The 144,179-nt window shown below is 39.1% G+C and overlaps 2 long non-coding RNA genes across 4 annotated transcripts; both read right to left on the bottom strand.

The window, feature by feature from the left end:
- Positions 1-76,775: 76,775 nt before the first annotated feature.
- On the bottom strand, positions 76,776-122,164 carry LOC137850164 (uncharacterized). 3 transcript variants are annotated; one of them, XR_011092316.1, is made up of 3 exons: positions 122,094-122,162; positions 80,642-80,835; positions 76,776-77,689 (listed from the first exon to the last, which is right to left on the bottom strand). It is a non-coding gene; the product is annotated as an uncharacterized lncRNA (long non-coding RNA). The 3 variants fall into 3 exon arrangements; XR_011092315.1 differs by lacking the exon at positions 76,776-77,689 and adding an exon at positions 80,352-80,549 and having other exon boundaries at positions 122,038-122,164; XR_011092314.1 differs by lacking the exon at positions 76,776-77,689 and adding an exon at positions 80,352-80,549.
- Positions 122,165-137,385: 15,221 nt separating this feature from the next.
- On the bottom strand, positions 137,386-139,866 carry LOC137850163 (uncharacterized). The gene is made up of 3 exons (XR_011092313.1): positions 139,697-139,866; positions 138,800-138,960; positions 137,386-137,852 (listed from the first exon to the last, which is right to left on the bottom strand). It is a non-coding gene; the product is annotated as an uncharacterized lncRNA (long non-coding RNA).
- Between the last annotated feature and the right edge of the window lie 4,313 nt (positions 139,867-144,179).

The raw sequence follows: 144,179 nt of genomic DNA, 5'->3' as shown, positions 1-144,179 counted from the left end.
TACACAAAAAGAGTAACTGTCTCTTGTTCAGAAAGTAACATCCTTTCCATCCATTTCTCACAGAGCTGACCTTGAGACCTGTGGGAGATATATCACAGGAGGCTGTTTCCTTCACCTTAGGTAGGTGAGCACTTATATATCTTATAAAAGCCTTCCCCTCTTCAGGAATGGCATGCAGGGACTGGAAGACAAGTGACATGGATCCCATTCTCATTGGCCATATTTATCTTTTGTGTAAAACTTATACTTCTAGTAAGTTCTTTTGTTTGCTTGTGTTTAACACAGCCTATGATTTTTCAGGTTCCATTAAACTTCACATTGAACCAACTCTCTGTGCACACATTTCTATCTTTGCTTTCTTCTCACAGGATATATGAAGTGATGTCTTGATCAGGGAGCAAGTGGGCATCTGTTTTTTTTTTTGTGATTGAAATGGAAAAAGACCCTTGAAAGAGTGTCTTCTCTCACCTTTGCACCAGAAACAAGCAGGAAACAACCTTTGCGTTAATGAAGCTGGGGAAGTGATTAATAGAATTAGTGAAAGCAGTAGAAAACTTTTTCCATGGACAACTGTCTCTTTGTACCATTTTTCATGAAACATTTCCATACGTTCATTTTTGTGGCTGTGAAGAAAAAAGTAGAGGTTCAAAGCTTTCTTCTCAGATTAGAAGATTTGTTGTAGAAAAAAAGAAAAACAAAACAAAACCAACCAAGCAAACAAACAAAAAGAACTTCTGTTCTTGATTGAACCAAATTGTTTTCCAAAATCAATTTTTGGATGTGACCAAAATCAATCAGAATCAATCATTCAGAATAATCAGTCAATTATTAATTGATCAGAATAATCAATCAGAATCAATCTTAATCAATCAGAATCAATCATTCTTCTTGAGTTGCAGTTATTACTTTCCTTATTTAAAGGAAACATATTTAAAATTATTTCACCATTTCTGAAAATCATTATCATCATCATCATCTGAGATTTGGAGGGCCAAATGCCTAAAAGGTAATCATAGATGGGAATTCTACTGAGGTACAGAAGTTACCATAAACAGAAGAATGAACAAGGTTCATTTGAAACTCATCCCTCAAAGAGATCCAGAGCAGCCCTCTCCTGGACTTGTTTTTCAGCCTTCAGCTTCAGGAACAGGGGATGACAGGCACAAAATATCTCAGGACTCTTTAACTTAACATGGTAAGGAGAGAGATTACCTTCAGAATGCTGTGTATGAACATATACAGATATTTGTCGTTCCCATTCTACATAGTCTGGGATTACAAAATGCAGACTTTAACTGATGCAGTTTTACTTGGTTCAATTTTTGTTACTTAACCTAAAGTCATTGCTAAAATAACCTACAGCAAAAACTCCTTCATCCTATTTCTGCATATCATTATTGCTCTTATTTGTCTCTCTGTTCCCTTCTGAGGAATATGACGTCTGTTACCCCCATTAAATCTAAACAATGACTCAACCTGCAATGACAACACAAAGCTAGAAAATGATTTCCCAAACCCATTCTCAATAACATTTGCAATGGAGAGGTCCCTAGTAGTTATAAGAAGATGAGAGCACAGAGAAGCTGACTCACCTGGCAGTCAGAAGACCCGTCTGCCACTATTTCCAAGCCAATTCCTATTTAATTACAAGATATTTTCTAAAAGAAAATTCTACCAAAATTAATAAATATAAATTTCAACATGATTCTGAAAATGGTCTGCTTATGGATTGCTTCAATTTCCTTTCCAGCATGCCCTGTTTTTTTGCCCCTTGGCTGCATGTTTTCTTTTTCACTTTTCAAAGGAGAAAGTTTGTCATCCTTGTCAATCAAAAGATCATCAGAGCTCTTGTGTCCTGTCTCATTAGTATATACCCAATCAATTACATCCATTCTGTTTTCCTCACTATTTTCCTGAATTTCCTCTTTCACCCATGAGTATTTTTAAACATCTCAAATTATCTTATATTTGATAATGACAATGAGCTTCCCCTTTTGGAGATAGTCCAGCAACAGGATCCTAAACCTAATTTGGATTTCTTGCCTCTTCCAAGACTCTTGTAAACAATCAGTTTCTTCTCATGGGAAATCAGCTTAAAAGGAGGTACTGCAGAGAAATTCCTCTAGGACACGTAGGAAGGTGTTCTGCAGAAAGAAAACAGTAACCTTACTTTTCTCTTAGCTGGAAGGTAGTGAAGTTCGCATCACATGAATTAAGTGTTTGTGAAGGCTCAGCCAACCGAACTCATACTCTCGGTGCCTCTCTCTCCTTCACAGTTACAGCTGAGTCTGAGGGAAACCAGGTCAGCTCCCTCAGTTCCTCTGGCAGGTGAACAACTTGTTCCATCCTTTTGCTGTGGTTCACCTGGAAATCAAAAGAAACTATTTTCTGAGAAGAAGCTGGTTGTATATGCATTAATCATAGCAGTTTGTGGGGGATTCTCCTCTGAGGCTGTACAAGGAAAAGAAAAGCAAGCACCTGCTTCAGGAGGTAAGCCCTTAGGGACAAACTGCAAAGACAAGTCAAGGCAAACACTTGTCTTGCTGGTGAGGGTGGGCTGAGAAAGACCTTGCTGGAACACATGCCATAAGTGGGACATGGAGAAAGCTGGGCAGGGCAAAATTTTTCAGAGTATTTCAGCACATAAAGATGCAATCAGAGACCAGTGGGATTTTGAAAAGCATTGGAGCTTCATATCCACTTGCTGGAAATCCCTATCTGGTTCTTCTGATGCTTCACTGCTTGCAAACTGGGCCGATCATCTGAGCATTATGCACCCTGAAATGCCCAGAGCTAATTGGGAAAGAACTGGTCCCAGAAACCTTCCTTCAATGTAGAGACAAGTTAACTGGGAAAACCTCAGCAGCAAGGCAACCCTCTCCACCAGGGACCACTTCTGAGCCCATTGCCATAAGCTTCGTACCTTTTGGCATGAGGGGAAGGGTTGAGAGGATTTTGCGAAGTACTGTCAGTCACTGCAGAGAGTAAGGGGAGGGCACAGCACCAGAAGAAATGTAAGTTTTGAGTGGCCTATAAGTTAAAAACTGAAGCTAAATTAAAATGGAAATCTCAGTATGCCTTTCTACACTCAAGAGGTCTTGGTATCTTACTTTACATGTCACCCACAAGTGCAGCCACATACCTTCTAAAACTGAACAGAGCATACCTAAATGTTGATAGCTTCATTTTTTACCACTTGACTTTTTTTTTTCCCTTTCATTCCCCTATATTGCTATTATTCCATTCTTGCTCACCTTCATTCTACCCTTTGCCTTCCTACTAGAAGGTTGTAAAATGGCGTTTCACAGTATGTTCTCTGGGAGAAGAAAGAAGTATATTATCTGCCATCATCAAAATGGACAACTCTCACCACAAAGCTCCTGACTACTGAGGGATATTACTGCATCGTGCCCTGTGGAGTCCCCATCCCACAACCCCACACCAACCACAATGGATCATTCTGCAGCACCTCTACCAAACCACACAGATCCAGCTTTCACTGGGACTTTAAAATAGCTTTAATTTATCACAGTTCCAGGCCTGGAACACAGAGCAAGTCAGAAAATGTCTCAGACACTCATTTTTAAGAGAATGTCATGTCACTCTTTTTTTTTTTTTCTTTTTCCCCAAGAAATTTGTTTGAAGGTGACCTTGTAATTGTACATGTTCACATGTAACCAATGTTTCAAGACTGCTGTGGTTTTATATTGCCTTTAATCGATGCAACACATATTAACTAAGTACTTCATTGTGAACTTGCATGATTTATTAGGTCTTCCTTCATTAATGTGTTTGATCAGAAAAGTAATTAAACAATGAACTGTGGCAGCAACACATACTTTGCATCAATTATTAAAAGCAGGTTTCTTAGAATAAAAATGTGATAATGAATGCTTGAGCTACCATGGGTTACACTTTATGTCAAATTATCTGAACTGTTAGTAATACTAATACTTGGCTTTGCCACATATGAACAAACTAGATATGACAGTGGTGAAGACAAGCATACTAAATTTGTTTCCAACACTGATATAAATAACAGCAGATAAGGATTGAGTTCCTAGACTTGAATTACTATGCAGCTATGTCCTATATATTAATATCTGTTTTTTAAAACAATGCTATGCCTCTTTTGTCATCTTCATTACCAGTTACTAAGTATACTCATACCATATCTGGAATTTGCTATGCTGAACACAGAAGGTATTAGTAATGTCTACGTGGATAAAACAATATTTAGATCCCCCATGTGGAATATTAATCTAAAAAAAAAAAAAAAATTAAATCTATTTCCTTACTTGTTTTTCAAAACGCATTCTTCCTGTACCACTGTGGTTCGTTTTCCTATGGCTTATTAAGTCTAGTTTATGCCAATCAAATTACCCATGTTGAGAGTTATTCAGACCTCACAGGATTGTTCCTTAGCAGACAATGATGCTGCTTTCCTGGGTGAATCTCATTCTGCTCACATTCCTCTGTCAGATACTGAGAATTGCACTGACAGGGCATATTCCACAATTTCTTCCCTCTCAGTTATTTCTGAGGAAATGTTCTCATATATTTGTCATGTTTAGTATAAGAATAAAAATAATAATAATAATAATAATAATTAAAAAAGTAACCATCCTATATTCCAAGTATTCATTCCACTTCCTTAAATGCCTAAATGCTATGTAAAGTTCCCTCTATCATAATCCAGGACTGAGATAATAATCTATCAATTTTATTTCATATGCTTGATACGCTCCTCAAACATTGGACCCCAACTGTTTTGAGAAATACTGCATCCCTACAACCATGCGTTCATACCTGTGTCTGTCTTATTAAAACACATAATTTTGAGAAGTAGTTTCCTCTTTATTCCCTGTTAATTAAAATCTAGCTTAAGCCTTCTGCACCACCACAAAGTATTTGGACTGAATTTCCTCAGTAACAGTTTCATATATTGCTCAGATCATCTCCCAGATGTGGCCAGCCATGAGCTGATTAACTTCTCGACCAACAGGACATTTGGAGGAATACATTTCTGTAATGGGTTTCAGCTTGTGCCAGAGGAAGGGAATGTTCCTATGAGTGGGAGTTTACTGTCTTTTGTGAAATTGGCTTACAGTATACCATTGCCATCTGACTTACAAAAGGCACACTCACTTCCATCTGGCTGAGTTAGTAAGTTATCTGCCTGCACCTATCATTCACTTCTAGATGACAACGGCACATTATGCAAATGCTGACACTCTGATGGAGAACAAAGATAAGCAATAAAAATCAGTGTTTTTCATACTCAGTGTACATTCCTTAGAACTTCTGTTTTCCCCAACAGACCTCCAGTTTCCCCGATGCAGTCAACTGAGCACAGCAATGGTTCTCATTTAAATAACTACTTACTGCAAATGCCTTACTGTTACCAGCTCCTACTTTCCATTCGTAAATTGACATCTCACTGTGCATCTGTCTTCCTTCTGTCTCATGCAGAAGCCAGAGCACACATACCCCACAAATACAAGAAGTACAAAAGAGCCCAACCCTGCTCTGGATGGATTGGGAAGGATTTTGAACTAAAATTGTTCTAAAATTCCTTGATTCATTTAAGTGCTACTCCCACAACTGTTAAGCTTCTTAACACTATGAATTTACAAATATGTACATTCTACATGTACTTACAGTGTCACATTAAAATTTCAAGAAGCTGAAGATAACACCACAGCCCACCCCAATTTTTATTACACTAAAAACAGGTTTTTATGCAGGATTCTTTAGCAGATTTCATTGCATTGTACTGCAGAATGACAATACCAGGATCTTTCATAATATTTTGATGCTACACTATAACATGCTTAACTTTTCTGTTATATGCTACCAGATACAAACACTGTTTCATATAGAAATATTCACTTTAATCAACTTAAGTAAGAGAATCCTCAGCCTGCACCATGGTAAATATGTTATACAAGTTTGGCTGACCAGAGTTTGATACAGCCTCAAGGCTCTTTGATTTTGCATATTCTAGGAGTTACCATTAAATGTGATATAGATAAAAGAACATTATTATCAGCAGGAAAAAAAAAAAAAAAAAAAAAAAAACACACCTTTCTGCTTGCAAAACGCATCATCCTGCAACACAACCAAAGATAATTTAAGGACAGTGTTAGCCTTTATCTGCAATAAAGACTTAAACAGCAAGCTTCTATGAAAAATTAATTCTGATAAGTATCCAGACATGCTTCTATCTGACCCACAACACTCCCACTTGTTTCACCTTCCCCGCAACTTGCTGTGATGCTAACCCCTTGTTCTGCGTTATCAGCTCCCAACCTTGGGCTGAGCTTTCAGGCTCTCATGTTGTTTGAACACCGTTGGCATCATACTTCAAAAAGTTGCCTTCTGTTATCTCAGACGTTTTGTGAAAGTCCAATTGAGGATGTTTTTCCCAAGTGGGTGCTGGAAACTGAATGTTTCGTTTTATCATGTGCCAGCTTTGGTTACGGCAAGAACTCTCTGTACAGCAGTCAGAAAGGGATTTTTGCTTGTAAAACGTGTTAGAGCTCATTCAGAGCTCAATGACCACAGGTCTCCTCTCTGTCCTACAGCACATTTCCATTTTGCCTTAGCTTAGGTGCAATGCTGGAGTCCCTTTACGTTAGATTTAAATATCTGTGCCTTTATTGCAATTCACATTTTACTCGTACTGCAGTTAAGGCATGGACCTTCGGAGCAGAAGCAATTTCACATTGTCCAACCTTACTTAATAGTTTAAGCTTATAGAGTACTTCTAAATGTCTCGAGACATGAAAGAACGAGGTGAACAGTGTTTCAAGGGAAATTCCTAACAGTGAATATTTAATGACCTTTTCAGGATTTGGGAACAAGCTCCCAAGTTACAGAGGGGAGGAAGAATGACGTTATTTGGGAAAAAATAGGCACTAAAAAGACCACACTTAGAGGTCATGTAGTGGAAGAGTGCTTGTGCCCCCAGAAGAATCTCCACTCCAGATAAGTGTCTCATACAACTCTTTTAACTTTGTGATGTTTTGTTCTACATTTTTTATCTTTGTTAGTACCCAAGGTGATAATGCAAGGGCTGAGCATGCAAAGACAATAAGAAAACTATCCAACTTGTTGATAGAAAAACACAAGCTTGTATGGTGAAACAGAGGAAAGAGAAGTTTTAAGATCCATTCACTATTTAGAGTAGTTGGAGAGATACCTCTTAATATGAAAAAAACAGAAGCTGCTAGATTGCTAGCCATTGCTTTCAGATAACTGCTTGATAAGGCCTTTTCTTTCACACAGAATTTGCTGAGGAGGTTTTAAATGACTGTGATCTGCCAATGATAACTCTAAATCTAAAATCCGTCTCCTCATCTCTGGAGATGGCTACTCTATGTCTCTCTAAGATACATGATATCTTTCCACAATGCACATTTATCTGTGCAGATGAAGATCCATGGTTCTGAATGACCTCCTACACTCTCTGCTATATGCTCTAGGAAAAAGAACAAAAAAAAAAAAAAAAAGTTTATTCACACAGTTACAGTTTACCTCTTACCTAACAGATAAAGTCATTACTTCAGTAGTCTTTCTGCTTCTCAGAGTTATTCGCGTAACAGTCTGGTCAGTCTGGTGGTCCTCCAATTGCACCAGGACTGTAGAGCAAATATCTAATCTCTTTTTTCCCTCTGCTACAAAGTATTTCTTGTTCACCAAGGCAGCCAGCTTTCCATCACTACTAAGAAGACATGCAGGCCTACTTAAAAACAAACAAAAATTCAAATTTTACATGGCACAGAGTTATTTGCAGGTATAAGAAAATTATATAGATTTAACCCAGCTGCTGTATGTTGATATTTCAGTCTTCAAAGTGCTCTTCTTCCTATTGAGCCACTGTTAATGTGAAATGCCATGCTTGAGAGCTTCATATGGATAACTTATGCCTTTCCAATGTCTCTTTAGTTTCTCTACCCTAGTGTGCCACAGGAAGATCAAATTCTACCATTTTTCTTTGTTACTGTTTTAATATTGTTGTTGTTTAAAAGGACCAGGAAAATAATCTTCTCCAAGAATACATTTTCTTCCAGACTGAATCATCCTTAAGTATTTGTACTGTAAACATGATTCTAATCAGACCTTGTACTTTTCAAATCATTGCCTCTTCCTCAGCTCCCCAAGCAATAATGAAGGCAAAAGACAGATGTTGCTGGGTAGTTCCTGTGTTCTTGAACCTCTACTGGAACCCATCTTTCTTACCATGATGCAGTCAAGATTAATATATACTTTTATCTCTCAAGTGAAAGTGCAGCATTTATTCTAATGAACACTGCAAAGACTCAAGCAAGTTTATTTCCAGTGGACCATTTTATCTGCCACTTTTGTTAATGGAAAAACAAATGATGAAAATGATGCCTAGCAGACAAAAGTATAGAAATACCTATTAAACTAGAAATAAATTCAGAGTTTAGAGTAGTTTTCAAAGCCAAACATAATTTATTTGATCAAAATCAACAAGCCCCCCCTTCAACTGTCATGACCATGCACTTCTGTAATATGCTCAGAGGGGTGTGTACCCTAAAGCACATATGTGTAAAATATGTATAATACCATCATGCATCTATTGGAATTATTTAGAGGACAGAATGTGTCTGAAAGGCCATAGTAAAAAGGATATGTTATCTGTTCTAAGCTGTGGAAACTGAAATGTGAATAATCTTAAAAGATATTAACTGCAGGGAAAAAAAAAAAAAAAAAAAAGATATTTGTGCATTTTCTAGATCTAGTAAGTCTGACTGTAGTACTTTCTCTTTGGTCCTAGACAGGGTGATCACATTTCTTTCCAGATTTACTGTCTATACATGAAACTGTAGAAAAGAAGAGGACCATAAGGAAGAGACAGACCTCTTACCATGAGACATTTAGGTCTGTGTAAGATAAATACATGAATACAGAATGCCTGTGTCTGAAAGAGATCCAGTAGTCTGCCAACTGCCTGGCACAATGAATGAAGGCAGGTCCAGTGCTCCTCCTCCTCATCAGCCTGCCCTAAACTTCTGCAGCCTACAAGCACCTGCTTCACACCAGCTGGTCCCCCAGGAGACTGTTTCCAAAGTCACAAACAAGCCTGCAAAAGGCACACAGCAAAACTATGTCTTTCATGTTGTCATCAGATTGTCTTTATTGCATAACAATTGAAAGGACAAGCCTGCTGAAATAGGGAACAGATCCAAAACTTGCTGCTTAAAAATATTTAATGTACGCCTCCTTTTAAATTCCTTCTCTTCATTTTGGAAGATCTTCTAACACACAAAAACCAGATTTTCTTTTTAAGTGGAGTTATTTATTCTTGGGTATATGGGAGGGCATAACTTTGTCTCGCTTTCTATATTTCACTGAGTTTGAAAGACCACAAAATTTCAATGCAAATGTAAAGTGTATGAAAGCATTTGAATCAAAGAATCACAGTATAGCTTGGGTTGGAACAGATATTAAAGACCATTTAGCTCTAACCCCCTTGCCATGGGCAGGGATGCCACCCCCTAATTCAGTTTGCCCGAAGCCTCATCCAACCTGTCCTTGAACACTTCCAGGGATGGGGGCATCCACAGCTTCTCTGGGTAACCTGTTTCAGTACCTCACCACCCTCTGAGGGAATAATTTTCTGTTAACATCTGATCTGTCTCTTTTAACTCTTTTAGTTTAAAACCATTCCCCCTTTTTCTATCACTATTTACCCACCTTTTCTGCTCTACATTTTCTGTCCACCCCTCTGCTAATACAGCCCAGATACAGTTGGCCTTCTGGGCTGCAAGTGCCCACTACTGACTCATGTCAAGCTTTTCATCCAGCAGAACCCCTAAGTCCTCTCTGCAGGTATTCTCCCCATGAGTTCTTCTCCCAGTCTGTGCTCATATCTGGGATTGCCCCGGCCCAGGTGCAGGTCCCGGCCTTGGACTTGGACTTATTGAACCTCATTAGATTCATATGGGCCCACTTCTCCAGTTTGTCCAGGTCCTTTTGGATGGCATCCCTCTGTTGAGGGTGCACTTGATCCCACTGTCTATGTAATTAATAAAGATATTAAATAGCTTTAGTCCCAAGATGGACCCCTGAGGGATACCACTTGTCACTGAGTGACCACGTTATTTGCCCTAGCTATAGTTTTTTGGTTGTTTTTTTTTTTGTTTTGTTTTGTTTTGTTTTGTTTTGTTTTGTTTGTTTGTTTGTTTGTTTTTGTTTTTGTTTGGTACATTTTTTTTCATGCTTTAAGGAAAAATATTGCATATCTAACATTTGGCCAAATAACTAACTTAGTTAACTTTGCCAAGTAGTATTAAGAGCTACTTCAAATTTTGCTTTAAATCCCTAACTCATTGAATTAATTCCAAACATTGCAGGCATCTCTTCACATTTAATGTTCGGGAAATCTTTATTTCCTCTAATGGTTGTGCTGCAGATATACCCTTCAAAGGAAGTAAGGAATCCTCACAGGTCAGTCTGTAGGCACTTATGGTATTAAGTGCTGAATATAAGAAGTAGCAGAAAAAAAAATAATAATATTTTCTATGATACTTTATTTGTTTATAACTCTACAATTTTCATAGCCCGTCATAAACTATTCTTTTGGCTGTCCTTTCCCCCTTTTTTAACTATAGTATAGTTACTACAGGTGCTTTTACAACTCACCAATGACTAATGCAAACCCATATTAAGAATAAAACTTTCCAATGAAATGTAGAATCAAGAATTTTTCATGCAGTCTACTGCCAAAGGTAATTCTGAAGGCTCTTTTGTCAGCAAATGCTTCACAGCATAATAAAATGAAATCATTTAAGGCAGGCAGTCACAGACTGTAAAGGATATCACATATAACAAATGACATTTAAAGAGGCTTCAGAAGTTCTGTAAGTGCAACCTGTATCTAAGTCCAGGCATTACATCTCAAACTTGCAGCTGTATGTTTTAATGTTTTGCTTCAATGTGACATTAACTCCCTTTGGCATCTTTCGAAATCATAAATCCATACAAATCAAAAGTTTAAATATTGTCAAGATAAATAAAATTGTAGTGATATGCCTGCAGGAATTCTTAAGGTCTCTGATTCCTTTTAGAAACTCTGTCACCACGTTGAGGAGAGGCTGGCATGATTTTACTGCTTCTGATGGAGATAACTCAGTGCTGAATACTACCAGAACTAAGACTGAAGGAATCAGAAATACACTGCTAACTCTTTACTGCCCTGGTTGGTTCAATGCATGTAATTCCTAAATCCCACCCATCTCAGCTACTTCATATTATTTGAATGCAAACAATTCTGCACAAAACAATAGTAAAAGGGTTTAAAAAAAAATCTAAGGATGATATCTCCACATGGTATCTAGGTTCAGAATTGCAACAGCTCTTTCAGTGAAATGTCAGGGTTTCTTTGCTTCAATTTATTTCTATGAAAAAAAAAAAAAAGTGGAAAAAATAAAGAAAATATTTTCCTTAAAAAAAAGGGGGGGGGGGGGGGGAAGGGGAAAGGAGGGATTACTAACCAGCTCAAAGGCCAGGTTCTTTTTCTAAGTATGATTTGCTGTTGAAAGTTCCATTTTATTTGTCTGTAAAATACTTTCATGCTTTATTGACAATTAATAAAAGTAATAATGATACACTAACAAGTCTGCTGAATTTAAAGTGTCATAAAGAGTTCACAGCTTCATCCACGTGTCACTATAATCAAGAGACACCAAACAGATTTGTATAAGAACATTAAACATTGCAGATTTAAAATGTAGATCAAATAGAATTGAGTCCTGCTTTAAGTTAAAAGGTCTAGGGTTTTGAAGGAGTTACAGAGTTTTTTTTTCTTGTATGATCCCCCATACAGTGCTGAGAAGGATGGAGAAGCACACAGATGAACACACTTTCACTTCCATGTACTGCTGCATATATAGTTTCTTCTGAATATGTGAACTGAATTAAGAGAAGAAGAACTGTGAATAAGAGTGAGAGCAAGTGAGACTCTCTGATCTTGGAAATGTTCAAAAGCTGTCTGGATAAGGACCTTGGCAACCTGCTTAGGTGGTCATGCTTGAGCAAGGGGTTAGACCAGATGACCTCCAGAGGTCCCTTCCCATCTCAACCATGCTATGATTCTGTAGTTCTGTGAGTTCCACAAGTAGAAACAATAAATAACACCTTAAATCATATTCCGCTGAAATGCAAGATAAATATAATAGAGTCATAGAATCATAGATTTATTTGTGTTAGAAGGGGCATTAGAGAGCCCTGAATTCCAGTCCCCCTGCCCTGGTCCAGGGCTACCTCCCACTAGACCAGGTTGCCCAAAGCCCCATCCAGTCTGGCCTTGAACACTTCCAGGTATCAGACATCCACAGCTTGCTGGGCAACCTGTTGCAGTGCCTCACTACCCTCAAGGAGAAGATTTGTAACATATACAAAGGAAACATATGCATAGGAAAAGATCATGAGTAAGAAAGAATTCCCACAGCCCTAACACCAACTTGAGCCTCATGCACCAGCATTTTTGAAATAAGATGTTTTCTTTAGCTTCTTTATGTTACTTAAAAGTCAGAGGATAATCAAGACTGTGTGGTAGAGATGGCTGGTGGAACACAACGTATAGGGTTGGCCAACTTTACCAGAGCTGGGATCCATCAATTTCAATATCCTGTTTCCAAGAGCAGTGAGTGCCAAAAGTTTCAGAGAGCATTATAAAAACTGTCTGTCATGGACAATTAAGTAAATCATTCCTTCATGGAGGAAACCATCTCTCAGATTCTGGGCCTTAATCAACAGAACTGAGGATGGAAAATCTCTTCTGAATGAATGAAGCCACTCCCCTTCTACTTTAAACAATCACATCTTGTAATGACCTTCAGAAACTGATCAGAAAAAAATGGTCAAGCTCCAAAGTGTGAAATTTTGTCTCATTACTCTAAGTGGATCTGTCTCCAATGTAACTATGATACATCTACACATCTCCTTTTCAGCCTTAAATTCCTCACATCACTAATGTCTTATGACAAAATGCATCATAAGCTAATATCTTGTATTTGGTGGTATGCTTTAATTTTACAGCCTTTCACACCAGCAGCAGTATAGCTCAGCTCCAGATTCAAGCACCTAAATTTAGATGACCAAATGTAGTTGCTGTAGATGTCTTAAATTTGGGGGCTGGCCTCCTGTTGACCTCAGCTGTGAAGTTAAACATACAAAATACAATGTAAAAGTAACGCAAAGTACAAAGTACAGTAATAGGGACGACAAGCTGTGAACCAAGTTTAAGCTCAGCCATTTGACTTCAGAGCTGGGAAACCTCATAGCCCATCTTACACCCCCATAGTCAGGATACCTCAGCTGGGCTGATGGAGTAATAAAGCCACTGAAACTGGTTTACTTTTGTTGTTTATTTTTTCTCAGACACTAATGAGTAGCCCACCCACCTCCCAGTGGACTTTTCCCAAATTGGAGCTGAGTAGTGTTTCTTAAATTATGTCACTGATATATATGCCACAACATTTTCAGTGTGTTACCTATAAAGATACTGTTGGTGTTCCTGAGCCCAGTTTGAGACAATCTGGACCATGTTTAAGCTGTGGGTGGTTCTTCACTGAGTGGCTGACACTCATTGAAAATTTAACAACATTTCTGTTAGCAAGTCAGATGGCCAAGAGTGATATTTAGTTACTAGTGTAAGCTCTGTTTATCTTGGCAGCAAATTTGGAAACACTTAGAAGTTTAAAAATGGGAAATGATAACTAATTTCTAATGTCTGCATTTGATACAGGGCATTTTATATTAAACATTTTGACAGCTTTAAAACTGAAAATAATATTCATTGAACTATTTTGGATTCATATACATCTCAGAGTTATGAAAATAATGAGTAGTAGTACCTGAATTTCAAACACACTTTTTCAAGAATCTTATACTCATTTGATTACTCCCAGTTTACTTTAGAAACCTGTTCTGAGCAGTCTGAAAATGATAAAAATGAAAAGCTACACTTGACAGATAAATCCGTGAATGTAAATTCACGTCTTCCAGAGTACATATGTGTATCCAATACAATCCCATAATATTCCTGAGAAGAGAATCCCTTTAATAGTACATTATAATGATGAGAGACATTTTAAAATTTAAGGGGATGGAGTGACTGGTTAGAAGAAGAGAGTAGGAAGCTGTCTTGCAAGTGCAAATTTAAAAAAATGTGGTGAGTGTATCTATCTGCAGCTGTGAGGGGTTGAAAATTTCTGCTCAATCTCTTCTCAGTAAGCAACAGGTCTGCAGATGTTGCCATCACTGGAATGACATGAAGATACAGAATGAACACAGGAACCAGCCCTGGTAAGTTACATTTCTCATGTTATAGCAAAGAATATTGTTCCTTTATTTTATTTACTTACAAAAGGTCACATTTCTTGCCCTATGTTGTAGAAAAGCATCATGAAGAAAGTACACAGCCCCAGCTGGTGGCCTAAGAGTACAATTTAGTTATTATGGCAAGCCCATGAGTTGTACCTGTAAGTTTCTGATGGCTCCTTAAGCACAGAGCAAAAGAGCCAACAGCAAGACTGATCTCTTTGAAGGCTCTTCCACTCCTATGCATTACACACAGAATTGAGGAGAGGGAGTGATACAAGGCTTTTTTTTTTTTTTTTTCCCCTCTCTCAGTCCTGGCCCAGCCCAGAACTGACACAGCAGAGTTTTAAAGGCACTTGGGACCTACATCAACAAAAAGGACATATATTATAAAAGTAACGTGTGTGCTATAATATTTGTCTGTTCCCCTGGAAGCTGGGCAATTTTCTCAGCACAGATACATCAAGCTCACAACCTCAGTTCACTGCAACCTTATGATCTGTTGATTCATAAACCTGCCACTACAGCTTACTTCCATAAACTCAGTTTGAAATTGGTCTAGTGCAATCCTGTTCGGTCTATTAACTGACAAATTGTCTTGATCTTTTGAAGATGGCAGCAGTTGCATGTCCTCAACATAGACCAGCAAAATAATAAAAATAAATAAATAACCTTCTCTTTGCATGCAAAATCTGTTAACCTTCTGCACAGGATCTGATATAAACTCTGCAGCAGAGAGAAGTAAATCTGTGTTCGGTCTGTTTGGTAAATAAACACAGAGCTCAGATCATGACTGAGCTACAGTGGCAAGTTTATGAGTCAACAGATCATAAGGTTTCAGCGAACAGAGGTGCCAAGCTTGATGATTATCTGATGAGAAAATTGCTTATGGGTAAAGAATTTAAATTTGCTTTAAGTGAATGTTGGAACAAGTAAGTTTTAACTTCATTTTCCATAAATGTTTATGACAGAAAAAAATAATCCCATGTATCTACAGAAAGGGAAAACAAAACAAAACAAAAATGTTATGAGAAGTTTTCTCTGAAATAACAGGTTAAGAACAAAAAGCTCTCTCAGTAAATACTATTAGAAATTATGCTTTTTTTAGTAGTTACCCAAGAGCTACTTGAAGACACAGAGTAAGCAAATATTAAAAAAAAATTAATAAATAAAATTGGTTTGCATACACCTACACATCCCATTCAGCCACCAGAACACAGAAGAAATCAAACTATTATTCTCTTTCTGTATTCTTTAGATGCAAGTACAATATTCACAATAACAAACAAAGATCAAGAGACAATATGAACAAGGAGACATGGAAAATGAGATGAAAAGATTCACCACTGATAATACTAGAACACCAGAAACATTTTTAGAATGTTTTCTTTGTCACAATTTGCAGAGGAAAAACAAAACTAGCCTACAATCTCTCATCCAGACTGCATTCTGATGTTTGCTCCTCGTGTAACTGGTTTCCTCTGTATAGCATGTGTAAAGAGAAATAAATCTTCCCTCTTGGTACACAGACCTGCAGATATTTTTACCATCACTTCAACACCAAGAAGACACACAAGGTTTTCTCTTGTAACCATATTTATATTCTCTCCTTCTCTCTCCCTCCTAGCAGACAGCTGAAGCCAGGATGCTTTTCTCTTACACAAGGCAGCATACTAGAACCAGCACACCAAAACCTCACAATCTCATACCCTTTCCTCAAGCACTTGGGTAGCTCAGGATCTTCAAGAGGCTAGGCTAGAGCCTCGCTGAGGTCTGTGGACACACAAGCTGAAAGACAAAGCTCAAAGAACAAACAGAGAATAAACCTCACTGAGGCAGCTTTGTCTAGCCAGTAGGCTACAGGTATTTCAGAGTGCAAGAAATGACAAAGCTTCTCACAGATAAACAAATATTACAAAGCTACAGGTAGGCATTAAAAGGTTAGATACATCATTTTACAGACCATTCTGTATGATTTTAAAGAATAACATGATCCATTTGCATATTTTCAAGAACAGGAGCTCTGACGTCACAAATTTGTTCATTTATTTCTCTCTGCATGGTCACTGTTCATTTTCTCAACTGAGAACCTGATAAGAGTGTCTGGCACATGCTGCCTTTCCTATGTGCCTTAGAAGCTAAAATTCAATATTTTTGTTTATTTCTCCAGTTGAAATTACCCCAAAACATGGGGCTTGAAATTACACTGCAATCAAGCAAAAAGAATTATCACTAATAACCACTACACCTCTAGGGACAACTTAATTTCTTTTCATGACAAGGTCACCCATCTGGCTGACCAAGGGAAGCCAGCTGATGGTATATTTTTGGATTTCAGTAAATCTTTCAATACTACTTCTCACAGCATCCTTCTATACAAAATCTCTCTCATACATCTAGATATACACCTAATATGATGTGTGTGCAATTGGCTGATGGGTTAAGCTCAGAGGGTTATAGTAAATTAAGCTGATGGCCAGTCACTAAAGTTTAACAAGAGCAAGTGCCAAGTTCTGCCCCAGGGAAGGGGCAACCCTGACTGTATGTGCAGACTCAGGGATAACAAGCTAGAGAGCAGAAAGGGATCTGAGGGTTCTGGTCGATGGCAAGTTGAACATGAGTCAACAGTGTGCCTTGGCAGACAAAAGGGCCAACTGTATCCTGGGGTGCACCTAGCTGCTCAAGGGAAGGGATTGTCTTGCTCTACTCTGCGCTGGTGTGCCCACACCTCGAGTTCTGTGTGCAGTTTGTACTACAGTATAAAAAGGACATACAACTGCTAGAGAGTGTCCAAAGGAGGGCTACAAAGATGGTGAAGGGTCTGGAGAGCAAGATGTGTGAGGCGCAGCTGAGGTCCCTTGGTTTGTTCAGCCCAAAGCAGAGCAGGCTGAGGGGAGGCCTCATGGTGGCCTGCAGCCCCCTCATGAGGGGAGCTGAGGGGCAGGCGCTAAGCTCTGCTCTCTGGGGACAGCGACAGGACCTGAGGGAACAGCATGGAGCTGGGACAGGGGAGGGTCAGGCTGGGGGTTAGGGAAAGGTTCTGCACCCAGAGGGGGGTCGGGCACTGGGACAGGCTCCCCAAGGCAGTGGTCATGGCACTGAGCCTGACGGAGTTCAAGGAGCCTTTGGACAAAGCTCTCAGGCATAGGGTTTGATTTTTGTGTGGTTCTGTGTGGAGCCAGGAATTGGGCTCAGTGATCTTTGTGAGTCCCTTCCAACTTGGGATATTCTATGATTCTATGATGTCTATTATGTAGCAGTCACTTAAATCAGCTGAAGAAAGAAATGATAAACTTCGTAATAGCTAACTTGAGTTTTGTCATCATATAGGATAAGAATTAACTTTCTTATTTTTTGAGTTTTCTTCTTTACTTGGATTTCCTTTTCTCCCAGTACTTTGTCCAAAAATGGAGCCTGTGATAATGGTTATCAAATGTGATTCTTACCAGCATTTCCTAGTGTTTTCCTAGTATCTCCCAGATACTTATTTCTGACTGTATTCATTAACTGCCTTCAAAGCATTTCCACAGACCTGCTTTCTCAGCGGGATCTAAGGGCTCTTACACAGCCTCCACTGTGCACTGGCAAAATCTATTCAGCACTGTCTTCACCAATTTGTGTGAGAAGCTTTGGTTCATGCATTTCTTCGACAGTTTTGAAACTTATACAGAAACTTTGGTTTATTCAGCATACACTCATAATTAGCTCTCTCCTGATTCTTTTTTGCTTCTCATTTCCAGGTGGAAAACAGTCACTCAGAGATATTCTTTGTTCTAATTTAAGAGCCAGTCTTTTCCAAATCACCTGAAGGAGTCATACTGAATCTGGATGAGTCTGCCTTGTAGGAGAAGAGCTCCTAGTTTTCTTTCAAGTCTTTGCCAACTTTATTCTTCACTCTTGATTGTTTAAATGTGACTACCATCTGATTAACACCAATGTGTCACAGCCGAGTTACCAGTTAATCAACAATATCTTCAGCTTCCATGTGACACCCCCAAACTTTTCCAGACAGTCAGAGTTCCATAACATAATCAGAGCACCCATCCCCACAAAGGAGAAAGCTCATGCAACTGTGTTGTTCTTCACATCAGTTTGTACCTATAAATCTGCTTGCCCAGGTGTAGAAGCTTAATATTAAATTTCTTTCAGGAAACATTTATTTATGCACATATCAGATGAGTTGCAGACCAAAGTGCCTAGCTGCAGAAATAGGGCTGACTTGTGATGGGATAAAACATTACCATGAGATTTTGCATGATGGCAATGTGTGTGATGCAGCAAAGCTCTTGGAATAAAAGATTTTGAAGAATCCATCATCTTGTTTTGAGGCATGTTGATGGCAAAGGATTTGACTTGAGGCTACTTATGTTTGACATTGTCTTTGCTTGTACTGAAACTATTCACACAGAAAACAACAACCCAGTGTAAGGAACTTACAAAGATATCCAAGACCAGAGTAGTACAGGCTGAATTCCCTTCATTCTTCCCATCTCCTTTGAATAAATAAACTTCCTTACACCCTGACAGACCAGGGAGATTAATTCAGAATGTGTATGCACAGTACACCTGGCAGACATGATAAAGTTTGGCTCAAAGAGCTAAGATGAAACAAAGGCATAAATAAAATGAGAGAAGGATTTACAAAAGGACAAAATACGGGCAGCCATTTAGAGATGACAGTAATTACTTAAGTAAATGTCAAAACTCTTCAAAGAATCAAGGGGGATATTATTCATGAATATTTAAGGCTGAAACATATGAGCATGTTGATTTGGAAGGTTACGTTCCTGTCTTATTTTCTCTGTGATAGCTATGGGAATGGATATTAAAATCTGTTTCTGTACAAATTAAAAGAAATCACTTACTGTTTGAGGACCTATTGATTCCTAGATGAATTGAAACCAATGGTCTTTTAGTTCACTCAAGGAACCTACAAAAGATTTATACCATTCCTGAGCCTAGCCATGAGGATGAAAACAAGTAAACAGAAGGTGGTCCAGATACCTGTAAGGATGCAGAGACACTTTTCCTACTACAGCCAGGATCTTCTGACCACAGTGGGACAACAGAAGTTCACCAGACCTCTCAGCTCCATCCCAGTTTTCAACATCACAGGCAGAGGAACTGACAGACTATATTATACAACAAGCAACCACACCCAGCCAAGCATGGACAGAAGTTCAGCACTGCTCTGCCATACACTTTCCTACACCATGAAATACCTTTTTCTACAGGGCACCCTGCTACACAGCTGTCATCTTCTGACCCTAAATGTGCACACCCACTAAGCAGCTGAAACAAAATTTGTTTACAATGACTTACCAGTATCATTAAATGTCAATATTGGCAGATGAACTTTATAAAATCAAGTGACAGCAAATAAAATGGGAGAAAAAAAAAAAGTGTATTGAACTCTGTGTTTGTGAGATGCAAGTAGGAAAAAAAAAAAAAAAAGGAAAGGCAGGGCAGGGCAGAGAGCAGAGCAGAGTAGAGCAGAGCAGAGCAGAGAAAAAATAAAGAAACTTATTCTAACTCTACTTAAAATGATGGACTTTGGGATGTCTGATACAATGCAAGTGAAAATTTGTGGGTTTATCATAGTTCTATGAAAACTTCAATTCAGTGCCTACTAAAACAACAAGTCAATGCTATGATTTATTAGTAAAAGAGAGAAGGAGAGGAAGAGGAAGAGGAAGAGGAAGAGGAAGAGGAAGAGGAAGAGGAAGAGGAAGAGGAAGAGGAAGAGGAAGAGGAAGAGGAAGAGGAAGAGGAAGAGGAAGAGGTAGAGGGAGAGGTAGAGGGACAGGGACAGGGACAGGGACAGGGACAGGGACAGGGACAGGGACAGGGACAGGGACAGGGACAGGGAGGGAAGCAGAGAAGGAAGGAAGGAGGGAAGGAGGGAAGGAATGAATGAACAATAACAAAAAGAGAACATTAGTATACACTTAAATATATACATGGTTTCCTTGGTACACAGTCCTGGTTACCTTCCCCACATCCATCTCTCCAAAGGGAAACCTTTTGAGAAGGGTGATCAAAAACATGCACTAGCTTCCACATGAAGAATGACTTTGTAAGTTAGATCTCTTCAGCATGGTAAAGGGATGGCTGAAGGGAATATACAAAATCATAGCATGGAGAGGGTGAATTAAAAGAGAAGCAGAGCTGGGGAACATCTCACCACAGAAACTGTGAGGTCTGAAACTCCACAGGGATTCAAGGGTGTGGGTCTGAACAAGTACTGGAAGAGATCCACTGAGTGTAACTAAAACAGAAACCACATTAGGTACAGAGATTTCTTGAGCAGGGAATGGTCAAAAGCCAGAGGAATAAGGAGCAGAATGTTGCATGCATCTATTTTCTTTGATTTGATTTTATTCCGTCATTCTTGATTTTTTACCAAATGTTTTACATAAAATGCAGCTGCTATAGAAGTTGCAGAGCTTAATGATGCACACTAGAATTATTCTGTATTTAAAGTCTATTTTTCTGCCCATTTGATTAGTTTGTATTTAAGCCATAAACAAGTCCACTCTTCATGAATCTGAACATTAACTTGAGAAGAGAAATGAAAAGGCATCTTATATCAAAGCCAAACTAATTGCTGAGGCCATCCTTGGCCAATATAAATGACAGAATTCTCAATATTCTCTCATTTGTACTGTAGGCCAAACCAGCAGCCTCAGCGATCCACGGTTAGAAGAGGATTTTACCTCCTTCCTTCTTGTCAAATTCTGCCAAGCACATGCATATCTCCAATCAGGAGATGACCTTTAAATCCAGCAAGTGTTTTAGACTCTTTTATACTGCAGATATCTTTTTAAATATGATATAGACCATGCTGACCACAGAGGTATCCAGCTAGTTTCCTTTAATGCAGTGATTTGTGTCAATTGCCACTTTCACCTAGACTAAATTAGGCAGTGAGGTAGAACTCACTCACTTGACATATCTTTAATGTTCCTGGTAAATGCTGAACAGCAGGACATAGCTGCTTGTAGTTAGCCAGAAAGTCCCTTTTTTGTTCTCACATCTGAGTAATCTGGGTTTGATATCAAGGGAAAACTTTTAAACTGTTCCATGTTGGACTAAGAGAGACTGTTTTAAATAAATGTAAGTGGGATAATTTAGCCTGATGACAATCCAATACTGTTCAATACTATAAATTTAACACAGAAGACTCTGGAGAATATTTCACTCTGAAGAATAAGACATTTATTCTAAATTATCATCAATACTTAAGGAAAGCATGCTTAATTAACATAGTAAATGTGATACTAGCTTAGGATGTTATCAACTCTAATAAAACCTACCAAAAATGATATGTTTCTGTAAATTTCAAACAGCAATTCAGCTATGTAGAGGGAAAAAAAAATGGTATAGAGTATTCCTAATAATAAGCATTAAAATATTGGTTTATACAAGTTATTTGCTCTGGTGTCATTAGCTGCTTCCCAGTGACACTCATAGGAATTCAGAACTGGAAAGGCTGATGTGATCATCAACAACAAGGACAGTTTTCTGCAAGTGTCAACAACCATTAAGGACAAAAGGGATCACAGAACATCTGCTGCCCTAATGTCCTTGTTGATACAACACCCCTACCAGCCAGCATTAATATCAAAGCCTTCATACTCCTCGTTTATCTTCTAAAATTTGTCATTATGAGGAAGATATGTTATTCTTTACCACATTGACAGACTAATAAAAAGCATAAGAATAGGAACAGTCTGATTGGAAAAGAAAGAAGCCAGTAACTTTGAAAAGAAAATGTTATGATTCTTCCATTTAAAAAAAAAGAAAAAAAAAAGTTTGTTTGTGACTGAGATGTCAAATGTCTTTGTGAATGACAAGCAAAGTCCAGCTTATATCCATCAGAGGAGGACCAGAGATCTAACTGCCAGCTCCATACATGGGACCATCTGCTCCTTCCACCTCCAATATAATTCATGGTGTTTTGTGGCAGTCTGGCAAGATCAAGCAGAAGGTGGATTATTCCAGTGATTGTGAGTGAACAGTGTCTTTAATCTCAGATATCCATAGTCCCAAGGTATTCTGCCTTCTGCTCCTTATGACTTTATTTTCAGAAAAGAACAATCACTAAGTTCACAGCCAGATGACTTAATTTCTTCTGTATGCAAATGCTGCTTAATCCCTTTGAGGCAAGAATATTATTCATTTCATTAAGCCAGTATAAAGTCTGTCCCTTTTACCTTATGGTACCAGTCTTTATCTCAAGGCTCATTGTACCTCTGGTTATTTTACATGCCTTCTATTACCAGCTATTATTATTGTACATCCAAGTGTGTACTTGTATTCTCTACTTAGTACTCAGACATTTTGTTCCAAGAAATAAATTATCGATAACTTGTCTACCTTGATGTGCACTGCATCCTCTGGCAAGCTGTTCATATATGTATATGGATGTGGGTAGTGCCCTCTGTGTTTATTGTACTCAGTGAAAGATCATATTACTAATATACTGCATGATCAGATGTGTTACCAGTATTCCAATATATGTATGGTAACAGCTTCTTTCTCCACAGAACATTGGAGGGACAGATAAATTCTAAATTACTTCTTCATGCTGTTGTAAAGACTCTACAAAATGTAGTTATATAACAGCTTATTGGATGGACTTCCTGAAACAGAACATTAATGCTTAGTTATCCCATGCTACTTCATTTACATTCTCAGTACAGGGCAGGATTAGGATCTTCCAGGATGAAAAGCAGCAAGTAATTCCACCTATCACTGTTCAGAGTAATAGCACTGTCATCAGGTTCAAAAGGAATTTAATTGTTTGGCTGCGTGATATTACCATTCTTTTCACTCAGCTGTCTCAGGCTGTACAGTCACCTCTGAAGAACATATTCAGCTTCATCTGATCAGAACTTCTTGTAATTTTTCCTCTGTACTTTTCCTCTGTTAGAAATGTTCCAAGACATCCACTACCATAGTTTTCAAGAACAACTGGTCCAAGGAAACATTAGATTCAGCTCCCATAGCTCTTGCTTAAAAATAAATATATAAATAAATAATCTAGTGCTGTTTATTTTTACCCTTCATCTATCACTTTCAAACAGCAAATTTTTGATAACTGACTTGTTCCATAGAATGCATTACAGACTTCTAATAGAGGATCTATCTTGTGTTAATATTCATGTATTTATTTTTCTTCTTTCTCAAAAATTTAAATTTGGTACTTTAAAAAGATACAAAACATCTACATTTAAAATCATGTTTGCTCATCAGTGTTTAATGAGCTTTTCTAAGCTCTGATCTATGTGTTAATTCCATCAACTCCTACATCTTTGCTCACTTTCATATTTTCTCCCCCATTTTTCATAATATGAATTAAAAATGTATAAATCATGCTCTCTCTGAAATGGGAATATATTAAATCCTTTTTTTTTTTTTTCAAATGAAATGTGATGAATCAGAAGAAAGTACCTAATACGCTATGTTTGCCAAAATATGTCTTATGATTTGCACCATTCTGAAGAAGAGCTTGTGGTGCAAATACTATTTATGTATTTGCACAATTCCTACCCCAGCATAGCCACAGACCTGACACCTGCTGCGACTTAAGGAAAGACATTTTCATGTTTCACTCTGACTATGAAGGTACAGGTCAGAAAGGTATCTTGCTAGTTTTCACATTAGGAACAAACCTAGATTGCAAAAAAGCTCACATTCAAAGTCTTCCTGCTTTCCCACCCAGGTTAAAAACTCTGTGCTCATTTGCCAGGACTGATGACACCTGGGCCTGCTAGGTATGTTTGGCTTCCAGGTATGAAGACACTTCAGCTGCCACTTGTCTTGCATCCTCCATGGAACTGTGATCTTCAGGGTACAGGTACAGGCAGTCTTCAGTACCCACATCCCTAGCCTTTGATGAGTCAGAGCCGTTTCTATATGGGCACAGTCTCAGCCTACTTCATTCACATAATCTGGTCCCAGAAGGGTGAGGCAAGCTGCTTGCATAGGTTCTTCAGAGGCATCCAGTCCCTCTGAGAGAAGCTGATACACAGGATAAAATAGGGTCTATCTCTCCCAGCGTCTGCAACCCTCTTGAGCCAGAAACAGTGGGGCTCAAATGGAGATCAGTATTGATCACAACATGAGACATTTCATGAAAGCCAAATGGGATACTTCACTCAGTCTTTGTGGTATAAGACATTTTTCTCAGTCCTGGTAGCAGGTGTTACGCTCATGAGGGTGAACTCATGCAGTTAGAAGGGCAGAATCACCTATCTCTTAATGGGAGGAGATGTTTCTCAAAACTGGCCCACCTCTCATTTTTCAATTCTGAGTCTCAAGGGCAACTGACAATTAAGCCCCAAAGGATGAAAACGGCAACTCAGTTTGGAGTTTCAGTGGATACTAAAAAAGACAGACACAAAAAGATTATTTTGGCATGCTACTATTTACTTGTATTCTCACCTCTGGTAACCTCTCTCTTCCACTGGTGATAATTACCTACTTTTCTTTCCATGTCATAATGACTAAAAATCTTAACTTTTCTTCCCTTGCTAACATCCCTCTCTGCTCCAAAGGTGCCAATCATCCTTTCGACTCAAATTTTATAGTGGATTAACATAATTAACTTAAATTCAATTGTTCTCAGTTTGCTCTAAGCTTGAAGAATGATGCTGTTCCTCCTTCAGAGCTCAAGAAGGGCTGATGTGTTTGAAAGCCTGGGTGTTTTTGCAAATTCTATCAGCATAAAAATAAAAAATACTACCTGTTTCTGCTAACTTTGCCTCATAAAGCCCTGAAAGTCTTTCAGTAATGTGATATTTATATGGCTGACCTTTTACATGACTGGTCTGGTTCAGTCTCTGAGGACCTCCTTAATGATACAAGCACATCAAAATATGGTGCACATTAACAAAGCAATGAAATGGTCTAAAAAAAAAAAAAAGCTTTAAAAAATTTGCCCCACAGCAGAGCACATGGAAATTCTCAAAAAGACTCAGCTGTGTGTATCACTCAATAGCGATACATGTCAAATGCACTGATTCTGCACAGCATGGGTACAGATAGGCTGTTTCCATATATATTGCAAGTAGCAATGGGGACGGGCGGGAGACAGCTTACATGACATAAAATTTAAGGTTGGTAAACAGAGGAACAGACATACAACTACACAAGTATAGCCAAAGAGTTACCAAAGTAGTTCAAAAAAGGACAAGACTTTATATTTTGTTTCAGGTCTATATAACTTAGAAGGGTGTGTGGTTGATGGTAATTGTGGCACTCATTATGAGACTAATTTGTCTTTCAGTAGCAATGACAAACTGAAGTAATAAAGAAAAGATTTCAAACAGAGGAACCAGTTGTTAAACCCAATAATGAAATTAAAAGAGATTATGGGTGTGTATTTAATATAAATTTGTAGAGACGGGCAGAATACTGTTATCTGTCCCTACAGGCTCATCCTGTTGTCTGTGATGTGTGAAGTCACAAGCAGAACCGAGGAAACAAGAAAAGATTTTAGTATAGTTGAGGTTGGTACATTCTGCATCGGGTCTGCTGAACACCATCAAATGTTTTAGTAGTGGATGAATGAGGATCCATTTTCAAAAGCACTACATTTGGCAAACTGTTTGTAAAGCTAAGTTTACACAATCAAAGCTGCCTGAAGCGTAGTAGCAGATGGCATTACAGACAGATGCTAGGAAAGAAAGTGTTATTTTCTGCAAACATACACAAGCATTGAAAAGCTGTTTAGATGAAAAGGTTATTCCATCATGTACAAGTTGCTTGTTGTTTTTTAAAGAATAGGGTCACAAATTTAAATTTTTATTTTTCCTTGACAAATGGCTAAGACAAAATAAAACCATGTTTTAATTTATACACTCAAAAGAAGCACTAGGAGAGGAAAAATGAACAACTTAGTTTTGATTTGTCTTAATTTTTTTTCTCTCTCCCTCTTTTTTTTAGTATTAAAACTTTGTAAACACTGTCTTCTGGAGTTTAAGTGTACTAGCTTATGCCTTTCTTTAAGGCTGCCAAATATGAGAATACAAATAGGGTAGATTTCTAATGTTGTAGAATATTTCTCTTTCTAGGTAGCATCCCCATCTGCTACAGAACTTTACATGTAAAACTATTCATTACTTCTCTTTTGAAAGAGACCTTACAACTAAAACTGTAGTGAAATGAGTCAAAATTTTCTACAGAATGAAGACTCAGAATGACTTCAGCACAAAATATTGTATTTCTTTTTACAAAGTTGAATCACTTGCACAACTCCATATTATTATACATACACATTTGTTAGTTTTGTGTGAATTTCAAATTTATCATTATCATACATCATACAAAACTGTACTGTTTCATTGAAGAATGAAGTTGAAAACAACTTTATTTTTCAAACTTTCTCAATGTAATCCCCGTGAAATACTCTGAATTTAAGAATCTGCATTTTCTGATAGAAGAGTTCCTTAGTGCTGTTCAATTGACAAGGTGGATGCTTCATAGCAGTAATTTGGTGGTTATTTTTCAAAGCCTTATGTGAAGACATCTACTCTTATCCTTCTGCTTCTTCCTTCAGAACATACAAAAATAAATAAATGTGAATGCACAGACAGAAACTTAAGACTATTAACCTACCCATCTGTCCAACCTCCGCTCAGGTAACAGATGATTTTAAAAGTAGTTCCTCCCATGAAATACATCTCTGACTCTCAGAAGAAATCACTTATTTTTTTAACAGCTATATCTCTAAGTGCAGCTCTTACAGAAGAGTGCAAACCTGGCCCCTCGCTTTCAGGGTCTCAAAGGAACAAAGTTTCCCCTCTTGCTAATTCATACACTGTGTAAGCATTTAGTTATTGGCTAAAGGGTGTTCGGTAACAAAAAGCCATCATACATGTTTTAGTTTGTCTTCCATACTTGCCATTTTACAACAGAATGATGAAAATACAATGCCAAGTTCCTCCAGTGGGTAGCTAATTTTAGCACAAGCTGAAGTAGTACAGCTGAGTTTTCGATGAACTAGTCATTTTAATTATAAAATGTATTAATTGTGTGTTTTGGTCACAATAAGTATGAGATATAAAGTTAAAACTTCAACCAAACCTAAAACACTGTTAGGAAAGGCATAGGATAACGGTGTTTCTCATTATTAAAAGGTATCACCATTTAAAAAATTCAAAAAGTATATTTAGGCAGTTTCAGCCTATGTGGTGAGATTTAAATGGTCATTCCATCAATCAGTGTCATCTTCTTCTGCTAACAACTGTCAGGTCATAAACAGGTCTTAAATCTTTCTAAGGTAAACATCACTAAGCACTGGTCAAGATGAATCAATGCCAGTACAATTAAGCAGAGGAATGTATAAGATTTACTCATTATGGGAGCAAAGCAAGTCTTCTGGTTAATATATGAAAGATGACTCAGAAATACAAAGGCATTTTTAGAGCAAGTAAGTTATGCATGTCTGAAGTATCATTCTTGAGAAGACGTATGAGTTAAACAACCATAAATTCAGTGTTAAAATATGAATTTGCATTGTTTGCTATCTTACCTTAAGGTACTTAGCAGTGTGTCAGAAGCAGATATCTTAAGGTGCATATTTTAACATCTCTATAGCAGATGTTTGGTTTTCATGAACTGAGCATATAGTTTACATTTAAAATAAAAGCAGGTGTGCCTCATCCACAGACTAACTGAGCTGTAAAGCAAAAGAAGAAAGTTTCTTTTCACAAAATTACCAAAGATGTCATCCTAGAACTAGATCTGGCTACTTAATAATGTTCATTAGCTGGGAACTGTTCCCGGAGCAGTCTATTAAAGCCATTTCCAAGCCACCTTATGCTAGATTGGGAAGGGATTAGCATATATCCAAACAAAAAAATTATAACAATATTTTTCTGTTCCCCAAAGAGGAGAAATGAAATGAATACAAGTGAATTTTCTCATACTTGACATGAGAATACAGTACAACTACAAGAAGCAAAACAGTGTTGTGCCCTGCACTCGTAGCTGGAACAGCACTGATATCACTCCAGTGTTGTGTCTATTGCTGCGTAGTGCTGTCACAGCATCAGGACTCCTTCCAAGCCCCCAAGAGCCAGTAGGCTGAGGTTGGGCAAGTGATGGGGAGGGGACATTGCCAGGGCAGCTGACCTAAACCAACCAAAGGGATATTCCATAACACCTGATGTCACACTCAGCAATAAAAAGGGGGGCTCTCCTGGGGGAGGGGGCTGTTCCTCCTGAACAACCACTATGCGTTTTGAGGCCCTGCTTCCCAGGACATGGCCGAACATTGCTTGTTGATGGGAAGTAGAGAATATTTTTTTTCCTCTCTTTGTGCTTCCACGCGGACTTATTGTTTCTTTTGTTTCTTTTTTTTTCTCCCCATTCCCTTTCCCTTTAATTAAACCTTTCTCATCTCAAACCTCGAGTTCTCTGTGTTGTATTTTCTCCCCCTTCCTCTTTAAGGAGGGGGAGTGAGAGAGCAGCTGTGGTGGAGCTCGGCTGCCCACTCGAGCAAAACCACGACAGTTGTTCAGTCAGATAGCAAACCTCAACATAACCAGTCTCCCACTGACTCTGTATCAGTGTTGAGAATTAAAAGGAATAGTGGAGAAAAATGTATTTAAATGTATTTTTATGAATAAAGGAGATGAAATAATTTCATCAATTTTTGTAACAGAGTTTTCTTGCTTTCAGAGAACACGAGCAATCTCCACTTTGAGCAATCCTTTTCAACATGAGAAAAGAACATCTTTCAGTTCCTAAGGCCAACATACACCTTCATGAGTATTCACTCAAGTATCCAAGCCTTGAAGGGTTCAGGCTTCTGGTCAGCAGTCACGTAGGACAAGAAGCAAGTTTTCAGAACAAACATGGTAAGAACATTTCATAAGTTGAAAGGCACACTCATAAGATGCCATATAAAACATAATGAGTTTTCTTAGCAGCTATGGTGGAGATAAGAGCCAACTTTTCCAACCTACAAAATACAGTCTACAAATATGTCAACTTCCCTTCTCACCTCCCTGTCCCTCCTTTCAGCCACTGGGCACTCACCTGAGAAGCAACACAGACAGGAATCTCTCAAATAAACTCAAACCAATTAAGTCTCCCTAGCTTCCAATTTGGCCTACAACTTTCTCTCCAAAAGAGTACAGACCTACTGTAGGATCCATGTCTTGTCTACAGCCTTACGAATGTTTCAGGTGCCCCAAAGCATCTCAGATAGTATGAGACACACACAAATAAGCACCTGAATATTACTCCATGATTTGCAAGAGGAAAACCCCAGGAGTAACAAGATAATCTTTGTCTGCAGATCATCTTCAGGTTTTTGTTTTTGTTTTTTTTTTTTTTTGTTTTGTTTTGTTTTGTTTTGTTTTTTTTCCCTCTCACCAACTGATTCATACTTTGGTCTTGGCCAGGAGACAGCAACACAATAAAATAAGTCAATACACATCCTCTATTTCTAAGCCCTTTGTGAACTGAATTTCTAACACTGTCTGGAGATGTCTCAGCGCAGCTCTTTCCAAATCACATCCAGTTGCAATTGTGCCAAGAAACTGCAACTGCATCTTGCACCCAAGTGTTCTCAGAATATAGGAACACCCTACATGTACTTGCTTTCCTTTAAGCCAAAAGTGCAGTACCTCCCAAATTATGGTGTCAGTTGAGACCAGAGACAGTGATGAAACTTCCAGGAGTAAAAAAGCCAAATAACAGCAGTTTGAATTACAGAATAAAAATTACAAGATACAGAAAGTGCAGCTGAAGGTTCTCTCATACTATAAATTAATCTCTAGAAACAGGAACAAAGCATTATTTATAGTAATATTTGAAGTACAAGGAAAACTGTGTTAAAATATGTTCTAAAATATACTCCAAGAACCTTGTTTTTCTCAGAATTGCTATTTGCTGATGGGACATCTTGTGCTGGACTGTAGATGAAGCTGATAAAGAGACAATTAATACATTTAGGAATTATAATCAGTTGTAAATAAAATATGAAAAATGATAGCCTAGAATTCACAAAACAGGGTAGTATCTTTTTATATAAATTTTATATAGGATATGCGTTCTAGTGATAATTGTAACCTACAATCCTCACTGTATCCCACAATGAACCATGTTAGAAAAGTGAAGGATTGTGTTTGCTGTAGGACTAGTTTTCTAGGTCTCATTTGCACTGTATCCTTCCTGCAACAGTAAATTATGGAAGCATTTAACTTAGTATTTTGAAATTTGTTTGCTCATGTCAAGTACCACTATGAATGCAAGTAATATTAATCAAGAATACATTCAAACAGCAGCCTGTCAAGACAGAGTTTATCACTACATTTTTTGCAGAATGTACATACACACTCCTATGAGGGCAGGAGAAGGGGTGGGAGGTGTCCTACTTTTGGTTGAGATCAGTTTTCTTCCTAGTAGTTGGTGTGGATGAAAATAATATCAAAGGCACACAGGTGTTTTAGATGCTGTTGAGCAGTGTTTACACCAAGTTGGAGACTTTTGATTTCTCATGCCAGTGAGGAGGCTGGAGGTGCACAAGAAGTTGGGAGGGGACAGAACCAGGACAGCTGCCCCAAACTGGCCAAAGGGATACCCCATACCATACAACACCATGCAGAACAATAAATGCTGGGGGGAGCTGGTGAGGCAGGATGCTGCTGTTGTTCAGAGACTGGCTGAGCATCAGTCAGCTGGTGGTGAGCAGTTGTGCTGTGCATCACATGTTTTCTGCATTTTTATTTTTTTTTCTCTTCTTTCTTTCCTACTAAACTGTCCTTATCTCTTAACAAAAAAAAAAAAAAAAAAAAAAAAAAAAAAAAAAAACAAGCAAACAAAAAAAAATGGACACTTTTATTATTTCTTGTGGAGGAGTGGGTGAATGGCAGTGTGTTGTTTATCTGGCTGCTGGGTTAAACTGCAACAGGAGGGGACACAGCTGGGACAGCTGATCCCATCTGATAAAAGAGATATTCCACATAGTATGACAACATGCTCAGCAATAAAATTTCAGGGAAAGGAAGAGGAAAGGATTATGGTGGTTGTCTTCCCAAGTCACTGTTACACATACTGAGTTCTCACTTTGCAAGAAAGCTGCTATACATCTACCTACTAAGGGGACATAAAGAATAAATTCCTTATTTTGCTTTCTTCCATGCACAGATTTACTTCTACTCATAAAACTGTCTTTCTATTGAACCAAATTTCTTTTCTCATTCTTGCCCTCCCAATTTTCTCTCCCAATTACTGCAGGGAAACAGTGAGCAAGTGCTTAGCTGTCAGCTGGAATTAAACCACCATAGTCATAAATTTAAGGGCTTTTATATAGAGCAAAACAAATTAAAAAAAAAAAAATCTTCTCAAGTTTCCTGTGATATTTACACAAATGTCATGAATTTGGAGGGAGGAGATAAAAGGTTCTTGATTTTCTGTGTTAAGGTGCAGCATACTGAAGAAACATTTTCAACAATGCATACTGAAATGAAACTTATTGGACAACAAAAGCCAGACTTAGTAACACCATATGTGAACGTTCAAAACCCATTTGAGTCAGCCACAACGCCATCAGGCCACAAGTTACACATGATTTCCTCTGGATAGACCACTGTTTGAGTAACCTCAAAAAGCTGTTCTTTGTAATTCAGGAGAAAAGCTAACCACCCTGAAGAATGCAATCTGCTCAAACACCCCAGGAAAGCACAGAAGAACAACTCTGCCCATCTGTGGGGACTGCTGCCCTTCAGTGGTGACGCACCGGACATGTCAGAAGGCACCGAGGGATGCCTGGGGAGAGGTGTGCTCTGCCTCCCGTCCAGCAAAGCAAGTGCAGAAGCAGAAGCACATGCAGCTTGTCCCTGCTAGATCCAGCTGGGAAATCTTTGGTGGATGCTCCCCCTCCTCCCTGCCCCAGGCTTTTCGTTTTCTCTAGCTGAGGTTAGGTTTTTCCTTTTCTCCTCTCAGCCAGGTATTACCTAGACCTGGCAATTGTTTTGACAGAGATTTTAGTAAGAACTTTCATATCCAAAAAGAAAAGCTTAAGTAGTTAAAAAATAAATAAATAGAAGATTTCACAGTCAGATCTGGTCCCTCTCATTTATTTTTTTTTTCCATTTTCACTGGTCATGTATTCAGGAAACAGCCACTGCATTGGCAAGAGCCCTTCTCATCTTGTCTCACTGTGGCAGCATCTCTCCACTGACAATTCAAGAGCAGTGGAAGTGTGACAGTGGAGCTGCATCAAGAGCAAATCTATCTCATGCTTCTGTCCTTTCCATCAGCCAAAGTAAGACAAACACACACACACATAAATATATATCTATATATATAAATACACACTCTCATATTGTTGCTGGATGTCAAGCTTCAGGCCACATGCAACAGAAAACACAGTTCTTCAGATCAGGTCAGGGAGGAAGCTTGGTAGGGAATGTATCAGGGATTGGAATAAGATATCACCAGCAAAGGAAAGCTAAACATCAGACACAGTGCCAGAAAAGACCAGAGCTATACGTAGTCTCACCTCATCAAAATATGCTGTTAAACTTTTTGTTCAAAACGCATTGCACAAGACAAATACAAACTAGCAAGACATTGGTTAAGACCCTTCTAAAATCTGATAACCCAAAATAGTTCAGCTGCAAATATAGTTGGCTTGTGTTGTAATGTTGAGAAATAGCTTGAAACAGTAAAGAGGATGAAGAACTGGGAAGTCTGTCATCAGTAGAGCAAGCCCAAATGTACAGTCTTGCTAAGGCATCTTTCTCAGTGTGGTCTTCTCTGACAGTGGTTTCCATTTTGTGTAGCTGGGTGCTGACTGTTTTATCTTTCCAGTATAAGTCCTTCTGTTGAGGTAACCACTCATAACCACATCTCACGCACATTACTATCTTTGTTATCCACTTATTAAAATCTAACAGAGCTTCCGCACAGTTTACCTCATATAGTCAGGCATGACTTTCATCTTACACAACTGTTAATATGCATTGATGGGAATGTAATGGGAAAACAAGACGAGTCTAGAAGTGATCCCTGACTTAAAACTGAAAGAAAGTTGTAATGCAACCAACATTCAAAACCTTATGCAGTCCCCACAGTTTCTCGAATTCAAATCCATCAGAATGAAAGGACTTACTGCTGTCAAATAGTCTTTTTGTTAATTCTTATTTGCTATTGATTTTATCTCTTTCTGTTACACATTTTTTTGCTACAGTGCAAATGAGCACAGGACTCTGCACCTTAGTGACCTTGCTCCCTAAGATGGCACTTTGCCTCTTATGGATTTTTTTTTTTTAACAAATCAGAAATTGGTGCCTAATTTTCTCACTTCAGTCCAGCAACTCATTTTCTCTTTCATTGACTTGATTTACATGCTTGTGCTAGGCTCTGTAAACCAGCACTGCCTGTTTCATTCCTCGTCAGTCTGGATCACAACCTCACCCGGCTGCTCTCTGCTCCTGAAACAGGATTTGTGGCTGAGAATACAATTTAGGGTATTTATCCCCAACTTGACTCCATTCTCATTTCTCAGGAATCATTTTCTTCCCACTGTGCTTATAAGCCTGAAATGCAGTTTAGGATTTTCAGGCCACCAAACAAATTTAAATTTAATTGTTTCATGAAATAGAGCTGCTCTCTTGAGGAAACACTGGCAGAAACCCTGCCTGTGATATTAAACAAGGATTTGGATGGGAGATTCAGAAACATGACTGAAATATGATCTCAGTGTTAATATAAGTAATTGTTAGGCAAAGGAGAAAAATTTCCACTACCTTCAGAGCCCTTCTCATAGAATCATGGAATGGCCCGTGTTGGGAGGGACATGAAAGATCACCTGGTTCTAACACCCCACCATGGGCAGGGACACCTCCCACCAGACCAGGCTGCCCAAAGCCCCATCCAACCTGGCCCTGAACACCTCCTGGAATGGGGCATACACAGCTTCTCTGGGCAACCTGTGCCAGTGTATTGAAAAGCTGCAATGAGGTCACCCTGGAGCCTTCTCTTCTTCAAGCTGAACATCTATGCAGCATGAGAGGAGGTGGACTATTTTTTAGACAATGTAAACCCTTATTCCAGCTGCTCTTTCTGTAATTTTCCATTTTTGAATTGCTTCTTGCTGAAATTCCTAATTCATTCCAACTGTTTTGCCACTACTATTGCTGGCTATACCACATGCCAAGCTCAGAAGCATTTAGAAGAAGCCCTGCATGCATGTTGTAAGGATCCTCAACCTCACAGTCCCCAGCCTTCCCTTTTCTGATTCTGACCTTGGCACCACATCTAATTTTGAAAGTTTAACTCACTGGAGAAGGGAACCTGTTCTTGCCAACTGTGAAGCATGTTGCACATATCCTTACTAGTGATATTAAACTATGGCTTGGTAGTTTGTGATGTCTTCCCATGCTTACCTGAGTTATGTGTTCACATCATCCCAGGTGTTATGTTTAGTGCCATCCATTGCCAGAGAAGTACATGCAGCCAGGAATAAATTCTTCCTTCACCCAACTTCAAACACCCAGTTTCAGTGCCTGAGGCAGAAGATAATTTCCTGTATACCCAGTGGAGAGGATTTGCTTGGGGCATCTGATTTAACCCTGTTCTGTGACTTCTCCACTGGGATGTTGAAGTGATTCAAACAGAAGTGGGAGAACATTTTATGCAAGGATGACTCAGCTTTAAACTACTTCTTCTGAGTTCCTCCATGTCAGAAAACGTTTGCCAGCCAAAGAGAGAATGGATCTCAGCATCACACTCTGCAGGAACCACAGGTGTTTCTCAGCTCCACATCTTTTCCAGGCCTGCACTGAAGAGCAGACATCTATGGTTCTCCTCAAAATGTTCACTCACAAGACATAGTTATCTGAGAACTGACCTTAGCAAAAGTTTCCAGAGTGCTTTGCATGACCCCGTGAGGAGAGGAGGCACGAGATGTCTCCTTCATCCTTCAGTACAATGCTAGCAAGCTCCTCCTAGATCACAGACCACATCTCCCTTGAATTCAGACACCACCTCCTGTGAAGCACAGAGATGGTCAGATGCATGAGTTTCCAGCCTTTCACAGTCATAACCACTGACATGAAAAGCTATCCTGATTAGCAAAGGTTGTCCTCACAAAAGTAAGTTGGTTTGTTACCTCATTTTTGCCTGTCTGTCAGTGTTTTTTAAGCTGTAACTCCAGGAGGGAGATGTCAGTGTTTCCTGAATTTTCGGAGAAGTTGTCAGCCTAACTCAGGGCTTCAGAGTTTTTTTAACCATCACTGTTTATAAATGTTTCCAAGTCTCAGCATCTCCTTAATCTACATGTTTTCCTTTTACCAGCAGTCCCTGCTGCACATTATCACACCTCAGTTAGGTATAGCTGAATAAAAGGCATAGCTAATTATTTAGCACAGCAAGTGCTGCGACATCTTAGGGTAGGTAATGTATGAAGTCAGTTGTGTGTCAGCAGTATGCAATGTGAACATCTAGGTTTTTTTGCATGAGACCTTATTCCAGTACAGTAGTTACATCCATGGATACCTAGCAGTTTGCTAGACTAATCTCTGAAAGAGTTACTAGAAACTGCATAAAAACAGACCACAATTTCCACATAGGGGACAGAATGGTGACAGAATGTGAACAGAGAGCAAACCAAATATGAATGCAGAGTTTAGCTCAAAAACATCCATGCTAAACATCCCATGGAATGTCTCTGGGACACTCAATGAGGAATAAAACCCAAGGTACACTTTTTTTTTTTTTTTTTCTTTTTTTCTCTTCTGTCTGGAATTTAGCTGCATCTAACTCCAGACCCATGTATTCACATGAGGTGAAATTATGGCTCATATCAGCGCTATCTCCACCCTCACACTATTTATTCTGACTTCTAAACACACTAAGAAGACCATGGGGTGAAGCAAAGGCTGTTGGGATGCAGATTGAAGATGCTACAGTAGATACCCACCTACGCAGAGAATATCACTTTCTTTTAGTTTTGGCAGAGAATGATCTCTGTAAAATCCTGATATCAAAGCTTAATGGAGAGTGAGAAAAGGAATAAATATTTGAACCTGAAAAATATGTCTCCACCTTCTTCCTACTGCTTCTCTGATAGCACCTATATTCATCACCATTTCACATCAAGCCTGCTGCTCTGACTCTTCTTATGGTTGTATGCTTTCTTTCTTTGGAGTCTCAAACAATTCCTCTGGTAATATCATCTGCTGTGAGAGAAAAATCCACCTGACACCTCCTCCAACACCCTGGATATGTCCCAACTCTCTTGAAATCTGTATCATTTGGCAGAGTGTATACCAGGTCAAATGACCCCTGTAAAGGACAGAGGATGAGAAAAATGTGCAGTTACAGCTCTATTTGAAAACAGCCTGCCAGCGCTGAGAAGTGGAGAGCAGACTCATTATCCTCAAAATTGGATTCACATACTATCTTCTGCCCTCTTGCATTAGCATCAAGAAAATTCCCTTGTTTTGGTTCAGGAATAAGCCGTCCAAACAGAGACAGACCCTTTCAGAATAGGAGGAAGAAAGGTGACCCTAATACTTATTATTTATAACAGAGAATGCATCTATTTAAGCATGATATGTAGGCCAATGATCACAAATTATGGTTTAACCCACTTCTGGCATGAAAAATCATACTACTCAGTTTTTGAGCAGCCTATTTCTTACTTAATACTTTGGTATAAGGTGATTCTCTGAAAAAAAAAAAAAGTTAAATATAGGTCACTTTACATATACAATGATATCTGTTGCAGAAAAAACATGAATGACTTCATGTGCTGTATTAAGCATATGAATGTATTAAACACATGAATGACTTCAGTGCTGTATTAAACACAATAGTACAAGAGAAAGAAAGAGGAAGAGGAAGTAGAGAAAGAGAAAGAAAGAAAAAGAAAAAGAAAAAGAAAAAGAAAAAGAAAAAGAAAAAGAAAAAGAAAAAGAAAAAGAAAAAGAAAAAGAAAAAGAAAAAGAAAAAGAAAAAGAAAAAGAAAAAGAAAAAGAAAAAGAAAAAGAAAAAGAAAAAGAAAAAGAAAAAAGAAAAAGAAAAGAGGAAAAGAGGAAAGGAAGGAAGGAAGGAAGGAAGGAAGGAAGGAAGGAAGGAAGGAAGGAAGGAAGGAAGGAAGGAAGGAAGGAAGGAAGGAAGGAAGGAAGGAGCTAAATATCTCAGCCTTACTTTGTCTAAATTTAAATTAGAAATGAAACTATGTAACTCAGACAAAGCAATCCCTGAAAACCTGATAAAATTTGAAATATTTGAAATAAACTGCATTTGCAAAGTTTTTTTCCTGTTTTACACCCACCAGCTGCAACAGCTGGTTTAACAGCACCCAAGCTCTTAAAACAGTCTTTTTTTCATACTCCACTGGGGTAGAAATGGAAAGTAAAGGGGCCCAAGTGTAGAGAGCCTCCCTGCAGACATGACACCATAGTAGTTTTGTGGCCTACGATCCAGGCATACAATGAATGTAGAGCAGGACACTAGAAATCACAAGAAAGATTCACCTCTCCTCCTTCAGCAACTTCTGTAGATTTTCTCTGGCAACATAATTGTACATTTATAAATAACTTGTTTCTGAATGGAGAATATTGCTAATGTCTCAAAATTCTATGTGAATGTTCTCCCAGCTAAACATTGTGTACAAGTACCATGAACCATTCAGCTATCAATCCTCCTGTAATTATTCCTTTCTTCCTTTGAAATAAGAAATTCTGTTGAAAGAGTTACTTACTGAGAGCTCAAAAATTGTTTTAGATAATATATGCTGTGGTTAACTGCATAGACAGGGTCTCCAGCAGGAAAAAAAAAAAAATTAAAAAAATCATGAAAATTACAAGAAAAACTATAGGAAACATTTTTTCCTTTGGCTAATGAAGTAAGCACCTTGACAGGAGAGCTGTGTGCTATATTTATTCCAGCTGTGCCAAGTTAGCTTCTTTAATATATGAAGCACTGGGATGGCAGATAGCAAATAATGCTGGAAATGGTAATAGGACGTGGAGTCAAATGACAGCTGAGCTCACGGTGCATGTTCCTCACAGACCAGCTTGGAGCCCATCAGGGGTGTGCCTGACAAGGACATGGGCAAAGTCATCAACCCCCCTCAAACTGCAAGGAGAAATCTAGAAGAGACATACAATCATAGACAACTTAAGCCTTTAAAAAAGGTAAGGAGGTACTGCTCCTCCACTTCATTGTAAATCATTGTGTGCCTTGAATACATGTATGTACTCCCTGTCCAGAGGGATGCCGGTTGTTTTGCATTCACCTTATACTTCAAGGGCTAAGACAACAAGGTAGAGGAGAATGGGGCACAGGGCCCTTGCAAGGGGCACTGTCTGCCTCTGTAGTGTACCAAGGTTTTCTTGTACAGACAAATGTGCTGTGGTTGCCGTCCCAGGCATGCTGAAGCTGTACTTCAAGGTAGATGAAATGGATAGATGAATTCTCTCCCCACTAGAGAATGTAGGAGCCATCCCATACCATCTTATCATTTTCCCAGGCATCTTCTTCATCTACTAAGTATTGCCTCATCACTGCAAAACTGTAAATGTCCTTGCTGTTTTCAAGGTCAGCTTCTATTCCACATTGTTATTTCTGAGAGGTTTTTCTTCCACTATTAACTTCCTCCTTTCCAAAGAAAAGACTTATCAGGAGGGAGCATACATGATCCTACAGAGAAGGTGGATTTATTTATCACTCAAGAGATGCAAATTAAACCTCCTCACATTACTTATAGACAGGAAGATAGATTATTGTGGCTGTAAGAAAACAGCAGCTCAACTGAAAGAAAATGATACTCCAGCTGATTTGTTCCAGGCTAGTAAGAAAGGCAAGAAAGCAGTCCTCAGTTTGTCATAAGAGAAATCCCTCACACTCATTTATATATATAATTATATAATTCTTCTATTTTATGTGCTTTCAAAAGACTTTGTTCTAAGAAATCCCATGGACAGTGTCACAAGAAGAGGTTTTCTGTGATTTTCCTAATGACTGCATATTTTGAGAATACCCGTATTTTTCTGAGAGCACTTACCCTCCTGCATGTCCTTCAGATTCCTAGTCCCAACCCATAGCTAAAATGTGATGGATCCACTCAGGGATCACATGACTCTGATCTTCTGCCTTTCATTTGCTATGTGTTCTTAAGCAATTAATGTGTTTTAGTGGAAGGACTGGGTGACATTCTTCTGCCTCTCAAATGGCTATATGCAGGGCTGACTGAGATATTCTGATAAGCACTTCTTCTAGATCTTACTTTTGCCTGAATAGATTTGTCCATCCTTGGTATGAGTGAAAACAGACAACTCCTATCTAAGGTGTCTGAGTTTGGGAAATAGGTTGTTTATGAAAGTTCTGCATGTGGTGACTGGAAATGGAAATAGTTGAAATGCTCACAGTGTGCGACACTTATTAAAAACCTCACAGCACAATGTAGAACTGTCTTCCAAATGCAAGCTTCACTGTTGCAATTATTCAGACAGCATGTCTGCACAATTGTACAGAGAGAGAGTGTAAAAAAAAATAAAACTTAAAAGATTGCTAAGCTATGAATTATGGAGATCCGTATTTGCATTTGAGAAGTATGCGTGTGATGAAACCTGTCTGCCATCATCTTTCCAAAGAAGTTGGATTGCGTGTGACTGCACCCCCTGCTGTGCTGCACCACAGGTTATACAGGAGCACTGCTATGATTTTACTGATCTCTGAAGCTTCCGGGCCCTCTGCAGTTTTCTTTATGGATTTCTAAATCTATTAAAATATGTGCACATAGAAGTGCATGGATTTGTTGTCCTCAGGATGAAGTGTCAATCAGAAACAGGAAGAAGAAAATAGTGAGTAACATGACAATGAAGGGTGCTAAATACTCCCAACTTCTCTTAGGGTCTAATTTTCCTTACAAAATGCTTTAAAGAAAGTGTGAAAGTAGTCTGTTCTCTTCAAATATCTATTCAAACCCAGAAGTGCTAGGATAAAGGAAACTGAGACCCATACACCTTTATAGGTATTGAAGTACTCATTAGTCATTTGTATAATCAGTCCCATAGAGTAAGTACCCTGTTGGATCACCCTGAAGTACTGGGGCAGTTTTTTCTCAACATACTGCAAATGATTTGGTTCTCTATGAGCTTGTTCAGCAATGCTTGGTGCACAGAGGTTAAGATCTTTTGAGCTCTACATGAACTTTACAAGGGCTTTACACTCATGGAGTGGAATAATCTTTCAGAAATACATAAAGCATGAAAACATAGCAGATTCCTCCAAGTTGGTGCTAAAGATTTGCTTATTCAAACTAGATTTCACGGTTTAGGACTCAGGCTTTTCAAACGGGTGTTCTGACATGATTGATTGACTACTCCTGACATCTGACAGATAACCTGATTCATAAGGTATTGTTCTTATTTCTGTGTTTTAAGCTAAAGAATGATGAGCAACAAATAGCAAATTTCTTATCTAGGGACAAATACGCAGCTTCACATTAAATCTGTATGAAACCAGATATTCCCCAAATGGTACACAAATAAAACCATATTCTGTGCTTGTTTGCAAATAGAAAGTTGCATAACATGATCGAGCCTGGCAGCTATCTGGCATTTATGTGAAGTTGTTACAAACTGTATTTTAGGTCTAAAAATGCAGTAGAGAGTGATAGAAGTTGGAAACTAGCCATACTCTGTGGCTTTATCAGTCTTAGTTCAGAAAATATATATATATATTTATATATATTTATATGCATTAACACATGCTTAGCTTCAGGCCTACTGACCTCTGGGCCATAGTCATACATAAGAAGCTAAACTTACTAACGTTCCCTTTTCATCTCTCCTAAATAAATCAGGCTTAGGAGGAATTATATCAGTAAGGTTACAACATTCAATAGGAAAGTAAGGGAGAGTAAAGAGTCTGAACACCAGCTACTACTCAGAGATGTTTTCCTCCAGACAAGATTTCTATATAACCTTTGATAAAATGGGATTGTGTGTTTTGTGTGATCCCAACTTCTTACAGCTTTCTTACAATAACATGATAATAACTAAATTATTTGGTTTTGCTCTTTTCTTAAAATATAAATGTTCTAATATGCAATTTCAAAGCACTTTGAAAAAGGAAGTATTTTCCTTTGTATGCAGCCTTTTCTGCTTTGATAACACTCTTGGATTTTGCTTTCTAGCACAATTGTTGTTGTATGACATACACTAACAACTTGTTATCCCTTGCTCAGAGGACATAATCTTCCTTCTTTTGGTCTTCTAATCCAACATGGAATCATTGCTGCACTTCTGGAAGAAGAAAGTAAACAAGACTTTCCTGTTTATTCCACAGCTTTTGATTGTTGCATGAACAAAACAACAAGAACAAAATATAAGTCTAAGGGGTAAAAATTACATTATAGAACACTACATAGAGAAATTTTATATTTATGGTTTTATACAGAATTTGATAGAATTATTGTGGAATAAGCCAATATAAACAAAATAGATTCACAACTGGACATCTTAATGGCAAATTACTTTTTGGTGGTCAATTATCTGAGAGGAAGTATGCAGTCATTGCTACATGGATTTAATACCTAAAATAATCTTCAATAAATCATTATTGAGGGATCTGTATCCAAGAATAAACAGGCAGGTCCCATGTTCTTTTTATATGTCAGATTCTTCTGGGACTCTCAGAGCTTTGTATCTATCTTATATCCTGTTGTATGTAGGATTGTCAACACAGAGATCTCAGAGGTTTCCCATGCAAGACACAGAACTGTATGCTGCACCTGAGCCTTGGAGAAAACTGGGAAAATATGTTTCCTGAACATTAGGGCATCCCTAACATGGCCACGTCACTGGCATATGTGAATTTCACCCGTTAGGCTGCCTGCCATATTCCTATGGGTTTCTTCACAGGTAACAGCAGTCAGAAGAGCCCAAAGCCCAGTAACATCTTCCTCCAGTCCGTTCATTACCTGATAAACTCTCAGGCCAGAGACAATACTAAGAATGACAGAGAGCCATATGACTGTATTACCAGTGATAAATCTCTTTTATATTGATAGAACAAAAATGTAGTAAGGTGGATCAAATGCTGGTATAAATGTTTATTTACATACTTTTTTTCTTTATCCTTGCTGTTTTTTCCTGCTTGTGAATTTCACAAAGACCCTTCTCAGCAGCTAGTTGTTTCCATTGCTTGGAATCACACAATTAGAGGTATTCGTAGAGATTAAGCAAAGTTTTCCAGTAGGCAAAGCTTCTGATCTAGAGCTTAGGCGTAAAGAATAGAGCTGATCTATGAGAGTCTGGCTCCAAATGATTTTTAGATCAATATATCTTGGTGTCTCAAAGAGTGTTTTCATATCTCAGAGGTAGTAGTGTTGTACAGAGATTTTACTTATCTTTTTTTTTGTGTGGAGTCAGTGAGAGAAAGTCCATACTTCAATCACCTTTATAGAACAACCTGCTCCACCTTCTAGTTCCACTAGGATGCTTATTCTATAGGGACCACAGAAGATCTCTGAAGGTTTACAAAAACTGTCTTTTTTGTCAGTGGTGGCTGAATGTGTCCTTTCAGTTTCACTATGCTTTTGTGTAAGGGTATTGATAGATGAGCAGAAAAACCCTGTTTCATTGCAGTTCTGCAAAAAGCAGGAATAGACAGAGGCTCAGTGACTACAGAGCTTTGAAGAACCATGGTTGTTGCAGAGTAACTTTTTTTTTGACAGGTATACTTTGTTGTTATAAATATGCACAAAAATGAGACAAGTTTCTGCTGAATGCTGATCATTGTGTTTCTCTCTGAATTTGTCAACTTATCCAGCATCCAATTCCAGTGCATAATGTTCTAGAAGGATTAGTGACTTGCACCATGTCATTTCTTTGCAGGTTTCTGATTTGATGTATTTTTGAAACCAGAAGATAATGACCTCTGAATTCTGCTTCAGTCAGCCCTGCTGTCTCAGTGGAGAACTACAGTAGCTACACTTTTATACGTTCTTCAATCCATACTGATATTGCTTGGGATGAGATAGCTTGACCTTTAGGAAAACCATGTACGGCTGAATGTGCAAGAAGTGACAGCCTGAAACAGTATGTTCTTGTCAGGGTAATAAAGCCAAGCTTCAAAAAACATCTAATCTATGCACATTCCTTTTCTTTCAGTAGCAGCTGTAATTTCAGGGAAAAGGCAAGCAGGTGATTGATTTGTTTATAGGGAGTCATGAGAGCACATTGGAGGTGAATTTCAAGTATGCTCTTGAACTCTGCTGTAGCTGTAGAATAATGCATGGGTTAAGGGTCAGTCACAGTGCCTGCAGCTCAAGTACTGTCCTGGCTACATTTTGGGTTTTAGAAAGATGGTTCAGGGTAAAAATATATAATTAACATTCTGGAAAACATTCAAAAGGAGAACCGATGAGACTTGTGAAGGATAAATAGTTAAAATTGTAATTCTCCTTTGGAAGATTTTCAATGCCAAAAAACAAACAAACAAACAAAAAAAAAAAAAAAAAAAAAACCACCAAATGCAACTGGACCATCCAAGACTAATGACAGACTATATAAAGCTAAATGAAAGATGAGGAGCTCTACTGTGATAAATACTCAGAAATTTTATAGTGAACACTGGGAGGGACCCTACATGTTATATGGCTGCAGTTGTTGGTAATTGCTTCCATTCAAAGAACTTGTTCTGGCAGAGGTTTTCCTGATCTGCAATGCAATTTTCTGGTCCTGTAAGAAGTACTCATTCACCCATCAATGTCATGGCTTTGAGTTTGTGTGTCCATGATACCGAGAGACAGTGTGTGGGTATATTGAGAGCTGCCTTGGAAGTTGAATATCTGATGTATATAAATCAGCCAACACTACCTCAGTCAGCTTTAGGGTAGCTTTTCCTTTTGGTTTCTCGAAACTGTCTTGGGAGTTGGAGAATTCAGTGGTCTCTTTTTCATTGGGGATGGGGGAGGGGGGGAGGAGGAAACAAAGCAAAACAAAACAAAACACACACAAAAAAAACACATGACTCAGAACTTCATCTGCCTCCAGAGAAGAAATTCATTTATTTTCATCCCAGATAACATACAAAGTTGTCATAGGGGATTCCCATAAAGCATGATTAGTCATAGACCACCCGCTTAGCAGTTGCTGACATGCAGAAAATGAAGGAAATAAGAATTTTCCAGACATCCGTGATACATGTCATGGTGAAGATGGCACAGGGGCAACCATTTTTCAAAACCATCTTTATGTGATTTGTTGAATGTCACATGTGATTTGGGTTGGAAGGGACCCTGAAGATCATCTAGTTAATATGGTGAATTCTGCCCAAATAACCCTCCGAGGCAGATAAAGAAAGAAAATCAAGAAAGACAATAGTGCAAGCACAGAAACTGGAGCACTTATTGCTATTCATGACTTTATGATGGACTTCTACTACAGCATTGGCATCTTGTTTGTTTGTCTTTCTGCTGGTAACAATCTGAAAAATATTGCCCAGACTTACTAAAACAATGAGAATGAGCAAATTATTCATTTAAAAGGCATATCTGCTTGTAAAGTTCTAGAAATATGACTTATCCCTAATATCGGGGAAAATACAGATCTTTTGTCTAACTGTCACCGCAGAATATCAGTGAACTAAACCCTCAGTAATGAGCTCATTTATCCAGCTCAGTCAAGTTCCAATTTATCTTTGTAATTTGCACCACAGCATCACAGAAGGAGCTTTTCTTAGGGTTCAGCATGTTGCTGTGAATTATTGAATGTGAAGCTGCCAAATCTTTTTGTATCAGATTCATAGTATATGTTTGGCACAATTCTGTGTTCATTATTGCCAGAAACAACAGGATATAGAAATTAATTGGATTAATTGAAATCAATTTGCACAAATGAAAGATAACCTTTGTTCTCTTTCATGGTCTCTGTAAACCTTTTGCATATTTCAGACAAGCAAGCAGAGATCAATGCATGCTTTTCTCTCACACAGGAATGCACACTTCTTACTTAGTTATACCCCCAGAATCCTACAATACCAATGGGTTTTCTCCAATTATTTGCTACATACACAGTGTAGTGTTTGGAGCTGATGTTCTCCACAGATCGTATTCCTATAAATAGCTTATGCAAAGAATCATGCTTACATCCAAGGGGATGTTTGGTCAGGAAAGACCTGTACCCACTACCACCACACAGATCTTGTAATCAGGCATTTCTCAAGCCTGCATTATTCTAAATAACAGAGAGAAGATGATCTATAGATAAATTCAGCATCTCAAGATTTATTTTTTTTTACACTTATACCATATAATAACTCTATATTTTCTGAGAAAAAGGTCTCAGATAGTTGAAAAATATATCCAGCTTCTGTAGAACAAAATAAAATCCTACTGATTTTGAACTTGTAACAGAGACTGCATTTTGGCACATATCTGTTTTATGTAGCTTCTAACAGGTGCTGTTCTCAGATTTTCCATCATCCTGTGAGGGGCCTGAAAAAAATCTCTACTTCACAGCATCTCTGTTTCTCTATTTCTAATGTGATTCATAATTTGCCATTTTGTCACTAGACAGGGCAAGCAGCCAAGACTCACTATTGCAACTGTGAATAAAAGCTAGTTGTGCAGTATTTTGGGGGGACAAAAGAAGTCCTTTTTTTTTTTTTTTTCCCCATAATGATCCAAAATACTTGGTTTATAAGCATTTACAATAAGATATGGCAGATGCCCACTAAGTCATGCATTCGCTACTACATTCTCAATACAGTTACCAGCTTTCTGACCAAGTGGAAGTTTCATGTGTTGTCAACAGAGCACATTCAGTGCTGCTCTCTAAAAGTCAATTGAGGAAGACTTCTGCAAAACTTCATGAAGTCTTGTTTTGAAATTTTAATTCTAAGTGTGATGACTGAAACCAGATTTTTGCAAAAGAAACAGTCAGTCTGCCTACTAGTCCAGGTTGCGCAACAAAATATTTCATATACAAAATGAAACTTGTTTGTGAGATACATCAAAGAAGACTTAGTCATTCAGGAAACAACATCTGACTGGATATGTAGAACCTGTTCTCTTTGTGCTTATTCTTAAATATTGTATTTTTAGTAGAAATTATCTCCTGTGTCAAATTTCACCACATCAGAGTTTGAATTATTTGTGGAATATCTACTTTGGAATATATTTCTTTCTCTGGAAGCTGTCCATATTGAAAATGACAAGGTAAGGAACAAGTTCAACCACAAGCTGAATCACACATATCTCAAGCAGATGATTTACATGTACAATATTTTGAGAGATGAAGGATAAACTGAGATCTGTGAGGTTCCTCTGGACTATGATATATTTCATTCGGTAACTACAGAGCTTCTTTTTTGAGAAAGTAGCATTTTAGTCATAGCACCCTATTTTTTTTCCACACACTGTGCCATTAACCCATATTTTTCCCCTCACTCAATGCATTAAATGAAGATCAGAAAGAAGAATGAAAAGAAGAATGACTGATATATTGTATTTTGTCCACTAACTATGTGAATGCATTTACAAGCATGCTTGTATGCACAGGAATGTAAAGTATAAATGTCCCTCTATTTCAGACTGATTGGAGAGCTAAAAGAGAGAAAAACAACTTCCAGTCCCCTGTACATGCAGTCTGTTGGTTTAAATGAGCTGTAACATCTCATGGAAACTGAATCAAACTGAACCTGCCTCTGTCAAGGACCCAGCATCACGGGGAACAGACAGACCCAGCATCACGTCTGTGCTTGGGAGCTGGTTTGTCCCCTCACAGATGAGAAGGGCCATCTGCAGAACTCCCTGGGGCAGCGCCAGACTGCAAGAACACTGGGATCTCAACAAGATGATTCTACTTCCACTCCAAAAATGGTGGTAGCACAGAGCAGGTTTGCATCTTTCAGTACACAAAACCCTCTAAGTATATATTTAAATAAACAGAGCACAGGCGTTTGTACATATGCCAGGCCTGCTGTCTGACTTTTCCAGCCCGAGTGACAAGGAGAGCATCTGTGCATAACTATAGCAGGGATACCATGCCCTGAGGGCTAGAGGCCTTAGCCCTCCTGAGCTCTTACACTGCTCCTCTGCAAACTGATTCTTCAGCTCCTCTGGTCTAAAAGAAATCAACAGGCCCTATTTTCCCCCACCTTTCCAGGTTCCCTTTTCGTTTGCTGAAGGAAACCAGATGTATCTAATCCCTCATGGATCAAGATTAACATTTAGAAGCCTGGCTCTTTAGGAGAGCTCATTGCTCTTGCTTCCCTTTAGCCTTGTGTCATTGCTGTCCAATAAAACTTTTGCATTCATTACCAAGTCAGCGTGCAATAAGCCAAATACACACCCTAACTTGAGATATTGTCCATTTCAGAGTTGCACAAATCTGGGTCCCAGGTGGTTTTCCATAAAGCTGACCTGAGCCTAGACTTTCCTTGATTTTTATACAATTCTACATAGTCATTGTCATATTAATACATCCACAAAATTTTAACTCAATAGTGATGTACATATAGTTGATCAGTCTTATCCAGAAAACCTATGCATGCTCAGGGGAAGGGTCTTCACCTCAGCTGGGTTGTGTTTATTAACATTATAATAACATTACAGTGGGCAAAGTTTACCTTTGGACTTTACTGTTCCCCTTCTTTTGTCATCTTGGCCCAATTCCCCTTGGTATGGTGATAACCATGCCCACGTTCTTTATATTCCACGATATTCTTACACAATAGATGATGCTGATTTTATGTTCTTGTAGTCCAGGTTACAGAACAGTGACTGGACGTGATGAAAGTTGTCCTGGTAGCAATACTATGACAGAGGTGTTTTCTCTGGGTGCCTCCCTTCCCTCAGTAGCTTCCCTCCTACCATGCCTTGACTCTCCATTTGTTCCAGTGAATGGCAAGACTCACATTGATCTCCAGGTGGAGGTTTGTAACAGCTTACATCTCCCTTTCAGTCTTCCTCCAAACCCACTTATTGAATTCAATTTTCTGCTTCCAGGTCTCCTCTTCTGCCTTGTCACAGACATCCACAGATTACTATGCCTATTTAATTTAGGGCCACGCACTTGATCCCTCATTCAGAAATATCACATGCAAATGCTTTTCATGATGACTGGCAGTATACTGTTTACCAGAAGGCAATACATTAATAATTACATCACATATTATTACTATTATTATATTGTAATTGTTAATGTAATAAATACATTATTAATGTCATTATTGATTATATTATTATTAATTACATTATTAATGTAATTAATAATTACAATAGCAGTTTCTGCCAAAAAGTGATTAGCCCACCATGAAATCGAAAAGCAACGTAGAATAATGTTGGATGCAACATAATCAATAAACAGAATCATAGAACATCCTGACTTGGAAGGGACCCACAAAGACCATTGAGTCCAGCTCCTGGCTCCGCAGTGGACCACACAAAAATTAAACGTGATGTCTGAAAGCATTGTCCAAATGCTCCTTAAACTCCAGCTTTCTCACTGCTGTGACCACTACCCTGGAGAGCCTGTCCCAGTGTCCCACCATCCTCTGGGTGCAGACCCTTTCCCTAACCCCTAGCCTGACCCTCCCCATCCCAGCTCCATGCCATTCCCTCAGGTCCTGTCACTGTCCCCAGAGAGCAGAGCTCAGCGCCTGCCCCTCAGCTCCCCATGTGAGGGAGCCTGGGACAAGTTTTTGTAAAACAGCAGAAGTCCTCCTCCCTGGAGATACACTGAAATAATACATGTATGTCATACCTTACAGTTCTGAAACTGGGAAGATCTGCCTCTCCTGGTTTTTCTCCTTGCATCCCACATATTAAAGAGGTCAGAAGTGCATTGAACCAGCAGTTCACAAACTCTCACAGGGACAGGAATGAGAAAAGCAGATTGAGACCTCCTTTTGTAATGTATAGCAGTGTGGACAATCTTGACAGTGCTATGTCTTACAGCCCTGAATGACTTCTGGTCACACTGTGAAGAAGTTTTGGGCCTGAAGTGAAAGGCAGAAGAAGGGGAGTAACCTCATGGAGTCTGAGAAAGGCAAGAGTGTTGAGAGAGGTGGAGGGATACATGGCATAGCTCATGTCTGCATTGCAATGATATGCCATTTGGTAAGTTTTAGATGGTCAGTCTGGCTTCATTGCTCTTCATTCATTTGTGAGCATCACTAATAAAGCACTCAGAAGGCTGACTCTTTTGTGTGTCAGGGAATAGCTAGGTTCTTTTATTCCTGTTGACAGGCACTTACCTGTCTTTTTACCGAAGTGTCTGGAATGTCTTGCAGCACACAAAGACAATTTAAAGAAGAAAACACTGAGAAGGCCTGTCCAAAAGGAAGGGCTAGGACAACAAATGATGGTTATACAGTGCTGTTCAGAGATGTTCCTATATTCAGGGCTTACAGAGATGTGAGCACAAGCTGCTGGAAAAAAAAATAATAATAAAAATAAAAATTAAAATTAAAATTAAAATTAAAATTAAAATAGGCTGAGGAGTTCAATGTCTCAGTTCCCCGAATTTTTAAGTTCATGCACATACTGAAATGTTGAATCTTTACACTGCATGTTGAATGCACACATAGATCTGACTGAACCAAACAGTATCCACTTCAGTTATGCAACTAGTGCAGTGAAATTTCCCTGGGACATGGCCCAGACTATCAAGATGTGCTGGGATGAGCCTTCTGTTACAAAAAATAAAAAAGAAAACAAAAGAAAAAAAAAGAAAGAAAGAAACAGATGCAGAAGTGACAGTCACCCCCAGCATTCATCTTCTAGTGCAACTCATCCCATGCAGTATATTCTTGATCAGAATTATTTATATGTCATCTAAAAACTAATCAATTATTATTTAATGGTGTAAGTTCAAAGTAAATCAGACTGAGTTACAGAGCCACTACAGAGGGAAAGCAAATAATAGTTAGAAAACATTAAACCAAGTGTGTTCTTGAGACTGTAGTTGCGAGCCCTTGTTCTTACAAAATGTTTTGAATTAGTAGAATGAAGTCTAATCAGTTTCTGTAGGATTTTATTTTAAATTAAATTTTATTTTAGTTTAGAATTTAAAAATATTCAAAACTAGAGCTGTCATATTTACTGTTACTAATTTTAACTGTTATTAATAAAGTACATGGCATCTGCTAGGGACAGCAGTTATTTCATAGTCATGCATATCTCTCTGGTGGCTCATGCCAAAACCCCACATCAGTCTGGCACCAGGGCCTGCCATTCAGCTGATAGCAATGCCTCCACAATCTGTTCATTCTTCACTTAGTTCACAAGGTTAGCTGCAACCACAGCCAAATCTAGATCTTTTATGCTTATTCCAGCACCTCAGGCCTATGCACACTGCAGAAATAACTAAAGCAGACCAGGCCAGACTTTGCTCTGGTTAATGTAAGAAGGATAATTCCATGTCTCAGAACTTTTAATATGCTAATGTTTTCATTGACTCCTTGATAGATCAATAAGGTCAAAAATCCTCCGTAACCCTTCCCTTTTAATTATCAGTCAGTGGCATGCATTAAGTTTATTGACTCACAACAGTGTTATTGCATAATGGAAATGCCCTTGGATATTCATGCTTTTGTACCTCTCATGTTTCCCCACTGTAACGCCTCAGATTTGTACATCATCAATGTGCTATTTTGGGCTAATATCTTGCAAGGACATTGGGGTGATGGCAGTTTATCAATGACTTTTTGTCTCCCTTATCACTTTTGTTTTGTTTTGTTTTGTTAGAGGTATTTAAGAAGGCAAGCTATTTATGACAGGAGCTTCCTCTAAACTTAATGGATTTTACAGTATGACCATACTTGTGCACTATTATGCCTATCCCTTCCTTGTATTAATTATGATCATATTTGCATTCAGTATGCAACCTTATCTGAATCCAATGCAAATTACTATCTCTGAAGGTCTCTAGCACAGAAATTGTTAGAGCTGTCCCTGGAGGTAATGTGCCACTACTGCATGTGTTTCCTAAGGGCCTGAGCAATACCTTTCTTGATCTCAAATTTACTTCAAAAAAACATTTATCTGGAAATAGAAAATGTGTTTTTTAATGTAGATTTTAGGGTTAGTCTAATTTTCTCTCTCTCCTTTTCTCTTTTAAATGGATGACATGCTTGAGAGGAGCTCTGAGGAGAAGGACCTGGGGGTCCTGGTGACCATGAGCCAGCAGTGTGCCCTTGTGGCCAAGAGGGCCAATGGGATCCTGGTATGCACTAAAAGGAGTATGGCCAGCAGGTCAAGAGAGGTGATCCTCCCCCTCTACTCTGCTCTGGTCAGGCCTTACCTGGAGTACTGTGTCCAGTTCTGGACTCCCCGGTACAAAAAAGACAGGGAACTCCTGGAAAGAGGCCAGCAGAGGGCCACAAAGATGATACAGGGCCTGGAGCATCTTCCCTATGAAGAAATGCTGAGAGATCTGGATCTGTTCAGCCTGGAGAAAAGAAGACTGAGAGGGGATATCATGAATGTGTATAAATACCTGGGACAGAGAGATTTGGCCAAGCTCTTTTGAGTGGTTTGCAGGGACAGGACAAGGGGTAATGGCCACAAGATAGAGCACAGGAAGTTCTGCACCAACATGCGAAAGAACTTCTTCATGGTGAGGATGACGGAGCACTGGAACAGGCTACCCACGGAGATTGTGGAGTCTCCTTCTCTGGAGATATTCAAGGCCCATCTGGACACCTACCTGGGCAGCCTACTCTAAGGAACCTGCTTTGGCAGGGAGGTTGGACCCAATGATCTTTCAAGGTCCATTCCAAACCCTTCAATTCTGTGATTCAGTGAAATTGCATATTACCTCATTGGCATTCAATCAGTATTATGTAAGACCATAACCAGGTTCACCTCAACAAAACTTCTTTTTCAAATCAGTAAATAAGCAATAATCCATATATACTACTTTTAGTAGGGGGATTTAGTATTTCCTGTTCTCCCTGGGACCTATCCAAAACAGCCAGGTGTTTTTCATCCACCTAACTCAAAATTGACAGATAAATAAGTTTTGTTTTGTTTTGTTTTGTTTTGTTTTGTTTTGTTTTGTTTTGATTTGTTTTCTGGAGTCCTAAGCCAGCAATATTAATTCTTAAAAGTTCGGACTCTGGGAAGAACCTGAAAGGCACATAGGCATATTCTTAAAGCCTGCTTATTCAGTGAGACTGAAAGTGTGGTTTATGTTCATTTCAGTGAAGAAATCATTAACTCCAAATTCAAGTCCAAATAACTGTATGTTCTTATATGTAGTCTAAATTAACAGACTAATTTTCCTGTTTAAAACACATGCCTAAGATCCCTGGTAAATCTTAACCTGCATCATGTTTGTAACAGAAGAGCAGAATGCTGCCTGGAAATGTGGCTCTCCATGATGCCAATTGTTAAAATGGGCAAATCCAAAGATCATTGTCTTCAGAAATCTATAAATTCAATAATTTATTCTGTTTCACAAAAGGTAAAATAGGCTTTGCAAAGCTTCATAACAATCAGTCCTTCTGTGATGATGGGTAGTCACAACGATCCTTATGATCTCCTGGGACCATACCGGTGTGCTTTACCAACCCAGCCACCTGTGGGACTGTAAAAGGTAATGGGTTCTTGCTGCAGCATAGGTTGGGGCTTCTGCCTTCTGCACAGGTAACAGAGGGGAAGAAGGAAAAAATGTAGAAACTTCATGAAAAAAAAAGTATGTGCTGCTCTGCTCATAGTTTAAAAAGGGGTGAATTATGAGACAACATATTAGAAATACACCCAGTGATATTGCTTTCTATCAGATAAACATTATTCTGCTAGAGCTCTCTGATTTCCAAAAGTAAATGGTGATACAGCAAGTGTCAGGGCTGTGAGGGCATCAGTAGGGCCAGAGCACCACTCCCCAACACCTCCCCACTCTTACCACATGTTCAGAAGTCCCATGTAACCCCAGCCTGGGGTAATCCATCCCTGCTCCCACAATGACACAGCAATGTCAGTCTCCATCTCCTCTCTAGCCCTATCTCCTGGCTCTGTCTCATTGCTTGTGGTGTCTGGGGTTGTCAAAGCCCCTGCTACCAGAACCCAGCTCTGCCGAACTTTGTGCAGCTCCTGCAGGGCTGTCCCCCTAAGAGACAGCATGGGTTGCCCCTTGGATCCCTGCTCCTTGGGGATCATCCAGTCCTCTCTACACCTTGACAGCAAGGAGGCAGATTTGACAAGAAATAGATGCCTAAGATGTACATGTGTCTGCTATGTACTGGACACCCATCCTTCAAAGCAGTTTCCTCTGAAATGGCACCTCTCTTTTGCTGGTTCTCATTAGGAGAGCAACAGACCCTGAGGTCACAGATATCACAGCTTCACAGTATCACTGGAAATTTCCAGCTGCTTTTCCACCATGTTTCCTTTCAATATCCATCATCACATAATGTAAGTAAACAGTCAAATGAGGGGAAAAAAAAAAGAAAAAAAAAAAAGAAAAAAAAAAAAAAGAAATTTTGTATATATACTGATCAATAAGATCAATAATAACTGTTTTCAAGTATTTTGAAGAAAAAAATGTATTTTTTTCATATGTATATACAGAGAGAGAGTGAGACACACACAAATATGCAAGCATAGCCAAGTGCACTCAGATTTTCTTTTTCAAAGAAACGAGGCTGCTTGAGGCTTTCCAAATTCAGTTAGATGCCCTTTGTATTGCATAGCTTCCCAGACCCATCTGCACAAGCTTCTGTCACACAGCCATCCTCAAAGTGCATGTATTAAAATTTAAGCTAGGTTGTTTACAAAATAGTTCCAAGACTGTCCCTTTGTGGAAGTATTGCTTTGCAGAACATCTGTTGCTTTCAATAGTCAATACAGAGCCATTTGTTCCATCTGAAAGCAATGGCATTTCCCTGTGCTATAACCATGCTCCCATGAATCAAAGGAAATATGTTAAGACCATTCAGTCATTATTAATTTTTTATCTGGTGACTCTGCCATTCTCTGATCACACATTTATCAGCATTAATTTTGGCTTGATTTTTAATAGAATCTTCGCTCTGATGATTTCTACTAAATGGCAAGACACTCAGAATTTGAATGGGTAGAATGACTCACTGTGGATTTATTAGTGTTTTGGCTTCATTTCTGTACGTCCAGGTTGATCCATTGTTTTGAAAAAGCAACTAGCAACTATGTCAGCTTCCTTTTGGCTAGCATCAGTTTCTCTGAAAAAGTGTTTCAGCAAGCCATGCCAGTCCAGTCCACAGTGGGCTTTTATTTTTCTTAAGACTTGCTTTTGCTTTTGCTTTTTTGAATTTTCTTGCTGTTAGTCAGAATTCAATGTAACTCAAGTATGAGCCAAATATGTCTCAAAAGCATGAAGTTAAGGGCCTGATTTTTCTGTAGGACAAGTTTGTAGAGATATTATTGTGTTGTCCCATTCTGACTTGTAGTCTCTCATGCCCTACTTCACCAGGATGCAAAAGCAGTGGAAGTTCAGGTAAACCACATCTTCAAATTGTGCCCTCAGTAAACTTATTGTAAAACTACTGCAGCTTCTAAATTCAAAATATCTGGACTAAAAAGATGGCAAGAGATTAAAAAAAATAATAAAAAAAAATAAAAAAGTAAAACAAGAGAAACATTTTGTCCTTGTTTAACCAAGGATAGAGTTAATTTTCTTCATAGTGCCATATTTTGGATTTAGAAGTAAAATACTGCTGATAACACAGTGATGTTTTAGTTGTTGCATAGCAGTGCTTACACAGAGCAAAGGACTTTTCAGCTTCTCACACTGCCCTGCCAGAAAGGAGGCTGGATATGCACCAGGAGCTGCTGGGAGGACACTGCCAGGACAACTGGCCCACACAAGCCAGAGGAATGTCCTATACCATGGGGCATCATGTGGGACAATGAAAAGTGAGAGGGGTAGAATGCTGCTTGAGGACTGGCTGGGCATCAGTTGGTGGATGGTGAGCGATTGCATAGTACATCACTTATTTTATATATACAAATTTATAATTATTATAATATTAATTAATATATATATATATATATATATATATAATTATTATAATATTAAAATATCCACAAGTTTTTCCTTTTGTTTTCCTTTCAGTTCTCTCCCCCATCTCACTTGTGGTGATGGGAGTGACCAAACGGCTGCATGGTGCTTAGCTGACTGCCGGGTTAAACCACAGCACATTTCTAGCACATGTTGTGTACTCTAACTCTGTGTATTATACAGATCATCAGAGGAACTCTCAATCATCACTTTTGTAAAAGTTTTAATTTGAGGTTTATGAATTATTTGGGATGAATGACTAAACATTATACAACAGGGAAAATCCCTCTAGTTTCCAAGAGGCGTTTGTATACTCTACTTTTTGCCCTTTCCAGGAAATGTTTTACATTCAAGGAATAATGAATCGATAAAATAATCAATTTACAAGAAGCATATGAGAGTCTGGGGAATTCCTCCCGATGGACTGTACAAGCTGAGAATGGATACCCTTTTTCTTAGGAGGCATGGACATAACTTCATAAAAGATGGATAGTACTGTGAACTGCTGATTTTGGTCACTCAGAAGATAAGTCATTAGAACATGTTTATAGTGGAAATGACTGTAATTATATGCCATGGAGACAATATGTTTGGAGAGGAGGGATCTTGACCTTGCTCATCTCCAATTACAAAATTTCCAAATTAAAAAATAATAATAATAATTCTTTTTAATAGGAGAATTGAGAAGTTCTTTGTCAAAACTAAATCTGAGCAACATTAAGAATATATTAAATTATTGCCTTTTCTTTTTTGATTGTCCCCATTAAGAATGGCATGAGAGCATTTATTTTATACTTGAAACTGGCATCTATATAGCCCTCACCAAGTCATATACACAAAGTCAAGTTGATTTGAAATACTTTATTGAAATATAAAAACCAAGAATTAAATGATTAAGCAAATAGACAATATATGTCTGGTGATGAAAATTCAAAGCCTGAAATGCTTTAAATGCTTCATATGCTTGTTCAATTGACACTTTCAGAAAGATGTGGCATCTGCATGTGTGTTCTAGCAGGTTCACTTCTCCACCTCTTTCTCTTTCCACAAAAATCACAGCTGACTGTTCTCCTACTACACAGCAGTTACATCAGGTCTCCGGTGAACTAACACTGCATGAAAACATTATGCTGTTGTGCAGAAACATGGTTCTGAATTAGACATTTAAGTCATGCTGAAAGATTGTGCATAGGTACCTTTTAGCATTTCACTCACTTAGACCATTAAATCCACAAAAGATATATTAATGCAGTGGCCACATAATTAAAAAATAAAATAGAGAACTTTAAAAGCTATGGTTCCAACACTTATGTTAGCTTGAAGGATTCTTGCTGCTGTAGTATTTTCTGCTCATTTGACTTTGCAATGAAAACCCTAGTAGTCATCAGTCATTTCAGCCATCCCAGTCATTTTACCTGAAGCACAGAAAATGTTCTGCTTGTCCTCTCACGCACATATCAGACTGCAGAGGCTGGGAAATGAGTTCTGTGTGATTCTACCAATAACGGATAAGAATCATAGAATATAGGATACCTGGAAATCACAGAATATAGGATACCTTGAAACAGGAGACCTGGAAAGAAAAGAGTCAGCTCTTGATTGAAATGACAATCAATTCTTAAAATATGTATCTTACAAAAGGCAATAATCTGGAAAAAAAAAAAAAAAGATTCTAATTCAGTTTGTACATTTCAATGTTTGTGTGTAAACTGCAAAATGAATAAGGTAATTTTTTATTTCAAAATGTAAAAGCAAGAAGACTGCTACTTCATACATGAATTTCTTGAAACATTTTTTTCAATGTGAAGACTTATCAGAACCAACTCACTCTTGTGAACAGCATCGTTTATGAAATATGAACCAAGAAAATCACTGGAAACATTTTTGCAGTAATTTTTCCAATTTCATTTGGAAAACACTACATGAATTCTTTTCCTGATGGTACCTCCATTTCTACCTGCCCTAGATTCAACAACAACAAAATCTTTAGTAAATACTACTTTCCAGAGGGAAGGGATATATCGAAGGGAGCCAGGTTGCAAAGCAGTTGTGTATATTAGTTGGCTGCAAAAGCAGACTCCATTTCTCCAGTTTCTCATGAGCCCAGATGGTATCTCTAATGGTTTGGGATTGGATAGAGTTAATTTTCTTTACATTGTGTGGGATTCACTCAATGGTGTATTTTCGATTTTTGATTAAAGTAGTGGTGATAACACCCCAATATTTTTACTTTTTTCAGAGCAGTGCTTACACAGAGCCATGAACTTTTCAGCTTCTCATGCTGCCCTGCCATCCAGGAGGTTGGGGGTGCACTAGGATCTGGGAGGGGTCACAGCTAGGACAGCTGGCCCAGGCTGGCCAGAGAGATGTCCCATACCATGTGGCATCATGCTCAGCAATTAAACCTTATTTAAATGAGTAGGAATGGAAGGACATTTGGAGTGATGGTGTTTGTCTTCCCAATCAACCATCACGCATGATGAGCCCTGCTTTCCTGGGAGTGGCTGAACACCTGACAGCCCATGGGAAGCGGTGAATGAATTCTTTGTTTTGCTTTGCTCACCTATATGGATTTTGCTTCAGCTATTAAACCGTCCTTATCCCAGCCCTTGAGTTTTTGCACTTTTACCTCTCCAATTCACTCCCTCATCCCTTCTGGGGAGAGTAAGTGGCCGGGTGGAGCTGAGTGGCCTGCCAGGGCTAAACCACAACATTGTCTTACATGGAAGTGATGAGGGCTCAGGATGCAACATGATGAATATTGGAGCATTCATCCTTCCTGAACAGCAAGCCCCCCACTGACTGCCTGTGAAAGAATTTAACTTTTGCACTGCTCATTTTTGCAGGGCAAAGGCTCACAGGCCTCATACAGTCCAGCACTTACCAGCCACAGCATAGGGCAGGTATGCTGGGGAAACAGAGCCCCAGAACACAGTTTGGGAAAACCCCGAGGCCCAGACTGATTCAGGGAATGTTCAAAGCAGTTAATGAGTGAAGCTAAGTGGTGTAAAGCTTCAGCATTCCAGAATTCTGCCTCACTGAAGAGAAAGTAAATCAACAAAATCTCTTTCACTGATGTTTATTCATTTAGAAAGATAACTTTTTGTTGCTAATTTAGAAATGTTCAAAAATCCAATGGTTTTCTACACGAAGCTTTATTTTTTAGCTCAGATCCCGTCACATAGGTGTGAATTCAATTAAAGATTGGTAGGAAGAATGAGCTGTCCTCATGTTATAACCAGTTGAATTTGTAGCTACAAAAGCTTTTGCAAGAGAATGAAATGTAACTTAATTTATGGTTCATCATATTGTGATGGAAATGGGGAGAGAACGAAAGTAATAGATTGTTTAGTTTTCAGAATTCCATTGGCAATTTCATTTTATTGTAAATATATCTCCTTCCTAGGTTTGGCTTAGAAACTAGCTTGTTAAGTACTCAGAATTGCTGTAGGGTAGAGAAACTTGTAGGTTATGAAGAACGAAGTCCTTGTGGGTTTCAGTTGTTAACAGGAAAAACAATGCTAGAAAAATAAATCTGCTAGGCTAGGGTTGAGGTTGAGAAAGTACTGTTTTCTAGGTAAAAAGTTTCTTTACTTTTAAAAATCATGAATATATGTGGATATCTCAGTAATTATAACAAAAAGTCATCAGTAATATTTAGGAAAATTATCTACAACTGTACACTGTAGAGCTGCTGTATCAGTAACATTACTGATTCTCCATCTGGATGAACAAGTTCACACAGAAAGATTTATAGAAATTGAAGAAAATAAGTACCTTCACTACCCCATAACAATCTATAAATCCAAAACCTGTTTTTACGTGTACTTGTGGTTTGCGTTTTTGTGTTTGTTTTTTCTCCTTTGATATTCATCCTTCACCTTAAAGGCCATTGTCAAGTGCTTTGAATTTTTTGCTGTCTCTAGGAGATGTTAAAGCTGACTTCAGGGTTACTGCTTTAAACGTTTCATGCTGGAAAATCTCTCATTTCCTCATCTCCTGATATTTTCACTTCAGTTTCCATTGATGAAGTGAACGTTGATCCTTAATTAACAGAAGGACCTTTATTGGACTGAGCAACATGGTTTCTTGACATCTGAAGACTTCATAATTAGTTGGGATTTCCCCAGAACATTATTTAAGCTGGATTCTTCTTGTAATGGAAGTATCTTAGAAGTTTAACCTCATGGATGAAGTGCTAAAATGAATACAAAATTACAATATATGATGAATATAAAAAATAAGCTGATAGCTGAGGAAATCAGCTGGGTAAGTAAAAATGAAAAATCTACTAAAGTGCACTTGGCTTCATTCAGAAGGAAGAAATCTGACCCCAGAAAAGTGAATAGGAAAGTAGGAAAAACATCAGTGGCAGAGTGCAGGAAAGAAGCTAGAAGATCAAAGGAGAATAACTGTAAAATGTAAGGCAAACCCAATGAAATTTTCCAGCTAGTTTAGGAACAAGATGTCACAAATTAACTAGTAAATCTCAAAACCAGATGACCAGAAAGTAAAAAAGAAAAAGAAATATATATATATATATATATATACTGAAAGAGTTCTTTGGACAATCCTTTTTTGCCATTTGGAACAAAATCATATACCTACTAATGCAGGAAATCAGAAATTTCAAGTACTGAAGATAGGCTCTCATTCAGGGACTCAAGACAAGAAGTACAGGAAAAGAAGCTGGAACAAACTGGTAAATTGAACAGCAGCAACTCACTAGCACTGGTTGGCACCCATCTGAGAGCTCTGCAGGTGCTGAAGACAGAAGGGATTTAACTGCTAACAAAGTATGAAACCTCTGGTTTAAAATCAGCAACTATACTGCAGGCCTGCAGGGTAGCAACTGTTCCAGCTCTAAAAAAATCCATGGTAGAGATCTGGAAAATTACAGATCGTAGTGTTTTATTTCAATATCAATCTTGTCAAAAATTAATTTAAAATTGTCTTTTAAAAGTAGTCTTTTAAAACACCTTAAGGAACATGGTAGAAACGATGTCTGATAGAACCCCATATATTTAGTATAATTGAGAAAAAATGAAAATGGTGAGGCAGGCAAAGTTGCAGATGGCTGAAAATTATTTCATTTGGCAAGACTAGAGAAGATTGCAAAGTGTCCTGTAGGGATCTAATAAAGATGCGTTAGTGAGAATCATGATGTTTAAAAATCAGTACTGGCTGATATTCAGGAACAAATGAAAGGAGCAGCTTTATTGTGTATATGTATATTTACCCCATTAATTTGCTAACCTGATTTGGTTTTGGAGCCAATAAATCTGCAGGATTTTTTTATTTAATGGAAGTCTGTGTATGCTATCTATGAAGTTTGTAAGTTCTTATGTATATGTTATAAAATTAACCACCAGTTGGTACAGAGCAATAATCTTTGTAGAAAGTCTTTATCCATCTTCAAGAAGTGAAGGCAGAAGAATCCAGGTCAGCAAAGGCTGGTCAACCTCATCTTGGTCCCTGGGAAGTAGTAGAGCAAAATGTTGTGACTAGTGGTGTAGTCCAGCTGGCAGCCAGTAACCAGCAGCATCCCTAAGGAGATGACAGTGAAGCCCATATTGCTTAATGTCTTCATTACTAACCTCAACAGCAAGAGAGTATGCATTCTCAGCAAGTTGGTAGACAACATTTAATTGGGAGGAACAGCAAGTTTGGTAGAGGGCAAGACAGCAATTCAGAGAGACTTGGACAGGGTAGAGAAATGGGCAAACAAGGACATCATGAAGTTCAACAAAAACATATCAAAAGCTGGGATGGAATTACCCCATGCAACAATGCAAACTAGGAGGCAGCTCTGCAGAAAAAAGATTTGGGAGTCCTGGTAGGAAACAGGCTGGACAACAGACGGCTGTATGTCCTAGCAGCAAAGAAGGCCAACTATGTCCTTGACTGTATTATCCAACAGTGTGGCCAGCAGCTCAAGGTAGGTTGTTATTCCCCTCTTTTGAGCACTGGGGAGGCACATCTGTAGTGCTGGGTCCAGTTCTGGGCAGCCAGTGCAAGAAAGACACAGGCATACTGGAGCAGATCCAGCCAAGGCCCACCAAGCTCTCCAGAGGCTGGACCACATGACACAGGAAAAGCAGTTGAGAGAGTTGATTTTGTTCAGACTGGAGTAGAGGACATTCAGCTGAGACCTATAGTGCTGTCTCCAGCTACCTGATCAGAAGATACAAAGCTGAGCCAGACTTTTCTCAGATGTGCACAACAATAGGAAAAAAATAAATATATAAATAAATGAATTCAGTAGGCACAATTTGGAACAGGGGAAGTTCCAACTAGATATAAGGAAAAATATTTTTATCATGAGAGTGGTCAAATACTGTAACTTGTCAAGAACAGTTTTGGGGATCTCCATCCACATCTATGAGCAAACTGATATAATTAGACCTCATATGAGCAATGGATTGTATCAGACGGCATGCAGAGGTCTCTTTCAACCTAAACTATTCAATTATGTGATTCCAACTGATTTCTAAACTGTTCACCATTACTAGTCATGAACCTTCTTTTGAAGCATCTGATACCCAGCTGTGTAAGAGATGGGATACCAACTACTATACATGTCTTTGGATCCCGCAGCCTGTTCTAAATGAGTGAGTAGTGCAGGACCCAGAGGCATGCTAGTAGTTTGCCTGCATGTCTCAGAAAGACGGATGTGCAAGGTGCCCGTGGCTGAGGATGAATGAGTCTGTGTGGAGCAGCACACCAACTGTAAGGCAGCTTTAAAGCTTACCTCAAAAGATAGTAAAGACTTAGCCCCAAGGCATCTTCTGTCTAATCCCATATGGCTGTTTCTGTCTGTTTACCAGAAAAACTCTTCTACTGGGATTTTTAAACAAACAGCAAGGAAGCTTGAAATAAAGGAAAAGAAGTAACCAGTCACAAAGAAATTCAATCATTCACCATTTTGTCTAAATGTCATTTGATGGCCCTTCTCTAGTGAAGCTACTTTCGTCACAGACTTTCAATGTATTCATCATATTGAAAATCGCACATACATTCTCAAAAGTATGCAGGGTAAAGGGGCAAATAGCTGAACTCATTAACATAATTATATGTGTAAACATTAGCAAGTTCTTTGAAGGTGATGTCTACAGCTGCTGCAGTGACACATTTCAAGTGTGATATAGTTGCATTAATCTGAAGAGGAAATTTAATGCTTTAACATTAATTTCTAATTACCTGGTAATATTTCCTTATACCTTTATGAGCTCATTTCTACTGATATATAATTCTTAATCTATATTAGTTACTGTAGTCATGCAATTTAAAATGCTTCTATCTCTAAGAATACAAGTTAATAGTTGTTCTGAAGAGTGAAAGTTATTTTTTGTTTTGCATGGAATGGCAGGTTAGAGCAACAATGAACTCAGTAATGGATTATACTCAGAGAATAGCAATATTGTCAGGGTGTCATTACAGATCAGCATAAGGCAGAGGGTACCAGAAATGCTGTTCAATTGTTTGACATCTTCCATAACTAGATGAAAGAATCAATAACATGCTAAAAGTTGTATTTAGAATAGAAAACACTGCAATGCCTAATAAAATGGAGGGAGATGGAATCTAGACAGATGAGAAATGGAAAAATGAGGTCACCTTGTAAATATGTAGATTGATGTCTGTGGGGGAAGTAATTCAAAACATAAATATTCACTTGTATGGAATAGTCTAAAATATGTAGGGTTAAAAATATCCTAACTTGTGCCTGAAGATCAAAATAGATATCTGTTTGCAGTGCAACATTGCTATATAAAACACTGTGATTGTGGGGAGTGATAGTCTCATCACACATCAAGGAGTTAAAATCTTTTGTATATCGAGATGACAAACATCAGATACTACACTGCATACCTATCTATGCACTTCTGCAAAAGAAAGATGTCTATAAAGTATTTTTGAGAAGAGAAAGGAGGTGATTTGATGGTTCATTTAAGTGGAAAGTTGTTGATAATTAATACTATTAATGTGCTTATTAACCTTCCCTTATCTTTATAACTGGAAGACATGAACACACACTAGGAGACATGAAAATTTGCAGTCCAGTTAGGGCTACAGAGCTAGATGTGGTTGAAGAACACTTCTATTTTTCACAGACTTTTGATAAATGAAAAATTTAACCTGCACTCCACCAATATTGTCAGTTTTAGTTCCTGAGCAAATATTTCTGAAATATATATTCTATCTAATATTGGACAGACTATCTATGACCTTTCTCCCTTCCACCATCTTTCCAAACACACACAACTTTTTTTTTTTTAAAATGCCATTTTTCTGTAGAAACTTGTAGGAGAGGTAGGAGAGGTTGACAGAACTGTGTTTGTTCACTCTTGAGATTGAAGACTAAGGAGTGGAGGGGGCAGGTTATGGATCTTATCTTCAGCCAGCTAGTGGGAGGATAAAGGGAAAAGGGAGTCAGACTTCCTGAAGATGCATAGTGAAAAAGATGAGGGATAAAAGACACCGGCTGCAACACAGAGAATTCTGATTGGAGGTAGAAAAAAAAATCTTTTAACAGGAAATGTAGTCAAACAGCACAACAGGTTCTTCTATAAAGGCTGTGAGACCTCTGTTCTTGAAGATATTCAGAACTTGACTGGTGAAGGCCTTGAGCAATATGATCTAACCTGTACCTGACTTCACCATAGGCACTGCTTTAAACAGAACATTAGATGACCTCCAGATTTCCCATTTATCCTAAATAATTCTATGGTCCTAGCAAGTATCTGGAGGAGAAACCCCCACACCTATTACCCTTCATAAGCCAACAGTGTCCACGAGATAAAAATAGGTGACATATCTGGGAGCAGACATGGCACCAGTTCTTCAGGCAGCTATTTTAATTACTGCTTTTGATTACCAGACTCTACCTTTCCCACAGCTTTTTCACTAATGTATGCAGTGTAGCGTTCTGTCATTTGGCCATGGCCACGGTAATAGTATTTGAAAGGTGATAATCAAAAGCTATCTCCACTGGGAAAGAATACTCTTCTTGCTGTTTGTCTTCAGGCTTATTTTGTTTATTTTTTTTTTAAAGAGCTGTTTAACATAGGGAAGAAACAAAACAAACAAAAACAAAAACAGTTTCTTTGGCAAAGGTATGGTCTGTTTTCTCAGTGAGGACTTCCTATAACCATGTAGAGCTTCCTTAACAATATCCCTTTCTCATACTTCCTTTTATTTACCAGTGATTATTTTTTGGCTTGTAGGGGTTAAGATGCAATACAGTCATATCAATAAGACCTCACAATACACATCTAAGGTATTTTTGTTCATTTGAAGCAGTATATGGCACTAGCAGTCATAAATTTTACTCATGTGTCGTAAGTCTAACATATAATCATAAAATTAATGTCTCCTGCCTAGGGCTTTCCCTCATATCAATTTGAATTCAGCACAATGTTAAAAAGAAATTTGCAGACAAATAAATGCATTAAAATAGCAGCAAGCGTTCCACACTAAAATGTATTTAACAAAGATCACAGCTCCTTTAGCCACCACATTCGAGGACAAGCTATTCCACTCACATATATAAATACAAACGCCTATATTAAAATAAGGGCTAGGTTGATTCACAGGCCCAGAGGGATGTTTGTGTTATGCTGGAACTGAACTACAGGGATAGTATGGTCTTAAAGCAGTAAAGAAAGTGATCTCTGTGCACAGTAAGAGTTATTTCTGGCACAGTAAGAGTTTTGGTTTTGTTCCTTTTTTATCTCATGCAGCTATAACAGATATATTCCCATTACAGCAGGTATACAGACAAGGATTTTGCTGTGGTTCCCTGCTATACCCCGCCTTGCAGTCTCACAAGTGCAGGAGATGGGTTTGGAAACCCTGGGCATGGGTAACAATAGCTTATGACCACAGTAAAGGAAGAGGAAGCTTTGATGTCACTTTTCTGCTGCTGAAGAGTCCTGGATATTTGAGATGTTGGAAGCTGGGAGCTAGAGTCAGACACTTCATGCCATGCCTTCTGACATGGCACAGAATGCCCACACATCCCAGGGCAACCATCCCAACAGCCCCAGATACCCCATGTAACAACACTGTGCCAACCAGGGGCAAGTGGGAGACACAGCAGAAAGGCATCTCTTTCTTTCTTTCCACATGACAACACCTCAGAGCAAGCTGCAGAAGCAGCAGAGGCAACCAAGAGCTGAAGAGGAGGGAGGGTGCAAAGTGCATGAGACCAGAAAGGTAGCAAGTTTAGGAAGCAGTACAGCAGTACGAGGTGAAGTTCCTTGCTAGAAGAGAAAGACTGCTGCATTGGAGGGAGGCATGGAGTCAGAGAGGCTGGGGAACTGACAAAAGATCAAGATTGAGGTGTCCACCACAAAGAAAAATCATGTTTTGATGCTAGCTGTTGGTGATGGCTCAGTGCATCAGACCTCCAAGCATTTCTATTTAAGCAACTATCTGCTGACCACTCTGAGTGTCAACAGTTCAAACGGAAGAAACTAAAGCAGCACTAAGCAAAAGCACAAGAATGGAGGAGAAAAATCCTGGATTTGTTAGAGTAACATGAAGTACTCACCACCACTCACAAGTGTTCATAACTAGGATAATATCTGGACACTCTTACCACTGTCCATTAAAATTAGTATTCTAAAAATCTGTCAAATATCCACATGTTAACAAACAAAGAATAAGATTAAACCTTGAAAAAAAGATTGTAGTAAAAGCCTTCATTTCCTGGATTTATAAATCTGCTGATGTTTCTCTAAATCTTGTACATATATTTGATGCGATGAGGGCTCAGAGCAGCCAGAGAACTTTAATGCAGGTTTCTGCACAAAAAAAATACTGCATCAGCAGGAACCTGTAAGATGGTGTTTTATCTCTTTCCACCAGTGAAAAGCCCTGGAAATCCTGTAGGCAGTACATGGATGAAAGAAAAGGGGAACTGAGTTTTGCTTCTGCTACTCATGATGTAAATTTCACAAGATTACTTTCCCGTTGTTATAAACAGGGCTGTCTGTAGGCCACTTTGCCAGGTTAATTGTCATTTCTGAATCAGAGATGCAAGAACAGTTTCTAAGCCTTATTTTTTCCCTTCACTGCTCTCTACACTTTGCTGCTTCTGGGTACAGCTAGGACAGGGTGGGAAAGGGAACCTGTAGTTAATAAAGAAGAAAACAAAGGGCCTGCTCTGTTCCTACATAAATCACTAGGAGTAATGACACTGACTCCAATGGGCCTTTAATTATCAGGAAAAGATGACTTTTGAAGAGATAATTACTGCTAGAGGTCTCAGAGTGTTATTCAATTACCCATAATGGTAATCATAGTCACTGTGCCATTTCATTCTTCCATTCTATAGCATATATCAAACACTTCACAGAACTGTGAGCACAGGAACAAAACACAAACAAGTGTAAGGAGTTCTAATTAGCAAGCTGATGTCTCAATCACTCACTAGGCTAATTGTTATCAGATTCATTAATTTCCCTTGTTATTCTACTGTGGGGAAGGGAAGGGAAGGGAAGGGAAGGGAAGGGAAGGGAAGGGAAGGGAAGGGAAGGGAAGGGAAGGGAAGGGAAGGGAAGGGAAGGGAAGGGAAGGGAAGGGAAGGGAAGGGAAGGGAAGGGAAGGGAAGGGAAGGGAAGGGAAGGGAAGGGGGAAGACACGGTGTCCTTAAACATTTGAGGGACAGATTCTGCCACACTTACTCCTACTAAATTACACCATGTCCCACAAGCTCTTCATTCAAGTCAGCTAAAAACAGAGATTTGACGTTTCCTACAAGTGACAGGGACTTCACTAAAGCAAATGCCTAGCAAAGTATACCACAGTGTGAATGGGCGTGGAAGAATAAATTCAGCATAAATGTAAATCCTGCTTAATACTTTCTTTCTCATGTGACAATTTTGATCACACTGGACACCTAGACACGTGATATAGAAATTCAGAAGTACCAGTGTGTGAACACCAGGTCTTGATTGTAACCTATCGTAATACTTGACACACACAAAATTATTGGTATACCTCCTTGAAATTTGTAGTAAGACATAGTACTATTCAAAAGATCATTTCAACTCCTGCATGTCCAGTTTGACTTTGTGAGTGAAACAATAACCTCTGACACACCATTTTTAAATCTCATTTACAGAAAAAGAAATTTTTTTCAAGCTCTGATTAGTTCTAAGTCTGGAGAAAAATGGACTTTAAAATTAAGGCATTCCTTCCTTCCAACCAGCTTCTTAATGCAGTCTTATTCACTAGTTCTGAAGAATATCCTGCTATGTCCTGAATATCCTGTTTTCATACAGAGGATAGTTTCCACAGCACTGCAAACAGAGCATTCAGAAGTTTCATTACAAACAAGCTCTCTGGGCAGAGCAGCCTGTGGCCTCACAGAGAATTTCAATTCCTTTCAAATTTCCTTTCAATTCCTTTCAAATTTCCTTTCAATTCCTTATCTGCACAAATAACTGCAAACATTTCAGGCAACAACTTTCATATTTTTCTCCTCAGGTATTCCCTCAGCTGGAAATATTAATCTCAAAACTCATATAATTCTATTTTAGCATCTTCTGGAGGTGCTGTGTGTGTGTGTGTTTTCTTGGTGGGAGCTTCGGAAATGATGCTATCTTTTTACCAACTAATCTTTAAAATTGTTTTCTACAAAGAGTTTCTTTTTAGATTTCTTACTGTTACTCTGTTTCATCATAATAATATCCCACTTTTAATCTCCAGCTAGGACTTCTTTCGAAGATGATGCTTTAGGTTATATCATTACATTTTTCAATAGATTAGAGTCAGAGGTAGAAAAACGTAGGTGTTGAGTCTCTCTTTTATTTTCTGACATTCTAACAGCCTATAAATCTGGATTGCCTCTTTTTCTTCACAGATGTGTGGGATACTTACAAATTCTTCCTGTATTCTTCCAAATATCTAGGATTAGACTGTACAAAATGCCAAAAAAAAATCTAATTCCCCCTTGGAACTAAACTGACTCTATGTAGGTGCATGCAGAGCTCATTCCCTGAGAAAATAAAAGATAGGAGGAAGAGAGGTCACTCTGTGTGAGGAAATCCTGCCCAAATTGCACAGATTGTCAAAGATACCCTTACTACTCCTACCATGGTTAGGTATCTGCTATTAAATGACAAATTTAGATGCCTCTCCATGGATCTGGATAGGGTCACTTGGTGATGAAGTGAGTTTAGACTGGTGTTGCATGACTAAATAACATTCTTATGTCCCCCAAATCACAATATTGAGATATAAGAAGTAGGGAAAATGTTACAAGTAAAGCAAAGATCTTAGACCAGTGCTCAAGAAACACTCAGCAGACAACACTTATAAAAGCCATTGAATCTTCAGATTATCTGTATTCTGTATGACAAAGAGTGGAAATTAGCACTTTTCTGTTACTTTTAATTGTTTTGCCTGTTACAAAGCACTCATACATGGACTGAATTCTGTATACACAAATCAAGCAGAGACAGCTCAAAGTCTAGGACAGCCTAGGGATAAAGACTGACCCCCTTCCAGTAATGGAAATGCAAAGGCACACCACTTAATAAAGCTCAAATTGCTCAGCACCAAATGACCACAAAATATAGGCTATCTGTAGTATGAACCTGCACCTTCAAACTTCTCAATTCACAACAGATTTTTTTAAATATAAGATCTGTCAGGTAACAACTTCTGTTGATGTTCCAAAGTTGCTAACAATACTAGCCCAGAAACTACTGCTGAACACAGTTCAGCTCCTGCCACCACATACCAGAACTGACACCTTACCACAAGTCAAGATAGTCTAATTTGGCCAGTTTTTCAGTCAGCTTCACAGAGCACCAAATAAAAATGTTATTGACATTTAAAACTAAATTACTTAAAATATTGCGTTTTGTTTTTTGTTTTATTTTTATCTAATTTTCTGGAGTAATAGCCTGTTTTACAAAGACATTTCATGGTTCAGCAGAAAGGAATCCTTTCTGACAGTCAGGGTCCTCACACCATGCTTTTCTGGGGCTGAAGATCATGTTTTTGCACTAGTTCCATAGACAGTCAGTGTCTCCATGGCTGTTTGTAAGTAGAGTTAATAATGAAAGTTGCAAAATGATCTTTTATGGTATTGCCAGGGCTAATACATAAGTGCAGAGGTTTGTGATTGTTCCTGACCTTCAGACAGATGGAAAGGCTTCTGCAACATCAGCCCAACAAAAAATCTACACGATTCTAACACAGCTTAAGCTGCAAGCACAGTGTTATGGAGATCTAAATAATAATAATAATAATAATAATAATAATAATAATAATAATAATAATAATAATAATAATAATAATAATAAATGAAAAGTTAAGTGTGTTGTGTAGTTATTTACAGACTTGTTGAGTGCTCACAGATTTCTACAAATGAGGCACCATTAATTCCTCTATTACTGCCATACTTTTGAAAAAAAAAAAAAAAAAAAAAAACACAAAACAGAAACAAAACCTCCACATATGTCCAAAATCTAAAATACCCACTTTAACATCTGAATATATGAGACAATAGCCCACAGATCTAAATAAAAGGATTTTTCCTTCTCTCTGTATATGTTTCTTACTGGGCCACATGAATCAGAGGAATATCTGATCAGAAGAATATATAATAGAAACAGTGATTGTGAAAGAAGGTTGGAGAGTTTCCTTCTGATGAAAGCACCAATCTAGTTTTCCAAAGTGACTAATTTAAGCATTAACAATATTTGCACATATTCACTGAAGACACGAGTTTCTTGATACGACTTCTGATAGAAAACCTGATTTGCAAACTATTACATGCCTCAAATTCCCAGATACACTGTGGAGATAAATGTTTATACATTCTTCTTACTGAAGCAAATGGATAAATGTATATACCTTATAAGGCAAAATCAAGAAAAAAATTAACATTCCTGTGGTCTCTGTTTGGCCAAGGTTGACACAGATCTGCTTGAATGTTGGATAAAGTAACTGATTTAGTTACAGTTTTAAAAGGACAAATCCAGACAAACAAATTAATTTTCACCTTTCTGAAGATATCATTCTAGCTTACTGACCTGAAAAAATCAAGTTGCATTCTCAGAATTCATACCAGTATAGCCTTACCCTTTCCATTTGTTTTTATCTTGGCACCAGTCTGAAGCCTCAGAGATCCTATGTCAAAAGAGACAATAAATGAGGAGTCTACACAACTGGTAACACCAACATTGGTTGAAAGGCAATTTCAGTGCAACTGAAAGCTTAATATCACCCACAGTTTGGTTTCCTGTGATAGATATGCAATGAATTATGTCCACTGATTAAATAAATGGGCATAATTGTTTCCATCTGTGAGGCCAACACGCTGTAAATCTGGCTCCCCAAAATCCTCATACTCTGCGTAAGATAAACTATATCTATAAGACTCAGCAAAGTTTTGGATATAAACATGGCAAGTACAATTCAGACAGAGGCAAAAGAATAGTATGAACCTTCAACTTTATCAACTGCTGTGGAACAGCCTTGCCAAATTAAAAGCGTATAGTTGTTTTGAAAACTCCAGTTCTCTACTTTGCAGCACAGGTATAGATTCATTCTAAAGGAACTTTGAACGGCCATGTTTTTTTGGACCAAAATACTAGTAGTTGAATGCCTCAATAGCCCTATGTCACTAACTGCTTAAAAGCATCTGAAGATAACCACCCACTTCACAGATATGTCTCCCTTCATATAGGAAGAGTAATCATTAACCATGTTACTGGTTGTTACACTTACAAAAAAATAGATTTACCTTTTATTTTGATTGAAGGGTTTTGCTTCACTAAATACAGTTTATGTCTGGTTGATGCCATAACATTATTAAACATTATTAAACATTATTAAACATTATTAAACATTATTAAACTTAGCCAGTCAAACTCACTGTTGATGTGGATATGCTAAACCAATTTTGTTGTTTTTAGAGCAAATGACACACATTTCCCTGGGCATTATGAAAAAGAACTGTACCTGATTTTTTTTTCTATTAATTTTCCATTAAAATCAAGTCTACATTTTGCTGATATGTTTCTTTCGTCTGGAAATCAAAGACATTTTCAGGATATCAAAAATGCCAAAGGTTTTGTAAGAGTGAAATGTTGTCCTATTTGTATTAGTCAGTGCCTCCAGGCAGATGCCTTTTTGTTTAATCAAAGATGTTAGAATTTATGCTCATTAAAGTAGTATGCATCAGCTGATACTCCAGCCTACAGGTATTACACTGCAAGGCCACTGAGTTTTGAGAAAGGAAAGGAAATTCTTCCCAGCTTGCTACAAACAGGGAAAAATCACACAGAAGAGCTATTAAAGAGTCTGCAAACTAATGCTTTCAGGGAAAAATAAAATAAAATAAAATAAAATAAAATAAAATAAAATAAAATAAAATAAAATAAAATAAAATAAATAATAATAATAATAATAATAATAATAATAATAATAATAATAATAATAATAATAATAATAATAATAAAAAAGGCAGCAAAGCCCAGCTCAGGTAACAACAAAATGCAGGGCTCCTTCACCAACTTCGGGAACAGATCTCCCAAGAGCATTTTTTAAGATTAGAACAAATTGATTGGACTTTTAATTGCAAATACTGGAAAGCAGGAAAATATACTTTTCTTGGTTGGTTTCCACACAGCTACACTGAGTAAAAGTGCTATCACAAGACAGGAAGGGAACTCAGAAAAGATTTTCAATATTCTGCCAGGCTTTTAATCTCAAAGGACCCTATATGTCTTCAGTTTGATCCACCTTTCATTTTAGATCAAGTTAAATTAACTAGGTGAAAAAGTAGCATAAAGACTAATAGGACTGCCATTCATATCAGCCTCTTCACACCGTCAAAACATCTGCCATTGTACTTTTGCAAATCTCAGTATTGCGAGATCCTTCAGCAGCAATAATTTTCATTATGTTGAAAAGTTTTATACTGTCATCAGATTTTGTCACCTCTTCATTCATGGCCTTTTCATTTATAAAAATGTTAAGTGGCACAGATCAGAGTGGGACCTCATGCTTCACCTTTCTTTCTGCTCTGAAAGCTATCCATTTATCTCTTTTCATTGTTTTCTGACTTTTAAGCAGTTATTAATTCATGAGAGCACCTTCCTTGCTCATTTTCTGTTCCATTTCTTTACGAGATTTTACAGACAGACCTTGCCAAAGCTTTTTCAAAATTCACCTACAGTAGATCTTTTTTCTTGCACATTTTGAGTGTTTCTATATTGTATAAATTTTGAAATGTATTACTTTCTTCTACAATATTCTAACATTGTAGAATTCCTTGCCATTGCATTAATATTATTCTGTGTGCTTATTCATTTCATTCTTTTCCTGTTATTTTTATAAAACTGATAGACTTAAATCCTTTCTAATAAACAGTTCTCTAGAACATCCTTAGACACTTTTTAAGTATACTAGTAGTATTTTTGTCCCCTCCTATTTGTCTGATACAGATGTTATTTTGACAAGAAATAATACTGCTATCCATTGAAATCCAGCCATTCTATATCTGAAATCCTTTCAAAACCCTGAGTAAATATCCTGTTGTCCAAGAAACATCTTAATACTTTTTTTTTTTTTTTTTTTTTTTGCTAAGGCATATGCCACTGACATTAGTTCTTTAAACTCCTTTCCCAATAAAGAATATAAATAGCTTAGATTTGTCAGCTGATTTTTCCTATAACAAACACTTATGCTGAGTATTCATTACTTTATTTATTTATTTATTTGTTTGTTTATTCCCCTGGCCTTACTGTCCTTGAGTTATCTTTCAAAGCTTCAGCCAGGTATCAGTACCATGGACTTTCTGGCAGGCTTTCTGCTTCTGATGTGTTCTTCAAATCTATTTTTATGACTAGTTTATATGCTTTTAGCAATTTTCTCATCAAAATCTTTTTGGCTTCCTTGCTATGAATTAACTTTTAACTTCCCAGAGTTCATGTCTAATTCCACTTTCCTCTTTTAAGCAGAATTTTAAAGATGCATTCTCACTTTCAAGACCCTCCTTCTTTCTGTTCTTTTAACATAGTCTTTTTTCTTTCTGAAGATCCACTTCAAGTCCTTTCTGATTTATGATACACTTACTTTGAACCTAAAACATTGATTTGCAGTGCATATTAACTCTGACACAGAAAAAATAGTCTGAGCCATCAACAGCCTCCATGCTGTCTCCAATGTTTTTATGCTTTTAGCAACTGTTTCTAGTTAGTTTTCTCACGTAAGGCAGCTTTGCTATCATGCCATTTTTTGCTTTTTTTTTTTTTTTCTCTTACTAGGATATTGAATCTGACTACACTGCTATAAATGGCTGATAATTATGTCTTGAACCAGTCTATATGTTGGTCAAAACTAAATAATGAGCTGTTTTTCTGCCTGCCTATGTGCTCTAAGGATTGGAGGCAATAGTGTTTGAATATATAACCACTGTATCATAGTAATGTAACTCCTCTGAATCTTAAATGGACTGGGGAAGCTACAGCATCTGATATTATTCATCTGTTTCCTTCTTTGCCCCAGTCTACGGACAAGGATTCCTTAGCATATAGGGAAAGCTCTCACAGCCTTTCTGGGAAAGCAGCACACCCGGATGACTCTCTGAAGTGAACACTAATGCTTACAGCATGGGAACAAAAGAAGGAAATGAAGATCTGCATGCAGTTACATGACTACAACCTCATCAAGATGTGACGGGATAGCTCATACAACTAGAGTCCTCCAGATAACTGGAAGAAATCTCATATTTACAGACCCCAATATCTGCTGAAGGGACAATATAGTATGGCACAGATTTCTGGAGTGCATTATGATAACATCCCAACACAGGTGATCAAGAAGTCAAGTAAAGACACCCTGAATGGATAAATAAGGAGCTCCTGACTGAATACAAGCATAAACAGGAAGTGGAGACAGTGGCAGGTAACCCAGAAGAAACATGAAGTCACTGCCCAAGTGTGCAAAGATGGGATTAGAAAAGCCAAAACCCATCTGGAGGTAAATCTGGTGAGGAATATGAAAGTCAACAATAAGCATTTCTACAGGTACCAAGCATTAAATGGAAAACTAGAGAAAATGTGAGCCCACTGCTGAATGGCACAGGGATGCTGTCAATGAAAACATAAAAGACCAAGGTACTCAGTGCATTCTTCCCCTCACTCTTTTCTGGTAAGACTGGTTTTTAGGAGTCCCAGGCCCCTGAGACCAGGGGGGAGGTCTGTTACCCTTAGTAGAGGTTGATCAGGTTAGGGTGCATTTGAATAAACTGGACTTACATGAGTCCATGGGACTTGATGGGATACACCCAGCTAAGGGAGTAGCTCTTTGCAAGGCCACTCAATTATCTTGGAATGGTGGACAGCGTTGCCCTGACAGGCGTTGCCATCTGCAAATGACAGCATTTGCAGTTTTAAAGACTGAAATGGAGCAGGTTGCCCTGAGCAATCTGGGCTGGCCTGTGTGGGACTCCCTGATACCCCTTTCCATCTGGGTTAGCATACATAGGTAGCATTTCATGGGCACTGGCTCTACACTTTCACTGGCACCACTTAGATACAGGGGTTATCAGTCTCCTCCATGCTCTGCTCTACCTCTATAGGTGTGGAATTTCCACCCATAGGAATCTTAATTCAGTTATAATATCTGATACTTTCTGTAATTTATTCAGGTTCTTTTCCAGTAGAAATATTTACTCAGTCTTTCGTATGCTATTGTTAGTAGCATCCTTCTGAAAATCTGCCTTCCACCTACTTTCTAACATGCCTACAGAATCTTTTATAATCCAGGCATCCTACTCCACTCATTTTAGCTTTTAGACTTCCAGTCTGTAACCTTAAAGTAAAAAATAAAAATAAAAATAAAATAAATAAAATAATAATAAAAAAATAAGCTCTAAAATGTAGTCTGTGTATTTCACAAATGTCAAAATAGCTCATTGATGTCCATGTGAGCAGATGATAGTTCTATTGAAAATAAATTCTGATATTTGGCAGAACAAAGAAAACCTATCAAAAAAAAATAATGAACAAATGGAGTTTTTGTGCACATTGCAGTGTCCCACTCTTGAAGCTAAGCTGTAAACTTGGCACCCCACAGAGTATAAGGAGATGGGCTTTACAAACCATAGGACTCAAAACTAGATACCATAAGTCTGGGTTGTAAGACTTTATGAAGCATTATGTAGATTTAAAATAGAGATGTGAAACATCACCTTCCCAAAATAGTTTTGCTCATCTAGAAGTGAGAAGATTAGTAGGTAGACAATAAATAGATAGTATTTAAACATTCCAATAGAGGAAAAAGTTCCATTTTATCATTTTGAAAACACATGCATAGTTGTAGCTATTGTTTTGCATTAAGATACACATTTCTGGAATATATATTACTTATGACAGTATTTATATAAGACTGGACTTTGTTAGTACAAACATAATGCTGTAAGAAAATTACAAATATATATATATATATATAAATGGTAACTAGCAGTAGCACAGTATGCATACAATGCCTGTAGGTAAAGTGAGTGAATGAGCTCCAGGAAAATGAGATAAGACTTGTCAATATATTATTCCAATAACTTGTTGAACCAGATACTCCTTTCTGTGCCTGGCACAGAATAAAACATAACTGTTTTGACCAAGGCTTTTTTTTTGTTTTAGTTTGGTTTTGTTGCATGAATTCCTTATATCATGCTGTTGTGTTGCCTGACAAGTACTTAGTGTGCGAATTCCAGCCTGCTGTGATTTTTGTCTTTGCTTTTGTCTTTGCTTATTTGTTCTCGTACACTGAGTGGAGGAATGTAGGCTCACAGGAACTAATGAGGTAATTTGTAAACCTGTCAGAAAAAGACATCAGGATTAATCTAGGGTGGTCTGGTGGAAGGGGAGATGAGGATTACAGTGGCCTTATATCACCTCTGCAGCAAGATCCTTGTTTCTGTATCAAGACAGGCTTTTACATGCATAGGCAAATATAAGAGCCTGACATTTTTGCTCTGCAGGAATACATGATTGCCAGCCAATATGCATCCACAGGGAGGCCCAAAATAACATCTGAATTCCCCTATCCTGTTGGGGGAAAAAAATCCTACATGAAGTTTCCACTTCTGTTCTGCATATCTCCTTCTTTGTGCCTCTTAGCCTGTAGAGCTATACAGTGTGTAAACTCTGCAGTGCATGTGATAGTCCATCTCAAGCACTCCTATTCTTTGCAAGAATGTCTGCTTGGGACCCTCCTGGAGGAGTCTTCTCAAGGATGAAGTTGTGCCAAAATCCATAAGGGCTTGCTTATCGCCATCCAACTTTTATTCTATACAATTCTTAGCAACAATAGCATGTTTTTTGAGAATGCACTAAATGGCAAAGTAAGACTCTACTACTAATGTTCTGTGTATTTCATTTTCTTAAGAGGAACTTAGGAGAGCAGTCCCTCATCCAACTTCATGTCTGTTAGTTTTATTCTGCAGAGAAGCAAGAGGGATCCTCTACATCTGTTGTTATTCTTTGTTTTTCATAGGAAGCAAAAAGTCTTGTTGGCTTTATTGTAGCTTCATTTTGTCTACTCACATTCTCAGAAGAGACATCTGGGGACAAGGCTATAAAAATGAGTGAAAGCAGAAGGGCTATGAAAGGCAGTAGATGTGGTTTTATAACAACCCATGAGGACAGACCCACTAGGAAGAAAATCTTTAGAGGGGAAACTACTATATGAAACTCAGATGATTAGGATGCTTGGATGATTCCTGTCTTACTTGTATTAGGAGGTAATTAATGGGTTATTATGAATAAGAAAAAATTACTTTGTTATTCTATTACTTGGCATGCCTTATCAATATCTGTTTGCATGTTTCCACACTGAACATTTGATGAGTCATTGATGGTGTGCCCAACAAAGGGCCTTTGGGATAGCAATAGTTTTTTGCCTTGCAGAATTCATAGGGCCCATCTGGGAGTGAGTTTTGTTTCCCCTATGCTTGACACAGGTGCTCAGAATCCTTTGTGTCTCTTGGTACAACCACCATCTCTTCTAAGACAAGAGCAGGAGAGAAAGATCAATCTTTAGGAATTCTTACAGGTTTATTTACACTGTACACTTGAGTCGACTGGTTTATTGACAGCTCTTTGAAGGCAGTTTAAACTCCTTGTCATATGCCATGTTCTCATTTTCTCAGTTCCTTGAAGATTGCCATAAAAATAAGGACTAAGAATATAAAAAATAATCATTATGATTTAATAAGAATCTTCACAAATAGTTTATACTTTAAAGAGGAGAAAGCAGAAAGTTGATCTCTTGCCCTGGAAAAAAAAAAAAAAGAAAAAGTAAAAGGATTATAGTCAAGAAAGATATATCTATGGTTGATCCTGTCTTGCTAGGCACAGATGGAGTAAATGATATCTTCAGGCATCTCCTGGCCTTTCAGCTGTATGATGTACATCTTTGTTTTTAGGTACTGAATGTATTGGAGCTCTTTTCAGCAGAATGAACTTTTCTTGAACATCTGTGAGCTGATGAAAAGTATCTTATGAAATCTTTCCCCCTGAGAAGTTATTTAATTAATGTTGCATTGTTGCAAATCATTATTTTGTTTTTCTTTAGCCATCTTTTATTTTTCAAGGGACAGGTTATTTTTAAGTGAGGATTCATTCCCCAATCAATTAGTCAAGTCCTTAGAAAATATTCTGTATAACATTTAGTAAAGCCAGCAACTTCATGTAGGAATTACAGGTACCTGTGTGGAGCTTTTGCATCCAAGATATCACTGATAAGGAACTTGTAGAGACCTTAGGAGTTTTATTTATCAGGCTGAAGAAGTCATGCAAGGGCAAAGGGAATAAAAGTTTCCACCATAGCATCTTGTTAATTAGTTGCCAACTTGTTTTAAGGACAAGGCATAGTTCAGCTACTTTATCTATTCTGTTCATTATCTCTCTCCTGAGCTTATAAAACAATAGGATAATAATTTCATTTGTATGATGGTGATAGCTGTCCAGCAGGAGCAAGTCTGAGACTCTCAATTCATTTCCCAAAACCCATCCATTACTTAGTCATAATGACTTAAACACTGGGATTCAGCTGAGTCAGATACATTAATCATATTATGCTGTGCTGTCTGGAGTCTTTGTTAGGCAATGTTTACATTATTTGCACATAAAATTCTGTTCATGTGTTTCTGATTCCTCCTTCCCACATATGATACTTCTATAAACACCTTAAACATGGGCAAATATTGCAGAACAGTATCTGTATATCTGTAAATGGTGATTCAATAAATTGTTCACTTTGTTTTCATATACATTTGAAAGTGTATTCCATGGCAGGTAGTGAGAAAAAAATAAAATAAAATAATTTGAAGATAGGGCTATGTACATTCTCTGAACACGTGTTTGCAAAGAGAGAATTATGTAAGCTACATTTGGCTGATGTAGTTGCCAAGCTTCTCTCTATCATAGCTGAAAAGTCCTGGCAGCCAGGTGAAGTCCCTGGTGACTGGAAAAAGGGAAACATCACATCCATTTAAAAAAAAAAAGGTAGAAAGAAGGACATGGAGAATTACAGACCAGTGAGCCTCACCTCTCTGCCTAGCAAGATCATATAATAGATCCTCCTGTAGGCAATGTCAAGGTACATGCAAGACAAGAGGTGATCTGAGACAGCCAGCACAGCTTCACAAAGGGTAAATCATGCCTGACCAATCTGATGGTCTTCTGAGATGAAGTGACTGCATCAGTTGACAAGGAAAGACAGAGTGATGTAATCTACCTGGATTTCTGTAAGACCTTTGACACAGTCCCACACAATATCCTGATCTCCAAATTGGAGAAATATGGATTTGATGGGAGAACCATTTAGTGGATAAGGAGTTGGCTTGAAGGTCACACACAGAGAGTGGTGGTCAATGGCTCTGTGTCCAAAAGGAGGCCGGTGACAAGAGGTGTTCCTCCAGGGTCTGTCTTGGGACCAGTGCTGTTTAATATTTTTATTAACAACACAGACAACTGGATCTAGTGCACCCTTAGCAAGTTTGCAGATGACACCAAGCTGAGTGGTGCAGCTGATACAACAGAAGGAAGGGATGCCATCCAAAGGGACCTGGAAAAGTTGGAGAAGTGGGCCCATGTGAACCTAATAAGGTTTGATAATTCTAAGTGTAAGGTGCTGCACCTGGTTTGGGGCAATCCCAGACATGAGTACAGACTCAGAGAACTCACTGACAGCAGCTCTGTGAAGAAGGACTTGGGGGTTCTGGTGGATCAAGAGCTCAACATGAGCCAGCAGTGTGTGCTTGCAGCTCCAAAGGCCAACTGCATCCTGGTCTGCATCACCAGAGGAGTGGCCAGGAGGTCAAGGGAGGTGATTGTCCCCCCATGCTCTGCCCTTGTGATGCCCTACTTAGAGTACTGTGTCCAGGTCTGGGGCACCCAGTACAAGAAAAATGTGTGAAAACAGGTCCAGAGGAGGGCTACAAAGCTGATCAGAAGGCTGGAGCACCTCACCAATGAAGAAAGGCTGAGACAGCTGGGGATGTTCAGCCTGAAGGAAAGAAGGTTCTGGGATGACCTCATTGCGGCTTGTCAGTACTTAAAGGGGGCTTATAAAAAGGATAGAGAACAACTTTTTGCTCAATCAGATAATAACAGGACAAGGGGAAATTGTTTTAAACTAAAAGAGGGGAAATATAGATTAAAAGTTTGGAGAAAACTCTTCAGAGGGTGGTGAGGCCCTGGCACAGGTTGCCCAGAGAAGCTGTGGATGCCCCATTCCTGGAGGTGTTCAAGACCAGGCTGGATTGGGCGTTGGGCAACCTCATCTAGTGGGTGGCATCCCTACCTATTGCAGGGGGGGTTGGAACTAGAGGATACTTAAGGTCCTTTCCAACCCCAGCCATTCTATTTTTCTATATTATGATTCTATGATATAAGCATGTATTCACATTTATCTTGAAAGCCCTTTGTGGATTTAAAGAGTCCTTAAACCAATTAATAGATGCAATGCAGGTAATTTGGATTATTACACTATACACAGTACACATTAACAGTAAGGCTGATAGTCACAGCAATTAATTCCAAAGAAACTGAAAGTCTTAGCAAACACTGTGGCAAAGTTCACTTTCAGATCACTCATAAATAGAAGAGAGCAAATGGATAAATCTTTGACCTGTGGGGAGAAAAAAAAAAAATAAAATGTTTGCCAGGTTCTCTTATTGCACTTTTTCTTTCAGCTCTTTCCTTCACTTGTGTCTCACTTACCTTAGGCACAGAAAGACCCACCATTATCTCCAGTGAATGAATCTGGAAGGAGATGCTGTTGGCTATAGCCTAAATGGAGCTCATCCATGAGAGGCGAGAAAGGGTAAAGCTGAGAAGAAGCTTAAAACTTGTGGTTGTATTAATGTTTATGAGAACAGAGTATCGATGCAGGGTTGTGTGAAGGTCAGCAATATCTACAATAGAAAAAGACAAAAACTTGAAAGAAATTACACCAGCACTGAGAAATCTATCATACAGAGTGATCAAAAGGAATAAAAACTTACTGATGAAAGAGGAAATTGAGCATGAAACACATTTGTGACTCATTCCAATATAATCAATACAATGTATTAATGTTTTTGTTGAATCTTTAATTTGAACAAATACAGAAATTGACAGTGATGGAGTAATAGAGGCAAACAAGTTATCAAAAAATATATGTGCAAAGCAGTATATGTAAAACAACTAGAAAGATGTAAAAGTAATGAATATTACAGTAAAAATCTTCTTATCTTTTTAAGAAAAGACAATAATCACCTTAAATCTTATAAACTGAAAAAAAATACTTTATTTAATATGCATCTGCTTCGAAGATGTATTCATGTGAATAATCCCATTTTAAAACATAGGAACACTTATGTAATTAAAACCCCTTGCTAGCAAATATTTTAGGAGTATTTACTCTAGGCCCTCTAATCCCTCATCTTTTTTCTTTCATCCAGTCATTTGGCTCCATCAGTTTTAGCAGCAGTACTAACATCAGCTGATGTGCTGTATTATCATTTGCCCACACTTTTAATGTTCTGTCTGAGAGTAGCAGAGGAGCTGCTGAGCTGAGTGAGGTGGTCCCCACTGAGAATGTCCAGAGCCACCACGAAGGGCCTCCTGGGGTGCAGAAATCACCACCTGCCTGCCAGTGTCTTGGTGAGTGCCTTTGATATCCTTCTGTATATCAGGATGTTCTCAGTCTTGTGTTTGGAAGAGTGATGCCCTGGCATCTATACAGAGACATTGCTCAGGCCAGTTGCACATGGTTTGAGTGTGAAGGGTGCTCAGGGAATTCCATATCTGTCCCTGAGAGCCTCTGTTGGTGCTTCAGAGCTTGCACCATATGCAGCTAACCTCTGACAGGGTGTGCAATTTTGGGTCTTCTCTCTAGCACAAGCATTGAGACCTCATCCAATGTCCTCACATTGCCAGTGAAATTTTTGCTATTGTACACCCTACATAGCACCACTTTCCCACCTGCTCTAGGCCTCCCTTATGAAGAACTGCTGTGAAAATATAGCAGGATGACTCTCCTTCTCACAGGAGCGTCAATGTCAGCATAGCTTGGTGTTCTGCTGCTGCTTTCCTGAGATTGACATTAAAAGATATAAGTGACCACTGAAGCAGTACATCCTGCCAGAAACATACTGACAGGAAAAAAAAAAAAAAAAACATAATAATAATCTCTCAACTTTTTTAGAGTTTTCTATGCCGTATTTTCTCAGGTGTTTGTCTCTCCTTTTCTCTCCTTTGCCTCCTGACAGCCACTGCTAGTGTTACTATACCCATTCTGTGTACCTGTCAGTATTTTCTCCTTCTGTCCATTTTCTTTCAATCGTCATAAGGACATCTGCCCCACCTTTGAGGTGTCTAACTCTAGGGTTCCTGTCCCAGGCACTGAAATTATTTCTGTCCTTGTACTCCTCCTCCCTCCCCTGCATGATGTTGTTACCTCTTCCCCCCATGAGACCACCTGACTGCATGAAAGGGCTGCCTTTGATCTTTAAGCGTTGAGTAGATATGTGTAATATAATTTGCAGTGACATTTCAATGAGTGTCCAACTACAGTTCTAAGGAATCAAAACAGGAAGCAGAAGCTTAATTTTATAATATAACAAGATCACATCAGAGCATGTTGGGGGGGGGGGGGGAGGAAGAGAAGGAGAAGAAGGAGAAGGAGGGGGGTACGTGATGAATAAATATTCCCCGGAGCTCTGACCAGCATAAGGTCAATGAAAGTCAGAAAAGCAAATATGCAAGATTCTACATTTCCAGAGTTTTATCACCGATATTTGAGTCATGGATTTGCTATAGGGGAAGCTCCTTTTCAGGAACAACTAGGCCAGGTTAACCAAAGACTAGCTGTCTCATCAGTCCCATCATTCTTTGCCCACAAAACTACATACCCAAACTGGCTATCAGCCCTCAGCAAATATTGCCTAACTTTTTCTCCATTGATATAGATGACCAATGTGATTCCCACTGAGCAGGCCACCAGGTGGCCTTTCTGAGTCCCCCTTACACCAAGGTACCTTGGAGCAGGTAGTGTGACACAAAAAAAACATTACTGCCAGCATCCAACATGAAGTCCACTATTTACTTGTGTTAACACCTGCAACTTGTTTCCAGTTACATAGGGCATCATCATATCCACTCTAGTAGGCACATTACACAACTTCTTTTCACTATTTCCTCGCATTGTTTCTTTTAGTACTTTTGCCCCACTTTTTCGTTTTTGACTCTTGCCCCACTTGTCATTGAGAAAAAGTAGATGAACAGACCTCACTTACAGTGTCTGGTAGAGATTTATGGTGCTTCCTCTCATTTCTGCCATTAGTCTGTGTGGGTAAAATCAATGGTACTTTCTCACTTGGCAGAAGCATCTTACACGTGATGTACGGAAATTATTGGCTCAGTATATGAGATCTGAATGCTAAACACTTCATTTCTTTCCCACTTGCTCCTCTACATCACATCTAACTTTTCCTGACTGTCTAACTTTGTGCAGTTACAGTCAGAGCAATTGTTCTTAGTCTGTATTTACCTTTGAAGGTCAATACTAACTATTCTACCCCACTACTTCCATTTCAGATCTGCAAGGACCTTGTCTGTCTTCTCTATATTTTTTTTCATCAGTCCAGAAAAAAGTATCACTTCACACTACACATCTTGCCAGGGAGCTGTTCTGCAATTCATACAAAAAAAAAAACAAACAAAAAAAAAACAAAAAAAAAAAACAGTCCAGTCTGCAGGGTACAATTAATTTCCCATTTTCTCACTCAGCCATTTTTAAAGAAAGAAAAGGAAAAAAAAAAAATATATATATATATATATATATATATATAAAATCAGTTAGGATTCAGTAATATTAGATTATTAGATTAGATACAAATTTATGGGAAACATATAATGAACATCCTTGGGCACTGTGACATTACAGCATTGTAGCAACAGACTTCTGATTTTAGGAAAGTTATGATTAAGTTTTATTTCAGTATGAGCTACACTATATTAGAATCATAGAATTGTATAATTATTACAGACTTGAGGAAAATGTATGGTGAAATGTATGGTGTATGGTCCTACTCAGTGCACTTAGTGCCTTTTACATACTTATTTAGATAGAGTATGCCAGGGATCAATACTAGGGCTAATATTGTCTATCTTCATTAATGACCTGGATGCTTGGACAGAGTGCACTTTCAGCACATTTTCAGATGACACTAAACTGGGATGAGTGGCTGATACACCAGCTGGGGGTGCTGCCATTCAAAGGAACCTGGACCGGCTGGGGAACAGGGCTGAAAGGAATCTTGTGAAATTCAGCAAGGAGAAATATAAAGTCCTGCATCTGACAAGAAATAACCCCAGGCACCTGTACATGCTGGTGACAGCAAGTTGGGAAGCAGCACTGCAGAAAAAAAAAAAAATCTATGGGTTCTAGAAGACAAAAAGTTCACAACAAGTCAGCAATGTGTATTCACAGCACAGAAGGTCAATAACCTTCTAGGTTGCCCTTCCAACCTCAATGATTCTATAATTCCAACTGAAAATATCTAAAATTCCTCTTTTCATACCTTGCCAAGAAAAAAAATAATGAATGTTCCAACATCAAATCATTACTAATCACACAATTTCTCCCCCTAATAGAAACTAACTTCAAGAGAGCTTTATTTTTCAAGGTTGTCATGTAGTAAGCAATTAAGCAATTAATTGGTATGTGTGTGTGTTTTGCTTGCTTGTGTTATGAGTGGCTACATTCCTTCAATTTGGAGCTTAATTTTAGAAGTTAGTCCATTCTTCAGAACCACATTACATCAGTGGTTCAAGACTCACTCTAAAGGTAATGCTGCTTTTCCCGAACGCCATCTAATCTGCTCCTGGAAGTTCAAAAGCCACACCTGCACACTAATTGAAATGATGAAAAAATTAGTCCTTAGTTTTTTCACTTGCATCACCCCCAGACACTCCCAGATCATGCCCTCCAGGTGGACTGAGAGGATATGGTCCATCCCCTCCAGTTCCTGACAAACAGCTGTTTGCTGTTGAGTCCCACCAGCAAACAGCAAGTGCTTACAATGCTAGGAAGAGAGATGAGGTGAAGCTAGGTTGCCATGATGAGGTATTCTGCATAACTCTTACTGAGTTCATGCTCAAATAAACTCCCGTTGTCTAGCGTAAACTCCTTTACCTGTTACCTCTGGTTTAGGACAGCTCATGCTCCTGGTAATGGCCCTTTGGCAGGATCAGTTGTTTCCACTGTGCCCTATGCTCCATTCTCCAGGAGTTGTCCTCTGTGCTACTTTTGAAGTCACCTTGGGCTCTGCTGGCAACATTAGGGCACATTGCTGAGTCCACATGTTCTCCTATCACTACTATGTCATTGATAAAAGCTTGCTTGGTTCTTAACAGAAATGGAAAGGAAAAAAAATAATAAAAAAATGTTGGTTGTTTTGAAGAAATTGAATACAGAAATGTTCTGCAGAAAATAAGGTTGTTTCTGTTACCTGGGGTAAATGCAGGAACATAAAGAAAGTAGGGATGTGCTTTTTAACTATTTCATATTTTTATTTAGCCTTAATGATTTCCAGATTAACTACATTTTTAGGTGTGGAATCTGAAGTCATTGTTTCTGTCAGTATGTGAGGATTGTTATGAAAATAACCTCAGTTGTGTTACCTATAATAACCTTATGTTGCGTGTTCAAACTTAGCCTTCAGTACTGGTCTACAGACACATACAAAATCTACTGAAATCATTAGGGACAGATTCATGCTAAGAGATATGAAGGTATTTCTCACCCAGAAGATCTAAGCAAACAAAATACCTTGCATCTAGTCTCCACCTTTCATCCCTTACTCTGGTGCTCTGAGAAGGAAAGCAAAGCGGAGAGGATGGAAGGGAGCTGCAGGGCACTTTGGCAGTCCACCAGCATGGATGCCTATGCCTGAGGGATGCTACACGCCCATAAAGCCACCTGTCTTGCACTCTGGATGTAATCTATGAATCTTTCCTTGCCTTCTGTGACTTGACTTTGAATAGAGCACTCACTCTTTTAACTACTGATACACTTAAAAACCTTTCAGATAATTACATTTAGTACAGCTGGGGGGCAAAGGTTTACTCTAGCTTGAACTCACAGAAAACAGGATTAGTTGTAAAGACCTCCTTAGAAAGGTAGTTGCAGCAACACCAGCACTGATCCAAGGAGTGAAACCAAAACCCAGTGATCTATATTTGCTGCCATTTTCCAAACAGAAAGATTCACTGTGACAGGACAATCAGCTGAGACTACAGAAGAGCCTTTAAGAAATTAGTTTAGGAATTATTGTGATATGACCAAGCTATTAAACAGCCAGAGGCACTAATATTTGGATTCAAAATGCATGAAACTGCTACTTGATGTGAAAAATAATCACTTAATATGCCAGCCTACTCACTTTTTATCTGGCTTTACCACTTGTCCTGGTTTCAGTTAGCACAGAATTAATTTTCTTCCTAGTAGCTGGTGGAATGCTGTGTTTTGGCTTAGGATGAGAAGAGTGCTGATAACACCCCGATGCTTTAATTGTTGCAGAGCAGTGCTTACACCAAGCCAAGGACATCTCAGCCTTTTGCTCTGTCCTGCCAACGGGCAGGCTGGGGGTGCAGTAAGAGCTGGGAGGGGACAGACCCAGGACAGGTGACCCAAACTAGCCAAAGGGGTATTCCATACCATCTGACGTCATGCTAAACAATATATAGGGGTGGCTAGCTGGGGGGAAGGGGCCGGACTGCTCGGGGTTAGGCTGGGCATCGGTCAGCGAGTGGTGAGCAATTGCATTGTGCATCACTTGTTTGTACATACTATTATTACTTTCCTATTATCACCATTGTATTATTATTGTTATTATTTTTATTATTATTTTGTTATTATTATTTTCCTGTCTTATTAAACTGTCTTTATCTCAACTCACGGGCTTCACTTTCCATTTCTCTCCCCCGTCCCAGAGAGGGAGGGGGGAGGGTGAGCGAACGGCTGCGTGGTGTTTAGCTGCCAGCCGGGTTAAACCACGACAGCCTTTTTGGCGCCCAACGTGGGGCCCGAAAGGTTGAGATAACGGCAGATCTGACCAGAGTGTGTTAAACTAAAATTGGTGTAAGGATTAGACCTGCTTAATAGTCACTTGTCATGATGCTGATTGCTTTAATCTCAACTCTGCTGCGCCTGTTTTCCAAATTGAGTATTATAGTACATTATTTTCCGTATTTGCTCTCTGTCGTGTTGTTTATCCTCTCCGGGCCCTGGTTTCAGATCATTATGGTGCTGTGTGTTGTAGCAATGGCTTATGAGACGATAAGATACCTGGTCATGACTCTAACTTGTTATTTGTATTCAGTAACATCGTCGACTCTGTACTTTGGAAACAGTATCTTGGAAACTGTTAGCAATTATACCTATTGTTTTTTTTCATTAGGGAGTCAATCTGTGGAGGGGAAAGGGGAGGATATTTTTCCTTACTTGCTTACTCTCCCTTTCTCCTTCACCACCCCTGTATCCTCCTGGGTCACTCTGCCTTCCTCCTTCACCACCCTCTTATCCCCTGAGCTTGTCACAATAGCTCTCCAAGATATTGAATATTTCTGGAATACTCAGAGTACCATAGTCTTGTTGTTCTGCCTCATGAATGCACTTCAGATTCTGCTTATAGTTAAACAACTACTTGGGAAGCTCTTCCGGAGATGTGCCCGGAGGCAGGATAGTTGTGGGTGGCAGGGAGTATGGGCGGATATGGGCAGGCATCTAGAGCAGTTGGCACCCCCAGTGTGTTGGAAACTCACCCCTGAACAATGGCAAAATCCTCAAAAACTGGCAGAATGCTTGAAAAAAAGGTGTCATGATTCTGGCAGTTCTAAAGTAACACAAATCATTGTAACGTGCTGGGGCCTGGCTCATGCCTATCGAGCTGCCATTGATACTGCTATCAACTTAGTGACAGACCCTGCGGCCACTCCAAGCCCTGTGACAGATCCAACGGCCACTGTGACCCCTACGGTGGACTCGGCAGCCGCTCCAGATCCGGTTCCTGCAGCCGCTCCAGCCCCGGTTCCTGCAGCCGCTCCAGCCCCGGTTCCTGCAGCCGCTCCAGTCCCAGCTCCTGCAGCCGCTCCAGTCCCAGCTCCTGCAGCCGCTCCAGTCCCAGCTCCTGCAGCCGCTCCAGTCCCAGCTCCTGCAGCCGCTCCAGTCCCAGCTCCTGCAGCCGCCCCAGTCCCAGCTCCTGCAGCCGCTCCAGTCCCAGCTCCTGCAGCCGCTCCAGTCCCAGCTCCTGCAGCCGCTCCAGTCCCAGCTCCTGCAGCCGCTCCAGTCCCAGCTCCTGCAGCCGCCCCAGCTCCAGCTCCTGCAGCCGCTCCAGTTCCAGCTCCTGCAGCCGCTCCAGCTCCAGCTCCTGCAGCCGCTCCAGTCCCAGTTCCTGCAACTTCTCCAGTCCCAGCTCCTGAAGCTGCTCCAGTCCCAGCTCCTGCAGCCACTCCAGCTCCAGCTCCTGCAGCCGCTCCAGCTCCAGCTCCTGCAGCCGCTCCAGCTCCAGCTCCTACTGCTGCTCCAGTCCCAGCTCCTGCAACTGCTCCAGCTCCGGCAGCCGCTCCAGCTCCTGTGGCCGTGTCAGAGAAACGAGCTGTAGCAGTGCAAGTTGACCCTGCAGAGGGTATTCCAATCCCTGTAATGGGGTCAGAGAAACGAGCTGTAGCAGTGCAAGCTGCCCCTGCAGAGGGCATTCCAATCCCTGTGGCAGACCCTGTAACAAAGTCAGAGAAACGAGCAGTAGCAGTGCAAGCTGCCCCTGTAGAGAAGGTGAAAATATGGTACAGAAATTCAAGTCGTTTAGAACGCAGAGAGTCTTCTGCCAATCCAGGTAAGGCTTCTGCCAAAACTAAGTATAGAGATGACGAAGATGATGACGACGCTGGGCCATCAAGGATTCAGGAGGAGGAAGATGAGGATGCCGAAAGAGCAACAGTAACTACCCGAAGCCTAAACGAGCGCGAGCTACGAGATGTGCGAAAAGATTTTGGTCGCTGTATAGGTGAGCAGCTTGTCACCTGGCTGCTCCGGTGCTGGGACTCTGGAGCCAATTGTGTGGAATTAGACGGCAGGGAAGCCAGACGGTTGGGATCCCTTGCTCGAGACGCCGGCATTGACAAAGCAATTGCAGATGGAGCACGACCCACCAGCCTCTGGAGGCGTCTCCTCTCAGCTGTGAGGGAAAGGTATCCCTTCAAGGAAGATATTTTATGTGTACCAGGCAAGTGGACCACTATGGAGAAGGGAATCCAGTACCTGAGGGAATTAGCCGTACGGGAAGTGATTTATGAGGATCCAGACCAGACACAAACATCCAAAGATCCAGATGCAGTCAAGTGTACACGACCCATGTGGCGGAAGTTTGTACGGAGTGCACCATCATCATATGCCAGCTCATTGGCAGTAATGGCCTGGAAAGAGGATGAGGAACCCACAGTGGATGAAGCGGCTAAACAACTCCGGCAGTACGAAGAAAGTCTCTCCTCTTCCTTACAGGCCTGCGTCTCAGCTGTGGAGAAACTGTCTGAAGAGGTCCACCAACTTAAAGAGAATCTATCTTCCCCCCAACCTGAACCAACCAGTGTCCAACGACCGAAAGAGAACACCTGGGAGAAACTTTCTGAAAAGTTTCACCAACTTGAAGAGAGATTATTCTCCTCCGCACCTGTACAAAGCAGTGTCTCAGCTATCAGGGGTAGGCGTTCACCCACACAAGGAAGACGATATAGTGGGTACTCACCCCGTGCCACCCTGTGGTTTTACTTACGAGACCATGGAGAGGACATGAGGAAATGGGATGGAAAATCTACCGCGACCCTAGAGGCACGGGTACGTGAGTTGCAAAAGAAAACAATCAGGAAAAAAGGATTCTCCGAAAAGTTTGCTGCTCCAACTTCCAGCAGACAATCCTTCAAACACAGAAACGAAGAAGATTCTGACCAGGATTAGGGGGGCCCTGCCTCCAGCCAGGGGGAGGAAAGGGACAATCGAGTTTATTGGACTGTGTGGATTCGATGGCCTGGCACATCACGCGCACAGAAGTATAAGGCTTTAGTAGACACCGGTGCACAATGTACTATAATGCCATCGAGCTATAAAGGACCAGAGCCCATCTATATTTGTGGAGTGACAGGAGGATCTCAGCAGTTGACTGTATTGGAGGCTGAAGTAAGTCTGACTGGGAATGAGTGGGAAAAGCACCGCATTGTGACTGGCCCGGATGCTCCATGTATCCTTGGCATAGACTATCTTAGAAGAGGATATTGCAAGGACCCAAAAGGGTTCCGGTGGGCTTTTGGTATAGCTGCCTTAGAGACAGAGGGCATTAAACAATTATCTACCTTGCCTGGTCTCTCAGAGGACCCCTCTGTTGTGGGGTTGCTGAGGGTCGAAGAACAGCAAGTGCCAATTGCTACCACAACTGTGCACCGGCGGCAATATCGCACTAACCGAGACTCCCTGATTCCCATCCATAAGCTAATTCGTCAATTGGAGAGCCAAGGAGTGATCAGCAAGACCCATTCACCTTTCAATAGCCCCATATGGCCAGTGCGAAAGTCTAATGGCGAGTGGAGACTAACAGTGGACTATCGTGGCCTGAACGAAGTCACGCCACCACTGAGTGCTGCAGTGCCGGACATGCTGGAACTTCAGTATGAACTTGAATCGAGGGCAGCCAAGTGGTACGCCACAATTGATATCGCTAATGCATTTTTCTCCATCCCTCTAGCAGCAGAGTGCAGGCCACAATTTGCCTTCACTTGGAGGGGAGTCCAATATACTTGGAATAGGCTGCCCCAGGGGTGGAAACACAGCCCTACCATTTGCCATGGGCTGATCCAGTCTGCGCTAGAGCAGGGGGAAGCTCCTGAACACCTGCAGTACATCGATGACATTATTGTGTGGGGTGACACAGCAGAGGAAGTTTTCGAGAAAGGGAAGAAAATAGTCCAAATCCTTCTGAAAGCCGGTTTTGCCATAAAACAGAATAAAGTCAAAGGACCTGCACGAGAGATCCAGTTTTTAGGAATAAAATGGCAAGATGGACGTCGTCAAATCCCAATGGATGTGATCAACAAAATAACAGCTATGTCTCCACCAACTAACAAAAAAGAAACACAGACTTTCCTAGGTGTTGTGGGGTTTTGGAGAATGCACATCCCAAATTACAGTCTGATTGTAAACCCGCTCTACCAAGTAACCCGTAAGAAGAATGAGTTTGAATGGGGCCCTGAACAACGACAAGCCTTTGAACAAATCAAGCAGGAAATAGTCCATGCAGTAGCCCTTGGGCCAGTTCGAACAGGACCAGATGTAAAGAATGTGCTCTACACTGCAGCCGGGGAGAACGGCCCCACCTGGAGCCTCTGGCAGAAAGAACCTGGGGAAACTCGAGGTCGGCCCCTGGGGTTTTGGAGTCGGGGATACAGAGGATCTGAGGCCCGCTATACTCCAACTGAAAAGGAGATATTGGCAGCATATGAAGGAGTTCGATCTGCTTCGGAGGTGGTCGGTACTGAAGCGCAGCTCCTCCTAGCACCCCGATTGCCGGTACTAGGCTGGATGTTCAAGGGAAGGGTCCCCTCTACGCATCATGCAACTGATGCTACATGGAGCAAGTGGGTTGCACTGATTACTCAGCGGGCTCGAATAGGAAACCCCAGTCGCCCAGGAATATTGGAAGTGATCATGGACTGGCCAGAAGGCAAATACTTTGGGATATCATCAGAGGAGGAGGTGGGTCGTGCTGAAGAAGCCCCACTGTACAACCAGTTGCCAGAGAATGAAAAGAAATATGCCCTGTTCACTGATGGGTCCTGTCGTATTGTGGGGAAGCATCGGAGATGGAAGGCTGCTGTATGGAGTCCTACGCGACGAGTTGCAGAAGCTGCTGAGGGAGAAGGTGAATCGAGTCAGTTTGCAGAAGTGAAAGCCATTCAGCTGGCTTTAGACATTGCTGAACGAGAAAAATGGCCAGTTCTCTATCTCTACACCGATTCATGGATGGTAGCAAATGCCCTGTGGGGATGGTTACAGCAATGGAAGCAAAACAACTGGCAGCGTAGGGGCAAACCCATCTGGGCTGCTGCATTGTGGCAAGATATTGCTGCTCGGGTAGAGAACCTGGCTGTGAAAGTACGCCACGTAGATGCTCATGTGCCCAAGAATCGGGCTACTGAAGAACATCAAAACAACCAGCAGGTGGATCAGGCTGCTAAGATTGAAGTAGCTCAGGTGGACTTGGATTGGCAGCATAAAGGTGAATTATTTATAGCCCGATGGGCCCATGACACCTCAGGCCATCAAGGTAGAGACGCAACATACAGATGGGCTCGTGATCGAGGGGTGGACTTGACCATGGACGCTATAGCACAGGTTATTCATGACTGTGAAACATGTGCTGCAATCAAGCAAGCCAAACGGTCAAAGCCTCTTTGGTATGGAGGACGATGGCTGAAATATAAATATGGAGAGGCCTGGCAGATTGATTACATCACACTCCCTCAAACTCGCAATGGCAAGCGCCACGTACTTACAATGGTGGAAGCAACCACCGGATGGCTGGAAACATATCCTGTGCCTCATGCCACCGCCCGGAACACCATCCTGGGCCTTGAAAAGCAAGTCCTATGGCGACATGGCACCCCAGAAAGAATAGAATCAGACAATGGGACTCACTTCCGAAACAACCTTATAGACACTTGGGCCAAAGAACATGGTATTGAATGGGTGTATCACATCCCCTATCATGCACCAGCCTCCGGGAAAGTTGAACGATACAATGGCCTGTTAAAGACTACCTTGAAAGCAATGGGCGCTGGGACGTTCAAAAACTGGGATACGCATTTAGCAAAGGCCACCTGGTTAGTCAATACTAGGGGATCTACCAACCGAGCTGGACCTGCCCAATCAAACCTGTTACGTACTGTAGATGGGGATAAAGTTCCTGTAGTGCATGTAAAAAATATGCTGGGTAAAACAGTCTGGGCTACTCCTGCCTCAGGAAAAGGCAAACCTATTCGTGGAATTGTTTTCGCTCAGGGACCTGGATACACTTGGTGGGTGATGCAAAAGAACGGAGAGGTCCGGTGTGTACCTCAAGGAGATTTAATACTGGGTGAGAATAGCCCATGAACTGAATTGTACCATGTTAAATAGTATATTATACTGTATGTTATCACTACCATGATTACTATAGGTGACTAATTAGAATGTATGGAAAAGAGTGTAACCTGAGCATGACATAAATGGTATGGAATAAGGGGTGGATAGATGTCCTGGTTTCAGTTAGCACAGAATTAATTTTCTTCCTAGTAGCTGGTGGAATGCTGTGTTTTGGCTTAGGATGAGAAGAGTGCTGATAACACCCCGATGCTTTAATTGTTGCAGAGCAGTGCTTACACCAAGCCAAGGACATCTCAGCCTTTTGCTCTGTCCTGCCAACGGGCAGGCTGGGGGTGCAGTAAGAGCTGGGAGGGGACAGACCCAGGACAGGTGACCCAAACTAGCCAAAGGGGTATTCCATACCATCTGACGTCATGCTAAACAATATATAGGGGTGGCTAGCTGGGGGGAAGGGGCCGGACTGCTCGGGGTTAGGCTGGGCATCGGTCAGCGAGTGGTGAGCAATTGCATTGTGCATCACTTGTTTGTACATACTATTATTACTTTCCTATTATCACCATTGTATTATTATTGTTATTATTTTTATTATTATTTTGTTATTATTATTTTCCTGTCTTATTAAACTGTCTTTATCTCAACTCACGGGCTTCACTTTCCATTTCTCTCCCCCGTCCCAGAGAGGGAGGGGGGAGGGTGAGCGAACGGCTGCGTGGTGTTTAGCTGCCAGCCGGGTTAAACCACGACACCACTTTCACCACAAAGCTTACAGAAAAGCTTACAGAAAAGTCATTAGAAATTGAAAGATCTTTAGTTCTTATGTGACCTCCTTCTCCATGAAATCAAGTGCTTAATTGCCACCTCTAAGATATACTGGGGCAGGGAGGAAACTGCTTGGATATTATTAATAGAAAATTAAAAATATGGGTTTTAATTCACATTTATGATTTAATAACTTTCAGAAGAGACATATGAATAATTTCTTCATGCACTGTTACTAAATATACCCCCTGTCTCAACTAGGCTTTTATTGCTAACCTTTTCTTTAAATCCAGTTTTAAATTAAATGACTGAAAATTAATGTGTTTAAAGATGAAGAAGATACACAGACAAAACTTCTGAATTCACCATTGAGTCCCAAGAAATGGAGTGTGTTGCCAGGACCATGGAAATGCAGTTCACTATGGGTTATGAGTAAGCCTTTCTGTGAATATTGACAGAAGGACTATACCTCTCAGACAAAACTATTATATAAAATTCCAATATCTTCATTTTTCAAGGTAAGGAAGATTAAGAAGTGACATTTCAAGACCAAGTCCAAAAATCTGCTGATTAAACACTAATCTAAACTGTCCCTTCTGTGCTATCATCAAGGAGGAGGGAGAGCTATGTTAAAAAGAGAACATAATTCTGTTGATTGATTTGTTGAGTTCTTACATATTTCTCAAGGTTCTGACATTACAGTTTGCAGTGAAATGTTGAAGTTTAGTTTTAGTTTGCCCCAACATGACAACAAGAGAAAATAGACATTCCATTTTAGTGGTAACAGGTGGATCACTTATATTCTCAAAGAAAAAAAAAAAAAAAAAATAGGTATAAATATATATCCCAATCACAGATATGTTCAAGGAAATCTTAAAAACATCTTTTTAACCTCTGTTAGGCTGATTAAAATAGCAAACTTAATATCTCTTTGTTATAAATGGCTCAGGATTCAAATTAGGATTAAATAAAAAAATAGGATTTATTAAAAGAATATAAAGGAATAGAGGTAAGCAAACAGCGCTGGGTGCACCGGGAGTCTCCGCTCCACCAGGACGCACACCAGTTACATCAAGCAGCTGATTTTTATGCACCTAGACTAATACATATTCATTACTACTTCTAAAAAAGTAGATTATTATAATTAGCTTCCGGGGTCCAGTTCCTCCTACTGGAGCATGCGCATCAGTCTCCTCTGGGGGTCTCTAGGGGTCTTTCATGCTGAAGGCTCGTAGTCTTCCTCTCACCCTTTGTACTTACTCGGCACTATTCCAAGTTTATGGAACACTCTCTGTACACTCTCCGCAGGTCTTGTCTCCCAACCGTCCTTCAGCTTCTTCTTTCTTCCTCTTAATCTCTTGGCCCCCCTGGCCAGATACCAAGGATCCCATAACAGTCACCAGCAGTCACAGGTTATTATCAGTTGTTCTGAAACTCCCAAACAGGTTGGCGATTCACAAGCAATTAAAACATTCTTTCCCAGCTATTCACAGTCATCTACATAACATCTATAGCAGTGTTAAATCAATCTCGACAGAGAAGACAGAAAAGAAAAACTGTAACTGTTAGAACTAGAAGTCAGGAATAACAAAAGCAAACAGGTTCATAAATTTAAGGAGTGTTTTCTGAAGACGTGATAAACTGACTGGAATGAGGGGGAGACCGGAGCACACTGCATCTGTGGTTCAAGAATTAAATTGCCAGTGCAGGGCCCAGAGGCAGGCAGGATTCAAACAGAATTATTGCAATTATTACATTATTACAGACTTATTTATTTATGGACACGAATTTATGGACACGAATTGGAATTGTTAAAACATTCCTCACATCTTCTTTTCTTAAAGGTAGAACGTAGCCAACCTCTGGTATAAGAGAACCTTCTGGTAGATGAATCAATACACCTAGTTGCCTCACCTGTAGTACAGGACTGTAATTAGTATGGTTAGCATTCTAGTAACATTAGCCTAGGGACTAATTGTGTAAACAGTAAAATTTGGAGAATTGGATGTTAAAGTGCACTCTGGCTTCACATTCATTATATATGCAGTTTAAAATTTTCCAAATTATTTTCTATTAAATGCATTTGTCTCTTCTACTCTTTTAAGAGAAAAATCTAGATTTATTTTCAAGTAGGTCCTACTGCAATGTACAGCTGTCACCTGCACTGAATTTTAGTAGCATCCTTGGTCAGAATCTAATGATATTTGGGAACTTAGAAAAATTAATTACTATAAAACTAAGCAGATATGAGAATACTGCCAGCTCAAGATATTTGAAACAGTCCTCTGCAGGAAGATTTTTAGTGTTCAATTCCCTAGCAGAAAACTCTTTCATTTGATTTCATTCAATTCATTGCTTTTATGTTCTACCAATAATATTTTTTCCCCTGATTTCAGCTACAACCAAAAGCCATGGTAATATCAAGAGATGTTTGAAATATTACCCCTAAAAACAATGTTTATTATTTGTTATTCTTACTGCAAAATCTACTGTTGGAGTAATTGCCTGGGGAGTAGGGACGTGGTTGTGCTTCCCCAGCAGCCTTAGAGTGTTTACATACAAGTCACCTACCTTTCTGTAGAGCACGCTAAGCAAAGGTCTTTGAGAAAGGCAGGAAAGGGATGTACAAGTACATACAAGCACTCCATTCACCCCTTAGTACTACAGTTTTCTTTCTTTCCTTTTTTTTTTTTTTTTGTATGTGAACAAATGAAGTACACATTCAAAGATCAAGAAAAAGAATATGTGCATATAAAAAACTGACACCATTTTTTAGAGCTTTCCTGGAGACTGTACAGGTTGTATGCCTGTGTAGTTACTTTTACTATAAATAATCAATGAAAAAAAAAAAAATGATGAAAAAAAATTTTGACTAAGAATTGGAGTCACATTTATCTCCTTTCCAGGGAAAGTCCCTGACCACGAAGCTTTACAGCTTTGCTCCTGTTGACATTTTCTCACTGGTGAGCATGAGACAACTCTATGCTGAGTGGCACCTCAATGAAGTCTGCCTGGGGTAGATGGCCCTTTCTCAGATCTGGTGCTATTCGGAGCTGAATTTTACTTTCTCTCTACAGATTCAGAAGAAGAGTTCTGATTCGTGAAGAAAAGTGACACCGGCTGACACTGCTTCTATACCTGTGTGGGTATTTACCCCAAAGGTCTCCCTTTAAGCAGTCTCCAAATGCAGTCTTTGTTTCAGTTGTGAGATGCTATGAGATCAGTGTCTGAAGCAGCATGTTTGACAGGGAATCTCTGGCTTGAGGAAAAAGGTTCAATATTATGTGGACTTTTGTATTATTCACATCTGCCACTTTTATCTCAGTCTGTGAGTTATTGTCTTGTTTTTTCCCAACTGCAAAATTCAAGACTTTTGCTTTAGTACACATTCCACTGGAGCCACAGATAAGGTGCAAGATGGGCATGCTGATTATCAGTTCCCCCAGACAACAGAGGAGCTGTAAGCAGCACAGCTGTTTCTTCCAAGTAACATTTTTTTAGCTCCCTTATATTTCAGAAAATAGGAACAACTTTGCTTGTCAATGAAGAGTTTTCTGAAAGGGTATACTGTGTTTGAAAATAGCAAAGCCATACTGCTGTGTTATGCCACACAAGAGATGAACCAAAGATACATATATACACCACAACTCACAGTGAGGTGCAAGTTCATACTATATACAGATATAGAGGGTTTTTTAGACTGTTTTGTTAAAAAGCCTTCCAGCATGAAGCAAAGCAAAAATAAGAGATACATAAAATGAAAGCATAATATGCAGTTCAGTTTATAAACAAACAAACAAAAAACAGACAGGCATACATACGATCTGCCTACAAAGAGCATCTCTGAAAGAGCTGTTAGTTTAGGGTTAAGGAGGCCAGTTTGCAATAGCTATAGTATTCCTTGATGATGATTAAAGAGAGAAGGAATTTATAGTGATAAATCTTTAATATTTAGAGGTAATGCAAGCAGCATATTTCAAAATAGGAAGATTCATTTGTATTTCCTTCAGTCTGTTAACAACAGTCAGCTGCTCACTTCTTAAGTGTATATAGATGAGGTGATCTTAAAGACAATTGCTATATTTTAGTTCAGACAATGGATATGAAATAACATATGGAGAATATTCAGTTCTGCAGTGGCATTTTTTGTGCTTTTTTTGGCCAAGAAAGGCCTTGGCTGAATGGTGCCCTTAGAGGAACTAGGATTTCCCAGGTGAGCAGTAACAAGAACCAGTTCTGTCTTCTTCCTTTCCCTACATATAAAGTCTCCTCTTAATCCATCCATTTGATTAAACAGAAGGGGAATGCAAGCTCATCAAGTATGCCTGTAATGTATTAGTGTACAGCTCTCCTGACTTCTGAGAAATTGCATCTCTTTCCACTAGAGGTAGATTTGTTATGCAGGTTTGCGCAGAGTACATCAGCTTCTACATTTTCCTTCATAATTTCATTCCATTTAATCAGAGTTGTAGGCTGAATAGTATAGAAGAAGCATCAAGCAATTCTCAAAGGGGTCGAGCACAAGGTAGCAGGTGTGCAGAAGCTGTTTTCATTTTCTCTTGTCCTCCAAATTCTGCAGTTGCCATCCTCTCTCCCAGACTAAATATGCCATGACCACGGCTTCAAACATTTCAAGCAGACTATAAAAACAGGCCAGAAAGGACACCCAAACTTTCGGAACTAATCATGGCAGTTCTACAACTCCTGCCTGAGTTTGTGATTTCCAACGCTTTTCTCTGGAAAATGTCTGTACATAAGAACTACACACACACCAATTCCAGGAATTCGCACCCTTTACCTTTTGAAAGTTACATTTTTTGTTGGATGAGGGGTACACAAGGGGAGAATTAGAACATACTGCCCATTTTCTGCTGAGCCATACCTGTAATGTACTCAGTGGGATAGTGTTACTCTAGGTAGCCACTCAGGATTAAAAAGTTGCAGCATGTCACCTTTAATTGCTATGTCATAAAATAGTTTTTAAAGCATTGAACATTAAGGGATTTAAATCTCTTTAATGTCCCTGAATGGCAATCTTTTAAGGTTCATGCTGAGGTCAGCCCTTTATAATAAATAGAATGTGGGCAAAAAAGCAATAACATAAATTAACAAGTATTCTAGAAAATGTTGGAAACATTTTAAATAAGATCTGTTAGTTTGGGGTTTCTACATCAACCACAGCAGTAAGGGAGGGAAGGAGTGGAGGAAAATTTCTGCTCCTTCACTACACTGAGATAAAGTTATTTATTACTCTCTAAGCAAAATGTTTTGTTTAATATTAATACAGGTAGATACAGATGTGTGAAATCAGACCTACACAAGGAAGGACCCAATGCAGTGATCAGATTTGCATAGACTGAGGTAAAGCAATATGAAAACACTGGTATTACTGTACCCAATGGAAAGTTGCTCTTGAAGATATGAAAGTATTTTCAGCAGAGGCATAGACAATGTTTGAAAGACAGATAGGTATTCTATGCAACTTGAGCTAGCTGAGGGAATGATGTGGTAGCTGTCTTTTCCCAAATATCTTTTTTTTTTTAAAAAAAAAAAAGTAATTTCCAGAAGTTTGTGAGTATCTAAGAAATGTGGAAGAAATGTGAATCGAGAAAACCACACTGTGGCATTGGAATGTCATTTTAGCTAACTCCAGAATTTTCCTAACAAATTCTTTCTAAGAACTAAAGAAAATCTGAAATATTTACATAATTAAGTTTGCTCAATATGCAGATATTTGAAAATGATAACAAATTCTTGTGACGGCACTTTATATCATTAATGAATGGTTTCCAATAATGAAAAACTGTCCCAGAAATTGCCATTCACAAGCTTATCAATACAGCTGAAATGAGGTGCAGCTTGCACTTCAATGCACCTGGTCATACATGAGGAAGATCCTTTTCATAGAACATTTTGACTGTGTCACAAAATCTATCAGATAATCTCTGCTCTACCTTGTCCAGAGATATTTTTAGTATCCAAGTGAAAGATTTGTTATAAAAGCTTATGTTTATTTTATTAGAATCCTAACATGGATTAAAATAAAAACAAAACACTATTATAAGTTCTTTATTTAAGTTTTATTAAATAGCTTTTCCTAGTTTTCAGTGTCTGATCTATGTTGATCTTCATTAGTTCGCAAATATTATTCTTCTGTCTCGTACCTGAGTGTATGTATTTGTACGTACCCTTGTAAATTTGTATGATTCATGAGGTCTAAGGATTTTCTATAATAAATGTTAATGCTTGGAATAGTAAATTCATTCTTGGTTGTATAAAACATTTTTCCTCATTCCATTTGAAATATTCCAAATACAAAACAGCTTTTTTTTTTTTCCTGCTTATTTATATGGTTAAAAAGGCATGTCATCTGTAATCACTATAATTCATCTGTATAAAATCTATATCACTTCTTTGAGGTTTTGGAAACTTGAGATTCAAAAACAAAATTCATCTTGTTTCACATTACTTACATGCAAACTATAATTGGTAAGTTGTTCTCACTATCCTATAGCTAAAGAAACCCCAAATTTTACATGTTTCCTTTTCACAGACCCTCCCTCAATTCTGAAAGGCGTTCTCCATAGAATAACAAAGACTGCTGTACTTAAGGAAGCCCATCTGTTAAGGCAACTTCCATGGAAAATGGCCAGAAACAAAACTGCAGGACCTTGTGAAAAGCTTGAGAGAAAGAAAACACTTGAAAAGCAGACTTGGGAAAAAATTAGAATTTCCAGAACAGACCAAAAAAAAAAAAAAAAAAAAAAAAACCAAACTTGAATGCCTGATCAGATAGAATCAACATGGCAAAGAAAGCTCATCAACTCAGTATGAGGAGGAGGTTGTACTCTCTGGACACTAAGGCTAGGAAAAAGGAGGACTACATAGAAGAGACTGCAATTTAATAAATACTTAGAGAAAAGGAGGAGGAAATGATCAAGCCTGAGGATAAAGCATAGAAAGGAGTGAATAGAGCTGAGATTCAGCCAAACAATACAATTATAAATGAATAGGTGACTCTGGGGAGATGAGGTTAATTATGCCGTGAAAAGTCAAGAAAGGGGTGTCTGAAGATACAGAGAAAAGAATCATAACTGAAAATAAAAATTAGGGTTCTAATGTTTCCCTGCATAATCACTGAGAAGCTCTCTCCGAGCAACCCTAAAATCATGCTTTCTTTCTTGTTAGCCTAGAGATCAAAGTACACATAAGCCAGTATAATGTTTCAAGCCAAAACTGATTACCAAGGTGCAATAAAGAATCTGAAGGCAAGGGCAGAAATACCAGATGAGAAACCAGAAACAAGTTATAAAGGCAGTAGATGCCCAGGGCTTTGAGACAAAGGCAATAGTCTTCAACTGCAGAACTATTAAACAGTAGCTACACATGCTACTGCCTTGCATGGGTTCCTGCACTCCAGCAGCTAAGGAGCATAGGCAGGCTACACCTGTGTTCACCTCAGCCCTACAATAACTCACAAGCCTTGGCGGGGGAGATCCTTGGAAAAGAGAGAACAATCTTAAGCCAATAATAAGAAATTAACATCCTTTAATTCAGGTGTATTTTGCTGTGGTGTGCATCAAGACTCTCTTCCAAGCTTTAAAAAAAAAAAAAATAAAAATAAAAATAAACCCTGATCTTTCTATTTCCCTTAATTTGGCATGCAAGGCCCATCATATGACTAAATTTCATTCTAGTGGCTCTTGCACCAAATAGGGTGTTACAGACAGTACTTCTGAGATTGAAAGCCTTGACCACACAGCCCATACTGTGAGTGGTTTACAGTCCTCTGCACATGTTTGCATGACCATACAGTACCCCATGCCTTCTGAGTTCATAAGATGACACCATCCAGGCCCTTCCCACTGCTGCTGAGACCTTTCGTCTCCAATTTAATCATTTGATCCACACTGAATCCTCTTCCTAAGTTTAGCAGCCAACAACAAAAAGCCCAGTCCCTCTGCAAACAGATACAATAAGGGAATCGCAGGTTCTCAAGGCAATATTTATATCCAGATGATTTTTTCTTCACTTTTACTTAGGGACAGGTTGGCTTTGCTGCGGGACATCACCTCTTCTGCAAGACACAGGTAGGAACTCTTTTCCTCTTCTCCTAAGAGGCTGGGCAACAAGTGAAGGCCCCTGGCTGCAGCACCTCCTAGCCTTGCCCCATCATCAGTGTCATGAGACCCCTTCAGAGGCACAGATGTGACATTGTTTGCACTGTGATGAGCAGAAACAAATCCCCACAGCTTTGTCTACAGTTAGAAATATCCTGAGGCCTTTAGGATGCTTTCCTTCAAGTTGCTCTTCCAAAAAAGCACATCTTCAAATTGCCTCTGTAAGAGAAGAGGCTTGTCTGTTCAGTAAAATTTCTTTTTTCTAGCTAAATGACGTAGCAGTACTCTTCAGAGCAGACTATCTGCCACAATGATTGTCTCCAAGGTACAAATACTATCATGTACAATAATACAATCTGATCTTTCACTGGAAGCAAAACTATTTACTTGTTGAAGTCGTTAGGCAGGAAAGAAGCATTTCAAAAGTCCCAGAGCCATTCATCCACAACCTTTAAGTGTGCGTGTCTGTAATTTAGAGTGTGTAAGCCACAAAAACACCCTAAATGGAACCTGCCTCCCAGAAAGAGATGTCAGTTTGGCTCAATAAGTCACAATGAGAATCTCAGAAAAACAGAGCATATGTTGCTTAGCGCAGAACTCATGTCCTGACAAAGGTTATGTGTGAAAATGCCAGGCTCCTGTGCCAGCCTGGACCTCTGCTCTATGCATGTCTCACCTGTTGATTTGATACTGCAGTGGTTTAAGTTTCCTTCACAAAGGTGCCATGTGTGAGGTTTGTGTAATGCTTCAGAAGAGCAGTGTGCACTAACATTGCAGAAAGGCAGCTGTTCAGTAAAGAGCCTAGGACATAACAGCAGAGGAACAAGGAATTTTAGCAGAAATGTCCTTAAATACAGTGCGTGTATACCTAACTAACCTTACAAGGCTTCCACAAAAAGCAGATGGAGCTACCTCTTCAGAAAATGCTTTAAAGATACATTGAGAAGTTAGTGATCCACACAACAGTTACCTTGTGCAAGCACTTGCCTGTGCTGTGCTGAACTATGCTGCACATCCAGCCCGGCCTTCAGTCTGTGTTGCTCTGCACAAATCCCTTGGACATAGGATAAACTCAGCCTTCTCGTTGTACCAGAAGAGCCTGAAGGCAGTTTCAGTTTGGTACCTAGGATTGTGCCACCTGTGTTACCTTGCTTTTAACTAGAAGTACAGCAAAAAGTTCCCAAGCTTGACAGTTGAGCTGGTGAATTGAGTTGTTTTCTTGTAAGAAAATCCTGTAACAGATCAAACGATCAAAACAGAACTTCTTCTATGGACAGGGTCTACACAGTATGTTGTACATGGATTAGAGGCCTCTTCAGTGCTACACAACTTGGTGTTCCCAGAGTTTAAAGTTACATTAGATCATCTATATTACTCTCACCCTGAAGCGTTAGTTCTAATAAATAACATTTTATGTGACACCTTACAGAGTTTGAGTACCTTTCATACTGGGATCATAATGAACCATCACCTCCCAACACATAACAGGTCCACCTGGAGTACAAGACAGATGTTAAATTGCTATGTTCCCCAAAATACATAAGATACCTACATCCCAGAGACACAGGACAGTTACGCTCTGCCTTTGTTAACCACAAGCTATTTATGATAACAGTACTGAATGGAAGGTTTCATGTGCCTCTTTGAGACAGAAATTCTTCTCTAAAATCAGCCATCTAAAAATTAGGTATACTTTCTTAAATCAATATTTAGACTCCCTATAGATTCAGCAAAGAGAGAGAGGAGTGATTCAGGATAGTAATCCATCCCTTTTTAAGACAGTTACCTGGGAAAGGCAAAATTAAGCTTCCTCTATAGATGCATTTAAAGTATCCATAGGAGCCAAGCTTGATCTTCAGCCAGCTTAAACTTCATACCTAGCTGTTATGGCTTTAAAGTCAAGTGAGGTGATTGGTACTCCCAGTTGGCACTGACAGGGAAGTCAGAACAGTTTGGAAGCAAAGTATTTGAAATACACTAAAGACAAGATAAGCATAACCATCTATTTTGTTATATAAAAAGAAGGGAATTTTGAGAAATACATACTTCCCTCTGGTACTGCCTCATCCATTCACTTTGCTGTACCCTCAGCTCACACTACAGATTTTTGCAAGACTTTCTTCAGGTTGTAATGAATGATCCATCTGCTGACACCAGACCAGAGAAATGTATTGCTCTGTCTGTGGCTGTTACAACCCATCGCTTGTTTATGCCCGCTAGCACTCTCAGTGTGCATGCAGGCAGTTGTTGTGGTCTCAAGAACTAATTATGAATAGGTGACAGGTAATTGATCTGTCTTCTGAGAATGGCCTTAATTTCATCAGTACAATCAGGACACTAGGGTATTTTGCAAGGAGCAAGCTGCATGGGAAATAGCTGGTATACAGCAATTGCAGACACGGCTGAAGCAAAATGAGCAGACAAGAATGAAGGAATAGCACTGCTGAGAATACAACAGGAATGTATTTGCATAGATTGTACTTGCTGTTCCTCTTGTGTTATGTTAGCGTGGGTCTCAAGTTTATGCTCCAGCATAACTTTTTCAGTTGAGCACCAAGTCTGTGAATGTACACTCACGTCCGGAGGGTGGAATGGAGCTGCACCCCTAGGGAGGCACAGGCAGAGGCATAACAGAGGAGACAAGGAAGGGTCCTGGTGTGCACTAGCATTAATTTTTTGAGACTTTACAGACAGAGTCACTTGTCTGTAAGACCTTGATTCTAAATTGAGACAAATGTACCTGCAACTATATATTTGTGTATATATGTATACAGACATTTAAATGAATATATGGTAGGCCTGGGGACAAAAGAAAATTCTATTTTTTGAATAGCAGCTATTTCTGTAATATTATAGGGATGTTTTAAATGCTTTCTTCCTCTAAGAGAAGACTGAGTTACCTATCCACCATTTTCTATCTGAGCACCTCCAAATATACTGCTGTGTACACGGAAAGATAAGCATACAGATTATGTCAATCTCCTATTTAAATAAACTGTTGAATCTAAGAACTCAAGAGGAAATAATTGGAACAGAACTCCATATTCCTCCACTTTAAGTACTTACAGATACCTTCTCTAGCTTACCACCTTAGGTCAGCATTTCATTTTGAAAGACATTCACCCTTACTTCTTTTCTCCAGCTTTTCCTTCTTGCTTTCAAGAAAGTAAATGATAGAAAAGTACTATTTATTGGTCAGTTCTTTGCTTAGATGTCTCTGTTCTGTTATTCTAGTGCAGGACTTATCTTTATTCCAAAATGTTAAAGGCTTTTGTCTTGTCTCAGGTATTTCCCAACTATAGAAAACATCTATTAGAAAATCTTAGATAGATGTATCATGAAAAGCAAACACCTTTAGAAGTACAGGTAAGCATGCTGCTTTCATTGCCAGCCAGGATGCTGGGTTTTGTCCAACCTGACCTCGGGTCCGTTGCATCCCTAACAGGCTAGAGAAGGGCTGACCTCCGAACATCTGCTGGGAACCTAGACTGTTGCATGTTCAGCTCATCCAGGTCTCATCTACCCATCACGCATGAACACAGATCTGGTGGGACACTCAACCTCCCACCCTTGAGAACAAGTTACCTCCAAGGAAAAATGTGTACAGGGCAAGAGTGACTTCTCAGGATTTGAGAAATGTGTACAGGGCAAGAGTGACCTCTCAGGACTTGAGAAAAGGCTCAAGAGGATTAACTGGCAATGTAGGTATAATATTAATTTCCTTGCATCTCTACTTCCATTTCTGTTTCTGCAGGCAAGAAGAGGATCTGATCTTTAGCGTGAGACATAAAGTAAAAGAAAGAGAATGAAATTCCCTATGGGGATGAAAGCAATCAACCCAACAGATTTTATATTTTTATTTTTTTTATTAAAAATCTTCTGATTGCATCACTGCATTTACCACAGGCTACTTCTCTGGAAACTAAGCAGGATCAGCAGCCCAGCAATTAAACCCTCCTCTGTGCTCCCAGGACAGCCTTCACTGATGAACTAGGATTAGAAAGGAGTTAATCCTACATAAGGTAAAGGAGAAAAATGGTGGAAATCCTGGATTTTAGTTAGCAGATGTGAAGAAATGTATATATATTAGGCATGAAAAAGAATTAGAAAATAATAAAATTAATAAAAAAATAGTTAGACTTATGACCCTATCTGAAATGCTCACATTCAAGTAATAAAAAAAAAAAAAAAAAAAAAAAAAAAAGCAATCACAGAGATTTGCAGACCAGAGAATCCCAGGATCATGGTCACCCAAAAAGCTTGTTTTTAAATGACCACCTGCACTCATAACACATCTGAATATACTACAGGGAAAGTGGAAGAAAAACAAAAATAGTACCCAGCTCCTCCGGTACCAGATAAAGAATACAAGAAGCGTTGGATGTCCATAGCTGAGCCTTTCAGGAGCCACAGCAGCAGCACCGTTTTGGATGCCCAGTCCCACAGGGCCTGGAGGCTGCCATGCTGTCCTGGCCCTGTGGCAGCCACTGAGCTGCCTCATCCTAGCAAGACTGTGCTGGGGCTCAGGGTGTGCTGTCATGGACAGCTCATCAGCACAACCCCACACACCCTGCTTATAGTGCTACTGCAGAGTAGGAGAACAAGCTGTCCTCTGGGTGGCCTCCAACCACCCCACAGCACCCTGCCAGCTCAAACACATCCATGGCAAAGATTGCAGCAATACACAACCAGGACTCACAATACTGACTACAATGCCATTCACAGCAACAGTCGTGTATTTTCATTTTTATTTACTGTTTAAAGACACTTCATATCATACCCACATCTGGAAGGAAAAATATTTCTGTATTCAATCTCAAAAGTGGCTCAAAGAGTCTATCCTTTCCTGTAGCAGTCCCAAAAGGCATACAATTCATTTTGCCGCTGTCTGCAGTGTGCCATTTTGTCAGTTCAACAGACGGTTGAACTGTTTGCAGCCTTTAAAACCTACTTGGTTGCTATGGCTACCAGCTCTTCAAAATATCACTACCAGATTTTTTTAAAAAACAAAAAAGTACTCTAGGTCTGATGATCATACCATGATTTTGCCTGATGTCACAAGAAAATAGTTCTAGATTTAGGACCCTGAGAGATAAAGGATGGTGTAAGTCAACAGCAGACTGCTGAAAGAATGTGTCCTCTGTGCTTTGCAGCTTCATATTACATTAATCTCACAAACAAACTGAGTGAACATAAAAACACTGAAAAGTAAAGCAACTTCAGAGAAACATGATGCTCAAAATTGTTATTTGTAGCAAATTAATTTTTACACATGTGTAATATTAGCATCCAAATCTTCAGATGGCATACATTTGGTTAACATTAGTGGGGACAATGTGAACTACATTACCTAAATGTTTTGCCACAGGTCACAGAATTACAGAATGATTTGGGTCGGAAAGGACCTTAAAGCCCACCCAGTTTCAACCCCCTACCATGGGCAGGGACACCTCCCACCAGACCAGGCTGCCCAAAGCCCCATCCAGCCTGGCCTTGAACATTTCCAGGAATGGGGCATCCACAGCTTCTCTGGGCAAAAAATATGTAGGAGTTGACATGATTTTGCATCTTTATATCAATATGTATTAAACTAATTTTTTGACAGCATTAGGCTACAGATTATATTTACTACAGAGATGAAACTGTACTGCAGAAAGCCATATAAGCACAGACATAAGATCAGCCAAGTACTTTCATTCCTCACCAGCTCTTGATTAAAGTTACTGTCAGGAAGCCCACAGAAAGCAATGACTTTGTAAGAAGGAAGCCAAAAGCTAGACCCTCAAAAGTAAGTATCTGCAATAATTTCTTCAAGCAACACAACTTACTCTGTTTGAAACTTCAGCCATGAAAGCATTGCCTCAGCAATCTTTGTATAAAGACCTGAGTGTGTTGCTGGTCTTTTTTGTTTGTTTGTTTTTTAATTCATCAGTGAATTCTGACGTTAAGTTAATTAAAGGTGATATAATTTATTAATGCATCACTGTATACAAATAAAAAAAAAAATAAAGAAACTTAGTCATTGTGTTCTTAGAGATAAAGTTGTGGGTTTTTTTTTTTTCACGTTTTTTTGAATCAGAGAAACAAGGACATCCAGTGGCTCTAAGGATAAGAATAGTATGCACTGTTGATTGATATTAAAAGTAGTTTATATTATTAAAATTGGTTTTAAATATGCAATTAAGCATAAGTGCTAGTTTCTCTTCTACTCAGTATTTAATATTCAGATGAAGGACTAACTACCAAATAAGCTTATTACATTTCTAATGAATAAACATTTTAATTTTAAACCACCAACATGTAAGTTTGTCTTTATTAGTTACTATGCTGAGTTACGTTATCCAGTTAAAAATGTCCCAGATGTAAGGGAATCTATCCCTTTGAACACAAAAGCTAAGCAGTTACGCAAATTTCAGTGACAAAGTGTTCCCCTATGTTACATAACAAGACTTAAGAAACCAACAGACCACTTTAAAAAAAAAAAAAAAGTACTTCACTAAATGTAAAATAATAGAGGCTTTTTTTCTTGACATAAAACTAGCCAGCATTCCTTCACCCATCAAGTATTTTCAACATACATTGGAAATCAAAGGTTGGCAACGAAGATAAATGTGTCATTTTTCTACAGAGGAGACATTACAGAGAAGCTGTTCTTAGATGGTGAATAATAGAGACTTAGAGTACAATGAAATAATGCTGTTCTTCTTCCTGTACTTTCCTGCATGGGTGAATATGGACATAAATATGCCAATTTCTAACTTGCGAAGAAAACACGGTGGCTCCACTGTAAAAGTTTTCCTAGACTATCAAGTTATTGGGAAAAAAAGGAACAATTGAGACTGATAACACCTGGTTTTACCTAGCATGATCATTGCAAGGACGTATGTTGTTTTATTGCCTCACAATTACTTGCTTGATCACATGCGAATGTTTTGAATTTACTGATCTTGTAGTGAAAAACAAATCGATAGAAGCACAGTTTGACCAACAAACCTCCTTTACAAGCCCTCTCTATTTATTAGTATGCCATTTTCAAATTCATTGATAACATTAAACTAGGAAGGGAGTAATTGCCACTTCAATATCAATTAGTTACTGTGATTATCAAATAACAATCGATTCTATCTTGCATCATCTTGATTCAAAATCCCTAGAATGTATCTCTATTTTACAACTAGAGACTATATCTTCCTCCAGGAGATTAGCAAACAAACAAAACAAAACAAACAAACAAAAAATTTGATTATCAATGGCTTGGTTTCCAAATTATCTTTAGCACCTAGTATGCATGTTTTCCTGGTTTTTGGTCTATATTTGTATAATTTATCTTCATAACATATCACCTAAATCTATTTTCTTTAAGCTTGTTTTTATTGTTGTTTGTTTGTTTGTTGTTGTTCTTTTTAAGTGTTAAAAATATTGACTCAGCTAGATGAACAGCCAGCTCTAGGCATTAGAGATGTACCAGGGTAGCAAGGAACAGAACCAAGACCCTCTTCTATACCAAAATACAGAGGCTCTTACATAACACTGAATTCAGACTTTGCAGCAGGGAAGTGCCAAACAACTTAGTCAAAACATTTGTTTTTTAATGCCAATAAATATTCTTCATGTAAATGTTCTCTCTGATAACATGACATTCATTCCAATGCTGTCTCATTTCCATCTAGTTCAACTCTGTGGTTATTTGCTACTTGAATTGCCACACTGCTTCAACCCTCTAGTCATGGGCCATGACCCCAGTCACCAAGGACTGAGCAAACAGGATACAAAACTGCCAAGTGGCCCAGAGAAAATGAATTTGCCTTTAGTCACAGACAAGTAGAGTGGATCATTAAGCATTTGGAAAGGAGCACCAAAGAGAGAAAACAAGATTTTAATTTGGAGAACAGAAAAATCTGCTTCTCTGTTTATGTCTTCTTAGAGACTGGGGCTGAGTTTTTTTTCTGACAAAATTACTCACAGACAGTGTACAAAGACAGAGACATAAAACATCTACCCAAAACCTAAAGGGAGTTAAAGGAATTCTCTCGCCCCCTCAAAAATCTGAAAAAAAAATAATATATATATATACACACATATATATATACATATATATATATATATATATATATATATATATATATATATATTAGAGCCAGGAGAGAAAGCCACAGAGAACAAAGTTCCTGACGAAGGGCAGGAATTCAGTAATAAAAACTTGGTTAAATGTACTGCAGGTGCCTGATAATTTGAAAAAGATAAGCCTACTGATCTGGATCTGAGATTCAGCTGCAGTCATCAGAGCTTTAGTGAGAGAAGTTTTAGAGATATGTCAGGGATGGAGGATGGATTAGAGATGTGATGAAGTCGGAGGAGACTATAGAATACCAATGAGTTTAGGAATGAAAAGAAAGGAAGGTCTGGGCAGGAGTTAGAAAGATAGAAGTACCATGGGTGGGCTTTTTAAGTGTAGAAAATGGGGAAATACACTAAACAAACAGAGTGCAAGAAAGGCAACCAAAGGCACTGGAAGATAACATGGAAGCTGAATGAAGAAACCCAAATGAGAAGTTCATATTTGTGACAGAAGGAAAGAAGGAGGAGTAATAGGAAGAGAGAGAAATCAAAGCTATGAGTATCTGTAATGGTTTTGTCTGTCTTTTCATAGAAATCTGTGAAAACCTGGGTGGAGAGGCAAGTGGAGGCAGGAGAAACAATGTGGAGGCAGAAGAGCAATAGTCTTGAAGAGATGAGTCTTTGGTATCTCAATTTACACAGTGGAAATATCCACAAGAAGTGTACTTGACCAGTTGAAGGCAGACTTAGGTTCATATGAAGTGTTGCTGTTTCATAGAATGGCATAAAGACTGAATATGGCAACAACAGAAAAGACTTATGTCTGTATGGGACGACTGCAGGTAGTTTAACCGATGCAAATCCTTTTCCAAATGAATTTGTCACATCTATAACCTGTCTATGTGTAGAAATGCTTTTCTAAGTAAATTGGCCAGTATGTCAGTGCCTAAGGCTGGAGGATTGCATAATAAACCCTTCAGATTTGTTACTGCTCTGCTCAAAAATTCTTCATGCATTTTGAGAAATATTTATGGAATATACTGAGCACCGATATATCCTCTGGACTGTAAAGTTCTGGGTTATGTTCTTTGTCTTTCAAGGAGACCGTCACAATATCACAATAATCTCTGAACTAATGGTAATCACATATGATTTGGGAGATGCTCCCTCCATTTATGATTCATACTTAAAAAAAAAAAGGGGAGGGGGGGAGGGGGGGGGAGAAAGAAAGACAGACTCCATAATTGCGTACACACATTTCACTCCACATAAATGCATATTATATGTTTTCTTTCAGCTCAGGCAGGTAAAAGGTTACTAAAGTTGCCCATACTAAAGAAAATATAATTCACTCTTGCATATTTTGCTACTTATAAGCAGCAGCACTAAACTACAGGCATTTTCTGTCCTCATACTTTCTTGAAGCTCAAACAGCCACTAAATTTCACTGGGGAAAAAAAAAATCAGAACTTTGACTATCAAAAACTTTCCACTAATGTCTTCCTACACGCAAACCAGCACACTTTGGAACTGTTCCTGAAAGGAAATATACTTTTTCCTATCATCCCTACCAAGCAGCCTCAAAATAATTTGTTGTATGTTGTTTTGTTTCATTGCATTTGAAAAAGCTTCTCCTATCCTTTTCAAGGGACAGTATTTAGTGCATTTACAATTCTAACATTTAGACACACAAATGTTGACTTCATCATCAAAGGTAATGAACATTCGTACTTCCCTGTGATTCCTGTGGGACATATAGCAGCCTAATGCATCTACAAGAGCATATAATTTATGTTTAAAAATATAATTACCCACATTGGAGCTAATTGTCTTCTCAGTGAATTTAGAAACAAAAACAAAATCAAAACTTTCCTCCAGTCTTCAATTTCGGACACTGGCAGTCAAATGCCAAGTTCAGTTGTCAAGTTAATGCTGAATTGCAACCATGCCAATCAGCCATGAAGCTCAATGTGGACAGGGAAGATGAGATTTGACTGAGTCAGTCACCTTAAGCGTCTTTTGTAATCAACACAGAGAAAGAGCCACTTCAGTGTGATTCACCTCATCCCAAAGGAAAAGTCTAAAATAAGTCAGGTGAATCATGCCCCAGAAATGCCTATTTCTCACCACAGACTTTGATGGGAGCTGTGGAGGGCTACCTTTGATTTAGATAACTACATTTCTGAGGTCTAAATTCAGGTGAGCTGAATCTCATCAGAAGTGTCTAATACTGCTGCCTACTCAGAATGAGTAGAAAGGTGTGAAAGTAGCAAAAATTGTTTCATTAACAGTGGAAAAACAATGTTCACCAGAGAATATATATATATAAATAAAAAAGATATCCTCTAGACAAAGCAAACATTTTTATTATATTCTCTAAAGCATTACGACTTGCTTTTGGTGACTGGTTATCAAGCCACAACATTTACTTTTGAGTCAGAAGTACTGCAGTAGCAATCTATCCTAGATGCAGATCAAGCTACTATTTACAACTTGAAAGAAGTCTGAATAATATCATAACTTTTATTATTTTTATTTTAAAGTCCTTTGGCTACATAATAGGTGTACACAATGAAATCACTAGAATGGACTGAAGCAAGGTTCTGCTGGCTTATTATTGGCTACATTCAAAGTCAAATCATGGAGAAAAACACTGAACAAGAAAGAAGGCCAGGGTAAGCCACAAGTACTCTCTCTTAGCTGAGAATGTGCTAGAAAAATACATTGCACTACAAAAAATAAAAATAAAAAAAAAAATCAGAGTAGTAAGAAAATTAGGTTAAAGTAGAGGAAGGCAGTGAATTTGAACAGTAATTGGAAAGGTCCTATTTTCACAGTTAGAGGCTGATGGAAAAAATGTCACAACATCGATGTGATGGGTCTAACAGCTTCTCCCACAGTAAGAAGAAAAATATATATATATACCATTGCTTTGTATTAGTTATCTAGGGACAGTGATGTTATATGGTGAATCCAAAATATTCCTAGAAAACTGGTTTATATGCCACCATTAATAAAAATTATTCCCTGCCTCGATGAAGTAAATAGCCAGCAGACATAAGTGAAGTTGTGCGGTTTATTAATGGATAACTGCCTGAAACTGAGCTGTACCTGATTATTTTTTTTTTTCATTGGGGATGCAGTCAGCATAGGATATGTACATCCTGATAGAAATGTATGCCTTTGCTCCACTGACATGAATAATGTGGCTAAAAAAGGGTGCTCATAAGTTTCTGAAGGAAAATGCCCAGCTTCTGAAATGCACAGACATAATATATGTGGTAAATGTGTCCAGTGTCTGCATGTATAAATTGCATAGCAGGATCACTGATGTCCCAAACGCAGACAGGAAGGTACTCTTTATGATTAAAACAATCTTGGCTTCTTTCAGAGAACACCGAATGGGATTTTTAATGCCTATATGTTACTGGGCATACCCCACTTCTAGACTGAAGTATATATGAAGGGCTTCATTGGTGGTGCCAGTCCAAGACTGACCACACATACAGAAGTCTGCATAACTCATCACAGTGATTGTCACAACAAGCTTTTTGTACCAAAACTGCTATGCCAGAGCTGGACAGCAAGATAGTGGAGCAGCTTCCATGTAGCTGCTTCCTGACTACAATAGAATGACTGCATGTCCCACTCCTTAAGCACCTGTACCACTTCCTAGTGTATGGTCAGGAAGTTCATCATCTGTACTCATACATTATTAGCCTAGTGCAAGTCATTCGCATTTGGAGGACTGTATGGTCCTATCATCAACTGGCCAGGATTTATACAAAAAAATATCATCAACATGCAGTTGGTCTGAACACAAGGCTGATGCAATCAAGTGATTTTTCTGATGTTTGTGTATTTAGATGTACCAAAACTATGAGTGTTGCTGCTCAGGAGATCATTGCCCTTCAGATGAACTGAGTACCTTGCATCAATCTTGCTAATGTACCTCCCCCTTTGCTTGAAACTCCCTGGACAATTGAAAGGTGGGATGTGTCAGACAGCCCTGTGAGAGCACTGGCTGCACTGAGGTACTCCCAGTTTGGAAGGTCTGGCTTCAGACCTCTCACACAACACTGTATAGGTGACCTTTGCCATTTGCTGCTGGCTTCAGTATCAACACAAAATAATTTTATAGCTACTGTGTAGGATTTACTGGCACATTTTTAGTTACAGTTGAGAGACTTTCTGCCTCAGTGAACAATGCAGTTCCCCAACAAGTAAGTATATACACTTCCTTACACATGTGCAAGAAGACAGATAGAAATGTCAACTGTGAATCAGCTATTATAACTAGAGCTATTTCTTCACTTTCTGAACAGTAAAAGTGACTACATAGCCTGTCTCTGCAGGAGTTGTGCAGAGCAATGCTAAGACTTGTCACTACTCCCAGTTTTAACATTATGTATTGAGAAATACAGCTACATACTCTCAGCATCTTTCTTCTTCATTTACAGTAGGGCTGTTATCCTCTTAATCATGAGGTGGAGTCTAGCATTACTATTGGTCTTGTAGCTTTATCATACCTGTATTACTTTACCACACCCCCAGACAGGATCTCACTGAGACACAAACACCAAAAAGTCATCCACTTCTCCTGGAGAAAAGGTGAAATTCTGGCCCTACTGAAATTGATGGGAATTTGGAGGCCAAGGGTTTACTCCAAATGTCTCCACCTCTGCCACTAGAGCTGCACAGCCAAAATCCATCTGCCAAGGACCGGCAAACTGTATCAGATTATTACTGTGTTGCTTTGGTAACAAATGTTCCTAGTGCTACAGTGATGGTTCAGAAAACCTTAGATCATTGCCAGGAAAAATGCACAGATTAGTGATTCTCAAAGTACACAAGCAAGGTCTTTTTCTGACATGATTTTTTTTTCCCCCCACTGAAATTAGTCTCAATCCAGGAGTTAATTCAATTGAGCATGAGCACTGTCACAACATTTAAGAAGTTTGAAGTCACACAAGACACTTTCATGGAGCTGGCACACCTGCACCTTCTACAGGTGAAAACCAAGAAGGATGTCCTTTGGATAAGACATCAATCTCACATACCAGTGCACAGATGTATTTATGCAACTTAACCATATACCCACTGAAAACTTCTTTTCCTCCAATGTAAGCAGGGCTTGGATTCAACCTCAGCCTACAAAATGTTAAATTTAAAGAGTTGCAATGTAGGTATAACTTATCAGCCTGACCATACATAGCTGTTGCTATTTATGGTACCCTGGGACATCCATCTGTTCTCCTACTGCATTTACAAAATGATACACGTCCTGTGTTATCTGCCAGCTCCATGTGGATGTGACAGATGTGTAAAATGTTGCTACATACAGAACAGAATCACACTGTATATATTTACAAGACAGTTAGGTGTCTAGGCTCCCATTATAGTCATGCAGATCTGGTCAGTGGAGCCTGGAGGAGAATTTAACCCACTCTGAAGTAAACAGTTACTGGTTTGTTCTTCATTGACGGTAGCAGATAAACTTTCATTGACTATAATGGGAGTCTAAACACCCAGATCACCCATGTGTGAACATTTAAGGTTAGATATCTTAATCTGCAAGCTGACTTCCTCTCTAATTTTAGCTTTAAAAAATATGCCTCGGGTGGAAATAGAGACGGACTCTCTGATCCTGACTAACAACACAAAATCTTTGAAGGAATTATATGAGAAGATATGCCTCTGCATATAAGTTAGTAGTTAGATCTTTGGACTGTATCAGCATTAATTATACTCTACAAATGGATTTCAAATTCTGGTGATTCACCATCAGAACAAAATAGAGGAAAGTGTATCTAAAACTGAATGAATGCCTATAACCTGTTTTTCATAAACTGAAATTCATCACTAATTTAAAGAATTGTTCAGACTCATGTAGACAAATAGGAACGTCCAAAGGGAATGGATGATACAAATGATATTCAAGCAGGCATATCTCTAAACAGGTAGTTTGTAGTAGATCCACACTTTCAGACAGATAAAAGCAGTTAACATGCGTCCACCTTTACTGATTTAACCCCTTATGAAAGTTGAGTTTTAAAATGAAGCCTAAGTGACATTCTTAGAATCCATTCATAGAACAGGTGTTACCATCACAGAGTGGTTACTGCAGTAACAGATAGAAAATAGCATCCTGTTTGCTAAATCTGTCAAAAGTAGTAATGCCCACAAAGTCTTGGCTCAGGAAGCTCAGGGAAGTATTTGGCTTAAGAAATGGAAGAAACAAAATTGTACAGGAGATGAATCTCTGAAAATGCTGCTAATATCTGAATTGACCAAGAGAAGTTAAATAAAAAGAAGGTATTATAAATCTTCCCTCACTTCAGCTGAACTAATCATCTGTACACATTAAGACAGCATTTAATAAATGGTGCCCTGGGAAAAGTAAAAAATCTACATTTTGGTGAATGCTCTGCCAACTGCAGAGTGAAGCCAAGATTACAGTGGCCTTTTAGTACAGTTAACAACAAAAAAAAAATCAATAGCTTTTTATTTTTATTAAATTACTATCAGTGCAGAGAAAGACTGAAGTATATTTTCCGTTTACTCCACAGAATCATATCTTCAAGAAGGTTGCAAATAATTGGATACAGAAACCTTCTGACAGAGTGGCTGAGATATCTTTATTGTTAGAGGGGATGCTTAATATACTTCCTTCCAGTGGCCCTTCAACAAGGAGGAAAGACATCTGAGGACTCAATAATTGATTGCTGCTTCAAAGAATTAATAAAAAGCACTGCACGTAGAGAGCAGTTATAGCTATGAATGAACTGTGCTCTCCGTGGCTTTGTTCTCCTAGAAAACCTATCAGAATTTCTATTATTAAACAAAGTGCATACAGCCTCAAAGGGGAAGCAGAGAGGGGAGGAGAGATGTCATGATAATGAATATAAAACACATTTTATTCCAAATTCTACTCAACTGAATTTTGAATAACCAGACATCGTTAAAGATATCCTGAAGGAGTATAGATCAACAAGATGTACATTTCCATTTTTAACAAAGATCTCCACTTCCACTAATTCTTTACTCTACACTCATTTCCTTCAGTATTTTCTGGTCCTTTTCACATTTCCTCCCAAAGCAGTGTTCAGAAGTTACAACAGGGTGATGGACTGCTGTGAAAGAATCCTAGAAGAATGCCTGCTTGGCAGGGCTGGAGGAACTCTCTTCCAGACAGACCATTTCAAAGATTTTCAACCTGTCTGGAAGCTGTGTAGCCCTATACTTTTTTTTTTTTTTTCCTAAAAGTGACATTATTTCCCATGCTGTGAATTTACACCTTCTTCTGCAATTTTTCATTCACCTCTAGGGATACACAGATCACAGGTGGAAAAATCACCACCATTTACAGAGCTCATATTAGACCTGTTGCTCTCCTGGGTGTGTTAGGGGTCACTGAAAAAAGAAGGCTTACCATTTATCACTCATACCATCTGAAGCCTATGTAATAGTTAGTGGCAGCACTGCCCAGCATCTTTGACTCATCTCACACCAAACACATAGGTGTACAGTGACAGTGTATGCAATGTATTGCAAGGCAGCTGGGAAGAGCCTCATAAAGTCAAGGAATACACACCAGGGTGGAATGGGATAAAGAGGGGTGACTTCTCACACATAATTTAAAAGACCTTTAGCCACCTCAAGGAGCCTGAATAAGGGGAGAGCTGGGAGAAAATATTTTTAAAAACAACAAGGAGAGGAAATTATGGAAAAATAATGTCAGGACAGCTTTCCTCTGACCATAACGCTGCCCTGAATATAAAGCTCCTTTCATTGTCATGGAGAAAGCATCCCAAAAGTTCATTTCAGGTCTCAGAAATGTATCAGTAGCAGAGGCAAAAGTCATGTGAGACAAAATTTAGTCAGGGGTAAAATACAGTCAGTCATTTTCAATCATGCTCAGAAAACAATGGAACCATGTATTCAATAATTTTGAGATACCATGTCCAAAGTAGCCCCGTTGATTCATACTGCCATACAAGGACATCTGAGAAGATAGAGGATGAACAATTCACAAGAGCCAGAACTGGGAAGAATGCCTGTACTGAACAGACCCAAGACTTACCTAACTGTATATAACGTCTTCTACAGTAGTTGTAACAAGTGCCTATAGGAGAGTAGGAACTGGTCAAGAACATATCATAATTTCTCCTAATCCACCAGCCTCCAACTTCATTCAGACCAGGCATTTCTTCAGTTGTGTATGATAGCTATTCATTTATTAATCATCATTTTCCTTTGGATACAAGCAAACTGTTCAAAATGGTAGTATCCCTTGACAAGTTGTTCTGCAAGATAACTATCTGTTGCCTAAAGAGACACCTCATCTGATTTATTTTGAACAATGCTCCTCCTACCCTGTTTTGAGGGCTCCTATGTTTGGCACTGAAAATCATGTAACAAGTTTTCTATTTTGCTTGCTGGGAAGACCTTGTTTTCTAAGGCATTCTTTAGGTGGAAGACATTCCTTTATTTTGAACAGATCTCTGTCTCTTCTCTAAATCTTTTCCACTTGTATTGTATCTTTTTGGAATTGCTATGCTATCTATTCAGAAACATTTATAGTTACAATAATGATTCTGAAAGCTATGAAAAAAAAAACGGTTAGTGACTTAAAAGAAATTATGACATTTTGACAGGTTTTAAAACACATATATTAAACTGATCATGTGCCTCTTCATTGAAAACCATGTTTTGCTTTGTCTGTGATATGGTACCATGACGGCAATAAGAAAATTATAATATTCATATCTTAATTTGTCATGATTGTCCCAGAATTCCATAAAATTTTGAGGATTAAACAATATTATGGGAAATAACTTATATTTTGTTTTCTCTGTGATTATAACTTCATTGAATAACTCAAAATATTCTGAAATGACTTTTACTTTCCCACCTCCATCTTCATTCTCCCATAGGAAGTATCACACTATTCACTGTATCTAAATAGCAAAGTATTGAAATATGACAATTTGGAGGGTACACAACATAAATGAAAATCAATTTGTGGAAAACAAAGCAATCCCTAGTCACATATTTTATTTAATCTGAATAATGAAGGCTAATGCAATGAGGTATCATAATCTCCGCTATGATTTAATCTTGTAACATAAAGCTTTGCTGCATAGTGAAAAAAAAAAAAAAAAAAGTAAACAATAAAGCTAGTCTTCAACCTTCTCTATAGATAAAAAAATCACTTAAATCATTTCCATAGAGATATTTTAAATCATACTAAAAACAAAACAAAACAAAACACTGCTTATGTTAAAAGATAAACTGATAAACTTAGGGAATGAAAGCGTGATGTATCATGAAGACAGCCAAGGAAAGCGGGCACTTCACAAACATGTTTTTTTGTGTAGGAATTTTTCTTTTGATTCCTTTTTGTTTTCCTGGATGCAGCTGTTTCTTTGGAAGAGACTCAGCACTATGTGTGCTTGTGAGGTGACCTAGGGCAGAGGATGGAGAACATCAAAGAAGACAGCAGACAGACAGCAAGCAGTACTCCAAGCCACACCAGGTCTAATGGCATTGCAGGTACCACGGTCTCTGCCCAGGGCCATGGGGCTGGTGCAGCACCAGCAGGCACAGCCACCTCAGGGTCCCTCTGCCACCACCAGGAGCCATAAAATCAGCACCAGCTCAAGCCTGGGCCCCGCCAACATCCAGCAGACATGACCCTTTACCCAACACTTCAACATGGCCTACCCCTGCCGCTCATGGAGCCTTGGTGGGGCTGCTAACTCAGGGATGGAAGGCAAGTATGAAGTGGAAGGAATAAGAGGAGCTGAAGTGACAAGGCTGGGCTGAGATTTCCTTTGTTAGTCTGTTTTCCAACATAATTAAATGGATAAGTGATTAAAATCCTCTGTCCATGCTTGCTCAAAACAACGCATTCCAGTTTATTACACAGCCTGATGTGTATGAAACTACTTCCTCTAAAGGAAATAATAACTGAAACCACACTAACATTTGTTAAGAAAATAACAACTAGAAATAGCATGTTTTCACCAAGAGTAATGGAAGACACCCTCTGTGAGGTATTCGGCTCCTGATTTGGTAGCTAGATGACATTAAAGCACACACAATTAAAAGTGAGAATAGGGAGAAAAGAAAAAAAAAAAAAGAAAAAAAAAGAAAAAATGAAAAACAGAATTCAAGGCTTGCTGGAATAACCTGCCACAACTTGTCAGCTGAACACAAAATGATAGGTACAGAGGCTGCTCTCCTTGGCACTGCTGTAGCATGAAGAAAGGAGACCCACATCCACTCTGCTTCATTACTTTGTCAGGTTATTTGTTTCAGACTGACTGCTTTCTCCCAGACCTTAGCAAATGTCTTTCCCTGTGCCTGAGAAGCCATGAAAAAATGCCAAAGGTATGTAATGCAAAGTGCTATAAGATATATATATATATATATACACACACACACACACGCTTTATAACACAGGAAAGAAGCAGAAGGGTTTGGGGGAGTCCCCAGCTCTTTGCTTTGCTTCATTACTGTGCTATTCCCCATCAGTGGTGGCTATGCCTGTTGGGTCTCACCTTGTTGCTGAGCAGGGCTGAGAATGAACACACAGCCCATTCCTCTGTATCATCTGTATCATTTAATGAAGGATAACATGAATCTGCAGTAAATCATACCTGTGACTGCACACTGAAAATCCATCAATAATTTGCAAGAATAAGTTGCCCAAAGAGGGACATCCCAAAGGATCAGTACAATGAATAACAGTCAGAAGTGGCACATATCTATTTGGATGCAAGAACAAAAATGTTCATGGTGAGCTGTCAATTCCTGGAACAGGTTACCCAGACAAACTGTGAAATCTCCACCCTCAGAGATTTTCAGAAGTTGGATGAAGAATATCCAAAGCACACTGCTCCAATGTTGGAGGTGACTCTGAGCAGGGGGCGTTGGACCATGTGGACTTCAGAGATCCCTTTCCTTCTGAATTACTTTCTAATTAACTTGAACATAGAAATGGGCTGGTGAAGTCCAAGGCTACATCTACACTATTAAGCAATACAATTGCAAGGAATATTTCTGGAGAGCTAAAGTAAGTCATGTCAGTTATTAGAACGGTCCTTGGAATAGTTTTGTACTGTTCCAGCCAGCAGTCTGCCAAATCATTCATAGGCACATCTGGGGAGATAGCACATACCTGCACACACTGTCAGTGAACAGTTTGCATATTTTGCAAACTGTTGCACCTTTTGGTAGCAGATGAAAGGCTTCAGTAGCTTGAACAGGAATTTTCACATCCCATCTGGCATAAGGACCAGAGGAGAGTCCTAGGCACATTTGTTTAGTAATAATAGAGCGATTCCAGTGTGGGTATTATACAGATATTAATATGAGTCATTCCCAAAACTTGTAAGTGATACTGCAGTCTTTATCTACAATACAGAGATTTTTTGTAGCTTCTCACAGGATGTCACAGACCATAGATACATTGCCTCTTTCCTTCTCTGAGCAAACACCCTGTGCCTCTTGTTTAGTGAGAGGCTCAGAAAAGCTGGCACACATCACACTTCAGACTAGCATCATGCAAGCATTACAGACTCAGTTCCTATTAAAGAAGGGCACAGGCCGCCTATAAGCCCTGCAGTACATCTGCCAACTTTATGAGGATACCTCAGATATCCTAGAGTAACCAAAATGATGCTAGACTGCCCTGTTTAAGCAACTGGATCCCCATCTTACTTATAGAGAAATTTGGTTCCAAAAGACAGAGCAGAATGGGAAGCATGTTGTGTAAAACATAAGGTAATCTAAAATGAAACTGTATGAAGAACTACTCAGATGGATATACCTCTCTTTGGCTCTACAGCTGTGAAGAACAAAGAATATATCTTAGTTCTTTGATGGTAGAAAAAAATATTGATGTTGTGATACCATAACATCCCATTAGAACAGAGCAATACCTTTATTGAGTCTTCTTATTCTAGACAGAAAAATGTTTTATTAGCCAACATACTAACCTAGCAAAGTTCTCCTGTGCTGTCCCACAAAATAAACTTTTAAACTTAAGAGGTACCTTCTTTTAAAGGTTTTGCTGTCCCAAGGAAGGAAGAGCTATTCCAGTTTCCTTGAGCAGGAAGCAGTGGCCATTCTGGCTGAGAAGCTAAGGTATTTATTATATTACTCTGCAGTTAGGATTTGTCAATAATTGGTCTGCAGGTGAAGCAAATGATTACAAGACAGGTTTAGTTCAGGTGAAAACAAACTAATTCAGATTCTTGCCAAAGCAGACAGTGTAAAAAATTCTCTCACATCTAATGACATGTTCTATTAAACTCCAAAATAAAATGCTTTGGTTTTAATCACTTGTTAATAAATTGAGGAAAGAAAGGACTAAATTCACAAAGCTACTGCTGTCTCAATCTTTCTTATGTTTGTCCCAGACCTTTCTCCAAAATGCACCAGTTTTGATTCACCTCTTCACCAAGGATCTTTCCTTTGGTTCCCCTCTCCAGGAGTAATTTTGACTTCATTTCACTGAGCAGGGCTCAGAACACCAGACTTGATACTGACAGGAGAGGGGACTTGCTCTGAGCCTGCCTTTCTAATAATCTTCTACATTGCATAAATAGTTAAAGGTTGAGTGCAACAGGCATTGACACATTCCTGTTCTTTGTGTTCTGCTTTTTGAACAACAGCTTGTTTGTTTTACCTATTAACCTGCACCAAGGTCATTTTTAATAGAAAAAAGTAAAAAGCACCCCTTTCTATCATATGAGTGATTTGAATGGATCATCCAGTTCTACAGAAATTATTTTTGCATGACTGGAGAAGGGTAATGTTGGAGTTGTGTGATATTCTGTGTGAAATAAAAACATAAGTACTTACTTACCTACTACATTATGGTATTGCTAAAACTATTCTTTTGGCCCTTTTTTATATTTGTATATTCTAATATAAAATTATAGAACCTATGGTTTCATCAAGTAATTAAACAGCAGGTAAAGGGTTATTGACTTTACTACGAAGTTCTTCACCCTCACATCCAGCTATTAAAGGAAATATTTTCCTTTTCATTTATGCCTTAGGTAACCTGTGGATGACCTTCACAGCTCACATCACTTAATTTTTTGTATTTCTCACATAGCCTCAGGTTTATCCATCTGCATTACAAAATCCTCAGACATTTTTGGGTTTTCAGCCCTTAAAGTCTATTACTCTTTAACACATAAATGTAAAGCAAAAATTAGCATCACCAAAGTCTATAGAAACAAGGAACTCCTTTTAATTGTATTTTTAAAAGAACAGATTTCAGAGTAGATAAATTTAGCGAAAAGCATGACGTGATTGCATAGAATGATTGTGGCACACTACACAATTCAAGAAATTCCACAACTTATGCAGTGTTATCCAGAAATTTAAAATAACAGTCACTTTTGTGTTTTCTTGTTATGCAGGGACAGGCTGAAATTTTAGATACCTGTATTCCTAGAGGTATAAACCACAACAATCCATGGTAATTGCCTCTTGTTTGAGTTTCCATGGAAACAGTGTTTATGGTATTGCAGTGTTATCGGGGGTGAAAAAAAAGTTATAAATAATAAAGAGGCTAATGTTGTTTCTCTTGGTCTTGCTGAACAGCTTCAGGCACTGAGGCAGATGAATTGGATAGAAATGGAAGACAGCAGCTGTAACACCAATGCTTATTATCATCTGTGCTTTATTACTGGAAAGCCGACATTACTGTTAAAGCTTCATAATGTGATGGTGCCAAATTACCTTTTATTACTATTATAACCACTAAAGATCTAGCTTCTTCAGAAATAATTGGCTATGCTATCTTCACTCTAGTAATTTGTAAAATTCTAACTTAAAGAGAAGTTAAAATGATTCAATCTTGGTTTGCATTTTGCTCATCTATTAGCTTTTATATTTCAACAAGTAATAGATTGTTGTTTGTTAATACCTCCTCTCCTGCATTCCCACAGGCTTTACAGAACATCACTCTAACAACTATTTTATTTTTGTTGATATGCAAAACTGTACATAAATATACATTACCCCAAAGCTAAGCAATTCTCCCTTGTAACATAAATGGGTCACTTTGTAGAGGCAGTGCTTTTCATCCATTTCTTTCTTGTTATTTAGTAAAAACAAGCGGGCCTCATCTCTTGCACACTCAAATGTTAGTATATAATTGACCAAACTGTAGGAACTTCACAGCACCCTGTCACAGCTTCCTGTGCTCTGTAACTCTGGGAACTGATGCAGTAGTAGAAACAGCTCCTGTGAGGCATTCGGTATCACCAAACCCTGCTGAAGTTACGGGTAATTGAAAGCACTCTGTATTTCTCCGGAAGATTTCAGGACCACATTCACATGGAAGACTTAATCACTTGAAAAAGGAGATCGGCGCCCATGTCATAAGTAAGCTGAGCTACCTTGCAGCAGGAATCTATAACTAGAAGTTTCAGCATTGTAGGACCCAGTCCAGAAAAAAAAAAAAAAAACAGGTGAGAAGCAATGGGCTGTATCTCTCCTTCCCCACTGCTTTAATATCTAACTATAGCTTTATAATTCTCCTCATGTTATCAACATTTCTACTGGTAGTGTGATATCTAGATTGAAAACCCTCCTGTACATTAGAACAAAGATTTTAAGAACAGTCTTACATTACTTACAAAGGTATGCTTTGAACTGCTGTTGTGAAGTGGGTCTCTCTTGACATGTGTGGTGGTGTTACACAGCTAGACAGCTAAGCTCCACCATAACTGCTCTCTCGCTCCCCCTTCTCAAAGGAAAAGTAGAATATACGATGGAAAGGGCTCAAGGGCTAAGATAAGGACAGGGAGATCACTCAGAAATTATCATCATGGGCAAAACAGACTCAGTGTAGGGAGATTAGAGAAATTTATTACCTATTACTAACAAACTAGAGCAGTGAGAAACAACAACAACAAAAAGAACTAAAGACACCTTCTCCCCATCCACCATCGTCCACCTCCTCCCCCCAAGCAGCACAGGGGAACAGGTAATGAGGACTGCAGTCAGTCCCTGACTCTTCGTCTCCGCCGCTCCTTCATGGTCACTCCCTGTCCCTACTGCCAGTGGGGTCCCTCCCACAGGATGCCGTCCTTCCTGAAATGAGCCTGTGGGGGCTGCCCACAGGCAGCAGCTCTTCAAGCACTGCTCCCACACGGCTCCGTACCACGGGGTCCATCCATCCCCCAGGAACAAACTGCTCCAGCACAGGTCCCCCACGGGTGGGCGGCAGCTCCCCCCAGACCCCCTGCTCCTGCGGGGGCTCCTCTCCACGGGCTGCAGCTCCGGCCCGGGGCCTGCTCCTGCGGGGGCTCTTCATGGGCCACAGCCTCCTCCAGGCCACATCCACCTGCTCCACCGGGGGCTCCTCCACCCATGGGGGGGCTGCAGCGTGGAGATCTGCTCCATGTGGGACCCATGGGCTGCAGGGGGACAGCCTGCTCCACCAGGGGCCTCTCCACAGGCGGCAGGGGAACTGCTGCTGCCTGCCTGGAGCACCTCCTGCCCTCCTGCTGCACTCACCTTTGTGTCTGCAGGGTTGTTTCTCACTCCTCGCTCTCCCAGCTGCCATTTCCCAGCATTTTTTTTTTTCCCCTTTCTTAAATCTGCTCTCACAGAGGCACAAACAACATCGTGTTTTGGCTCGGCTCTGGGCAGCAGTGGGTCCTTTTGGAGGAGGCTGAAACTGGCCATTTTCTAACATGGTGCAGCTTCTGGATTCTTCTCACAGAGGCCACCCTTGCAGCCCCCCACTACCAAAATCTTGCCATGTAAACCCAGTACAATCTGGCAATGTTAACCCTCCTTCAAAGTGTAATTCAAGGCTCTCTGGACCCAAGAGACAATGCCAATTTCATCTGCTTATTAGAACATTCACCCCTGCAATTGCTGTTTAGTGAAGTCCTTATGTCCACATAAACACCCATGCTCTGTAAGTTTGAATCCCATTCTGAACTTTGCAATTCAGTTTCATCATTGTTTTCTATAGCAACACTCCATACAAAATGAATGTTTTGGTGTTATGTCTCTTGTACTAGCCAAGAACAGAGCATTCAGAGAAACTTCAAAATGAGTAGTAATAGGAAAAGAAAGAAAAAAAATCACAGAGGAAACCCCTGCCTAAACCTACATTGACAACTATGATTTTATGTTAATCTTGTTTCAAAAGTGGGTACCTAATTGACAGCATTATTATCTATGTTTTCTATATAGACCTTCAAAACTTGATCTAAACAATAGTTTATCCAAAAACTCTACCAGTTAATTATGACTTGTGAAAGAACAATATCTACTTTGATTTAGTTTGTTTTTCTTAAAAAAATGTTGAGAGAAACTTAAGTGCATAAAAATTTATTTGCAAGGTCCATAGTTGATGGTGTGCATAGACTCCAGTGGTTGAAGTTACTTTCAGGGAAAAACAGAAAGATTCTCATCCCAGTGACAATCAGTAACAACACCTCAAAATCCGCAGGTCCAAGATGATGGACATGAGCAAAGAGCAGAGCTAGAAAAGAACTGCCACAGTAGTTTCAGCTTGCCCATGTGACATCTCGCACAGCTACAAGTGAAAGAAGACAGCAATATTACAGAAGAAGGGCTGTAGAGTTGCAGAGGGAAGCACCTGAGCACTGCAAAGGTTCAGGGACTCGAGAAACTCTACAACAGTTTAAAACATTCAGGAGAAAGAAAGAAAAAAAAAAAAAAGAAAAAGAAAAAGAAAAAGGCCTAAGGTTCAAAATGATACACATATTTTAGAAGTCTACAGCAGTATCTGGGGGACCTTACAGGGACATTTGTTGAAAGTGAATTTACTTTATTCGCATCACTACTTGATGTGACATGTGAACTACTCACTGGTTTTTCTTACGGCTGACTGAAATTCAAAGCAAAAGTTTTCAGCTAGCACTGATGCAAGCAAGATGCATACCAAGATACAGTGATCCATTTGGATTGCAGGGGCACATGGAGGTTCCTCAGCAGGATCAGAAGAGCTACTTATCATACATAACCAACATGACTAAAAGATAGAAACTTGTCAAACACAGACACAATTGTTATAAATTCTGAGTCAATTTAGCTTTATAAGATTTATTTATGGGGTCAATAAAAGGCAAGTAAAGAGCACTGGGTGCACGGGGAGACTGGGCTCCTCCAACACACACACAAGTTACATCAGGCAGCTGTTTTTTATGCTCCTGGGCTAATACATATTCATTACTACTTCTAGAAAAGGCAGGGTTATTATAACTCGTTCCTGGAATCTGAACCCTCCCACTGGCACATGCGTATCAGTCTCCAGTGGTCCCTCTAGGGGTCTCTCGTGCTGAAGGCTCATAGTCTTCCTCCCAGGCTTAATCCTTGTCCTCCTTTGTCCATCTTGGCCGGATATCAGAGACTTGCGCAGCATCCCATGCAAGCGTTGTCTTTTAATCATCCTTCAGCTTTCTCCTTCTCCTTAATCTCTTGGGTGGATATCAGAGACTTGCGTAGTGTCCCATGCAATAGTCACAATAGTTAGCAGTTATTCTGAACCCCTTTGTTCTCTTATCCCCAGATATCAGAGACTCAAGGTTTACCCTTCAAGCCCTCTATTGACACAAATTGCTGAAACATTCCTTACACAATGAAAAAGCTATATATTTAGTTCCATAGATAAATTATTGAATGATCAGCTTTAGAACAGCAAGCTACTAATAAATGCAGTCTTTCCTTCCCATGTGTAGAAATCAGTGTTTCTAAATTGCACTTGCAAATATTTGCATGTGCATGCACAAGTTCCTGAATTAGTTGACTTCCTGTTTTTTTTCAGAACTGTGCTAGAGGCTTATGTTTGAAATGTTGATGCCATGAAGTTGGGAAAAGTTATGAACTTCCTGACATTAATTTAGCTAACTACAATGATCACAAGTTTTTCTAAGCTCCAGCAAAATCAATGGATTTTTGCAATTCTTTTGCTTTTAGAAATATGCTAGCTAAAACAGTGGGAGCTTTCTGCTTTTGCAACATGGTGATTGCATTTCATTGCTCACAGCAAATTTGAAATATTATGAATGTTATTTAAAGGAGGAAATCAATAATGACTTAGACTCTTGGCCTCTTCAGTGAATTGTCAGGATTATTTTGGAGGCTTATTACATTGGCAGGAGTGCTTAGCAAATCTAGCAAAATATGCACAGAGCTTTCTCACTACGATTTGTTTTTTTTTCAAACAGATGCCAGTTCTGTGCTGTTATAATTATATTCTGATGCATTACTTTGCTAATAAGAGGTCTGCCTAACCTGCAGCTTCTGCAAAACAAAAAGGGAGGTACAAAATATTGGGTTTCTTTATTATTTTAAGTCAAGGCATACTGGTACCAAGAATGCCTACATATGGATTTAGGAGCTAACAAAGAGCAGCAGAAAAAGGAAGACTGGTTGCATTAGCAAAGTATACATACTTCTATCTAGAACTGTACGGTTGTCCCTCTTTCAGCACCCCATGAGTAAACTTGGACAGATCCTTCACTATGCAACTCCTAAGATGCCCTAAATCCCTTTCTGAAAGAAAGAAGTGGCAGATGATAGGTGTTTCCACATGGCCTAGAAGGAGGTTTGCAGTTCGCTTGCCATCTCTATCATACTAGCATTTTTATTAGACTTACTGCCAGACCTGTGATGTAGGGCTTATGGAAGAGACTGGAAAGCAAATAGCCTATAATGTCATCAGATTAAATGTACTAGCACATCTTTTTGACAGGTGACAGAAACCTTTTCTGCAATCAGCAGTACCTATTTTTGAATGTCTTATTACTTTCTAAAGGTCATAAAAGTTTAGAAGATAGAGTTAAAATTTCTGAAACATCTTAAGTTAGTTGCATTCAAGTAAAACTGACAAATACTCCTTTTATAAGGTAAAGAAAAGCTATTTTATGTCTTTGAGGTCAACATATTTTCTTTCAACAATGTGGAAAATCAGTTTAGGTTAATGGCAGTAGTAATTATGTAAATGATTTATATAACATATAATATTTGAAACCCTGAATGAATGAATCTGACTGAATGAGGGAAAGCTCAAAATTCAGCTTTTTTCTTCAGCAGTAGAGCTGACATATTCTTATCTAGGCTATTAGTGGTATCTTGGAGCCCTCTAGCTCACAGCTCTTTCAAGATATTTTGTGATCTATTACAGCACTGCTAATTGTGTTTTGAAACATTGATTTTAGGAAAGAGATGGAGTGTGCTACATTAGAAAGCATTTGAGCCTTGGCAAAAATATACTGCATGTACTGGAAAGGCAGTCAAGATTGACTTGTACTTGTACCCCATGGGGAAAGCATAAACACTTGTTAATTATAGAGGAAGCTAACCACCAAGGTGGCTGGGAATACAAATTCATATTTCCAAACAAAGAAAACTAAACATTTACTTACACAACCCTGCTAGAGAAACGGCTCTGCAGATCTCTCTGCATTAAATGAGCTATCTCCCAATGGCAAACAAACCAGGATCAGCCCACTGCCACTCAGAGCAGCAGGAAGGAGAAAGGCTGATTAAGTGGCCAAGTGTAACCTGTCTTCTTGTGGCCAGCTCATTCACCACCCTTTGCACCATGGGGGGGCCACACTGCCATGTCCTGGCTTCACCAAGATACGCACGAGCTGTTGAGGTTTCCTGCAGGCTTTGTATTTCATACTGTTCTCTCCAGTAAGAGAATATTCAAAGTGAACTAGGGTGGAAGGAAACCTTTTCAATAATCTTCAGTCTGTATTCAAGGGAGGACTATGGTAACGCATTCATTGCTCTTAGCTGCCACCCAGAGCAAGCACCCCGAGCATCCTTCACAGGAGAGCAAGGACCCAGCGGAGCTCATACCCACATCATAGCCAGCACACCACATGGATGAGACCACTGCATTTCAGAGGAGAGGGGAGTTTCTCACATGAGCACAAGACCTCCTGTTGGTCCCAGGGTCAGAGAAAGGCCAGGCCAATTATACATGCTACTATAGACATAAGCAGGATATCCGAGGCCTGTATCAGAAACAATAGCAACATCTTGACCTCCACCCTTGCTCACTAATTCACAGCTGCTGAAAATACCCAAAATATAGACCTGAATCCAGTTTCTCTTCAGGCAGAGCAGTAAATACTAAAATCGTTGTGTCTAGTGCTGTCCTTTGCATATGCAGTTCTTTTTCCACAGGATTTTTACTCGTAACAGGAAACTCATAAGAATATGAAGCAACTTGTCTGATAGCTGCTGAAGTGCTGTTTCTAGTGACAATCTATACAGCTATGTTAAGAGCAGTAAGGAAAGAAACTCTGCTGTGCCTCTTTGATCGTAACTGGAATATAAATAACTGTTAGTGCTAGCCAGATACGTTCTGCACAGTGGATGTAAATTAAGATCAAGAAAATGCTGGGCTTTGAGCATATGAGGAACAAACACTATCCTGTTACTTCCAGAACAGAAAAAGAAGGCATTGGAATCAACCTCTTTGACAAGTCAAAATTATCCTGTGTTGTGTTATATGATAAGTGAAAATATGGGGGTAGGGGGAGAACTCAGGCTTAGTGTGTGGATGTCTCTGTATAGTTGTTTGTTTCTTATTTATACTATTCATGAAGGATTGTAGAGCATAATATTAGTGCAGCTAGACAAAGGGAAGCTTTACTGCATTAGCACATGTCTTAGCATGCTATCTGCACTGAACAGAAGTGAGTTTGACATACTGGGTGAATGAAAACCTGTTGCACTAGCTTGTATTGTGGCTGGTAGGTGGAATGGGCAAATGCATTAGCTTGAAATGACAATGGGAAAACTAGATCTGTGAAACTCATGTGAAAAGTCACCTGGTTTAATATATATGTTCAGAATGAGCCAGGCAGGGCAGCTGAGAGTAGCAAGAAATGTATTCCCCACCTCCCAGTTTCTTTTTATAAAACAAACAAAAACAACAACAACAACAACAACAACAAAATGTATTCCTATTGATTAAAAATGGAGATGAGGGAGTAGGGACAGGTGAGAGAACCCAAGGAAGGAATGAGGGAAATAAATAAAGGTCAAAGACTAAAGCAAATGATTCTCAAAGGCTTGCACAGATGGAAAGGATGAAAGGAAGTTTTCCCAAGGTCCAGCTGAAAACTTATGTCTCTAAAAGGAAACCTGACTGGAGTGGAAAGATTATGGGTCAAAATACAAGAGCACTGTCAATAATTCATTTCATTGTCCTGTACTTTGTTTTCAAAAATGTAAAACCTTATTTTCTCTTTGATGGAGTAAAGCAAACAGATTTCTTTTATCCCTAAGTGTCATCTATTGAAAAAGCCAACTCTGAATGAGGTGACAAGCAAAAAGGTCCCCCATTATTCTGAGCAGTGAGTTGAACAGAGTGAATAGGCAAATTCACAGAGGGTTTTTCATTCAGCAAACACTGAGAAAGCCTAGAAAATTGGGGCACACATTTCACACTCCTTTACAAAGGCCTATTTGGAGCTGGGAATGCTGACAGTCATGCTGTCAAAAGAAATCCCTTTTGGCAGCTGATAGCCAGCACAGACTTGAAGAGTTCCACAACATTTATGAACCCCCCAGAATTAAATACATTCAATGCCCATCAGAACCAAAATACATTTCTCTGAGCTACAGCCAGATACAACTGAGCAAAGTCCATCTAATTGACAGCATCTGCAGGAAAAAAAGGCCATAAATCACCATCTACTTTTCTTATACTTATCATCAGTATCTGTAGGTATCCTTCTGTAAGAGGTATATACCAGCTCCCCACTGTTACCTCTTATGTGAACATAATGGAGCATGGATTTAGTTCCCTTCCAAACCACAAGTGACTTCATGCACTATGAGTACACAAATGATAATATGGTTCTGAACAATAAAATGCTACATAAATAAAGGACGTCAAATAAGCAAAGAGAAAATTAGCAATGTGTCCTTCTAACATTAAGGAGAAGCTTATATTGATAGCATCACCTTTTGAGTACAGCATATCTTAAATATCCACTAAGATTTTCAGACCTTGTATTGCATTTGACATAGCATATTGGCAAGACTGTGGTAGCAGTGAGGGGGAGGCTGCAGGGTTGGCCTCTATGAGATGAGACCAGGGGTTGCCCTCATGTTGGACAGAGCCAGTTCCAGCTGGCTCCAAAGGGACCCATAACAGGACACAACTGAGCCCATCAGCAGTGCTGGTGGTACCACTGGGAAAACTGCTAATAAAGGGTAAAAAGTGCTGTGCAGTAGCTGGGAAGGAGAGAAAAGAGTGAGAAAAAATGTGAGAGAAGCAGCCCTGCAGTCCCCAAGGTGAGTGCAGCAGGAGGGCAGGAGGTGCTCCAGGCAGGCAGCAGCAGTTCCCCTGCAGCCTGTGGAGAGGCCTCTGGTGGAGCAGGCTGTCCCCCTGCAGCCCATGGGTCCCACATGGAGCAGATCTCCACGCTGCAGCCCCCCCATGGGTGGAGGAGCCCACGTGGAGCAGGTAGATGTGGCCTGGAGGAGGCTGCAGCTTGTGGAAAACCCACAGCAGAGCAGGATTTCTGGCAGGAGCTGCATGCATCCCATGGGGTACCCATGCTGAAGCAGTGTGCTTCTGAAGAACTGTGCTCTGTGGAGAGGATTCACTCTTGAAGAATTGCAGCCCATGCAAAGGACCCATATCAGAGCTGCTCATGAAGAACTGTAGGTCATTGGAGCAACTCTACTGGAGCAGGGGAAGTGTGAAGTAGGAACATCAGAGACAAAATGTTATGAGCTGACCACAGCCACCATTCCCCATCCCCCTGAGACACTCAACAAGGGAGAGGTAGAAGAGCAGGGAGTTCAGAAGTGAAGTTGATGTTTGAAAGCAGGTAAGGGGAAGGTATTTTTAATTTTGTCTGTTTCTCACCATTCCACTCTGTTTTTTGACTGGCAGCAGACTAAATTAATCTTCCCCAAGTCGAGTCTCTTTTGCCTGAGGTGGTAATTGGTAAGCAATCTCCCTGTCCTTATCTTGGCCCCCAAGCTTTTTCATATTATTTTCTCCCTATGTCCTGTTGAGGGCAATAGTGAGAGAGCAGCCGTGTGGATGACTGGCAGCAAGGACAAACCCACCACACATTTATAATATAATACAGAAGAAAAAATAATAATAATATTGAAAAAATACTGTCTAAGCACTAACATTGCCACCTTTTCATCGTTCATTCTTCTACATATTTTAAAAGCTATTAAATGGTAATAACAAGATTATGTGGTTTAAATTTTCCATCACTGCTTTGCAGTAGGAATTGGTCACAGTTTCTATTACCACCACATAAAGTCATAATTTAAAACTTGATACCAAGAGGAAAAAAGCCTGAACTCATACTGCATCCCAACAGCAACTTGGTTCTCCAAGCTAATTTTTAATGTGGTCTGTAGACAGTCCAGTAGTCATTCATTCTTTGGGTTATCAGTCAGGGAAATGAGTCTAGGGCTAGATTAGGCATCCACCAAAAGTCATCACTATTGCACAGAAATAAATCCCAAATACGTTGGTTTTTTTTTTTGTTTGTTTGTTTGTTTGTTTGTTTTTGTTGTTGTTTGTTTGTTTTTTATTATTATTCTAAAAGTGGTTTAATGATAAAGCCCCAGAAATATCAGCTGTGGGGTGATTATTTCTCCACGCCATTAAAGAAACCACAAAAGTCCTATGGAAGTTGGAAGCATTGCCCAGAAGGAAGACTTTGCTTTCAAGTGAACTTCATAGGTTCAGGGAATTTGAACTGAGCACAGCATTTGATGCATTAATTGAAGCACTTGTCAAATGTAACATTTTTAGTGCATGATGATGTCTTCATTAATCATGATGATACTACCCATATGATAGCCAAAATGGAAAAAAAAAAAAAAAAGCTGAAGAGACCAGATTGCAATTACTCCAGACTCCTCACAGGAGGGAAGAGCTTGAGAATTTGGGCTTTATGCTTTCCACTTTACAGGAAGCTAAAAAATACAGTGCCATGTCCTAATTTTAGAAGTGCTTTTTGAGCTCCTGCTGCTATTGTCTTTGGCAAGCATGGTTCCAAAGTTACACTGTGCAACTGTCTACTTATTCATATTTGGTAACATTACAGCAGGCAATCAAGGTAAAATTAATTTGAGTTTTTGCACATGAGAGGCTGAATCTTTTCTTCCTCCAGCAGAAATATGATTAAGTTTTTCTGTTTCATTTTGTCCTACAAACAGGAGATATCCATAAATTATAGCAGCATAAAGGCTTGGCCTTTTAACATTCTGATAAAACAGCCATTTGAAGAACGGTCTCCATTTCTCCAGCCCATTGAAGAGATGCTCTGCTTTTCCCAGTGGGTCCTTTGACTCTTCAAACTCACTCTCAGTTTAGTTGCTTACCTAATATGACATTGATGTTTTCATTTATCTCATTTGCGCGAAGTGAAAGGTCTTGTCAATAGGGATTTGGTACATCTCAAAGTTTCAGTGAGACTTCTTTTCCTTTTTAATGAAATCATTTCCTAATACTCAGTCTTTTTATAGTGTCACGTTGAGCTGACAAGAAATTGTTTCTTTTCAAGGTTTCAGAGATTTTTCCCAAGGTAGCTACAACTCAATCAACACAGAAAATGGTCTTGCAAAATGTTTTTGCAATTTTAAAGGGCTGTAGGTCTCAGTAGCTCCTTACTATAATGTTAAGAGGTGACTCAGAATCTGTAGCTGGAGTGTGCCAGATTTAATTATGAAAGAACTTAACACAGGTCAACAAACTTCTGTTAAAGGTTAGCTTGTTCCAAAAAGCTTTGTAAAAAGCATTTCAGCTGAAACATAGAACGTTTTCAAATGGCTTGAGAAGGAAGTTATCTCCTAAAGTATGCAGATACCATGTTACTTACTGGGAAACAGATGCAGCTGTAGAAACAGGGAGTCTTGAGGGGGTAATTAGCCTCTGTGTTCAACATTATCATGGAAAAAGCTGCTGACTGGTGCCATTTCACAGTCCCGTGAGAGAGAGTAAGCACCAGCATGGAAGTTACTGATGACTCTCCTGGGAGCACTGAAGGCTTGTTGCACAGTGTTACTATGGGGGGGTGAGAGGTGGGATATCATGGCTTTCAGGGAGAAGGGCATGCTATCTGCATCTATACCAGCCAGACGACTGCCCCAAGGCAAAGACCAGAAGGGAGCAAAGGGCAAGGGAAAAGAGGATGCTCTGCCTGGAACACCATGTGGTTGTCTTGCATGCCCCAAAATATCTTTGCATGTCATACATTTTAAACCTAAAGACATTTTAACCGAACACTGTCAATGTAGGCAAGAGTATTTACTAAAAGATTTGATGATTTATTTAAGATCATATCCTTGCAGAAAACATTTGTGCTTCACCATTCTCCAAAATACCTTGTAATATTTTACTGACTGATAAGGCATGGAAGTGTTCTTACCTCAGTCACAAATACATCAAACTGAGGAACAGAAAACCTCACGATCCTAAATACAGAAATCTGTGTAGGATCTTGCCTATTTCATGTGGTAATGCCCTGATGCATGCCCTATCCTTCCAGCCACCCTGGAGCCATTTCTCTCTGTATGAGTAGATGCAGCTATGCCTTTGTTCTTTGCAGAAACCCGCCCTTTGCAGTTCTAAAGCAGACAAGGAAGGGGCCCTGAAACCTAAGGAATAAAAGGCTTGTATAAGCTTATGGCACTAACAACATGTTTCAGCAGGAATGAGTTATTTCAGCATAAAGTTCTGTTCTTTATTTACAGAGTGTGATCCTAGTGATGATTTTAGCAAATTGTTTTAGTCCAGCTCTAATTTAGAACTCCTCCTCTGCTAGGGAAAACCCCTAGGAAGAAAATTTTTCAGCTTCTTATGACATAAATGGTCTTTCTCCAGGAGGCAAAGTGGGAAGAAAAGGAAAATATCTTGACAGCTTTAGTAAATACATATTTGGTTACAAATTAAATTAAACTCAAACTATGGAATTCACATGGACAAATAATCTCAGGTCTGAAAATCAGGGGTGCAGAAGATGCAGGACATAATTCAGTTATGGCTTTGAAAGCTCAGCGTCATATATCAGAGGTTGATCACCCACCACATCCCAAGCAGTGGCAGAAACTACCTGGAAGGCTGGTCCCATTGCCCCCATCAGATCCTAGCTCTCACCACACAAATGAAAGGAGAGCTCAGAAGCTGTTACTTAAAATGGAGACTGTCTGGAATGCCTACTTGTCCTGGGAGGTAAAGGATTCTTTGGTTTCCCTAATTTCTGGGGGAATAGATGGAGATGGTGATGCCCCAGAACACAGTCTCCAAACCGAGGTCTGGCACCTGTGAAGCAACATAAATGATAAATGACAGGCCAAATGATAGGTAGACATAAATGATAAGCCAAAGCACTGTTTTATCTCCCCATTTTGTTTAAGACAAAAGAGAAGCTATCATCAGATCTTTATTGTGATATAAACACATGCCTCATCAGTGCTCTGACAGATGGTACTGCTTGAGCATAGACAGTAGTTAAACTGGCTGTGATTATACGAATAGTCAGACATGGCAAATGGTCTTTTGCATTCTTCCAACACATACAGACTGCTTCTTTGCTGATAAACTCGTATGTTAAAATAAAATGTATGTCAATTTGCTGTCTGGATTTTCCATCTAATCAAATCTGGAAATAATGGGAAGTGCTTTTCCACTCAAGATAACTGAAATACTTTCATTCATTCATTGCAACAACTCACAGAAACAGACAAGATTATTTTTGAGAGATTTTGGTTCATACTCTCAGAAAACGGCTTGGGAAGATATTTAGCAAATTGGAAAACTCGGTTCATTTTGGCCACTGAGTCAGAGAGGAGAAAGAGAACAATCTGTTTTACTATGTTCCTGCATTCTCATTAGGGGCCAGATGCTTCCCAGAAATGTACACAGGCAGTTCTTATTGAAGCCAGTGGGATTGCCTGCATCCAGGGGCAGATGTTCTCCCATTTTAGAAATGGGAGACTGAGGGAGGGGGAGCCATATTTGAATATGCTAAGTGGGAGTAGAATTAAAGTCCAAGCAATGTTCAACAGAATTCAACAGAGTTGCCTAATTTGTTCTGGTTTTGCATGAACATTGGGAGTGCTACTTAAGTATATGTCAGCTGTCTGTCCCTAGGATAGATGGCTGCTTTCACCATTATTCAATCTAAAAAAAAAAAAAAATAATAAAAAATAATAAAAAAAAAAAATCACTAATCAAATCAGAGAGAGAAAAGAAAAAAATACTAGAAGAAAAGTCACTTCCCTTCTGTTTGGGTGTAGAGCAGGTTTTCTCAGTCTTCTTTTAGTAATTTTTTTTTTTTACACTCTCTCAAGGCTTTAATCTTTTTAATGAAACAGAGGTAGGATTTAATCATAACAATCCACAAATTCATTTGATTTTCACAGAGGAATTATTTCCCAAGTATTTCTATCCTGGTTGCTACAGACTTTATTGGTCCCAAGCATAAGCAGCAAGGCAGACTCCAACCACCTTGGTTTCTTGCCCTTTCTCTAAGGGCACCAAGCTTTCTGAGGTCACTTGGCTGTATGGCTGCATACATTTTTGCCCATTATCCCTTATAGCACAAAGTATGTTTTTTGATAGAGATCAAAAAATAACGCGGACATTTCCAGAACTACATGGATAGCTACCATTTTCAAAAATGCCACCTTCCTTCTTGTTTGTTAAATGAGGAGAGCTTCTGCTTCTTCTGAGCAGAAGAGGTGGTAGACAGAAGAAGGTAATTCTCAGAGGGTAACAAAGAATTCCCTTCAACCTCATCTGAAAAAAAAAAAAAAAAAAAAAAATGAAGATCAGTAATATTAAGAGCCAATAACAAGCATCTGTTTAGAAACTTGAAAAAGTATTTTATATACGCAACAGAAAGAACAAAAGGGAATGGATGGAGAAGGAGACATATTCATGCTGTTCATATCATAACCAAGAGTTGAACCCTGAAGAGCAGGCAGATTCAGATCATCTGGTTAGAAGGAGTCGCTCTACTGTGTGCAGACAGATATGGTGTTTTGAATATTTATATAGCAAAATTTGTTACAGGCTGCAAGGAATCACATTCCAACTTTTGAAGAATCATGGGATTTACATTATCCATTAGGTCACATCACAGCCTACGGAATGATCACTACAGAAATCAGAGGGGAAACAAAAGAACTGAAATACTCCTCTGAAAACCACACTAGCAATACAGATGTCACAGGTGATGTTTGTTCCACACAATACATCCAAACCATCTTTGTGGTAAGGATTCTCAAAATAGTGTCTCCATTATGTTTCTTTGTATATAAAGTGACTTAGAAAGCATTCCCGTGCTTTCTGTTACATTTTTTTTGTAACATTGACAATAAATGTTTGAGTGTTAGCTAGTTCTGTGGTGTTTCTCCTCCTTCAGAACTTAATAGCATCTACATCTGATTCTGTATAATGTTTTCTGGGAAAACATAAAGGAAGCCCAAAAAAATCCTTTTTCTATGCAACAACATAGATTTAGTTGTGAAGAAATACATAAGCAGCTGCAGAAACTATGTTTCAATAACTCAGTTATATGATGTCCAGAAACCAGCTTTTGAAGGATAAAGCCAGATAGCTGAGGTCTTAGGCTGTTCAACATGGTAATGTACCTCCTGAATGCCCCTCAGAAGTATAAACATCAGCATGACAGCAGGAAGGTACAGTATAAACAAGGATTTTAAGGGAAACAAGTGACTCACCCTGAAGTCTTCAGAATTATACTAAGAGTAATCAGTCTTCTGAACCTGAATATAACAAGTCATCGTCTAAAACCTAGAGGCCATTTGTGAATGTGAGATCTGCCACCCATCAGATACAGTTTTCAGTGGACCATGCCAAATGAAATCCAACATGTCATTTCCTAAAGGAATGTGAAATAATGCAATCTATTACAATGTAATATAAAGCAATACACAGGAAAAATACTAGGGAGGCTATGAGATAGTGTCCTTCACTGCCCATGCTAGAACAAATCTCATGTACTATTCAGGATGAAAAAACAATTTCTGGTAGCTTGTCTTATTTATCAAATATATTCCCCTCTTGTCTCCAGACTTTCCTCCCAAAGGCCTGGCATCACAGCCCTTAATCATGTGTAGAGGGTAGCAAGGTCCCTAGATGAATGTAATGTGTGCAGCCCTTCTTCAGTAGGATGACTGATCACTAACCAAGATATTTCAAGCAAAGTGTATCGACATGTTATAAACAAATGTGTTTGTTTGTTTGTTTGTTTGTTTCCAGGTAAATGAGAAAAGTAAAGAGAACAGAATGCAACCTGGAATACATATTCCAACACCACCACTGTTTTACATTACTGGAAAAGTAGCTGGCTTAACTGGTTATAAATTGGACCGTTTCTTTTACTTGTGGCTGTATGCTGAAGGAATAGCAATGCAGTATTTCTTCTGTTTAGAAATTAGTCCTTAGAGTCACCAGATACCTCTCTGAACAGTATAAAACCAGGTGCTTTGCCACAACATTAAGTCTGAGTTTTAATGCTGCCACAGGTGTTAGCAAATTCCCAGGACTTTGTTTACACTGGCCAGAAATTCAAGGTGAGGGAACGCTGAACACATAAATATATGGAGATCATTTACCTTAGCAGAGAGGCAGACAGAAGCAGCAGGCATGGCTGTGAAGGGCAGCTCCCTGCAGCAGGGTCAGGGCCTGCCTCTGCTGGAAGGTGCTGCAGCTCCACAGGTGCTGGGAGACCCAGCCTCCTATCTTAGTGCTGGTCATGTCTGCCTCCTTGAAACAATCCAGCAAGGATCTTCTGAGCCAGAAAACAAAACAAAACAGCAACAACAAAACACACACAGACACAAAATGTTAAGGAGGGTTTTATCAGTTTAAAAGACCCAGAGTTTAAACAAATGCTGCTTAATTAAAATGTTGTCATGATTTTGATAAGAAATGCTGCCAAAATAGTGTTTAGAGCTGTCCCAGACTGAGAAGCAATTAGAATGGTTGTAGTAAAAGAAAGGTATGTTTCCAATAATTCTCTTTTCTGCTTAATATTACAACTGAATGCCACTTGTGCTGGAATTAAAAGTACACTCGCTCTTCCTCATCATCTCATGTAAGTGCTTTAAAATTTACAAGGACATGTGGTTAAGATATGCATTTCAGATTTGTGAGTATTTGAACACGTCATACTTGACAAACAGCATTCTGGAGTACAAAAACTCATAACAAAAAGTCAAGGAAAACCAAACAGCTTTTCTTAAGATTGGAAAAATTCACCCATTTATTTTGCTTGAACCTGAAATTAACTCATGGCTCACATTATCTCCAAAGCTATTCCGACTTTCTGGCATTTATGTCAGCAAGGTAGTGGGTGCACGCCCAGAGGGAAAAGAGAAAGCACAATTCTCATCAGTGCTCACTAATGGAAGGGATCACACTTTATAAGCACACTGAGAAGATGAAAGGTCATTCAAACTTTTGACTTTGAGGCCTTTAATAAGAGCTGGTTAGTATGTGAGTCAGATCAGCATTCAGTGCAACTGCCTCTTATCCTGCTATCATCAATTCACACCCAGCCTTTGAAAGCTGAAGGAAGGAAGACAAATGTTTTGATGCAATCTTCTCTAGCAAGGGCTTTGGGGAAAAGGTTTTAAGCTGTATGGAAAAAAAAAAAAGGAAAAAAAAAAAAAAAAAAAAAAAAAAAGCAGAGCATAGCTGAAAATTCAGAAGGAGCTCAAATTCTTCTAAAGAAGTTATTTAATAATACTTGTGAATGTGTACTGGGAAGGACTGAGAAAAATCTCTAGCAGTGAGAATGAGAAGGGACATAACAAGGAGGGTGGTATGGTCTGGGAAATCAGCAGGAGGGCAGGAGGGCAATAGGGGTCATTTATCTCTGCTGTTCCTGAGCCTTTTTCCAGTCCTTCTGTGTGTGGGTTCCTCCAAATTCCTCCAATACTTTCTCAACATAATCTACAGCTTCATATACCCTCACCCCAGATGATGGTATACCTCAAATCATGCCACCTTCAGTTTCATGCTGAAAACCAACCATTCTAGCAGACTGCTACACAGACTTCGGACTATTTCAGACATTTTCAACTGAAACCCACTTCCCCAAACACAAAAGATTAATTATATCTTTTACACATGGAGGCACTCCATGTGTCCCAAAGGAATCCCAAGATAGACACATTTACAGCCACTTTGTTCTACCAGGGACAAACTAAGCTACAAGAATGTAAGGCAATTCATGCCACATGGTGTTGGGATCAGGGATTGGTCCCTGTCTGCTTTATTTATCAGCATAAATAGAGGCACTGAGCTCCTTTCCCTGTCCCCAGAGCACATTGCCATCTGGAGAGGTCCTGCACTTCATGTGTTAGACCCAGAGTACTTATGGAAACTTTCCCCAGATACAAAGTAAGGTTGAAACAGTAGCAGTGTAAACATCTGACCAAATTATCAGGACTAATTCCTCAGAAAGGAGAGAATACAGGTAGCCTCCATAACCTCCTTAGCTGTAGTCACAGATGAGCTGGAAGTAATCCCACCCCCTCCAGAGAAATACTAGGAACACTCCTGGTTCCTAAAACTACCTCCAGCAAGTTTCATCCTTTGTTAGAGATGCACCCCTGCCTCTGCCTGCACTGTCATTTTCCCACCCAAACCCAGCATCAGACACCTCTGTTCTACATGTGCAAGTGCATCTGCATAACCAAATTTCTTCCCAATGTCAGAGAGGCCAGCAGAGAGGTGCAGTGGTCAGAAAATGACACCTACCTTAAGACTTGCCATTAACAAGAACTGCACATTATAGCTATCCTGTTATCTCATGGGCCTGCCAAGTATTAGCATAGGAAAACAGGTCTAGGCCCTCATGTACATAATGCTAGAAGGTCTCCCTCTAAGTCTACGCCTCTGAGTGTACATAAAAATGTTCATAGACAGAATCCACTGGGATTACCAAAAGCCTCAAGTAAGACTGTTTCTTGCGTAGTTTTAACGATTAAAAACATTAAATCTGTATTAATCATTATGACCTAATATACTTGACCTTCATCCTGCTTAAATAAAGCCAAGAAAATAAAGGGAGGCAGAAACCAAAGCACAAATCAAGACCTAACTTGGCCAAGTATAGGGTTAGTTAATGAAGATGTCATTATAATCAATACTTTAAACTGCATTAACTCCCAACTTGTTGGTCTGAAAAACAGTGTATATACATTTTTTTTATAGCAGCATGACTGGCTGACAATAAAACACAGAAGATTGGTTTCTAAAGCTTGCCCTCTTCTAGGGGACCATGGAGAATTAAAAAGGATGGACATGCTCACTTGTCTATTGACTGCATGACTTAAAAAGTGTATTCCTCCATGTACAAATTCTGAAGAGGCACAAGAGGCAATTACTGAAAGAAAAACTGAAAAGAGTATTCACTTTTTGTTGGCAGCATGCATCAAAAAAAAAAAAAAAATCAGGATTTTGAAGAGTCTAGAAAAGTGCTGCCTTCTGCAACTGATGGCATAAACTGTGAAATTATTGTTCCTTTACTCATCTATTCAATCTCATGTACAGTCTAGGAACATGAGAGAGACTTATGTCTGACACTGACATGCCATTCAAGTTGCAAAAAATAATGGAACTCGTGTCAGTGCCTATCTACCTCCACTGGTGAATTTCAATGACTGGCATTTCTAAACAGTTCTTGTTAAAACTTCACATTTTCCCATGCAAGGTTAGAAGAGACTCAAAAATAGCTACCATGACTTACATGGTCCCAACAAACGCCCGAAGAGATCACTCTGGTCATTTATTCATGGTGTTAGATCCCATCTGCAGCTAAGCCAGCAAGGACTTTCCTGACTATAAAGGCATGTGAAACATGTTCAGAATGTTAATTCCATGCTTGTCTGAATGTGTATTTTGCTAAATCTGTTTATCAAAAATGTAATTAACTTCTGTCCAGATGGAGTCGGCATCATGTTTGGGGAAAAAAAAAAGTCAACATACCTTTAAAGACAACACAAAAATGACATAATGTATATGTATATCTGGTAAAATAAAAAACAAATCACCTAGAAGACTTGGCTCAGATGATCCACTTGAGAATTTTGGGTACCACATGTTCCATCTTCATAAGTCAAATAAAAATTATGGTCAATTTATGCAGTTAATTAAAAGCTGGAGATTACCGTTATTTATTAAGTAAAAATTCTGAGCGTACAGTAGCAAAAACAGCCTATGAGCTGCTAAATGCTGCCTGGAAAAACTGTCTTAGTTTGTGACCTCATTTTCTCAGGAAATTCATCTTATGTTGTAATAGTCAAAAAGATCAGTAATACTAACCTAACTGAGCTAGGTTTCAGATTAGGCATTTTGGATGCTTTAACAACCTTGTTTACAATTTGGTCATGAACTACTACCCTCTCAGAGAATAATAGACAGAGCTTGTTAAGAAATTTCTGGGTTACCATAAAATGGAGATTCCAGAACTAGCTGAACCTGAAACAATGACACAAAACACAATAGCACAAACCTTGTCCCAGGAAAAAGACGGATTCAAAGTGTAGTTGCCTAAATGAGAACTTGACTTCTGCCAAAAGCCAACTTCAACCCCCTAGACTAAAAATGTAGAAATTAAAATGTATAGAAATTTAATTTTTGGTTTTTGAAAACCACCATTTGATGGAGTATTGTTTTCCTTAGGGTGAGAATAAAAAAGAAAACACAGTACTTGAATAGAACATTGAAAGTCAAAAGTGGTGTAAGTGGCTTTAGGGCTTTTGCAGATTTTCAGCTGGTAGTAATGAAAGTTACATTTATGTCTATTGTTGTTTACATAAAGGCAAAATGATTATTTTTTTTTAATACAGTAAATGCTAATGCTGGCAGATAACAGAGGAATCAAGTTCATAAAGGTGCTAGAAAGGTAGTGTAAATGTTAGCAACTCCCAGAATAGATTAATGGAATAGCTTGACACTGGCTTGTTACCTGGCCACTGGCACAAGTTAGTCTCAAGCATCACACAGCCATAAGAGAATTAACAAGAAGTTTATAACCTCTTTGATCATGACCTAAGCTGAAATAGTTTCCTTATGATTTTATTAATC

Source organism: Anas acuta, chromosome 1 (assembly GCF_963932015.1).
Source record: "Anas acuta chromosome 1, bAnaAcu1.1, whole genome shotgun sequence".
Classification (NCBI taxonomy): domain Eukaryota; kingdom Metazoa; phylum Chordata; class Aves; order Anseriformes; family Anatidae; genus Anas; species Anas acuta.
Note: the sequence above shows the minus strand (reverse complement) of the source record. Positions and strands in the feature narration are given on the sequence as shown.